The 102,694-nt window shown below is 35.0% G+C and overlaps 9 protein-coding genes across 10 annotated transcripts; 7 read left to right on the top strand and 2 right to left on the bottom strand.

The window, feature by feature from the left end:
* Positions 1-1,967: 1,967 nt before the first annotated feature.
* On the top strand, positions 1,968-6,430 carry LOC145582427 (glycosyltransferase-like At2g41451). The gene is made up of 11 exons (XM_081639424.1): positions 1,968-2,169; positions 3,368-3,517; positions 3,625-3,677; positions 4,084-4,192; positions 4,290-4,424; positions 4,529-4,573; positions 4,786-4,973; positions 5,098-5,239; positions 5,323-5,369; positions 5,471-5,558; positions 5,651-6,430. The coding sequence occupies exons 1-11, from the start codon at positions 2,020-2,022 to the stop codon at positions 6,026-6,028; spliced, it is 1,485 nt and encodes a 494-aa protein (XP_081495550.1). The 5' UTR covers positions 1,968-2,019; the 3' UTR covers positions 6,029-6,430.
* A 220-nt stretch (positions 6,431-6,650) lies between these two features.
* LOC145582426 (protein JINGUBANG-like) lies at positions 6,651-8,085 on the bottom strand. The gene has a single exon (XM_081639423.1). The coding sequence runs from the start codon at positions 8,076-8,078 to the stop codon at positions 6,663-6,665; it is 1,416 nt and encodes a 471-aa protein (XP_081495549.1). The 5' UTR covers positions 8,079-8,085; the 3' UTR covers positions 6,651-6,662.
* Positions 8,086-12,176: 4,091 nt separating this feature from the next.
* Positions 12,177-18,428, top strand: LOC145581346 (glycosyltransferase-like At3g57200). The gene is made up of 11 exons (XM_081638366.1): positions 12,177-12,506; positions 14,021-14,170; positions 14,282-14,334; positions 16,074-16,182; positions 16,303-16,437; positions 16,719-16,763; positions 16,900-17,087; positions 17,435-17,576; positions 17,680-17,726; positions 18,150-18,237; positions 18,354-18,428. The coding sequence occupies exons 1-11, from the start codon at positions 12,177-12,179 to the stop codon at positions 18,426-18,428; spliced, it is 1,362 nt and encodes a 453-aa protein (XP_081494492.1).
* A 2,821-nt stretch (positions 18,429-21,249) lies between these two features.
* On the top strand, positions 21,250-30,147 carry LOC145581345 (glycosyltransferase-like KOBITO 1). The gene is made up of 11 exons (XM_081638363.1): positions 21,250-21,531; positions 21,857-22,006; positions 22,147-22,199; positions 22,515-22,623; positions 22,785-22,919; positions 23,651-23,695; positions 23,833-24,020; positions 24,684-24,825; positions 24,918-24,964; positions 29,865-29,952; positions 30,073-30,147. The coding sequence occupies exons 1-11, from the start codon at positions 21,250-21,252 to the stop codon at positions 30,145-30,147; spliced, it is 1,314 nt and encodes a 437-aa protein (XP_081494489.1).
* Positions 30,148-34,024: 3,877 nt separating this feature from the next.
* LOC145582425 (DNA-(apurinic or apyrimidinic site) endonuclease, chloroplastic-like) lies at positions 34,025-42,898 on the top strand. Of its 2 annotated transcripts, none has more exons than XM_081639421.1 (13): positions 34,025-34,159; positions 34,265-34,406; positions 34,529-34,632; positions 34,865-34,944; positions 35,089-35,174; positions 35,218-35,314; positions 35,544-35,866; positions 37,683-37,790; positions 38,329-38,466; positions 38,579-38,626; positions 41,282-41,362; positions 41,869-42,028; positions 42,373-42,897. In XM_081639421.1, exons 1-13 carry the CDS (start codon positions 34,125-34,127, stop codon positions 42,492-42,494), a joined length of 1,524 nt encoding a protein of 507 aa, XP_081495547.1. In that variant the 5' UTR covers positions 34,025-34,124; the 3' UTR covers positions 42,495-42,897. The 2 variants fall into 2 exon arrangements, with proteins under 2 accessions (XP_081495547.1, XP_081495548.1); XM_081639422.1 differs by having other exon boundaries at positions 34,041-34,071; positions 42,373-42,898.
* A 2,660-nt stretch (positions 42,899-45,558) lies between these two features.
* LOC145582424 (uncharacterized) lies at positions 45,559-57,683 on the top strand. The gene is made up of 11 exons (XM_081639420.1): positions 45,559-46,015; positions 46,586-46,673; positions 54,561-54,652; positions 54,733-54,851; positions 55,432-55,547; positions 55,622-55,752; positions 55,835-55,921; positions 56,746-56,806; positions 56,880-56,920; positions 56,995-57,115; positions 57,297-57,683. The coding sequence occupies exons 1-11, from the start codon at positions 45,636-45,638 to the stop codon at positions 57,354-57,356; spliced, it is 1,296 nt and encodes a 431-aa protein (XP_081495546.1). The 5' UTR covers positions 45,559-45,635; the 3' UTR covers positions 57,357-57,683.
* Positions 57,684-60,590: 2,907 nt separating this feature from the next.
* Positions 60,591-65,247, bottom strand: LOC145582423 (U4/U6 small nuclear ribonucleoprotein PRP4-like protein). The gene is made up of 6 exons (XM_081639419.1): positions 65,091-65,247; positions 63,694-64,636; positions 62,029-62,482; positions 61,748-61,945; positions 61,565-61,646; positions 60,591-60,886 (listed from the first exon to the last, which is right to left on the bottom strand). Exons 2-6 carry the CDS (start codon positions 64,629-64,631, stop codon positions 60,792-60,794), a joined length of 1,767 nt encoding a protein of 588 aa, XP_081495545.1. The 5' UTR covers positions 64,632-64,636; positions 65,091-65,247; the 3' UTR covers positions 60,591-60,791.
* Positions 65,248-90,182: 24,935 nt separating this feature from the next.
* LOC145582422 (uncharacterized) lies at positions 90,183-93,090 on the top strand. The gene is made up of 2 exons (XM_081639418.1): positions 90,183-90,558; positions 91,762-93,090. Exons 1-2 carry the CDS (start codon positions 90,426-90,428, stop codon positions 92,850-92,852), a joined length of 1,224 nt encoding a protein of 407 aa, XP_081495544.1. The 5' UTR covers positions 90,183-90,425; the 3' UTR covers positions 92,853-93,090.
* A 1,128-nt stretch (positions 93,091-94,218) lies between these two features.
* LOC145582421 (putative inactive purple acid phosphatase 16) lies at positions 94,219-97,807 on the top strand. Its single transcript, XM_081639416.1, has 6 exons — positions 94,219-94,497; positions 95,730-95,954; positions 96,246-96,522; positions 96,605-96,773; positions 96,942-97,241; positions 97,653-97,807. Exons 1-5 carry the CDS (start codon positions 94,467-94,469, stop codon positions 97,152-97,154), a joined length of 915 nt encoding a protein of 304 aa, XP_081495542.1. The 5' UTR covers positions 94,219-94,466; the 3' UTR covers positions 97,155-97,241; positions 97,653-97,807.
* The last annotated feature ends 4,887 nt before the right edge of the window (positions 97,808-102,694 follow it).

The following is a 102,694-nucleotide window of genomic DNA, read 5'->3' as shown; positions in this document are numbered from 1 at the left end:
AATTAGGTTTTTAATAAAGGGACGGAGGGAGTATCATTTTAACTTTTAAGACCATTTTCAATGGTGAAACTTGATGGACTTTTTTTTTTTTTTCCGAAGAGAGAGTATTACTAAAATTAGCAACTCCAAAAGAAAGTTGCTAAGTTTAGATACTCAACTTTGAGTCTCATTTGACAAAAAGTGTGGGCCATTATTAATATTATAATATATTTTGTAATTTATTTTTTTTTTTAAAAAAAAATACTTACAGTATGGATTTGGTGGACCATAAATTGAAAATGATATTAGTATACTTTAGAGAGTTTCATCATTGGAAAATTAAGCTTCACATGAGTTGTTAAATTGAGAAGTGGGTTAAATATCACCATTGAAGGTAAAAAACAACTCATGTGAAGCTTAATTTTTGCCCCTAACTAAAAGTGCTATAATAAGATGTGCAACAATGAGTCAATGAGGGCAACTTTTAACATGCTCTTTTATCTCACAAAATAGAAGGTACTCCTATATTGTGGTAAGCTATAGTTCCTCCACAAAACACTTCCTTCACCCCCAACCCCAAAAGGCCTAAAGGAATGTAAAAGAAAGGAAAAAAAAAAGGAAAAAGACTGAATCATTTTGTTATCAAATCAAAGAAGTTTAGGAAAAATAGGAAAACAAAGAAAAGGACAAGAAAAAAAATGTTACTTGGCACATGTACAAATGAAAGCTAAGTACGCTAAAACATTTATTGACCACTTTTATTATTATTTTTTTATTTTAATTTCAAAAATTATTGCTACGTGTAAGACTTTAATTAAAGAAAATAGTAATTAGTAATTAAAAAATCTGCCACATGATTATTATACAGTAAATTATTAATCATAAAAGGACATGAAAAGCATAGAACATATTGTCACAATCGAAGCCGATGAATATGCATTCACATTCCTAAATTGACACTTGGAAAAATTATTTAGTTGCTTACTTCTTACTTTTATTCAAGTTCACATTAGTTTATGCTAGTTTAGTGTTATGTACTTAATTGCTTTACCTTATATTAAGGACAGGTTAACATTAATTTTAGTGTATCAAGCTTGTTTAACATTTTTCATTGTTTGACCAAATTTGAATTATTTAGTCATTATCATGTGTAGTAATTAATGATTGGATTTATTTGGTAAAATTTATATTATTGAAAATAATTTATGGAATATTACTCACAATATCATTACTAATAAGGGAAAAATCAATTTGCATTCAAACTTAAGATATTAAAATATTCTTTCTATGATCTATGAATGACATAAATTGTTAAATACAATCAGTATGATCTATGAATGACATAAATTGTTAAATACAATCAGTACTCCGTAGCATTTAAAATGATGCTTTTGTTGATATAGACTCATAAAAGTCACGATCTTTTACATATACAGACATACTATTGAATCATATATGCATATACCGATACAAGTATGATGTTGTAAATACCAATACAACAATTAATTTTACCAAACACTTATATTTTTTGTCGTCCTGCTATGGTCCTTCACCATTAAGCTTACTAGAGAAACATTTGATTTAGGTGTTAGTCATTTTCCATGTCAAAGATAATGCTTTTATCCTTTTTCATAGTCAGATAATATAAACTATATATTATATAAATATAAATCCCAACGACAAAACGGCTCTACTATTCAATTATATATACGTTTCCCTCCTTTAAATACCAAATTTATATTCTCTCATAATTTCTTTTGATTTCTTCTACTCTAATGGCGTAACACCTTGTTCTTGATCTTCAAAAACCCTCCAAAAATGGCGGGTTTTTACAATTCTTTAAGAAGAAATTCATCATTTTCTTCAACAATGCTTTCTTCTAGTTATTCATCTCAACAACACTTTCTTTATAAACTCATCTTCTTCCTTACTTTCCTTCCTCTGTTTCTTGCTCTGTTTGCCTTCTTCCTTCAATGGCGAGGCGGCGGTATCGACCCGATTACTCGCTGGTCCTTTGATTATGCCAAAGAGTTCCCTGGAATGCTTGATTCCCCTTTTATCAAATCATCTTTTGATGATAATAATAAAAATAATTTCCCCAATAATGCATTGGGTCAAACCAATTCCCCTGTTTTTCCTTATTTCAGAGGCTGGAATTTTAATTATAATGATTCTACTATTAGTCCCAAGGTTAGTAATTTATATTTAATTATTGAATTCATGTCTTTTTGTATGATTTTGATTTATCTTCCCTTTTTTGGGTTTTTTAATTTTTTTTTCTTCTAAATTTTTACCTTTGGTTATTTAATTTTTAATTCTTAAACCCAGAGTTTTAATCGTTTTGGTTGATGGGGTTTTGTTGATTTTGTGTGTTTTCATTTTTGGGTTTATTGATCTTGGCTTTTTTTTCATCTGGGTTTATTGATTCTTGCTGAATTATTGGCCAATTTCTTTGTTTTTTGGATCAAATTTTTTATTTTTACAAGTTTTTAATTATTTTTCTTTAATAAATTGGTTAATAATTGTTAATTAAAATCTTGTTCATTTGTAGATCGATTAAACATGCGTGAAATCATAGTAATCTGCATGCTTGTTCTTCTTTTAGTACTTAATTATCGAAATGAGATTGTCTATTGTCAGAAATGAGTTGTTAATTGTTGACTTTTAATCTAGAAAATACATATATTATATATTAATAGGCTAGTGTAATTTGTATAATTATTGGAGATTTAGGGTTTATTCTTCATCACATGAATGGCCTTAACTATTGTTATTTTAGGATTTCTTCCTTGTCTATTAACTCGGATTTATACGTCGATTAAGATTAGTTGTTAATTGTAGAATAAATAATTTAGAAAGTCGGTTGATTGAGAGAGAAAATGTTAGTGATTTTATAATCCATATTTAAACATATATTTATTTGGTTCTGTACTTTCTGCTTATTTCTGTAATATGATTGTGAATGATTCTAAATTTGAATACAAGGATGAACAAATAAATAATGCAGCAACTCAATCACTTTTTAAAGTTGGCTGCTAGTCACCCTCAAAAAGATTAATTAATGAGTTACAAATCACATCTCTTGTAAAAATATTTGTTATTCTGGTAAAAGTATTGAATTATGTTTTTTTTTTTTCTAAGTGTGCTCTCACCTTGATGTGTTTGTGTACTTGCTTCTTAACCTGATAAAGGAGTGTCACGTGTCACGTGTCACGTGTCACATATGTGCGATAGCCAATAGCACATGTGAAGCCTAGTTGAAGCTCTACTATAGCTTCTACTGAGTGTTGGTTGTTTTAATTCTTCTATATGATGTTGATTTGATCATATTATGACAATTAATACATCATCCATTCAACTACTAAGTGGTTTCTCTGTATTACATTAGGCATGTATTACGTCAACTACTTCAGCTGGCCTAGAACAATTGCTACCTTGGATCTTTTATCATAAGGTTGTCGGCATCACAAACTTTATCCTCTTTGTGGAAGGGAAGGCTGCAAGCACCAACGTATCTAGAGTCCTTGAGTTTATTCCTGTATGTTTACTTATCTTACATGGGGCCAAAACTAGCTTCTTAACCTGTAACTTAATTGATTTCTGTTGCTGGATTATATTCTGACGATATCTCTGATGTTTTCACAGGGGGTACAGGTGATCTACAGAACAAAAGAACTAGAAGAACAACAAGCTAAGAGGTTAGTTTTTGTTTGAAATCTGTTTTGTAAATTTTGCTGCTTGATCCTTGTATGTTACGACTTTTTAATTTTGGAAGTCTGGTTGGTTTTGGTTTGGAAAACCTAAGTGTTTTTTGCTCTTTATGTTTCCTTCTTTCTCCTCATGTTTAGTGGTTCAATACTATGTTACTCAGACTTCTGTATTCATGAAAGACACGAGTATGTGCCCAATGATTTAGGTCTGATACATGAGGTGTCAAGTGTCCATAGTGATGCTGGAGTGTCATGTCATGGTACTTAAACTGAAATGAAGAGTCCTTATAACAGTCATTATAAACCAAATGTGAAATTATCAATGCTTATACTTTCGGTTTTGTACTGAGTACAAAAAATGTACACTTACAGTGCTTCAAAATTTTATTGTCAGTCGAATATGGAGTGAGTCGTGGCTTTCAAACTTTTTCTACAAACCATGCAACAACGAGCTTTTTGTGAAGCAAACCCTCAACATGGAAATGGCTATTGGCTTAGCACGAGTATGATTCATCAACTTATCAACCATTGAATTATTTAACTCACTCTTCCAGTGTGCAGTCATGTGATGTTCTAAGTCTATTATCTTATCCTATTTAGGATGCTAGCATGGATTGGATTTTCCATCTTGACACTGATGAGCTCCTGCACCCTGCTGGAACACGAGGTTACTCTGTGAGAGAGTTACTGACTGATGTTCCAGCAGATGTTGACATGGTTATCTTTCCGAATTATGTGAGTGATTTGTTAATCCTTAATTTCATAGACTTGTTGTAAAGACAATTTCTGCTTGTTTATTTAGCTTGATCAGTCATTGCCCCATTGCTTTTGAATTTCAGGAAAGCTCTGTTGAACGAGGTGACATCAAAGAACCTTTCAGTGAGGTAAAATTTCTGGATGAAGATGTGCATATTTATTTTAGTACCGATTATAAATAACAGAGTTTTTAGCAGCCATTGTGTTGTATTCTCACTTCATAATATTAAAAAGTGGATGTTTATTTATGTTTAACCTTCAGCTGCTAAGTTTAATTATATTTTCTTTTCTTTAGAATTCATTCTTTCTGCCAATCACATTTCTCTGACATTTGATTCAGGTTTCATTGTTCAAAAAGAACTTTGATCATCTTCCAAAGGAAACCTACTTTCAATTCTACAGGGATGCAACTCGGACCAACCCAAACTATTTTCTGACTTACGGAAATGGAAAAGCAGCAGCAAGAATTCAAGATCACCTTCGGCCTAATGGAGCCCATCGATGGCATAACTACGAAAAAACACCAAAGTATGCTTTGTTATACTGTTTTTTCCTTTAAAACTGATGTATTTTTGTTCTGTTTAATGGATACTTGATCTAAGCATATTGTTGAATAATCAATATATGATTAAGCTTCTGACAAATGTTGCAGTGAGATGAAAATGGAGGAGGCTGCAGTTTTGCATTACACATACTCAAAATTCTCTGACTTGACCTCAAGGCGTGATAGGTGTGGATGCAAGCCTACAAGGGATGATGTGAAGAGATGCTTCATGTTGGAATTTGATAGATCAGTAAGCTAATTCCTCTAATCTTGCTCTTGTCATATGAACCTATAATTTGATGATGTCTGACAAATGTAATTCCCAAATTGTAGGCATTTATTATTGCCTCTACTGCCAGTGAAGAAGAAATGCTCCAATGGTGAGAATTCAAACTGCAATATATTAATAGGTTGCATAACATTTTTTTTTTTAATAAAAAATCTAACTACTAAACTTGTAAATTATTTATTTCTGATGTAGGTACCAGGAACATGTAGTGTGGAATGATGTAACAGCGAAACTCAAACTTCTGAAGTATGGCATTTTTGTTCGCATTTATGCTCCTATGGTGAGTCCAATATCCTTAAAGAAATTTCTCCGTAGCATATTGTACTGATCTTTAGGTCATTGTTAACTTAAGAAAGAAAATGGTTTTGGCAGGACATAATTCAGGGATTAAGAGAATCCGGGGTCTTTGCTTCTGTTATCAAATCAGCACTGACCACTCCATCCAAGAGAAGCAATGATTCTGCAGACAATGTTGATGTAGGAAAAATAAATTCAAGGGAGCTTGGTATCGATATCCCAGAAACCACACGAAGACTCCTGGAAGAAACTGGTGGACATGATAGCTTTCAAGCAATCCCACCTTTGTCTCCACCAGGCTTCAACGATGTAGATGTGATCGTATCAGCACAGGATGCTCTTAACAGAAGCAATGGCTGTACAGACAATGCTGATGTAGGAAAAACGTTTTTGAAACAGATTGACTTCAAATTTCCAAAGAACACACAGAGGATCCTGGAGGAAACTGGATGAAGAACTTTCAAGCAACCCCACCTTTCTCTGCCCCAGGCTTTGACGATGTTACAGAAGAAAAATAGGCGTGAATCATAGTACAAAATTTTGACAGGTTCTCATTCTTTACCTCATTGATTGGTTGGCGGGTAAACAGATATGTACAATGTTGTACATTGTAGGTTAGATAATACAATACTGTGCAGTACTAGTATTTTAGAGAGATTAATTGGAATTGAACAATACACATTTACATACCAATATAATAGAATTAGTTCATAACATTGATCAAAGAAAGATTTTAACCATGTACAACTAACACAATTTTCAGACCAGAAAAGATTATGATGGAGTATTCTGACTACTTTATGATATAATATGTTGATTTTAGTTGCCATGGAAATCGAACAAGCCAGGCTTTGGGTGGTTCAACCACTTAGCCAAGCTTGTTCGAGTCTGGCCTTCAAGAGGACTCTTTGGTCTGGTCCATGCCATGGGACTGGACAAGCTTGTTTGTTGTATGTAATTATGCATCATATACCTTGAAGCTTGATGATGAATGAAAGAATGATACAATTACCTTTATAATATGTAACAATCGTAACATACAATATACTTCTAAATTATATAACATCGCCTCAAACTTAGCTTGTGATTAAACTGAGTTAACACTGCGCGATTGAAGCTTCCTCTTCACCCATGAAGGAGACAGCACAGGGCCATTTTCAATCTCCACAGACTTTTTTCTTTCCTTATCATCTTCTCCCTCACCCGAAGAACTCTTCATTTCTTGCAAAAGCTTAACTCTCCACACCTTAAAAGTCTGATCCAAACTAGCACTAAACACCAAAAAGCTCACCACAAACTTGTCCTTCTGTGAAAAAGCAGACAAGCATCTCACCGGCCCTCTATGACCTTCTAGTACGGTGAGACACTCATGAGCACACCCTGCTTTTCTGTCTTCCAACGACCTCCTCCAAATCCTAATTGTCGCGTCCTCAGATCCACTAATCACAAAATTCTCAATGGCTACAAGGCAAAGAACCGCAAACTGATGCCCTTGTAAGAACCTGTTGCCTTGATTATACTGACAAGAAACCTCTTGCTCCCAAAAATTAATACACCCATCAAAAGATCCTGAATACAAGAAGCTACTACTTCGATTTTGATTACTCAAAGCCAAGGCATAAATTGGGTATGCATGAAAACTAAGAACCTTAATAAGAGCATGAGAGTTCTCCCCATAAATCCTTAACCACATTTTTACTGTTCCATCTGAAGAACAAGTAAAAAGATAGCCATTTTGTTGATTAATTACCATATCATTTATATTATCTGAATGAGCTATAAAGGAGTCAATACATTTTCTCTCATTTAATTTCCAAGCTTTAACAGTTTTATCAAATGACCCTGTATATAAAATCCCTTCAATATGGTAATAAGCCATGCAAGAAATAATGTCCTTATGTTGTGATGTAATTGGCTTACAAGTGAACCTATTTTGTGGGACACTTGGCCTTAAGACAAAATTTTTGAAATGGTTGGTATTTGGTAAAGTGGTAACTTTTCTAGGCTTAAAGTTATTATTCGTAGAATTGTTACAAGTGTGTGATCTCATGGACCATACCCTAATTTTGTGATCCTTATGAGATGTGAAGAGCATGTTACCTTGAGCCACCATGGCTCGGACTTCACCCGAGCTAGCTTGTAAGTAGCCTATTGCATGGCAGTCACCTGACTGCCATGCATGAACTCGACGACTAGTTGAGCCAGTCATGACTATGTCCCCTGATACCGCGATGGAGTACAGATCTCCATCGTGGCGAAGAGAGGAGATGCAACAATAGAGAAGAGAAGGGTGAGAAGAACTTGAAATAGACGTACGAGTCCATAATGATTCGTCGAGGCTTAGAGGTTGCAAAGGTGAGGCATCTAAGGGGAAGTGAGTATAACAAGAAAGCCTTCGATTTTGTTGTTGAGAAAGGTGATGAAAACTTGGTGATTGATCTTCTATATTATCATCATCTAACAAACATGAAAGTGATTTTCTACCACTGAATTGGCGGTCCATTATTTATTTGAAGAAATAGATTATTTGGGGTTTAAGAAGAGGATTCAAGCATGCAGTATATATACATATATATATAATCATGCATTTAATATCGTCAAAAAGGTAGGTAATCGTTATATATATAATGATCAATTTTGAATCGCTCACCTTACTTTTATGTATAATCCTAGGGTGATGTATATTATATGGTCCTAGAAGGACCATTGAAATACCGCTCCACTTGTTAAATTATATCAAATGACTATAATGATGCATTGATAAGGGTTGACAATTGTGATTAGCCATTATTATTCCATGAAATAACTGCGTCATAACTCATAATTAAGCTGGAGGATTTAAGCATGCAACAATTTGGTAGCAATCTGATGTAATCCCAATTTTTTTTTTTTTTTTTTTTTTTAGTAGTACACTTTTTCAATACATAGTACTCCATAGAAAAGTAGTGAATTCTAGTTCTAACATTTTTGGTAGAGTTAGTGGGGTATATATCTTGTGACTTTGAGGTTATAAGTAAGGTCTACCAATCACATTTGTTTGAGAATAGAGAATTTCTTTATCCCTCTCTACTTTCAAGCGTTAACCTGCAAAAGTATAAAGCTGATTTAGGGTCTGTTCTCTTTAGTTCAAATCATTAAATCAGAATAGGCCCTTAATAGGATATTTCATCTATTACCTTTAATAAAAAAAAATAATACTGAAACGGTGTACATGTTTTAATCTAGCAACCATCATCTATATTGCCCGATGATTTATAACACGTGGTTCATTTGCATTCATGACATTGGCAAAAATGTCTTTGGTGTGGGCAAGTTACTCCATTTTAATTAAGTGTGCATATCTCTTTCAATTTGACCTTCCTCTGATGATAGATACTTAATGAATTTAAAGACCAGCCATGTACGAACACGTCTGACCTTATGCAAATTCAACAATATATTCCTACTTATAAATATAATGTGCAGATATTTTTACCTTTAAAATGTTTATGTATCATAAGGTCAAGTCGAAAGAGCTTCCTGGACATGACAACCATGTTAGCTCCCCTATTTATATCAAAATTATAAAAATTAGTAGTAATAATTAGGATTTTATTTTTTTATTTTTTAAATAAGATACATGGAGTAGATTAGGACATCTTCTCGCAAGACCGTGCCCTAATTTGTCTAAAGTAAAAAATTAGAAAATTTGATGTCTATAAAAGGGTCCATTATGCTGGGACTTAAAAGCCAAGAAAGAATCCAAAATGTGCTTGACATCATCCATCAACAAGTGGAGCTTCCACGGGTAGTTATAATGACCCTGCAAGATATTAATAATTGTTAGATTATCGCCTTCAATATAAATATGGGAGATATCATGCTCTCTAGCTAGGAGGAGGCCATTTTGAAGAGCAATGACTTTAGCAAGAAAAGTTGTGTCAGAGCCCAGGTTATAAGTACGACTAGCAATATGATTCCCTAAATGGTCTCTAATAACAACACCAGCGGAAGCTGAAGTGTGAAGGGCGAAACCATCAAAATTGAGCTTATAATAGCCCATCGGGGAAGGGGACCAAGATATAATAGCAAGGGAGAGTTATATGCAGATGTATTATCACTTTAATTAGAAAAAAAAAAAAAAAAGGGCAAATAAATCCAATACTGTATTTGAAATGGATGGAGTAATTTGTAAATTAAATTTGAAATGTTTATTATTACAATGGACTGATGAAGTAATCAATTCAATTGGGTAAAATAAGATTAAAATGACAGTATGACTGGCTAAGCTCTAGCTAGTTGTCAGTCAGTCCAAAAACTAATTTAATACGGACTATAAACGTTTATTTAACGAATAACAACCAAGTTCTTATAGTTCATCGATTTGTTCGTACACATTTATATAGTAATTAAGATCTAAAGTGGGCAAAGTTATATCGTGGTGACGTGGTTTTAGGAAGACCATTGTCACACATAAATGAATCTCCTACTATATATGTTTATGTGCTAAATTTGCCTCCACAATTGTGTGCATTAATTAATCTAAATCAGAGTTGATGACAATTTATAATACTCCGTATTATTTTGCTTAAATGAGCTACAACAAAGGGCAATACAAATTATAAATACGAGCGGTGAAATTTGAACATATAATTTATCGTACACAAGTCCTTAATTTTAACCACTAAATTAATTAAGATCTCATTGATCTCAAATTTGTGTTTACATGAATCACTCTACTTGCTACTCAAATGGATAATGACCCATAAATTGATTCTTAAGGTTGCCTAGATTTAAGGTCATTATTATGGAGTTACTAGGTAGCATATCAACAAGAATAATTATGAATGTTTAATAAAAAAAAAAATATCTTTTCTCTTACTCTGTATAAGGGATGATCACCAAAATTTCAAAAAATTTCCCTTTCATTGACAATAATATTCATTATAATTAACATTAAGTGGTTGAGTATTAAACTAAATCTAAGTTTATATTTATTCTAATTGACATTAAATTTGAGTTCCTTCTTTCACATAACACGACTTTGAGCTTTCAACCTTTGAGTTGGCAACAATTGATTGTCTGATTAAAAGTTCAATCCTAATTACACTCTTAGAAAGTAATTGATGAATGGATTGATTATTGCTCAGCTCAACTAATCTTTTATTTTACATTGTAAATTAAAGGAGAAATTAACTTAAATATATATTTTTTTTATTTATTTATTTTTTTGATGCAAAGAAATTAACTTACATACGAGCATATACCAAAGTAATTGTCTTTGTAGTATAAAAAGAAAAAAAAAATTAACTTTCAAACTACGTGTAAGACTTATGAGACAAAATGACCATGTAGAAATGATAAAATCATAGAATAAATATAAACAAAATTAAGAATAAAATGTAGAACATGGAAAGCATGACATACAGTGCCAAAATTATACAAAAGATACCACTATAAATCATGGCATCATTTACCAATATATCATATATAATGTATTATGAAGGGCATAGAATGCGGAACCAATCAACAATGCGTCAATTTCATGAACACGTCAAAATTCTTGAAACATGACCTAGAGAAGATACGAAGTACATAATCAAATTAATGAAATTCTGAATTCGTACCACATGGCAAATGTACCAAGTGCCATCGATTATTTGAATCCCATTTTTTAATGTCTATGTTGAAACAATTGAACGATACAAATATTTTTTTTAGTCAAAATTTTTATATAGTTTATTTTGATGCTTAACCTACTAATAAATTGAAAAGAAGTTTGATGGTAAAAGGCGTAAGGCTCCGTGACTAGGTCTATCATTAATGTCTTTATAGTCCACCCATTAATGTCTTTATAGTCCACTCATATAAATTTGTTTAGAATGGGCGGGCATGTTATCATGTTAAAGGACCAATTGAACCAAAAGTTTAAACTTATGATTGAGACTCAGGATTATGTTTTATAATTTATCACGTCCCCTTACACGAAACCTCATTAGGCTAGAAGTGTGGATGATACAGCATGGGTCCACCTCATACCCTGCGCTTAATATTCCACTTTGAAAGGAGGGGTGGATGAGATTCGAACCCGTGACCTTTATGTCACGTTGGCTCCGATATATACCATGTTAGAGAGGATCATCTCAACCAAAAGCTTAACCTTATGGTTAAGGCTCAAGATTATGTTTTATACTCTATCAGGTTGATTTTGGTTCAAGTCCATTGAGTCCTATTTGGTTCTATTGCCAAGCATATGAACAATCACATTGATCAATATAGGATTATATCATCCCCATTTATGCATATTTCGAGTCAAGTGATTCCAAAAAGTGATTAAAGCTTTGAGTCAATAATCGAGTGCGAGTCAGTTTTACCGGGTCTACTATAAAATACAACGTATTTTACTAATTCAAAATCAAGCAATAAAAAAAAACTCGATCAACGAACGGCAGCTCTTCTATTTTCTACATGATTACGTACCCATTATTATAAATACATATTTCCCTCCTATCTCTTGAATGGTCAATGCATGGCTTATAACAACCCTCACTTCTTCATCATCATCTTACACCAAATTCAAACACCAATTCCTTTGATTATTACATTTTCTTTCATTTCATCAATGGCGGGTCTCATTCATCCTCCAAAACTTCGTTCATCGTCATCATCTTGTTCATTATTGCCTTCGTACAAGACCAAAAACTCCGCCTTTTATAAACCCTCTTGGCTTCTCATCCTCCTCATCTTCTCGCTTTCTTTGCTCACATTCTTCTGGCAATGGCAAAACAACCACGTCGACAACGTGACATACTTGTTCCGTCAGCAACCCCCTGCTTCTTCTCTTTCGGCAAGTGAGTGCACCACTAGAGGAATGGGTCAGAGCTCTTCCCCTGATTTTAAAGGTTGGAAGTTTTTTGATGATGACTCTAATCTTACACGAGTTACACCTAAGGTTAGTTCATTTTTTCGATTATGATCATCATACAAGTCCTCAAACATATACCAAATTTCTATTGTAGGACGTCCCAAAGTTTTATTTTAACTATAAATCACTTTTTAAAATTTAGTAAATAAAGCAAACTTTTAACGCGTTTATATATGTATATTTTCTATTGTCCTCAAGTCATGTTACAATGTCATTATTAGCTACGAAAAAATGTGTAGCAATTTGTACACCCATAACCTTTGAGGAATCCTTAGCCTATTATGACCTACGTGCAAAATTGACAAGCACCTAGCTGGCCTGGCTTGGGTACTAATAGAGCCATAGGTCAGTGCATGCACGCGTTTATTTTGGACTAGAACCATTATGGTTTGACATTAAATGACTCGTGTCACATACTATTTGAAATCTTTCTCACTTGATTGTTTTTTTTTTTTTTTTTTTTTTAATAATATATAATAAAGACTAGCTATCTCAAATAGAAAGTTAAGCTAATTTAATATGAAATGACAGTCAAAATTGAAATCAAGTTTAACCATTGTCTTTGAAAATATTATAAACTACTTTCTTAAATAATTATTAATTTCATTTTATATTCTTACTTTGAAAATTCAATATGACAAGGATGATTATGATATGATGATTATATGATTATTATGAACCATAATTTCTTTTGAAACTTCTAATCTTCATGATAGTCTTAACTCTTACTCCGTAAAACACAAATAATTCTCCAAATTCAGTTTCTTAATAATTAAAATTCTTATTTAGTCAATTCGAAAAATTAATTAACCCAAATTTGGATTATGTTTTACCAAAAATTATCCTATTTTTCCAATAAATCATTGACACGTAACATATACATTTGCATGAAAATCAATTATTATAATTTATAAGTGGTCGCCCATGACAGAGGCATTATTTAATTAGTCAATAGATCGAAGGCAATCACACGTTAATACCAAATAAGATTCCAAATACCTTCGCACATTCTTTAACGATATGATCCCTCCTCTTCTTGCGATATTAGACGGCTAGACGTGCATTATTCGATCTTACTAGAGATCTATTACATATACATTATACATACCAAAATTTGTTTCTCTATCATGCATATGTGCTTATGTTCCTAAAACAATGATGAGTCCACTTATACAATTTGCTCGACTTTTGGTTACCCTTCTGGTTGTGGTGAAGTGGCGTTGTACGTATTTGTAATAAAAACACATCAAATCTTTATTTTGAGAGATTGACAATTTGATGATTACATTTTTATATAAAGACGAAACATCATTTTTCTCTCACTTGGCACACCCCAACTTATCCATTTACAAAATTTTAATATATGACTTTACTACCTCTTGCATTGTTTAAGAATTAATAGTTAAATAGATCACACATATACATTTCCCAACAATTTTACATATTGTCCGTCTTTACACAGTCTCTCTTTTTGCTTTAATTCTTACGAAAGTAATAATGAGCACGAATCTAACCATGCATGAACTCATGTATTGTGCTAGATATGTATTACTTCAACTACATCTGCTGGCCTAGAAGAAGTTCTTCCGTGGATTTACTACCATAAGGTTGTTGGAATTTCACATTTCTTCCTCTTTGTTGAAGGAAAGGCAGCTAGCCCTAATGTATCTAAAGTCCTTGAAACTATTCCTGTGAGTAATTCATTTGTATATATAATAGCTATATTTTGCCTTTGATTTGCAAATTATTACACTTACCTTTAATTGGTTTTATTTGTCTTCTCTTTAATTTCTTACATGTAGGGAGTTAAAGTTATTTCTAGAACAAGAGAACTAGAAGTCCAGCAAGCTCAGAGGTTCGTTTTCAGTTATTGTTTAGGATTCGATAAAAAATGAACTAAAAGTGATATAGGGTACAATAAATTAGTTTAGGAATTAATCATGATCGACAAAATTACATGTCGATATATAATTTTTAAAACTAAAATTTGGAGTAATAATATTCAATTTTTGCACTTCAATTTCATTTTTTTGACAAGTAATTAATTTCATCTTAATATATATGCATTGTTACAGACTACACAACATTTAATTAATATAAACTTGCTTATTAGCCGTATCTAAATTAGTCTTAAAATAAATTGTAATGTTAGTTGTGCATGTTAGTTACTATACAATAGACAAATAAAAGAGGATATAATAAAAACTGATATATTCAAATAAGTATGTCAAATTGTAAGAGTTGTAGAATGGACTTATCTCAGCTTATTATAACCTTTTTTTTAAAGGCTAAAAGAACAAAGTATATTTGTCCTACTTATTATCTTCGACTTGTTGCATGTTATATACGGAGCACATAGTACTAGAGGTGTCAATTCGGATAACCGGATGGAGTTTGGGTCGGGTCTATTCGGGTCGGGTCTGTTCGGATCGGATATGTTCGGGTCAAAATTATTCTTATAATTCGGGTCGGGTCAAATTCGGGTCGGGTCAAATTTGGGTCATAGTCTATCGAGTACGGGTCGGATATGGGCCAGATCAACTCCAGATCGGTTCATCTTCGGTTCGGATAAATTCGGATCGGGTTCAAAACGAGTTTAACCGGGTTAATTTCGGGTCGGATGAATTTGGGTCGGGTTGAATTCGGTTCGGTCAAATTATGTTTGATTAAGATAAGGTTGATCCGTTGATTCATTAAATTGGTCAATTTCAATTCAATTCCTTTTGTGTTTGGCTGGATTTTAATCGAGCTGACCCAATTCATATTTAAATAAGGTTATTTTTAAACTAGAGTTATTATTAAGTTTTTACCTTATTATTGGGTCAATATCAAGTCATTCATGTATCATACGGACTATATTTTATCGAGTTAAAAGAAGAGGTTTTAATGTTCAAGTATTACAAACTATTTGTAGCAAATTTTAGATGAGATGAATATAAAGCTTAGAAAATAATTTTATATAATTGGTATATACATGAAGTAAACTTGTTACTCCGGATTATTTCTTTGTAGTAAAAAACGTAAACTTATTAATAATAACGGAGCAGTATAAGAACTTGAATAAAAAGGTCAAAAATTAATTATGGCCTGGTTAAATTCGGATCGGGTAAAAATCAAATCAAGTTAAAATCGGGTCGGGTTAATATCAGTTCGGGTCAAAACAGATCGGATTAGATCGGTTATTTGCCGGGTCAATTTCGGATCGGGTTGAGCTCGGGTCGGATCAAATCGGTTCGGTTAGAGTTCAGGTCGGGTCAAATCGGATTCGGGTTGAGTCCAGGTCGGATCAAATCGGTGTCGGGTTATGTTCAGATTGGGTCGAATTCGGATTCGGGTTGAGTTCAGTTCGGTTACAGATCGGGTTTGGGTCTTGAATTTCTCGAATCAAATCGGATCGGTTACAGTTCGAAACGGATAGTTTTTTACGAGTCGGTTCGGTTTTGACACCTCTACATAGTACTACGTATAATAATTGTAATACTTTTCTGATCCCTATGTTCTATTTATTTATTTATTTTTTTTAATGCTTGTGTAAAATCCTACAAAAATCTCTACAAAATTGCTCCTAATTAATAATTTTGGACTATTCATTAGTCGAATTTGGAATGATACATGGCTTTCAGCTGCCTTCAACAAGCCATGTAATAGTGCCTTATTTGTGAAGCAAACCCTCAACATGGAAACGGCTATAGTCATGGCAAGGGTATGTATAATATGTACTATGTGTACTGTAGTATGATTTCAATCCAATCATACTATAGTTCTTATAACTTCTATCTTTGAATTTCTTTGTCATTTTGAATCTATCTATATATATGTGTAGGGTTCTGGCATGGAGTGGATTCTCCATGTTGATACCGACGAGCTTCTACATCCTGAAGGCACTCGAAACTACTCAGTGAGAGAGTTATTAGCAAATGTACCTAGTGATGTTGACGCGGTTGTATTTTCAAATTATGTGAGTAAAACAAAGGATTTTATTCAATTTTAAGGTAGCTATAGTCTCTTTATCTCGAATTTTATTGTTGTGTGTGTATGTGGTTCTTTTGGCACGACTATCAAGTTAGGAGGCTTAAGAAATACTTACTTGTACATAGTATGAACACGTGATAACGTTAAATTTAGGTTAGGTTGAAATTAAATAAATATGTAATATGCGTGATTATGTATTTGTGTGATAGCTCGAATATGTTCATTTGGAATATTTTAGTTTAATGAATGGCATATTTTTCCCCTCAGGAAAGTGCGGTTGAGAGGGATGATATTCAAGATCCTTTCTATGAGGTAATTTTAAATAATATGGAGTAAGTTTAATCAGCACTAATATAGGAAAACAAAAATGAAGTTCATTTATTATAAGTCCGGGTACACATTTTTTTTACATGCACGATCCTCATTTTTAATGTATGTCATTGCATAGGTTTCATTATTCAAAAAAAATTTCGAGCATCTTCCAAATGATTCAAATTTCGAACTTTACAAGATGGCTACCCGAGGGAACCCAAATTATTTCCTAACTTATGCAAATGGAAAATCAGCCGCAAGGATCCAAGATCACCTTCGCCCCAATGGTGCTCATCAATGGTATAACTATTTCAAAGAACCCAAGTATGCTTCATTCTCCTTTTTCATAAAATATTTTTGTATTAATTAGCTTCTTCTTTTTAAGATATATAAAAGATTTCTTAGTAAGTATAGAATATAGATTATGTAAGTCATGTACTCATGTTACACATCAAATTACAATAATTGCACTAAATCTTTTGGGTCATCAATATAACTAATTAAATGCAATATTTTAATTACAGCCCATCATTATTACGGATTAATAGATAACTTTGATACACTCTTCTACCTCTTTATCATGAAGATGTGACAATTTTACTTTAACATGCATGTGTACGTCCATATACCATATTTAGTAACCAATGTAGTTTCTTAATAACCATTGATAGAGAGATCATATTGGATGAAGCTGCAATTTTGCACTACACATATGCAAGATTCTCCGACTTAACTTCAAGGCGCGATAGATGCAATTGCCAACCTACAGAAGAGGATGTGAAACGATGCTTCTGGTTAGAATTCGATAGATCTGTATGTTACAACTTATACATCATCATCATCATCTCCTTCTAAAAATTCTTGGATTTCCTTGTTTATTATTGCTTCTAATGAAAATTGACTTGCTGAATTTCAGGCATTTATTATTGCTTCTACTGAAACACATGAAAGAATGCTTCAATGGTAAGAGAACACGCCCAATTTATATTCACGTACAAATGTATAATCTTGATATTGTATCGTAGTCCAACCATTCCATCTAAATAGAGTTGGTTTTTCTGTTTCAAGTTCTAGCTTAGTAAGCAAACTTTGACCACTAATATCTTTAAAAATTGATAGAGTATAAAGTATTTTCCTGGGCCTCAACCATCAACTTAAACTTTTGGTTGAGATGGCCCGTTAACATGGCATCAGAGTCATGTTAAAAAACCATTTTAACCAAAAGTTTAAGCTGATGGTTGAGGTTCAAGAATATGTTTTATACTCTATCAAAAATAAATGAATTAAATCATAGAATTAGTAGTTAAATATTGATCAAACTACACCTATAAGTAGATCTATTGTTTTGGTCTAATTCGATCTTACACTTCATTCTTATGTATGTAGGTATCGTGACCATGTGGTGTGGGATAATGATAAAATGAACCGTAAATTATTGAAATATGGTATTTTTACTCGCATTTATACTCCCATGGTAAGTCTCGCTCCATACCAACAAAAATTACTTTGTGATCTCTCTCTACACACTTAAATTATATTTTGCTACAATAGATCTCGATGTCTCATTCATAAAAAAAAATGCTTTCACAGGTAATTATTCAGAAGTTAAAGGAATCCGGGATTTTTGCTTCTATAATCTCATCGGCACAAAACACTTCACCTTGAATTTTAAATCATCCACCGCGAATGAAAATATTTTCTTCATCAAAAATATTAATAGTCACGTTGAATCTATCGTTGATATGTATAAAGCATACAACTGTACAAATATTAGAGAATGTAGTTATAGTAATAAAACTTTAGAGAATTTTATTCTTTGGAGAAACTTAAGGAGGTAACCATGTACTTAATTGCCCCTTTGTTTCTTTTTATTATTGAAATAAACTTCTTACATTTTTCCGTTTTAATTTACAATTATACAGTGATTTTTGACACTATTTACACATTTCACTTTTACTATTAGGCCCTGTTCACTTCACATTTAAAAAAATAATATTAAGTAAAAATAATTTCAATTCAGTAAAAATAAGTTAAGTAAAATTAATTTCAGTTCAGTAAAAATAATTTCAGTTCAGTAAAGTTCAGTTATCTTAAAGAAGAATTATAATAGAAAATCAGTAAAAATAATTTCAGTTTAGTAAAAATAATTTCAGTTCAGTAAAATTAATTTAAGTTCAGTAAAAATAATTTAAGTTCAGCAAATATAATTTTGTTTCAGTAAAAATAATTTCAGTTCAGCAAAAATAAGGTGAAGTGAACGGGGTCTTAGTTTATCACCGATTGAAAATTATTATATACATGTACCAGGGTACAAGGTGCACTATCAAAAGTTTTTTTTTTTTTTTTTTCATTTGATGATTAAATGAGCAATCATGTGTATATAACAATCTTTCTCAATTATTTGAAAATTACTACATAAAAAAGTATACTCATGTTGTATTTTGTTATATTCATCTCACTATACAGTTTCAAACTATTAACTTTTCATAATTTTGTAATTCATTAAAAATATTAAGATTAAAGTGCACACATTGGCAAACATGTACAATGAAAATGGATTTACTAAAATAGAAATAAATAAGATGAAGTATTATTAAAGGAGTTAATCATTATTATGTTAACTTCAGTCCAAGTAAACCCACATTTTTGGGCGCAGATCCTCTAGCTCCTGTAATATTTGGAACTGGAATTTACTCAATGTTTCCACTTTCTCTAAAAATTGGTGATTAAATCATTAAGTACATTCAAAGTGCTTAGGCGTAGTAGTGTGGTACATTAGTTCTCAATTATGCCTAAAAATATGTTGTCATCCTTTCTTGGTTTCTTTTATCTCGATGTGGTATAATTAGTCACAACTCACATGTAAGATGGATTGTTTAATTTAACAAAATTAGCTTACAGTAGACTAAATAATTGAACTCAACTAGAATGAAAATGGGTCTCTGTTAATAGTCCCTACCATTGGACACATGGCCACCAATATTGGTTGAATAAGATCCATATTATTTTGTTATTTTTGGTATAATTGGAGATATTGTGTTATGTAAATATCTTTGATATTACATTATGTAATCATTAATTTATTTGATTCTTTTATATTGTTTAGTAAATCATAGAGATTGTATTAGGTTTATACTCTTGTAACAATACTATATGATCAATTCATGAATATATTCAAACTATTCAAAAAAAGTTTCCAAAAAAAAATATTAAAAAAAAAATATTCAAACTTTTCAACAATTCAAATCTTTACTATATCGATAGATTATCTCGAGAAAGATATTGTATTAAATAATAATAACTCAATATGAAACAATGACTTGATAAATTATCATACCATATACACTAGTAATAAAAAAATTAGTCACAATCACTAAGCATCATTTAGTCCAATGAAATTGAGGTGATGAGACTAATGCATGATTTGTGCACCAGGGTGCGCCATGCACATGGTGTACCCGATTAAATTAAAAAAAAGGCGGAAAGAACATTCAATTGTTTGAAAAAGAACATTAAGGTTTTTGAAAAAGAACATGTTTATGTTTGACAAAGAACATGCATTACAAAATACAAAGGAAGACATTACAAAAAGAACATGATAAAAACTTTATTAAAATTTCATGAAAAATTACACATTAACGGAAAAATCTTTATAAAAGATAATATTTCCCCAAAAATAGTTTTCTTTTCTCCAAAAATTCAACTTTCCATAATAATTTTAGTTTTCTCTCTCTAAAATTATTTTCAACTAAAAATAATTCAAGATTCATAATAACATATGTTAAAAGAACATAAGTTATAATGTAAAGAACATATCAAACATATATATATATATATATATATATATAGGTGTGTTCTTTGTCAAACATAAGTATGCGCTTTATCAAACAACAATATGTTCTTTCTGCCTTTTGGGTGCACCATGCGCATGATGCACCTTGGTGTACTATCCTATTTTCACTCATTATATAGCATTCATTGTATAATTAATAGACAAAAAACTAAAAATCATCAGTGATACCGAACCAACCTTCACCTTATATATGTTGAAATTTGAAAATAAGTTGTTTTTTTTTTTTTTTTTTTTTTTTTTGGTTTTTTTGGAGGTAAAATGAAAAAAGGCAACTAGCTAATAATAAAACAGATTACAAGCTTAAATGGTGAAGAAAAAAAAAAAGAATATTGAATAAATCAACAGCTAATAATCTTAATTCTTTAGTCATACACTAACATGGCCTTACATAATAATTACACATTAAAAAATACAACTTCACATTACCTTGCCTCCCTCCACCTTCACATTCTCTAGTCAATGGTTTACCACTTCTTTAATTTTAGTTTATATTCATCTTAATAAATAAAATTAAACTATTAAAACTATATAAATCAACTTGTAACAATTTAATACATGTTCTTTCATATATAAATAAATATTCTTTCTCTCATTATTTTGTTTATTTGTTCTAAAATTTGAATATTACATACAATGGTGGATCTTATTAGCCAAGCTCCTATTTCTTCATATCATACCATAAAAAAATTCATCAATAAACACCTTTTACTTCTCATTCTCCTCCCTTCATTTGTGTTACTATTAACCTTCTTTCTCCAATGGCGAGGCGGTGGCATCGATCCGTTGACACGGTTGTCGTTAGACCGTCCGATCACTTGCACTTCTCCTCCGGCGAAGTTGAATTCTTCATCAACTGTTTCCTCTGGTTTAAGTAGTTTCAAGTTTATGAACAATGAGTCTGTTCTTACACCAAAGGTTAGCTTCTTTGAGCCTTTTTCTTTGAATTTTATGTGATTTTGGCTCTTAAATTGTATAAGGTGACATTTGACTTTTTACACGATAAAAAGATGTTTAATTTTAAGTTTTTAACCAATGTCTTGGATGAGTGTTTTGCGGTAAAATTTACAAATCACTCCTCTCTCATTTACATTTCACAAGTTGACTTTTTGTGCCCGACTTTATGATTTTGACTTTTTTTTTTTTTTTTTTTTTTGTCTTAAATTACATACTCTCTATTTATGAATAAATATATTTCTCATTTACATATAATAATTAATTAAGGTATTTAAAATTGTGTTAGATATGTATAACTTCAACAACATCAGCTAGGCTAGAGGATATAGTGTCATGGATCTTGTTTCATAAGGTTGTTGGCATTTCCGACTTTTTCCTCTTTGTTGAAGGGAAGGCTGCAACCCCTAATGCAACCAAAGTACTTGAGTCTATTCCGGTAAGTTAATTTCTTTTTTTTTTACATTTTTCTGATGTTAAGAATTATTTTGCCTTTGATTTGCAAGATTATTGTCGATAATGTATATTATGGTCTTATTATGTTTAATACGAAGTATACATGTCATCAATTTGTCACAGGGTGTAAAAGTTGTACCAAGAACAATTGAATTAGAAAAACAACAAGCTAAAAGGTTTGTGCCTAGACCTATGTTGACAATGTTCTCCTCTTATGTTTATAAATTGTGTAGTTGATTGAAATAATGCTATTGAATTTTCCAATAATTTGTTTCTTGTGAATTCCATTAATGTATCTAAAAACACATATATATTCATAATTGATGGTTGTATGAATTGGTCTCAAAAATTTTATCCTTATTTTAGTTGCATGTTAAAATAAAAAAAAATAAAAAATAAAATAAAATAAAACTCCGTATAACAACCTATGAGTGCATAGAAAATCCTAGAAAAAATCTTCACATGCTTTCCTCCTAATTTTGGTTTGCCAGTCGAATTTGGAATGAGAGTTGGCTTTCAAATGCCTTTCACAAGCCATGCAATGGCGAATTGTTTGTGAAGCAAACCCTAAACATGGAAATGGCTATAGTCATGGCGAGGGTATGTACTATAAAACTTGACTCTTACTACATTGTAATTTTTATATATGTATGACAATGTATGACCTAACAAAATCAATCCAAATTATGCAACACATTTCCTTGAGCTGATAAATTGATGCCTTTAATGTTTTGCAATGTTGATCGTTCCTGTTTATGCAGGATTCTGGGATGGAGTGGATATTCCATATTGACACTGATGAGCTCGTGCATCCTGCAGGGACTCAAAACTACTCAGTAGCAGAGTTATTAGCTAAGGTTCCAAGTGATGTTGATGCAATCGTACTTTCTAATTATGTAAGTAACCTTCAAAATAAGATCATTGTGAATATCTTGATTATATACGTTGTCCTTCTTTTTATATATATATAGATATATATATTTTTATTTATTTTTGTCTTATTAGTTTGATTGGGGCTACTAGCTACCAATGGATGGTGAGCATAATGTAAGGACATCATATTATTCGACCAAAAAAAGTAAAATTGCATGAAACTACTTGAATTGGAATATGTAAATTGTCCTATAATATATACTCTCTTCCTCCCAAATTACTCGTAACGTTTTGACTTTTTGCACTATTTACACATTTCACTTTGATCATCTTTTTTAGCTATTATATGAAAGACAATGTAATCATATAATATGTTGTTGGGTCTATTTTAATGTATAGTTTCTTAATATAAACTTTTTAATAGCTTACACAAGTATATAATAAAAGATATTAACGGTCAAACATGTGCATCGACAAGTATGTCCAATTAAAATGTTGCAAGTAAAATGGGACAAAGAGAGTAATAGTTTGTCTACATGCATATTGCTATACTATATATTATGCAAGTAATTATATTTGACATAAGGGAATACATAAGCCATGCCCTATAATGCTCGCTTTCATGGTATCAGAGCCCTGGATTAGGAAATCATCTAAAAGTGAATTTTAGAAAATGAAAAATGAACACAGGCTAAAATGCTTTCTAAATGCTTTAAACCCATTTTACAACTGACTTATTTTATTTTGATTTCAGGAAAGTGCGGTTGAGAGGGATGACATTAAAGAGCCTTTCATTGAGGTAAGTTCAAATAATGTGCCGCTATTTTCAATTGGAAAAAAAAAAAAAAAAAATTTGTCCACGTTTCACTTCAACTTATCTATATACTATAGCTTGATTCCTACATCTAAATTCTAAAGTCATCCCAAATATTTTAGGTTTCATTGTTCAAAAAAAATTTCGCTCATCTTCCAAATGATACAAATTTCAAATTGTACAAGTTGGCAGCTCGAGGAAACCCAAACTATTTTCTTACTTATGGAAATGGAAAATCAGCAGCAAGAATACAAGATCACCTTCGACCCAACGGTGCCCATCGATGGTATAACTATGTCAAACAGCCAAAGTATGCTTCATCCTCCTATTCATATACGAAGTATAAGCAATCTATGTCATCTTGCATGTTTATGCTAAATAATACCTCACTAATTAAATATTGCACTAGAATTATAAAACGACTTATATTTTGGATAAAAAACCAACATAAGTTGATATTTTAGATCATCCTACCTACCTGGTGTTGGGGTTGTTCATCTCAACTCTCAAGTCCTTCATGGAAAGTAATAAGTAAGTAGATAGCTAGTACCGATCTTATAAGTGAGTACACACTTCATTAGTATGAGGCTGTTTGGAAAAGTGTGTCCAAAAATAAATTCGTACGGATTAGACCCAAAGCGGACAACATCATAGTAATGTGGAGTGTGTGTGCAGCTATACAAGGTGGGTGATCACCAAGGCCCAAGACCTGGAAAGTATATATGTATACTGGGTAGGGTTCGGTAAGGTCTAGTCAAGTCTATTTCACATCTAAGTCATGCTAAATTATTTTGTCCATACATGTATACAAGTCAAAATCGATCTGAATCAAGTTTTGTTCGAATTGGTTTCAGATTGGGCCAGTTGAGCTAGTTTTAACACCTCACTTACACACTTTGTTTAGTTTATATGGCACCTCACTTACACACCTTGTTTATGAGGAGTGATAGAGTTTCTTGATGATCATTGACAGAGAGATAGACTTAAAGGAAGCTGCAATTTTGCACTATACATACGCAAGATTTTCCGACTTAACTTCAAGGCGTGATAGATGTAAATGCCAGCCTACAAAAGACGATGTCAAAAGATGTTTTTGGTTGGATTTTGATAGAAATGTATGTATTTTGTTCTTTTTTTTTTTGCTTCTCATTGTCCTCTCTTCTTTATTTTGGCCTCTAATTGTGAAGAAATTTTTATAAAACTACAGGCATTTATTGTTGCTTCTACGGAAACACAAGAAGGAATGCTTCAATGGTGAGAAAATACGTACACACAACATTTTCTTTTCCTAATTATTATTATTATTTTTACATATATATATCAATATATGCTCGCTAACTAAAATTTAAGTATTACAAACTAAGTAAAAAAAATTTTAAATTAAAGTACTCAAAAGAGTTTTATTAAGGGTCTGTTCTGATTGACTTTACTGAACTTATTGGAGCTGAATTGAACTGAATATTTTATGAGAGAAGGAAATTAAGAACTGAACTGAACTGAATTTATTGGAACTGAACTGAACTAAAAATAATCTGAAAAGAACAGACCCTAACTCCTTTGTCACGTACCAAGAGAACAAATTAAACAAAAATACAAATACCTCACATTTTCATACATGCAGGGCCGGCTAAGGACCTGTGCTAACAGACCCTTAGCACAGGGACCCAATATTTTGAGGGCCCAATTTAATTGGGAGCCAATTGGTATTCTATGCACCATGGTGCACCTAGAAATAGGTGCACCAGGCCCAATATGCGCCCAGCCCAGAAGAATCCGCCCAACATAAAGAAGCCCACCCCCAATAGTAAGAAGCCCAGTCAGTTTTTTTTGTTTTTACCATTGAATTTGATATTATCTTTTTTCATTGAAAATCTAAATTTTCATCTTTCCTCTTTTTTTTTCTCTTTTTTTTTTCTTATTTTATTTTATATTTGGAAATTTGTTTCCCTCATTGACAATTTTGATTCTCCCTTTTTTTTACCTCTAAATGACTAGAAGCTCAAAAATTTTCAACAATTGAACTCTACTTTCTCTATACACTTTAATATAAAGTTTCTTGTATTTTGTAAAATAAAAAATGGATATTTGCTTCTTTTTTTTTTGAGCTTTTTGACCAATTTTGGTGGATTGTGTAATAAAATTAGCAAATCTGATGTTAATCGTTCCATATCCATTACCTTCATATTTTTGTTAACATAACTCATTTTTTATGTTCATATACGTTGTCTTTATGTATATATATATATATGAAGTAATAATTTCTGAATAAATTTTATCAAGTTTTTTGGTGTGAAATAATAATTATTTTTGGATGTTGTGTATTTCCTTCTTTTGTTGTTTAACATTTAATTATAGACAAACTAATGAACACCTTTAAGAAACTTCTGAACATCCCTTAGAAACTTCTGATAAGACACCAGAAGCAATACAAAAGCCCCCATAAACTTCTGATAAGCCCCTAGAATTTCATGATAAGCCACCAGAAAACACTGAACCAACCTTACAAAACTCTGAACCCCAATTACAAACCACTGAACACCCTTTAAAAACATTTTAACCACATTCAAAAGCCTCAAAACGCCAACCACAAACCACTACACACCCTACCAAAATCTTTGAACCCTCTACCAAAAAATTCTGAACCCCAACCATAAACCACTGAACACCCTACAAAAAATTCTGAACCCCAACCACGAACCACTAAACACCCTACAAATACCTCTAAGCCCCTTACAAAAACTTCTGAACCCCATTTACAAACCACTCAACACCCTTTAAAAATATTTTAAACACCTTCAAAAACCTTTGAACGCCAACCACAAACCACTGAACACCCTACCAAAATCTTTGAACCCTCTTATAAAACTTCTGAACCCCAACCATAAACCACTGAACAATCTACAAAAAATTCTGAACCCTAACCACGAACCATTAAAACACCCTACAAAAACCACTAAACCCCCTACAAAAACTTTTGAACCTCATTTACAAACCACTGAACACTCTACAAAAAATTCTGAACCCCAACCACGAACCATTAAACACCCTACAAAAACCACTAACCCCCCTACAAAAACTTTTGAACACCATTTACAAACCACTGAACACCCTTTAAAAACATTTTAACCACCTTCATAAACCTTTGAACGCCAACCACAAAGCATTGAACACCCTACCAAAATCTTTGAACCCTCTTAAAAAATTTCTGAACCCCAACCACAAACCACTGAACGCCCTATAAAAAATTTTAAACCCTAACCACGAACTACTAAACACCCTACAAAAACCTCTAAACCCCCTACAAAAACTTCTGAACCCCAACCACATACCACTGAACACCCCACAAAAACCTCTGAACCCCTTACAAAAACTTTTGAACCTCAATCATAAACCACTGAACACCCTACAAAAACTTTTGAACCCCAACCACAAATCACTAAACACACTTCAAAAACTTCTACACCTGATGACACTGTCAAAATGTTGTTCAGCCTTCAAACTTTCCTTATAAACAACTCCATGCGTTTTAACTGCAATAAACAAACACAATTCATAATAACCATTACTGGTGTTCAAAAATCAAACAGCAAAGTTCAAATACAGGAAAAAAATGTTCATAATTAATTACGTTTACAATTATAATCTAAAAAGCATATATACAAACTCAAAGAATTATGTAAAACGAAAAGGCTCATTAAAGTATCCTAAATGTTCATAAAATAGAAACATTGTTCATAAAATGATTCTGCTAATAACAATTTTGATAATAAATACAATGGAAAGTCCGTTACTCGAATTATATGAACAAAATGTTCAAATACATGATATAAACAAATTATATTCATAAATTCATAATTAAAGGATCGATTTAACAATTAAATTATAAATGAAACTTGAAATCATAAAAAAAAAAAAAAAGCAATTAAAATCAAAAATCAAGTTCAACACACTTTCAACAACTTAATTAACATCAAATCTCAAATTAATCAATAATTAACAAATAACAACTAAAATATATGAATATCTTCCAAATTGATAACATAAATTCTGTAGTAAGTAATCATATGAACTGAATGTTCAGAATCATATTAAACGAATTCTAACAAAGTGTTCAATAGTTTAATCAACAATTGATCAAATTCATCACAATTAATAAAAAAATAAAAAAAAATAAACAATGAGAAATTAAAATCTAATTGCAAATTTCAGCAACCGCTTCATTAAAATTTAATCAATCGTTTGATCAATTAATCAATTGAATTACATGAAATTAAAACTAATTAAACCTAAAAATTATCCGCTCAGAATAGTATTAGAATCAATAGCAAAATGAAAAATCAATAACTAGAATCAACAACAAAAAAAACCTAATCAGCAATAATTATCAAATAAATAACGAAATCAACCTGCAGTGTCGAGAACCAAATGTACATAAATTAAATCCATCGCGATGATACCAATGATGAACAAATTAAATAAAAAAAATAGAGGAATCAATAATATAATGGAGATAAGTGCACGCATTCAATGAAAAAGAAGAGAGAAAAATGGAGGAGAGAGAAATGGAGGAGAGAGAAAAGTGGAGGAGAGAGAAAATAGAGGAGAGAGAAATTAGAACACGTGAAATAGGAGAAAAGGGAAGAACATTGAGAATTTGAAAGAAGAAACCTACAGCTGGTAACTACTAACTACGTGGCATCAATTCATTGGTGGTGCACGTAGTTCTGTGTGCACAAGGGTGCATATTATAATTTGCGATTGGGAGCCCATACATGTATTAAAAAAAAAAAAATCAATTCAGCCGTCTTCTACGTCCCGAACATTTAATTTCAACTTCCTCCAAATTCATCTACTCCGTAATTGCTGTAATTAATTTGCAATTCCTATGGAAAACTTTCCATCTTCCTATGTCAATTTAAAGCTTGTCATTAATTTTCATGTTTTTTTTTTTTTTTTTGAGAAAAAGCTTGTCATTAATTTTCATGTTTTTACCAAAGTTTTTATTTTTTTATTTTAGTTTTCCGAAAAACTAATTTTACACTTCAACTGCACCTTCTTCTCTTGATTTTAATGGTGATGAGTGGTATTTTCATCACGAATTTCTTCTAATAGAAAAATTAGTTTCATCTTGAATTTGGGTTTACCTGGTTAAAATGAGAATCTGTCCAATAAGGACAATCGGTTATAAGGTAATTTTTATTTATTTATTATTATTATTTTTTGATATGAAAGAATTTCTGATATTTGAGATTTGTTAAGTGCTTATTGTAGTTGCGTTTTTTTTTTTAAGATTGAAACTGGAAGTAAGAAAATTTGGTACTTCATATTTTCAATTTGCAACAATAATGGGCCTTTAGTATTAGGAATTTAAACCATTCCTACTCGAATTGTTAAGTTGTTTATACTATTTTCATTATAAATCATTAGCTTAATTGCATTTTTTTTTTTTTTTTTTTTTTTTTTGGAAAATAGCGTAATTACGTATGTTTGTTTATTTTTGTGTTTGTATGCTGTATGGCCTGTATCATCTATCTAAATAAAGTGCTTTTTTTTTTTTTTTTTTTTTTTTTTTTTTTTTTTTTTGTCAAAGCAAGTGCTTTGAGTTTTTTGGTGTATATATTGTGCTCGAATAAGATAATGCAGATTACTTTGAAAATAATTTCTCATAATTAAAATTGCATTTTTTTTAAAAAAAAAACAGGACCCAACTTTTAGAGTTATAACAGGGCCCCCAATATGTTTAAGACGGACCTGCACACATGCATATTGATATTGTTAATCACGCATGCATATTGATATCGCTAAAGAATTCGGGCCTGTTCATATTTACTGAATTGAGCTGAACTGAACTGAACTGAACTGATTGGAACTGAACTGAACTGATTGGAACTAAACTGAACTGAATTGAACTGAATTGAGCGGAAATGAATATTTTATGTGAGAGAGAAATTAAGAGCTGAACTGAACTGAACTGAACTGAACTGATTGGAACTGAACTGAACTGATTGGAGCTGAACTGAACTGAACTGAACTGAAATTAAGTAAATGTGAACAGGCCCTTCCTTAGTGTTATGTATTAGTACTTTGATTGGCAAATAATTATAAGTATGCATAAGTGATTATTTTTTTAGGTCTAATTTTATTTCTTATGTAGGTACCAAGACCATGTCGTGTGGAATAATGAAAATGTGAACCTAAAATTTTTGAAATATGGTATTTTTACTCGTATTTATACTCCCAAGGTAACTTCATATACCATAAACATTACTTTATGAAATATATGACCCTTCCAATATTTAGATTTTGTGCCAACAAAATCCATATTAATGCTTATTTCTTACGGAGTACCATAATTCTCACAGGTGATTATGCAGAAGTTAAAGGAATCCGGAATATTTGCGTCATTAATGTCTTCAACAAGCACTACTTCACCTTAATCTCGAATCATCATCAAATATAGAACATTGATTATAAGGAAGTTATACAAAGTATATACGGAGTATATATTATTCTTGGAATAATAAGATAGATCACGAAGATCAATCTACTACAGATATAACGATACACATACATATGATACACAGTCTAACCTTCTCTCATTTTAGGCACCGGTGTAAAATAACATTATTAGAGATTTGAGTTCTAGAATTGCAAATTAGATAGATATAATAATTCATTTCAGGATAGAGTTAAGTGATGACTTGATGTTGTAAACAATATTTGATTCCAAGTTTTGATCACTTACATACTCCTTTATTTAATTTATTATTACCAAGCTAAGGTAGATTATTAGAATACCTAAAATGTTCTTATTTATTTATTACTCTTTTGATTTGAGTATTTTAGTGTAAATATTAATGTTAACATACAGAGTATTACTGTATTAATTCGAAATGGGTAATAAAGTTATCAATTTTAATTATTTGCATTAATGCATAAATTATTATAACACCTTGAATAATATATTTTGAGAAGGGATCATGCTAACAAACGCCCCCGAACGTTAGATAAACATTTAAAATATTTCTTAAATTAGAATTAATTTGGAAAATGCATGCCGAAATTACACGTTAAATGGTGTAATTAATGTAAATTTTAATTTAATATTTCTACTTTTAGTTAGCTTATTCAACACCCCCAGCGTTCGTTAGCTTTTGTCTTTGAGAAATGCTTTATGCAACTTTTTTTTTTCTTTTTTTTTCAATAAAATAAACCAAATCCATCATCACATCACCATCACAAGCACCACCATCTCTCCGTCGTCCCGACGATCAACTACAAAAGCCTTCCTCTTCCCCTCTTCCTCCTTTTCCCGTCATCTTCTTTTTGTTCCATCCTTTCTCGACAACAATGGTCCCAACACTGCTTCGTTGTGGAACAAAAAGATACCCTAGTAGCAAAGAGTTTAAAGTATGACCACATATATATTAACCCCGACCTTGAGGAAAACATCTCCTTTGTAGCAGCATCTCCAACAATGGTGGCACATGTGGAGGAAGAAGGTGAAATTTTAAGTTGTCTTGATCGTGATGTGAGAACGGGAATCGAAGGAAAAAACTGTTGTGATTACAAATTAACCCCTTGCCTTGATTTCATTGATGAAATGACCAATGTATCCCTTGATAGATGTACCAACTTTGTATATCACCTTGGACCTCAACCCCCACATTTTTTTCTTAGTCTAGTATTTGCGTGTTAGCGTGTTAGACAATTTAAAAGTGAAAGAGGAGTATAAGGGATCCCCACCCAAAGTGTTCCTAGTGAAACCCCACCTTTAAAGTTCGAAGGTACAAACTTCCCACTAACTAACGGTATTTCAACAGCAGTATAGCAACTAAAGAGTTACATTGTTAAAAGCTAAAAAAAAGTCCCAATCGCTTTCTCTCTCCTAGGTTCACCGCTTCCCACCGCTCAAGTCTCTGCTCGCTGGCAAACTGGGTTAGCTAGGCCTCGCCGCTTCCCGTTCGCCGGTGAGCCTTAACCCTCCTTTGTTTGGTTGCTGGGGTGTTCCTTCCGCCGGTAACCCCGATCTCTTCTAGGTGTTTCTTCTCCTTTTCTTTGTTTACTACTCCTTTAGTTTTACTTTCAGTTCTTGGTTTTTCTCCTTTTGTTGGGTTGTGTTGTTTATATGTTTTTGTTTAGTTTTTTGTTCTTGTTTTTTTTATTCCCTTGTTATATGTTCTTACTTTTCTTTTCTATTCATGGGTTAGTTTTTCTCCTTTTCTCTTTTAATGTCTTTGTTAGATTTTGTCTCTTTTTGTGATTTCTTTTCCTTGGGCTAGTTTGCCGTTTTTTAAGAGTTGCTGAAGTTCTTCTTTTGGTCTGTTTGGCAGGTTCTTGTTTCTTTTGACTTGCCGTAGTAGTCATTGAGGGTTTGTACTAGGTGAAGTTTCCTCCTCTTTACGTTGCTTGTTGTTTTTTTTGTCCTTTTTGGCTCTTAGTTTTTAGGAGGCTTAATATGGAGTTATTTCGAGCCTTTATTTCTTTTCATCTTCCAGATGATTTTAATGACGAAAGTATTTTCCAACTTCTTTCCTCTATGGATAATTCGGGTAATATTGTTGTTTGTTCATTGGAGTACAAGGAGCAAGAAAACTCCTTGTTTAAGGTTGGCAAGTTTAAACTTGCTTTTTCTAAGTATGAGTTGGCTAGTAAATTGTTGTGTTCTGTGGAAGCTTTTTCTTCGTTTCGATCTTTGGCATTTGCTTTGCATCTCAATCTTGCAGCTTATGCTTTGAAGCTTCTTGATTATTCTGCTGTTGTTAAGCTTTGTTCTTTCATGTTACAGTTTGATTCTTGTCATATTAAGGCTCTTTATAGGAGAGCCTCTGCGTTTCAAGAATTGGGCAAGCTTCATTCCGCTAAAAAGGATTTGGTTAAGGCCTTTAAAGGTGATCCTAAGAATGTAGAGGTGATAACAAATTAAAGTTACACTGTGTAGAGGGTTTGTTACAAGATGTGTCTTTGGTCGATCAGACACATAAAGGTAAGATGGTCCAGTCTGTTACCTAGGCTGAGTTGACTTCTCAAGATCTTGATGATGGTCAGGTCAAAATGGATTGTTGTATTGCGGATGTGGCTGCTCTGACTGTTGAGTTTCAATGTAATGGGTTAAACTCAGCTGTTGTTTTGGAGCCGGTATTATTGCCTAGTTTGTCTGGTGGTGATAAGGAATGTGATCTCCCACCACCAACTTCAGAGAGTGTTGATATTGAATGTGATTTCCAATCAGATTCAGTTAGTAATGACAAGAGTTGTACGTCTGTACCACCTTTTCGTCAGGAAGGAAGTCCCTTGTATGCATAAGTTTGTTTCTCGAAATGGTTCGAGTTCATCCCTTCGGCTTTCTTCCTCAAATTTGCAGCAGATTAAGCAAGGCAACGTCATTCATTTCTACCATTCTAAGTCCATGTCGTTGATGTCTATTCGGGTTCGTCCGAGTAAAACTTCTATCCAGACAGAGGTCCCCCAAGATGTAACTTCTAGGAAAGCAGAGACCTCTATTTCTACTTCAGTTAAGTTTCCAGATGGATTGGAGCAATAGGCGGTGTCCACTTCAGAGTTCCTGCCTGCTTCCATTTGGCAATCCATGCATGATCCAGGTTTGCAATCGTATCCGAAGAAGGTTATCCCCTCTATTACGAAAGAGGTCTCCCACTATGTGAAGTCCAGTGTAGCGATATCCTCTACCTTTACTTCACTATAGGTATCCTGTGATGATGAGGAGCGGCAGACGGTGCCCATAATAGAGTCTCAGCCAGTTTCCATTTTGCAGCAATCCTTAGGTGCTCCTGTGGCGCACAAAAGTTCGGAGTGCATAACTACCCTTTGTGATGTTGATAGTCACATGGGAGGGATTATTTCACAGGAGTGTGTGGGACAAGTTTGTGATTCTGGTTTTCAGTTCACCATTTTGCGTTCCGGTGTTAAGTCTTCGACTCAACCTTTTCGCTGTCACAAGTCTATGTTTCATCCTCGGTTTAGGAAATTGTGTTCTTTGGTGGCTCGACCTAATTCAACACCAGGTTGCAAGGAGGTTTGTGTGGGTGCAAAGTGTGATCGTGGGCCTAGTGTGGACTTCAAGTACTCCAACTTGGCTCGAATAAAGTTTGCTCGCAAGTGTCTCTTTGGTGTTGGTGCGTAGTGTAGTTTGTTGGTAGTCTTTGTTTTATATTTTTCTTTATTAGTACTCTTTGCCAAAAAAAAAAAAAAAAAAAAGAAACTGTATTTCCTTAATGTGGCGGTAAAGAAAAGCCTTCTAGTTTCAAGTTTGTAAGCTATTTTAAACAAAAAAAAAAAAAAAAAAAAATTGTAATTCCGTCTCTCCACACAGTCCACAGTCACACTGACGAATAACGGCAGTTAAGTGTTAATTGCGCGCCATTCTCATTTTCTCTTCAATGTGTCCAGCATTATGCTACTAGGGTTTCGAAATTTCATCAATTTTAGGTCACCCCCTTTTCTAATTTCACCGTTTATTTATCAATTAATGTATCAAATTGAAACCTCAGCAATAAATTCTATTCCCAATTTCTAAAAATTCAACACTTGCAGTTGTGTAGGGTTCCAGAAGAATCTCAAAATTCGTCAAGGGTTGTTTGCTATTCAAGTACGAGCAATGGGTTCTGGTAAAAACGAGAAATCGGCAAAATTATCAGTTGATGCTAGTCCAAATTCTCAGAAAAATGTCTCAAATGTTGGTTTTTTCTATAATTTAAAAGTTGGGGTTTTTCTTTTTTTTTTTTTTTTTTTTTTTTTTTTTGGGATTTTAATTATTGGTTGATGGGTTGATTAATGTTTTGTTGTGCACTTGTGCAGGAAAATGTTGTTGTTGGAAGCAAATTAGCTGAAATTTTGAGCTTAAAAAATGACCCAGGAAAGCTGGAGAATATGACAGTTCAAGAACTTAGAACTGCATTAAGGTGATTTCTTGTTGAATACAATATGTTTTTGTGAACCCTTAAACAAAAATGTGGTAACTTTATGTTTTAGGTTGGTTGTACTTTTTCTCGCATTAATAGTTGTGTTGATAGTGTTATTTGAACTAGTTATGTGACAACTAAATCTAGACGGAGAAAGTATTATTTAGGCGCTTTGTTGAATTTGTATTGTATGTTAATGGGTGGTTTACTGGTGTGTTGTGTGTCCGGCTAGAAATGTTGGAGCATCCAGCAAAGGTCGCAAACAAGAGCTCATTTCGGCTTTGAAAACTATTTTGGAAGAAGGCATTGATGGTATGAACTTTAAGCTGTTTGGTTTTTATTCCCTTGTTATATTAATTAGTGCATTGTGATTGATGATGAATTTGGTTCATTTTGTTGCTTTAGTATGGCATCTCTATGTGATTTTAAGATCATAAATGTAATACTTGGACACAGGTAAAAATTCTTTGCTAAGTGAGGATCAGTCTTTAGAGGAGAATGCATCATATCAAATTAGCTCACCAAAACATAAACAGAGTAATCAATCAATCAATCAATCAATCAAAGCCTTAATCCCAGAGTAATACAAATGAAAAAAATGTTGTTGATGAGACTTTGGAGGTTGATATCGCCATCAAGACTGTAAAGCAAATTACATCAGTAGAGACTAGTGATGTCTCTGGTATGTCATCCTATTTATTATTGCGTCTGTCAGATGTATTGTTTCCCTTTAAATTGATATTGTTTCTGCTTTTACCCACCCTTGTCCCTTAGAATATGCACACTTGCACCTGTACACTCGTGAGAACCAGCATTTAGCCACTTGAAAGTTGTATGGTTGCATGACGCCTTGAGTGCAGTTAGGCTACATAGTTATAATTTGGAATTTCAAAAGGGCTTAATTACTGCAGGAAAAAAGCGTACTACAAAAAGAAAAGTGGCTGCAGGTTCTGCTAGTGTTCATGTGGAAGTTTCTCAAGAGGTTAATGAATCTTCTTATGAGAAGGAACCATGGACAAGGTTTTCCCACAAAAAGCCTCAGAAAGGTTGGGTTGCTTATAATCCAAAGACCATGAGGCCACCTCCTCTTACACGTGATACTAATGTTGTTAAGCTGTTGTCTTGGAATGTAAATGGTTTGAGGGCATTACTCAAGTTGGAGGGATTCTCTGCACTTGAGCTTGCACATAGAGAAGATTTTGATGTTTTATGCTTGCAGGAGACCAAATTACAGGCAAGTTTTATTCTTTTAATTCTTGTCATGCTCTTTGTAATTCTAATTTCACTAAGACAAATTAGCGCGAAGGCAAGTCTCTAAATTACCAGTTCCTGTTGAAGTTCGACTTTTGGTTAGCTACGGATATCCTATAGTCGTTATTGGGAAGCTTAATTGACTTTTAGAGTTACAATTTAATCATTGAAGAAGGCATAAGCTGTGGTTTTTATTAGTTTTCGATCTATTTGCAGTGATTTTCCTATTGATTGGCCTCCACTATCTCTCCCCTTTCCCATTATTATCACTGCTAGGCCTCCAATGAGGCGTATGACCACCCTAGGCTGGTAAAAGAGTTGGGACTGGAGGTTCCAGATGTACATAATCACAGTTAGGGAGTGATTTTCTTTCTTTCAGTACCTTGATTATTGGCTATAAGGGTGTAAATTAGGATAGTGAGACGTTTGAATTTGCTTACTATAATGCAGAGATGTGCTGTGCATCTGTATTGATGTTACTGGCTCAAATTCGTCCATGGCTTAATATTTATTTTTATGTCCAGTGTAACTCAAACATTTCATTTCACCTGCATAAATGTTTTCAGTAGGGATACCTTGATTGTGGGCATGATACTTGGTCTTTTGGAATTTGGAATCCCACCTCATTCCACCTGCATATATGTTTCCAATAGGGATACTTTGATCGTGGGTATGATACTTGGTCCTTTGGAATTTGGTACTATCTAATTTAGGCAATAAAATTTGGACATATATTAGCACTTGATTTTGTCAAGTGTTAACCATGTCCAAGTAACACAATACGTTTTAATGGTTGAATTTAATTCAATGGCAATTAATATAATGTCATTGATTTGTGTATATTAGTAATAAAACATGGTAAAAAAAAAAAAAAAAAAATAGTGTATGAATAGTGCATAAAGTCAAAATTGTGCATGCATTGTGAACGGTGTATGAAAAAGTGTGCCTAGGCGCTGAGGCACAAGGCGTTAGGGGTCATGTGCCTTTTGTGGTCTAGGCGAAGCACCCCCTGTGGCGCACAACTGTGTTTTTTCAGAAATTTTTTGTTTATCATGTGCGCCGCGCACCTTAGGCGCAGGGAACTCTGAAACACCTTGTTGTGCCTTGAGCTTTTTTATACATTGATTAACAAGGGAAGTACCCACTCATACTATCGTCACACCACACCACACCACCCCCCTCCCCTGGTCCCAAAAGTTCAATTAGTATGGACTTTTTTTTTTCCTGGATATATAGGAAACTGTGAGTGGGCATAAGAAAAGAGTGTACTTTGTTTAAAGTAAGAAAGATGGAGTAAAAGATGGGTGTGCATAAGTAAAAGGTAATTTATATAGGAGTAAGAAGGTAATTTAAATAAAGAAAGACCAAACGCTAGTCCAGCTAATTTTTCATTTTTGTTAGAAAAGCTAGTTTTTTGGCCATTCAAAATCCTTTTTTTTTTTTTTTTTTTTTTTTTTTTTTTGCCACTTTATGTAGCCATCCAGTAAAAAAAGCCACCTAACAGCCAATTACCTAAAACCTCCAAAGTATCCATGTTATTTGCATATGATTGGTAAACCTTGTAAGATCATTAGGGAAAATTCTTTCATGGAAACCTTCACGAGTTTACTGTAGAGTATTCTTTCTGAAACTTGAAATTTTTTATTTGGTATGCTGTGTCCATCACTGTGATAGACAATCTGAGCCATTTCATAATGTTGTGGCTTCTGTGACATACTTTGAAGAGCTATTAGCTATTTAGCTTTGACATGTTTTGATTTCGATGTATAAATATCTGAATTATCTAACATCTTGACCAGGAGAAAGATGTTGAAACAGTCAGAGATCTTTTGGAAGGCTATGAAAACAGTTTTTGGACGTGCAGTATTGCTAAAGCTGGATACTCTGGTACAGCAATTGTTTCACGGGTATGGCCCTAGTTAAAGTGATATATAATACGTGTCCTAATTAGAGATAATTTTTTTGCGGCTTCTGTTGTAAATGATCTATACCAAACTTGTGCAAAAGCGTATATATCATAAATCTCTTTCATAATCTAGTATTCACAATCCCAATTGCTTTTGAGGTTTTGAACATAATTCTCATTTTGCCTGTTGATTTCTATGTCATCTCTCTGAAGAATTAGTTGAAGGTAAATTTCAGGTGCTAATGTTAAATTTGGAACATCAAGTAATAGCTAATTTAGTTATTTTTTCTATTTTATTTTATCTATTTTTAAAAATTTATTTCATTTATTTTTTTCTTTTTCTTTTTCTTTTTGTGTGTCATATGTGAGACCCCCTTTCACACTTCATACTCTTATACATTAAAGAAGGTTTAGACATCAAACGTTTGATGTTTCTTCATAATAATGAATGTGTAAAGACAAAGAAGGAAGAATGTGGCTGTGATTAACCTGTTTTTAACAAGTTATTGTTCTTCATGTTTTTAATATTTGTTTTCCAGGTTAAACCTTTGTCAGTCAAATATGGCCTTGGAATAGCAGACCATGATACTGAGGGGCGTGTGGTAACAGCAGAGTTTGACTCATATTATCTATTGTGTGTATATGTTCCCAATTCTGGTGATGGTCTCAAGAGATTGGTAATTGATTTCATCTCATATCTTTGTACCATAACCTTTGTTTTGTACTTAGTTGTTTGTATAATTCTAAGAAATTCCAATTCTCGCTGTTGACGAATGCTTTTGATATTAGTCGTACAGGATTACAGAATGGGACCTGTCGCTCAGCCAGTATGTGAAAGTAAGGATGATTTTTGTAGCATTTTGAATAACGTTGTGCCTATTTCATATTTTTTTTTCCCACCATCTATTGGCTGCAAATCTGCATCATTGTTTATGTGCTTTAGCTGCAACTATTTTGCACTTCTGGTTTTGCCTCCCCAAAACTATACAGTTTTTTTTTTTGGGTGCTGACTTGCTGTTTTTTTGGTGGTGATCTTTGTATTACTGCTATCAGTTTGGTCACAACATTAAAGCCATATAATAATAATCTTAATTGTTTACTGTTTTCTGGTTGTATTCCCTGAAATTTCCCTTACTGTTTTCTGATTGTATTCAGTGGCGGATCTAGCCTTGGTCCTGCTAGGTCACGTGACCTAGCAGGAAAAAAAAAAAATTTTTTTTTTTTTTTTTAAAAAAAATGGCACCTATTGGAAAATAAGATATAAGCATTATTTTTGGTTATAAGTTAGCAACACAATCTTGTAGCTTAGTGGTTGGAGGGATTGGGACAAAGCCCAATTAGCAAGGCCCTAGCCACACAAGTCTTGAGTTCGAGCCCTATTACTTGTAATTTTTGTATTCCTTTTATCTTTTTGTTTTTTTGTTTTTTTTTTTTTTTTTTTTTTTTTTTGGAATTCCTTTTATCTTTTTGTGAGCCCTATTACTTGTAATTTTTGTATTCCTTTTATCTTTTTGTTTTTTTGTTTTTGTTTTTTTTTTTTTTTTTTTTGGAATTCCTTTTATCTTTTTGTTTTTTTGTTTTTTTTTTTCCTTCCTATGTTATGGTTATGTGATTTATTGATTTTCATGTGATTATTTCAATTTTTTCCTTCTTTTTTCATTTAATTCATTGTAGTAGCATTAGCTAGAAATAGAATATTTTTTTTTTTGGTTTTCCTTTTGAAATGATAATGAACTTATGATATTTGATTATCATGTGATTAATTTGATTATCCTTCAATGTTGTTATGTTTTGTGTTGTTGAGACATTACATTAAGTGGTTTTTCTAATTTGTGTTGTATATATTATGTTTGTATAATTAAATTGGGTATTGTGACTTAATTAATTGGCTATAATATTCTAAAACCACTTGGGTAGAATAGATAAGTTGCAAAAAGATTGAATTAATCTATTTTTGACAATATTGGATTTTGTAATTAAATTGAAATTGTGACTTAATTTTCATAAAAACATATGATATAACAAGTTTCTTTAGTCCCAAGCATCCTCCTCCACAAACTCATCGTCTATCACAAAATTCATCCACCTCCGATATGCGGTCGATGAGTGATGATCGATATAGGTGACAGTGACCCAGCACCTTAAAAATCCTGGATCCGCCACTGATTGTATTCCCTGAGTTTTTGCGTACTGTTTTCTGATTGCATTCCCTGATTTCTTGTACTCCTTTCTAATTTTATTTCTTGAATTCTATCTTAGTATTTTCAAATTATATTCCCACTTTGTATTAAACAAATAATGTTATTTCCTGTTTGCTTGTTTGGAAACAATCTCTCTTATAGTCTTATAAAGTTAGATACATAGACTTACACAAACTCTACTTCAAAAGGATTCTTACCTTTTTTTTTTTTGTTTGTTTTTTCCGGTTGTTGTTGCCCCTTGTTGGGTTTGGGTTTTGTGTTAACCTCTTTATCCAATATCTAGTGCATTTAACATTCTCATTGTTTTATGTCTCACTATGAGACAAACTGTGCAAATTAAATTAATGGTCAATAGGATTAATGTTTCTTCCTGGGATATGTTGTGTTGTTGATCCTTGAATCTTTGGTCTTGCATTAACTTTTTGACCAATACATGAAACATTCTTAATTTTTATCATGTTAGGAGGACAAGCTTTAGTAGATTAATTAAATAAATTCCTTGTTTTTAATACCACCCACTGATACTAAATTGATTACTATGTTGTGTAGCAGTGATTCATCACATAATCTGACCTGTGAGTTTTCTTTGTGACAGTAATGTTTGTATAAACTTGATGGTTCAAGTACATAAGAATGCTTGTTCTTGTTATCTTATGTTACATGCACTGTGTTTATAGTTTAGTATTGCCATCGTTTAGCTTTTATTCTACTCCGTATATTAATCTAATATTTTTTTGAATTTGATGAAATTTCAATGACTGACAAACGTGCATATTGCTGCTTTTAAGATTTAATATGCTTGCTTGTAACTTGTAAGTTTACAAAGCTGTTATGTTGCACTATGTCTGATTGAAATAGAATGTGGGTGGTTCATGGTGTTTCAGTCTTGCTATTATACTCAATAACTGTGAATGCTCTGACACTGCTTCTGTCTATTTGTTCAAATTATCTTATTGTTGATTGATTACACGTCTAATATCATCATTTACCTTACGGGAGTTTCTAAGGGTATTTCATAAAGCAAAGCAGATAATGTAGGGTGTAGAACCCAACAGAGGAAAAATTATTTACTTGAGTATATCAATTGGTTGGTAATTGTTTTTGGTGTGGTTAAGATGTACTTGCTAGTAAGTGGCACTTGTTCTGCTTTTTTTCCACTCCATAGTAATTGTTGTCAGTGCTTACCTTTTGGTTCTGCGTTGTTATATGGTAAAAGTAACTCTAAGTAGTGTATACATAATTATCAAATAGATCCTTCACAGTGCTCTATCTTTGTAACATTATGATGCAGGAACTAGAAAAGTCGAAGCCTGTAATTTTGACTGGTGATCTGAACTGTGCACATCAAGAGATTGACATTTATAACCCTGCTGTAAGTTGTGGCAATCTTGATGACCTTTATCTCTGTATGAAATTACTTACAAATTTTTGTGATATTTGCCTCCCTTGATTTGGCAAATTATTGTAAATGGATTCAGAATTCTTTAATTTTTCATACAACCTGGAGTGGCTGCTGGTTTTTGGAAACATTTTACTTGACCACTCACAATATGATAGATTTCTAAGCAACACTTTTATAAAGTTATGGCCTTATGTGAATTTTAATTTAACTTCTCAGTTCTAATGAGAATTTAAGGAATATGCAAAAGATATACGCTCAAGTATTTCTTCAGCTTACATGCTTCCTCATTGTGTGATGTTCCTGATTTCACCTATGCTGAGTTTCTAAAGGAACTTTTTTGCGAAGCTGTGTCTGATAGAAATTAGGTGGATTCCTGTCCATTTATGTGGTAATGATGATAGTCTACGCTTAAACACCATTGTTTGAAAGGTATATTGCTGTGTATTGACTCACTTAATTGGTACCCAAATCCTCAGGGAAACAAGAGGAGTGCTGGATTTACAATTGAAGAAAGGGAATCATTTGAGAAGAACTTCCTGTCCCAGGGATTTGTGGATACTTTCAGAAACCAGCATCCCAATGTTGTGGGATATACTTATTGGGGCTACAGGCATGGTGGACGTAAAACTAACAGAGGTATTATTCTGTTGACTCATGCATTTTGCAAATTAGATTAAAGATGGTCTTCACATAGCCGATTGGCTTGAATGACGTAGACTCACTGCTTTTATATGATTATATCTGCATTATATTCCCTTACCCCATGGTTATTGAGCCTTCTGCCCTTCTGTGCAAAGCATCTCCTTCAGTCGGATCTGGATGGTGTTCCCTCTTGCCTATATTCAGCTTCCTTGAATAATGCTGTAGACAATCACTCTCTCTTAAGCAGGACTTCTTATTTGTTTTCTTCTGCTGCTAACTGGCTTTGATGTGGAGAGACATTCAGATTCCTTAATTCAAAATTTTCTTGCACTATGCAGGATGGCGGCTTGACTACTTTCTAGTCTCAGGATCAATAGCTGACAGGGTTCATGACTCCTATATTCTCCCAGATGTCAATGGTAGTGACCACTGTCCCATTGGCCTCGTAATCAAGTTCTAGCCTACACCCATATGGCCATATATAACTCATCAACTGGGATCCATGTTGAGGCTCATGAAGCAATACACTTCTTGATGGTGCAATTTTGACGTCAGTGCTGCAATTCTTGCCTGCTCCTGTTCAAACATTATGAACCAGAGGACCAATCAATTGTTCTTCAGCTTTGACGAACTGCATTGAGCATTCACTATTATTGGTACGTGAGGAAGTCGGCTGTATTCTGGAAAAGGGTCATCACAAAGTTTACACGGGGTTGGTTCAATTTTGCAATCAGAGCCTTTTTCATCCTTGTAAGCTTGTCCTTGCAGTGTGCCCTAGTTGACTCTTGTTCACTTGTGACGTTATAACGTAAATGTAAATAAAGTATTTACACATGTTTATTACCTTCTTTTTATTGTTTATTATGCATAGCTAGCTGATGTTCTTGGTCAAATACTCAAATGCTCGCATAAAAGTTGATAGATAAAGATTAACCATGGTAGTTCCATAGTGATCCCTCAGTGGCTTTAATGATTGCGTATTAAAAAGAAACCCTTTTGACTGTTGAAGAAAGGAGAGGGCTTAGCTCCTTAGCATCCTTTTGATTGAACTTCTTTGCCCAATAGTTAGTTTGTGGACTAGAAATATAATTCCTTTGATGGTGCATTGATAAGTCGTGCAACTCGTGCCTGAGTACCTATAGTTGACAAAATTTCCAGTCAATCAAGCATTTAAGTGTTTTCACATGAGCCTTTTACTCTTTTAATGCGAATTATATAAAGTATATTTGTATTTAGTCCTAACATTTTTCGCACTTATCAATTTCTCCCCAACCAAAAACTAAAAAAGTGACTTTACCCAAAGAGGCAGACAAACTAAAGAAGACGTAGAGAGTATACTTTTGTATCTCTATAGATTTTCTTCCAAATTAAGTCCACAAGTCAACCAAGTACGGAGAAGCATATTTGACCGCATACATCCCTAAACCCGTACTTGAAATACTTTTCCACCGTATTATACCAAACTAAGTTTGGTCTAATGGAAAAGATCATACCTTCCAACTTTGAGGTCGGGGATTCAATCCCACTAAAGACACTTCAGGGTGAGGATCCCATATCCTTTCCCCTTACTATATTAAAGTGACTAACTTGCAAATACTTGGAAAAAAAACCGTAAAGGTTGAGGTCAATTCAAGCCTTTCAAAGTTCGTCTCCTTACCTTTTAAAAATATACGTAATATTGATAGCATGCTATTTTGTATGATTATAGAGTGGTTTTTAACAATGAATGTGTGAGGAATCGATGCCTCATTTCGTCATTCACTCTATTTTTATGCATTTTTGTGTATTATGTGCTTCACGGGGTTGTTATTGTTTTTGATGACATTTTAGGTCCAATGAATGCACTACGAAGCATCCCGGGAAGTATGCAAGGAATTTTGAACAATGAGGAAATGGAGTGAAGCAACTTCGAAGAAGAAAGCAAGATCGAAGAAAGGAAGACAAATCAAGGCCAAGAAGACCCTGCACGGCCGTGCTAACTCCTGCACGTCCGTGCAGGGGTGTCCCAGACTTAGGGGCGCCACTGTCCAGGTCTGCACGGCCGTGCAACTCCCTGCACGCCCTTGCAGGGTGCCCTAATCCAAAACAGTAGGGTCTGTTTCAGCATTTGAAGACATGCACGACCGTGCAGAATATGGCACGCCCGTGCCAAAGAGGCTGCACGCCCGTGTCACTATTGGCACGCCCGTGCAGGATGCAGGGCACCAAAACAGTAGCTACTGCTTCTACTGTCTGACTGTGCACGACCGTGCACAAGTGTTGCACGCCCGTGCTGCCTATGGTGCACAGCAGTGCTCATCCTTGCATGCCCGTGCCAAGCTGCAGTCGAACCCGATTCTTGTTTTCTCCGTCTTTTTTATTTGGGGGTCTTATAAATACCTCCCTTGAACTCATTTGTACAGACTTTTCTTCCCTCTTAACTCCCTTAGGCTTATTCTCTTAATTAGTTCATAGTTTTCCTCTCCCTTAGTTTAGTTTCTCAAAACTCAATCATTTGTAAGAATTATTGGAGGTTTGTTTCATCAATTTCAACAATTTCTCAACTTTGAAGCTTATTAAGTAATCTCTCTCCTCTATCTCTTGCTCTCGATTTTCAGTTTTTAAATTGCTTTGAGTTGATAGTTTCTCCCTTAATCTTGTTTATTTGCTCTTGCATGTTTAATCCATTCTTATTCTATCTCTCTCCTAACTTATTTGAATTCATGGAAACCCTAGATTTAATTGTTAGAGTAAATTCCACCATTTTTAGTGAGTAGTCTCTTAGTTAGGGGTTGGGTGAAAACCCAACCAAGCTATGGTTGATTGACTTTGATTTATTCATGCTCTACCTTGGATTGATAGTTGTTTGTGCTTGAATTGATTATTGCATGTGTATTTTGATGGCCACTTTATGCTCATGTGTTCATCCCTCTTCTCATATCGAAAGATGGGGTTTTGGAGTGAGTCCTCTCTTGTGCAATTAGATTATGCTACCTTCATGACTATGGATGTTTGGTTTCATTGTGTAGGATGCTTTAGTGTGGTAATTAGGTGAGAAATCCCAATTATTTAGACAAACTCGAGTTAGAAACCCACTTCCTATCCTTGATGCTTAACCCTTGTTATTTTGGTGCTTAATGTAGGAAATACTTATGTTGTAACTTTGAAAGAAGACAATGTTAAGTTCCTATTCTATCTTCCATGTGTGCTCATGATTTATCCTTGTTATTGATTCTTTGGTTTGGTTGGTGTTGAATCCCGTCTCCCCTAACGTTCCTTTTTATAGTAGTTAACTAATCAAAACCCAATTTGTGACCGAATTAGCTTACAACCGTTTCATATTCTTAGTGTTCTTGACCCATTCCCCGTGGATACGATCCTTTATTTACCCTAAACTTGTCTTAGGTTGGTTTAGGTAGAAATATTGCTTGGTTTTAGAAGTGATTGTCCAACGACCGATTATTCCCCTACCAAATATATATATACACACCGTATTATACTCGTATTTAAATTTTATAGAAAATTGACCAACTGTGATGCGTGAAATAGAGAAAGGAGGCAAACAAAGAAAGAGTAGTGTAAACGTTAAGTTAGTCAGAGTCATAGTCTGTGAGAGAAAATCATGACTTCCCGGCGACGAGCTCCGTCGGCGAATGGCCCTAAAACTCCGGCGAGACAAACCCTACCTGATTCTCCGCCGCCGCAACAACAACCACCGTCAACTTCGCCGGAAGAACTCAAAATCACAGTTTCATATTCAAAATGGCTTAAAGTTCTTTCTCTCTCCTCCCTGTTGTTGCTCCCTTACGCTTATCTTCTCTTGATTCACTTCAAAATTGATGCCCAAATCAAGCGATCCATTCTCATCAATGCCGCCCTCAGTTTCGCCGGATTTCTCTTCACTCTCAGATTGATTCCTGTTGCGTCTCGTTATGTGATTCGTCGTAATTTGTTTGGGTTTGATATTAACAAGAAGGGAACTCCTCAAGGGAAAATTAAAGTGTTAGTATTTTTTTTTTCTCTTGAATTATGTTAAATTTGTTGGAATTTTGATGGGTTTTTTGTGAATTGAAATTGTTTGATTGCTTGATTTTATTGTTGGGTTTAGATTGTTTAGTGTTTCGATGCTGGTGGGTTGCTTGAATTTTTAGTGCTAGTGTTGGAAATTTGATGAATTTTTTGTGAATTTTCTCTTTTTTTTGTTTCTTAATTTTTGTGGTTTGTGAGATTGTTGCTATGTAAGCTGTGATGTTAAACTTTGATGGAATTTAGGGTTATTGTGAATTGTGGAATAGATCACTTTTGTTAATTTGCCTTTTACGAGTTTGCGGTTCGTTGGAGGATTACCGAACTAAGTATCACTGATAAGGAGTGTAAATGTTGATGTTGGTTGAACTGGTGCAAATTGGATTTGAAAAGTGATGAAGAAATTCAGTTGTTATGACGAGTTGATGACTTAATGGCTAAATATGAGGAGCTAATTTACACCCATTATGAATTACTTCTGAATAATGTATGCTTATTCTTCTCTTCCTTTACCCTATGTAATCATGTGGGCATGCTAATTTGCAGACCTGAGTCATTGGGTATAGTTGTCGGGATTGTCTTTTTGGTCGTGGCGATATTGTTTCAACATTTCAACTTCACTTCCGACTCCGTTGTAAGTCCACGAATTGTTTTCTGTTTCATCTGTTCCGTGACTGCATTTTTTAAGTGTTATTTTTAGTCTTTCTAATCAATATTTTCTCTGTTGTATCTTTCTTATTCAGTCAATTTGCTCTCAGATAATATGGATGGTTTAAAAAGCAAAATTCCTTGGTACTAGATGTCTTATAATTTATAACTTATTGTAGCTTTGGTGGTTTGAAATTGTAGAGGGTGAGGAAGGTCAAGAATAGGTTATTAGATTTAGAAGTCTTGCAGAGTGTGAAATAGCAGTACAGATTAATAGGTACTACCGTATTAGGGATAAGGAAGTTAGTTTATCTGCTGAAGAACCCTATGTGATTACAAAGTACTCCCTCCGTCCTTTTATTACATGCCTGTATTTCTTTTTGGGTGACCAAAATTAAGTGCCTGTTTCTATTTATAGGTTGTACTTTTTTACAATATTATTCTCTTTTTGATGATTTGTCACCCTTTTTCTTTTTCTTTTTTGTACTTTAACAACAATTCCCAATATTTTTTCTTTCCTAATTCCCAAACACTTTTTCTTTCTCTCTATCTCTCTCTAACCCCACATGCATATTTATACTCCCAATTATTAGTTTTAAGGAATCTTTAACTTTCTTAATTCCCGTACAAAATGAGAAATAGGCATGTAATAAAGAGACGGAGGGAGTAATAGTTTTGTGGAAATGATTCCGTAAATTTTGTTGATGTTGATGGAAAACATTAGTGGTTATTGGCTACAGTGACATGTTGGTGAGTCTTATGAGAGTAATATTTTTGTTAAGCATTAAACACCTCTTTTCATGTTGAAATGCTTTCATGGACTTCCATCCTGAACTGAGATAAGCAAATAATGACTGCCATTTTTTATGACTGATTCTGGAGATGAAGTATTTTCTTGAAATTATTTTGCAAACTTCCCCTTATGTAAATCCGTTTCCTTCTTCAACCTTTTTGTAGTGAAAAAAATCCCACAGTGTGTAATGGCTTGAAGAACAATTTTTGATGTACTTAACAATACTGATGATAAGTTGCTTTTATGAATCCAAATAACTGTCTTTTTCCCAATGTGTGTGTTATGCTTTGTGATTTGTGAGTGTTACTGGAAGTCAACTTTTTGTAGAATCTTGCATCCTTGTACTTTTTTTCAAATCAAAAAAATGGATATTAGTGGTGCTATCTGAAGAATTTTTGAGCTGTTGGTAACACAACTTCTTTGAAAGAACTTGGAATTTTTCTCTTTCTGAATCTTTGCTTATGTGGTGCAAAGAAACTCAAGGCTAGATCTTGAAAACTGTTTTCATTGTTATAGACTAGCTAATTTGGTTGTAATAAAAGCACAAATTAACACTCTCGAGAATAGAGAAGGACTGCTTCTTCATTAACAGGGCAATTGAAGGATACAAGAAGCAACTTTAGGCTGCCAATCTCCAAGCAACTTTAGGTTGCTACTCTCCGAGTGTTTCCTCACAAATTTCTGAATACCTTACCTTCATGCCAATCATACTACTTATACTAGGATGGTCAAGGTGACCTTAAGGTTTAACATGTGATATTTAACTAATTTGGAAAAACATAAATAAGACACAAAGAAACTAGCTTACTTGCTTTCCTTCCCTCAATCTTAATTAATTTTGTCTCCATCTCCATTAGAATTATCTTGAGGTCGTGGATTGTTCTCTGCTGCTACCCTTCCTTGCCCACGTTGACCCTTCCTTCTTCGTGTATAGACTTTCATAGGCTATTCCATCACATTACCCGCCGGCTCGAGATTCACCTTGTCCTCAAGGTGGAAAGCTGGAAACCTCTTAGCAATGGCTGCCCCAAGTTGCTTCAAATGGTGGCAGTCCTCTCTACTTGATTAGCACTTCAACATTTGACTTACCCCCAATTGACTAGTCATGGACCTCCAATAACTCTTCCGGCTCCGCCTCTAACTCCATCTCTGCTGATAATTGTTCTGGAATCGAAGGGTTGATCCAGGCTTCCCCCACGGCTTTCTTCAATTGGGAAACATGAAACACGGGATGAATTTTACTTGTTGGAGGTAACTCCAACTTGTATGCGACCTTCCCAACTCTCTCAAGCACCATAAAAGGACCGTAATAGCGGGCTGCCAACTTCTCAAAGAGCCTTTTTGCTAGGGAACGCTGTCGATACGGTTGCAATTTCAAATAGACCGCCTCCTCGATTTCAAAATGCTCATCCCTTCGCTTACGATTTGCATTCTTTTTCATAATCTGTTGAGCCTTGCTGATGTTGGCCTTCAATTCATTTAGGACCCAATCCCTCTCTTGCAGCCACCCCTCCAAACTGTCCAGACCGTTCCCCAACCTCCATAGTTTCGGTGGTTCTCGACCATACACCACCTTAAATGGTGACATCTTGGTGGTGGTGTGGGGAGAGGTGTTGTACGAGTACTCAGCCCACGATAACCACTTGGCCCATTGTTTTGGCTGAGGCGAAACACCGTAAGTACACTTCGAGGCTTTTGTTCACTACCTCTGGCCGTCGGTTTGAGGATCATAGGAGGTACTCCACCGCAAGTGAGTTCCTTGAAGACGGAACATCTCCTTCCAAAATAGGCTCATGAAGACCCGATCTCTGTCTGTCACAATGCTAGCTTGGAACCCGTGATGCTTCACCCCCTCACGCACAAAGCAATCAGCAACCTTGAGTGCGTTGTAAGGGTGTTTCAGCCTAACGAAGTGGGCATGCTTAGACAACCTATCCACCACCACGAGGACGGAATCGACCCCTTTGGATAATGGTAATCCTTCGACGTAATCCATTGAAATGTCCTCCCAAATCGCCTCCGAAACCGGCAAGGGTTGTAGCAGCCCCGTCGGGCTTTGCTGCGACTCCTTACTCTGTTGACATATCGTACACTTACGAACATAATCACCAACCTGCTTTCGCATTCCCGGCTAGAACTAGTCGGTCGCTAGCCGGAGGTACGTTTTGACCTCGCCGTCATGTCCTCCGGTTGGAGAATCATGATGTTCGAGAAAAAGGGTGAGAATGATGGTGGAGTTACTGGGTATTGCGTTTCGTCCCTTGCACAGAACCATTTCCCCCTCCAGGGTGAAACCCAAGCTGTTCATCTCCCTTCTTAAGGCTCGCTTTGATTTGGCCAACCAAGGATCCCTTTGGATCTCTTGCTCCAATTTTTGCCAATTGATCTGGTAGCAAATTAGAGCCTTCCACTGGGCTGTGGGCTGCCCTTTGCGAGACAAAGCATCCGCCACTTTGTTGGACGGCCCAGGTTTATATTAGACTTCGAAATTGAACCCAATAAGCTTCCTAACCCATTTTTGGTAATCCCCTCCCACCTCAGTTCGCTGCGTAATGTACGATAGGCTCTGCTGGTTCGTACGAATCACGAAACGCCTTCCAAGCAAATAATGTTTTCATGGAACCACGGCTAGACACATAGCCATCAACTCTTTCTCGTAGGTGGATTTATCTCGAGCCCTAACACCTAAGAGCTTGCTATAGAAGGCAATGGGTCTATTCTCTTGCATTAACACGACCCTCAAACCAAAACCCGAAGCATCAGTCTCCACAATGAACTCTTTTTGAAAGTCCGGCATGGCCAAAATTCGCTAGCGGTGGTCATAGCCGTTTTTTGCTTTTGGAAAGCCATTATTGCTTCGTCGGTCCAAGCAAAACAATCCTTCTTGAGTTAGGTCGTTAGTGGGCCTGCAATGTGGGCATACTTGGACACGAACTTGTGATAGTAGCTCGTGAGTCCGAGGAATCCTCTCAATTCCCTCAAATTTTGTGGAATGGCCCACTCTAAAATGGCACGAACTTTCTCTTGATCCATGGCAACTCCATGTTGTGATATGACATGGCCCAAATAAGCAATTTTGGGCCTGCCAAACTCACATTTCTTCATGTTGGCATATAGTTGATTTTCCAGTTATACTCCAATACTTGTTGCAAGTGAATCAAGTGTTCTTGCTCATCCTTAATATAAATAAGGATATCATCGAAAAAGACTAAGACAAATCGCCTCAAGAAAGGCCGAAAAATGTCATTCATCAACGATTGGAATGTCGCCGACACGTTGGTTAACCCGAAAGGCATAACCAAGAACTCGTAATGACCTTCATGCGTCCTAAACGCGGTCTTGTGAGTATCTCCTTTCTTGACTCGGATTTGATGGTACCCGGATTTAAGGTCGAGTTTAGAAAAAACCCGAGCTCCATGCAACTCATCCAATAACTCATCGATAACCGGTATTGGATATTTATCTGGTACGGTTTCCTTGTTCAAAGCCAGGTAGTCTACACAAAAACGCCATGATCCGTCCTTTTTCTTCACTAAAAGAACCGGGCTCGAGAATGGACTCGTTGAAGGTTGGATGATGTCGACTTCTAACATTTCTCCAATCAACCTCTCGATCTCATTTTTTATGAATTTGAGGATACCGGTATGGTCAGACGCTAACCGGGTTGCTGCCATCCCAAAGTGTTATGGCGTGCTCACGACCCCGACTTGGTGGTAGCCCAGTGGGCATCTCAAACACCTTGTGATATTGTTCCATCAGCTCACTTAGAAATGGCGGAACTTGGGCCTCTTCTTCTGGCCCAATTCTTCCTGATGTAACCTATTAATCTCAACCCAAACCCCATTTCTCTCCTTACACAAACATGGCCTTTAATGAAATCTGTGTCTTCTCTAAGGTTGGGTCGCCGATCAACGTCACCGGAGCTCCGGCGAGGGAAAATTTCATGACATGAGTGCGCCAATTTGTGGCTACGGTGCCCAGCTTTTCGAGCCACTGTACCCCCAAAATCAGATTGGCTCCCCCTAGGCTCAGCGGTAAGAAGCTTTCCACCACCGTCAAGCCTCCATCGAGCTCCACCTTTACCCCTTCGCACTCCCCTTTTCCTCTAACCGTGTCGCCATTCCCCAGTGCTACTTCGAACTCGCCGTCTCCCTTCATCGTAAGCCCGAGCTCATCCACTAGTGAGGTGGAGATAAAGTTGTGGGTCGCACCAGGGTCGACCATCACCACCACCTTCCTTCCCCTCTTAATTTCATGGTCTTAGGGTTAGAGAGCCTGACCACGGAACATAAAGAAACTTCAATGGCGGCTCCGTCGGGGTCGGTTTTGTCGCCTCCGTGTTCTCCGGAATCGTGAACTTCGTCACTCCCTCCGTCGTCGACTACCACCAGTACGTTGAGTTCCTTGCGTTTACACCGGTGACCGACGCTCCACCTTTCGTCGCAACGAAAGCACAACCCTTTCGCTCACCGGTCTTGGTACTCCGATTCAGTTAGCCGCCGTGTTCCTCCCGTATTCTCACTGGTGGAATAGTTGTTAAATCGGCCCAAATTGACGGACCCTTGTGATTCCGGGGCCTTGGGCCAAGCCTTACTTGGGCCCGACACACTTGGGACTCCAAAGGTCTGGACCAGACTACCCTTGTTCACGAGCTGACTAATTTGGGCGGGGCTCGTGCTTGAAGCTCCAATACTAAGCCCTCCCTTCCATCCTCCAGTGGCCTTCTGCTCCCTTATTGCACTCTGTTCTTCTCCTCTATACGCCCTGCCATCTCCATGGCTTTCTCCAAATTCGAAGGATTAAGCAACCTTAATTCCGTTTTAACAGCCCCCTTCAAGTCGTTTATGAATTGGCCGAGCATGAGGCTCTCCAGCACATCTTCCAGCGGGCTACCATCTCAATGAACCGCCGGCGATACTCCGCCACCATACCCTCGTAACTCACGGCGAGCCCCTGTTCATGTAGTGTCCCTCAATGTGAGGGACGGAACTCATTCAGAGCGCGTTGTTTGAGGTCCGGCCACCCATAAAATGGCCGGCGTTTTTGTTCCCATTGGAACCACTTCAAGGCGGCGCCATCCATCGCGACCACCGACGCCTCCATCTTCTCTCTCCTGGTCAGGTGGTAGAATTCGAAAAACATTTCAGCACTTGCGGTCCAATTATCGGGATCGGTCCCTTCAAAAATTGGCATTTCCAATTTTCGATGTTTCCAGTGACTATCGCCTCCTCCGCCGCCGCCGTCGCCTCTCCAGCTACCTCCGCGCCACCCACCTTGGTCATGTGGATGCCACTCTTGTTCTTCGAACGGTCTATCTCCGGTTGGTGAACGAATTGGCTCCATCTCCTGCCGCGGGCTGTTTTCTCCCACCAACGGAATGGGCTGTGGGATAGGTTGAGGTTGAGCTTGCTTCGCCTTCTCCAATTCTTCTTGCAATTTGGTGATTTTTCCACGGTCAATTGCGGCTTGGGTATCTACGGTGACTCGGAAACGATCGATGGCGGTCCTTTAGCTTGTTAACAGTGGCTGCGACAGCCTCCTCTGTTTTCTTCCGCTCTTCCTCGATTTTCTTTCGCTCCTCTTCCATGGCTGCCCTCACAGCTGCCATTACCACCCGGGTGAGATTGTCGTCTGGTGACTACAGCTTCTCTTCGATAGCCGACATCTGAGTTTTCAGGCCAGTGAGTGTCTCTTCCATGGTGTTCAGTCTCTGCAGAGTATTCACCTCCATTTTTTTTTTTTTTTAATAAATTCAGGGTGGTGGTTTCCGGCGCCGGCAGTCACAGGACCACCGCTCCGATACCAAGTTTGTTATAGACTAGCTAATTTATTTGTAATAAAAGCACAAATTAACACTCTCAAGAATAGAGAAGGACTGCTTCTTCATTAACAGGGCAATTGAAGGATACAAGAAGCAACTTTAGGCTGCCAATCTCCAAGCAACTTTAGGTTGCTACTCTCCGAGTGTTTCCTCACAAATTTCTGAATACCTTACCTTCATGCCAATCATACTACTTATACTAGGATGGTCAAGGTGACCTTAAGGTTTAACATGTGATATTTAAGTAATTTGGAAAAACATAAATAAGACACAAAGAAACTAGCTTGCTTTCTTTCCTTCCCTCAATCTTAATTAATTTTGTCTCCATCTCCATTAGAATTATCCCGAGGTCGTGGATTGTTCTCTGCTGCTGCCCTTCCTTGCCCACGTTGACCCTTCCTTCTTCGTGTATAGACTTTCATAGGCGATTCTATCACATTCACCAAGGCCATGCAGTCGATGCAGATAACTTAAAATACCTATACACCCATAGGGCATATAGTTCAACCACAAAAGACTGAAATCTATGGACAACATAGACCTATGATCACATTGGTAGGTAAGGGTTTCAAGTGGACATGAAGTTGTAGAATAATTTTGCAACTTCTGCTTGCTTCCCTTTTTAACACCATTCTTCTTTCATGACTGGCATCTTGAAAGATTTCATCAACCTGTATCTGTTTGGCTGACTCATGAAGTAGAACTTTCTTGAAAGTTGCTTTTTACAGGAATTATGCACTTTTATTAAATTCATGTGAAGTTCCTTGATTTGTTTGGTTATCGATTGCCAACATTGGAGTAACTATATATGAGAATCTCTACTTACCTAGAGTGTATGTAAGTAACCAACATATGAATTATGCAGTTTCACTTTTTTCATGCCAAAAGGATTATTATTAAAATGCTTGGGTATTGATCTTGAGAGAAAGCAATTTTGTAAACTGATATTGGTGTTAGGGAAAGAATATTGGCTTAGAATAGACATTAAGGCATTTAGAGTGGGAAGGAAGAGGGACTAATATCTATATGGAAAAGACTTAAAAACTGTTTGCCAGCTTCCTTCTCTCTCTTAGTTGTATGTTTGGTGCTGTGATGCTCCAGATTGAGATTTGAGAACAAGAATATATCTTTTATTAAAAGTGGATCTTTCATATATTTAGGCAGTTTAAATTAGTCAGTACTTGCTGATTCCTTACTTCTCCTGAGTTATTTTTTTGGAGGCAGATTATCATAGTTCTCATAAATTATTATTTTTGTAGTGGCTAGTTGAGTATAACGCAGCTTTGGCATCCATTTGTTTCATGATTTTGCTTGGATTTGTTGATGATGTTCTTGACGTTCCATGGAGAGTGTAAGTATCATATTTCTAAAAGCCCCTTCAACTATTTTGTTTTGGGAGAAAATTCTGATTGAATTATTTTTCATGTGCAGGAAACTGGTCTTGCCTTTTATTGCTGCTCTTCCTCTACTAATGGCTTATGCTGGCCATACCACCGTTGTAATCCCAAAGCCTCTCATTCCATATGTTGGGCTGGAGGTGTTGGATCTAGGTAAAATGCTTGGATGAATCCTTTCTGTCATGTATATTGTTTCATTGATCACATCAATGCTGCTGTGTGACGGTGTAGGATTTTTGACAAATCTTTGGTGTGTAACCCAAGGGATAGCATGAAATATGTTTCATATTGACTGCATGGAATATTGCTCATCATATGGTTGATTATGGATTGCTACTTCAAACGTTTCTTATTGTTTAATAACTTTATAGTGAGGGATTGTTTTGCCTGTTAATGCTCAGAGTCTGCAGCATGCGTAGATTTTACTTGAGGTGGCCCGTGGCCGTCTCTTTTTAGGATATGATTTTCTGTATGATTTTACGTATAACATTGTGTTCCTCAATTTATAAGTTTCATTTGTGCAAAGAGTGGTTTCATCACTTTCCCTTGTTCAGTATACTACAGCTGATCATATTTCTGCAGAATAACTTTAGCATGTTTTTTAAAAGTAAATGGAAGGAAAGTGCTCTTGGCAACAGATGAATCATTTGATGTTGAGCATATCTTGCTTTGTCATTGTGGGGGATTGTGACATCCTTCTCTTATTTACATTGTGGCCTTCCTATATGTGCAGGATGGATATATAAGCTATACATGGTCCTTCTTACAGTGTTTTGCACTAATTCTATCAATATTCATGCTGGTATAAACGGTCTTGAAGTTGGCCAGACTGTTGTCATTGCTTCTGCTGTAAGCCTATGCACTTTTGAATTCGCTGCATCCAAAGATTTTATACAGTCTGATCATTTGAGTTTTTGTTACAGATTCTGATCCATAATGTTATGCAAATTGGGGCAGCCACGGACAATTCCGAGAATCAGCAGGCTCATGCATTCTCTATATATCTTGTTCAGCCTTTGCTCGCTACTTCTTTGGCCTTACTTTCTTACAATTGGTAAATTTTTTGTTGACTGAATGACTGATGCTATGTTTCAGTTGTACTCCTTGAATATCTTTTTAAGAATTACATCTTCTAGGTATCCATCTTCAGTGTTTGTCGGGGATACATATACATACTTTGCAGGAATGACAATGGCCGTTGTTGGCATTCTGGGTCACTACAGGTATTTCTTGCTTTTTTTTTTTTTTTTTTTAGAGAAACTACAGGTATTTCTTGCTTTTGTTAAAATGTGGCGTCCTCTCATTTGTTTCCTTTTTTTTTTTAACGCTGTTGCCTGTTGGTACTTTTAGATTCATAGTCTAAACAGTACCTACACATCTTAGAAGTTGCTTTCAAGTTTGGTCATGCATGTATCCATGCCGTAGTTCACACTTTTAGGTAGTACAAAAGGCAGTGTCCAGTGTGTCTTGATTTGCTTGCATTAAGATTTTGTGTAATATTGACTGGCGTAACACGTATTTCATACTTCCTCCGTTCCAGATTAGTTGCCACGTTTCTTTTGTCTTTTGTCATGTTTGTCAATGCATAGATTTAACCGTAAATATTTTCAACAAGTAATAATTATAAGAAATTGATATTTTGAATATACACATGGAGAGGGGTCTAACAGGATTCCACGTGACTATGTCTTTTCATATCTAAAAATCATAAAAGCTAGTCAAAGTAGAGTTTGTGAATACTGTCAAAAATCAAAACGTGTCAACTAAGGCTCAGCATTTCATAGCTTCCAGCAAGCCTCTTATGTTTGCTTTATCTATTATATCAAAACAATCTATTAATTCATGAAAAGTTATATATGTATGCATATTAAATTCCTTTTGCAACTTTGCATATGCAGATGTGTTACCACCATCTATCATCATACATCTTCAAAATAAATGTCATATCATCTTTAGAAAAGAGTCGTATTATGATAGTTTGAAAAGAAAAAAAATAATAATAATATTTCCTGTATGCTGACCGTTTCTGATTTCCTCTATTTTACAGTGAAACACTAATTATTTTCTTTATTCCTCAAGTTGTGAATTTCATCTTGTCACTTCCCCAGGTTAGATTTTCCTTTCTTCTCTTCCACTCATCTACTCTAGAGCATTTCTAATGTGTGCTGTGACTTCTTCCAGCTTGCGAAAATTATTCCTTGTCCCCGGCATCGTCTCCCAAGGTAATTTTATTCTATTTTCTTGACCATCGGTTCTCAGTCCTCCAACCTCACCTGACAATATTTTTGGATGGCAGTTTTGACCCTCAAACAGGACTGTTAACGGGGACATGGGATGGTACTTTAGTGAACTTTTCATTGAAATTTTGTGGAAGCATGTCTGAACAATCGCTCTGCATTTTTCTCCTTATTCTCCAGGTGAGCCTCCTAGCTTCTCTGCAACCTCACCCCCCACTCCCTCTCCCCAGCATACACACATAATTGAAAAGCTTAGCAATGCATCTGGATGTTGTCCGGAAATTCATACTATAAAGATATTCCAAGTAAAATGTGCATTTTTGTCCACCAATGCCAGAGTATGATCTGTTCTTTTCTACAGGCAATTGCTTGTGGTTTTTGTTTCTTGCTGCGGTGGCTGCTTGCTGGCTGGTACAAATAAGATCTCAACTAGAAAAAGAAAATCGATATGAGATCATTATCAGCAGGTTTTATTACACAAATAGGTGGTTCACTTGTGTAACTCACACTTGGAGAAACCTGACGGGAGAATTTTGGTAAAAACAGTAGAGTGAAGGCCGACAGCTGATAGTCATAGAAATTCATGCAGCATTCACACTGCATTGCTACAAAACTACATTAAGTTCAAATTCTATATATTTCATTATCTCAAGTAGAGATCTTGCGAAGCGTATATTTCCATTTTTTACCCAGGGAAAACTGTTTAAAATGACATGTTGAGAATCTCAATTATATTTACTTAAATCAATAGTTTTGCAGCAGCAGTTGGATTCTTTTCTTTTACCATTTTCGGTTTTGATATGTTAAAACAATACATTGCTAGTAGTAGTCCAGATTAAGTACTCCTATTATTAACAATTTAAAATGTCACAACTATTTTTCATATACTCCGTATCTGATTCAAAACTGAAGTTGTGTAACTAAATGAAGCTAAAGTTTGGCCACAGACAAACAGGTCAAAATTGCTGTTATAGGTTCGTAGGAAATTGGGGAAACCCTTTTTTTTTCTTTGGAAAGAAGGGGAAACCCTCTAAATTAGATAACACTAGCTTAGATCATGTGCCATGCACGGTACCAACAACCCTATCCTGGATTCCTGGCCATCCACCACTTCATCATCACCCCACCTCTTCTCCCTCCCTCCACCTGCTGCAACTCCGGCGCCCATCACTTCCTTAATGGTTTACTTTTTTTAAAAAAGCCTACTAATTATAATTAAAATTAAAATCAAAATTAACCAAAAAAATCCCCCTTTTACTTTCTTCTTCCTCTGCTTCTTTCTCCTAACCTCTTAACACCAACTACCCATGCCACACCGCCTTGTTATTACCATCGCCGCCCACACCACCCCGTCATCACTCACCAGTCCCACCACGAATCACAAACCGCCTCCGTCCTCTCTCCTCTCCATACTGCGGTCGGCCCGGTTGTTGGTGTGGTTGATTGCAGGAGAAATCGTGGTTGTTGGTGGCAGGTGGTGGTTAATCGCGAATTACGATTAAAGTGGCAGAAAGGGCAGTTTTCGGTGGATGGACTTTGTTGGGTAGGCTGTGATAGGATGGTGCCGTGGTGGTGTGAGTTTGGGTTTAAGAATAGGTTGTGTTTTTCTTTTGTAAAAATGTTAACTAATCAAACCAATAATATATTGACACCTTGCTTATTTACCTGATTAATAGGTTAACAAAAGTCAAAAACTAATTTGAGAAGGATTCCTAATAGTTGGAATTATTCTAATTTAAACCATAGTTGGGATTAAAATAAGAAAGTAGTCAATAGTTTGGATTATTTTTATTAATTTTTCCAAAAAATAAAATAAATAAAACTAATCGTACAACAATTTGGACTTCATTAGAACATCCACCTTATTAAGGCAAATAAAAAGTTTAATGCATCATCTATGTCGTTATTATTATTTATTTATTTTATTTTTTTTATTTTTTTGAATTTTTTTTTAAAAGAAAACCTTCAAAAAAAATTAGAAATTGTAAAACTACAGGAATCAATTAACCTATACTAAAAGCGAATCTAAAGTGACACTTGTCACGATGTCATTAAAAATTTTCCCGCCTTTTTTTTTTTGCCAAATTTGAATGACTTCCATTTTGTAATCTACTCCTAATACTTATTTCCATTTTGGCAACACATTAATCCAATCATGCCCAATTAATTTTTTATTATTATATTTTAACATATATTTTATATAATAAATCTTTTAGTTACAAATATACTAACATAAATTAAAATTAAGTATTGAAATATATCAATATCCAAGATTATTATAATACTATCATTTTTTTTTTCCTCCAACTTAAAATTTATTTTAGTTAAAAGTAGAAAAAATTGTTTTGATAGCCTACTTTGAAAATTATACATAACGTTTGTATGAACAACTGAACAAAATCATTTTAGTACATTATACTCCTCCGTTTTTTTATAAGTTATAGTTGGATTTGTACAGTTGTCGAGACACAACTTTGATCATCAATATCTTTAATTAGAGACTATTATTTTGTTGCAAATATTGTTTTTGGTTAAATTATTATTGAATTAACACTATTCTTTACAATTTTTGTTTAAAGTTTAATTATTACCGTGCATGGCACGGGACTTAACCTAGTATTTTACATAAAATTAAATCAATTTTTATAGTTTTGTAAAATTTCAAATCAATACTATGAATAGAAATGTTTCTTTCCCAACGACCCCCACTGTACAATTGCAATGGTAATTCTGATGTTAATTTTTGTATGCATGTCCCGTTATTTTATAATTCCTCCGTTTTTATTTAGTTCAACACACTCATTCGATACGCATTTTAAGAAAGATATTAGACTAGGTAAACGAATAAATTAATTTACAAAATTTTACCACCTATAAAAAAAAAAGGGATAAGTTGCTACGGTTTAAATTTCATAGCTTAATTCATTCGTTTACCTAGTTTAGTCACCTCCTCGAAAAGCGTGATAAAAGGTGTGTTGTAAATATAAAAAAATAGAGGAAGTACTTGTAATAAATTCGTATTTTATACGTTACTAAAAAATGACGATAAAAGTTAGTAAGTGAATATTGAGTGATAGAGTATAAAATATATTCCTGGATTTCAACCATCAGCTTAAGTTTTAAGTTTAGATGGTCCACTAACATTGAGAAAAAGGTCAAATGTGTCATTTATTTAGGAACAAAGGGGTTTTGGCAAAATCTAATACTCCGTATAAAAGATGATTATAAAAGAGTTGAATCTGTTAAAAAAAAGATATGGAATAATATTTTAGTTAAATGCGAGTGTATGAAATAATTAAGAATACCAAATAAAAAGGAATATTTACGTAGTTTTAAAAATTTGGAATAAAATTATCATAGTTAAATAGTACAAATATCTCTCTCGGTGTCTATTTTAATATTGTATTAAGTTATTGACTGCTATACTTAGTGAAGTACTCCGTATTATTTGCAATTTTGAGTATGGAAAATGAAATTTTGTGGTTGAATTTTTTTTTTTTTTCCCTAATTTAACATGCAAAGGATGAAATACATTACTTTTTGTATAATCACAAAAGTTTCCTAGTTTCTCTCCTGTTGCCCTAAATAATGTCATTCGCAAGTGCTGCAATTTTAGTAAAATGGAGAAGTATATGGCTTTCAATTCATGTTGATGTAACTAAGTGAATATCACTATTTTTGTATAGATTAGTAATGTAGGATACAAAAATAAAATTCCTTTCATGTAACTCTGCACCTATCATGAACTTGCCCGCTAATAGCTAACAACTGTTTTAATATGTTTCATACAAGCAGATTTTGCAATCTACAAAAACCTATCGTCAGATCAGCTTATACAAAATTGCTAAACTGACCCTTAGCCTAGGTCCATTGACTTTTCTTCAGAGGGGACACTGCTTGACCAGAGCTTGATTGTTCGATCATGTCCAACTGTAGCAATGCATTGTCCATCTGTATCACCACAAATAGAAGACGATATAAGGAGCCTGAAAAGATTTATCCTTTGAGTGGGATGGGGGTGGGGGAGAATATGAACACGAACTTAAATAATAAGTTACTTTTAAATTATACTTTGTACATATATAAGCAAGATTAAATGCGGTATATATTTCACTTCTTAATTAGTTCAATGCGATACAGCCCGTGTACTTTGTACAATTCAGTTGGTTTTATGAAATTGATGCAAAGCAAAGACAACATTCATGTAAAACTGACCAACATAGCATAGCTTTACATATACTAATTTTTTAGCAATATTAGGAGAGCAACTGAATATATGAATATCCTAAAGAAAGTGTTCCATTTTGCTCAGAATTCAGCTGATCATCCTTAAACATTCAACTTACCACTCCTAATTTTGAGGCCTAAAGATCTCTACTAGTATAACCACACTCAGACCCCTGTATAAATTAGCTATGATTTAGTTGACAGGCATACACGAAAAACTGCTAATTAATCCTATTATCATCCCATCATAAGTTCATGACCTAGTAGGATTTCTAGGGACAAATGAATTTAGATTTTGAATGGTAACTACCAAAGATAATTCCACATAGAACAGAGTGATATCAACTTCCCAAATTTCATGCACCACTTTTACTAATAGTTTGTCAACAGAAAAGATCTTACCTCCTGTAATATCTAAGGATGTGACTCTTGATTCACATCCGGATAAAGTCTTGATAAGCTTGAAGTCTCGAGATGACCATACCTGATGAAATAGAACCAAATGAGAAAATATTACTAACAACTGGAACAAAACACACTAATTGTCTTAATCAGTTAAAAGTAATTTAGTGCCAAGACTCCTACCTTAACAGTTGTATCGTATGAAGAAGTGACCAAGTAATATCCCTCTTGGGGCTCAAATTTGACCTCTGAAATAAGCTTAGAATGGGCAGGGATTATGTACAAGGACTTTTTCTTTCTCAAATCCCAGATTCGGCAGGTATTATCTTCGGAGCCGGTGGCCAAATGATAGCCATTAGGAGAAAAATCAGCCCCATAGACCTGAGAGAAGAGATACCAAGTGAGTAAACTATCAGTGTGTATAGCATAAATTGTACATGAGCATAACAAGAGAAGAAATTTACAGGTTTGATGTGGCCTTCCAAAGCGAGAACACTTCTTCCTGTTCGAAGATCCCAGACACGTGTGAGAGAATCCAGTCCACAGGATGCTACCAAGGATCCATCTAGATGAAAAGCTATGCCATAAACACTCCTGCTATGGCCTTCTTGAAGAAGCAACTCTGCACCACTTTCAATATCCCATAGACGCCAAGTTTTGTCAAAACTTGTGGTGCCCAAGTACTTGCCGGATGGATGGAAGGCAATACGAGCTAAGCGATCTAAATGACCTTCAAATGTTCTCACTAACGTACCATCTGTATTCCACAACTTTGCAGTACGATCAGCAGAGGCAGTTGCTACAATGTCACTTACAGGAGAAAATGCAACATCAGTAGCATGCACAGTGTGTCCCTTCAAGGCAGAGACCCTCTTCACTTCAGGCATACTCCATATCTTAGCAACTCCACTAGAAGAACTGAAGGAACAAAACAAGCAATAAAATGACAATCAGTATCCTCCTTCATCATGCGGCTCATTACTCTCATAATTTAGAGAAATGATTATAGGCTATTTAAATGCAAATCTAAGCATCATGTTCTTCAAATCTTGAGAAATAATAGATTAGCCAGCTCATATCCATCAATCTACAAAGCCAACTGTCTTCATAAATTATATATGAAGTTGGACAAAGTGACTCGTCTAATTTTACATGATTTCCGTACCATCAACAGTCACAGCATTAGAAAAAAATTAAAAAAATAAAAAAAAAAAATTCCTCACACTAGTTAAAAACAGGAAACTCTCCTTTTCTGTTACTTCCTCCAAAAGTCTATTACACAACTCATATCGCAGTACATCATCTAGGGAGCACATGGATAGCAGTCAGTTATCTGGCATTCTATAATTTTAATTCTTACACTGGTTAATTCATTGATGACAAGAAGATACACTGGTTAATTATTAGAATACTTCTCTTCAAAAAGATGTTGAAATTCCAGTTCACAAAAATTCAGTTTCCCCATGGATTTTCTTTCACCAGCTTTTGGATATTCAAACATAACACATCCCAATTCTTTGTATACAAAAGTCAATTTTTCAGTATCTTTCCTTTCTAGAACATAACAGCAAATTAAGAAGTTATTTTAAAGCATACAGATCAAAATTTGACCATACTGTCCTGAATTTAATTCTAAAAGAGGACGAAGGAACGAATACATCATAGAGCTTGTTATAGTTCATAACTACTTCTTTCATCATTTCAGCAAATGGAAAGAATAGCCTCCTACTCCCAAAACATATTGAAAATTAAAAGCAAATACAAAGAAAGAATCATAGTGAAGGTTTAGACTTCTGAATGACATAAGAATAAAAAAAAATCAATACAAAAGGGCAAGAGGAAGAATTTTAAAAATAAATTTTCCTGGATAGATGTAAAATTTCAACATCTTGATTTCATGGGTAAATTATCTTAATCACATATCTTACAACAGAACCACAAATATTGATATATATCACGTATCAAGCCACAAATCACACCCTTTATATGAAGTCCAATTTGCTAGTTTTGACAAACAAAATAGGATGATAATCAACCACCACATCTCCAAGTATCAATCACTTTTATTATGATAAAGGAAAAACAACCTCCAACCAGGCAAAGATAGATTACAGAACTAGAGAACATACCAGGTAGCAAGAAAATTCCCATCTTTTGAAAACGAACAACCCCCAAGTGGGCGGTCATCACCAATCTCACTAGAATCAAGAACAAAAGTCTCAGCCTGTCTAAGAGCCCAATCAACTTCAGCATCTTCATCTTCATCTGGATCCTCTCTTTTCCTTCTTGCACGCTGCAGACGCTGAGATGCTCGGACAATAGAGAACTTCGCTATAAACTTCCGAGCCTCCAACAATTCTTGGGTCCCCTCTGTATAAAATGGATACTGAAACATTTCTTCATCGACCTCATCCTTAGCTGAAGCTGCTTCTTCCTCTTCTTCATGGGCTTTCATAAGCTTTTCCAATTGCCCCTCAGCATCAAGCTTAGCCATAAGCATCCGGAGCCGGTCCCTTCTTTCCATCTCTCTCTCCCCAAAGAGAGTAATAGGTTCACCAAGCCGCCGAAGCCTAGTCCGCACAGCTACGTCATTTGTGGGGACAGCTAAAGCAGCAGCGCGTCTTTTCATCATGAATTCCTTCATCGCTTTCTCCTGACGTTCCCTAACAACCCGACTCTCCTCTGTAATTTCATACCCAACAGAGGAATCTTGCGCATCCATTTCCGAACCCTGGTCATCATCCTCATAATCCGATTCCTTTGCCTCACCATTTTGAGTAAGGGTAGGGCGGGCAGGGAGAGGGGCTAATGGTCTAGATGTCGCTGGAGGAACAATAGGAAGAGGCGCGATTGATGGGACCAGCACCGGAGGTGGAGCTGACAAAGGGGCGACTGCAGAAGGAGCTGATGGCGGGACAGCAGCCGGTGTAATCATAGGGGATGTAAGAGTAGCAAGACCCATGATATCAGTAGCTGTTTCAGAAGTAGCCAGCATCTCAGTATCAGTCCCTGGAGGAGTTGGTTCAGCAACTGAAGCAGAAGAAGGATTCTCTTCATCTACCTCCATTATGCCTATATAAGTAACAAAATAACCATTTAGCCCATCAATGAAATTCACAGCTAATTAATAACATTATGATTAATATTACATCGACTCTTCCTTTCTCCTCAATTACCCATGTCGGACCCTCGACACTCGGACATGGGTATGACACTTGGACACTTCATTTTTGGGTTCAAAACCATGGATTTCATGCCGGGGAAATGGTGGAATTTGCCAGCGCCATTCTATCAATCATTTTTTTACATGGTATCTCGAAAAATACATGATTTTAGGGATATTTGATTGAATAATCAAATTAGGCTCATAATTTTGGTTATGATGTTTCATAAGCTAAGAATTTAGAAGCAACAGTTGAGATTTACGAACCCTAAACTTAAAGCAGTGATAATTAAATTAGATTAGATGAAAAATTAACCCTAGATTGTGAAATTGATATGATGATAACAACAAGAAACAACTTACCTTAGAAGCTGCTTCAATGGGGATACAAGAATTAGATTCAGCGAACTGCGCTTCAAGCCTTCATCGGAGAACGTGAACTGACTGCAATGGAGAACGTTGAGTGCGCTTCAATGAAATAACTAAGAGGAGAGAGGTATGAAACGGAGCCCTCTTAAAACTTAGGAGGGGTGTTTGGTTCACGTAAAGCTACAAGATATGGGTTTAGAATGGTTTAAATTCATACTTTGGGGTGTTTGGCAATTGGTTTTTAACCTATCTTTTGGCTTTTGGCTTTTTAGTTTGGTCAAACAGTCAAAGAATATGTTTGGTAATTGGCTTTTTTGTTGGCTTTTAAGCTAGCTTTTCCGCCAAAAGCCAAAAGCTAATAAGAGTAGCTTTTTCTATTGGCTTTTAGTTTGTTAGCCCACTTTATTACTAATAAACAGCTAACAACCATTAATAATTTTACCAAACACTTTTGTAAACAGTCGGCTTAAACAATAACTTAAAAAGCCAATCCATACAGCTAATACTTCCAGCTAGTCAAACAAGCCAAGAAAACAAGCCAACAGCCAACCGCCGATTGACAAACAACCCGTTTATGTTTGTTTTATGATTTTAAGAGTTTTAAACCCATACCTTAGGGGGGTGGGTTTGGCTCATTTCCATACTTTTACGTATCAAATAAAAGAAAAAAATTGCATTCCAAAATCATACCAAACATATGGTATTAAGAATCAAGTTCCAAACCCATATCAGTATGGTTTCATTCATGATTCCAACCCCATACCAGTTTGCGAACCAAACGCCCCCTAAAAGTCATGACCCGCCACAGTTATAAAACACAAGAGAGTGAGGGAGTGAGGGATAGTTTAAGTGGTTAGAGCTCCCCTCCGATTCCAGGTGATCATAAGATCGATTCTCATCATCATAAGGGAGTGTTTGGTTCGCGGATTATAGGTATGAGGTATGGGTTTAGAATGACCAAATTCATATCATATATTTGGTTGTCAAAATTATGATTTTTAAACCCATACCTCAAACCATGAGATATGATTTTTAAACTCATACCTTAAACCCATGAGGTATGGGGTTTAGAAACCTTGGGAGAGGTGCGATGTTATCACATGGTATTAAGTATCAAGTTCCAACCCGATACCACCTTAACCCTATTCCCGATTCCAAACCTATACCACTTTGCGAACCAAACGCCCCCAAATAAGTTCATATATAAATCAAGGCTACTCACGTTCAATTTATAACTAAAATAAGTTCTAATAAGAGCTAATAAAGTAAGATAAGTTCAAATAAGTAAAAATCAGGTAAATAGAACGCACCCTAAATATACAATAATAAAAATATTAAAAACAATAACCAATGATTTACTCTAGTCTTTTATATAAGAAAAAATTGATTCTAATAATCCCACCTTTGGCCGATTCGCTATAATAATCCCACCTATTGATTATTATTTAATAATCCCACCTTTGGGGGTCATATTCTTCTATTGGTCCCTAACATGTTGGTAACCGGTTAGATAGGTTAACATGACACATGTCCTTTTGTGATTCGTCCAAATATATAATTTTTATTTATAAAAAAAATTAAAATTTTAAAACTTTATTCCCCTTTCCTCTTTCCTTTCTTTCCCATTATCCTCCATTAATGCCAGTGAAACCTTCATAAAAAAATAAAAAAATAAAACCCAAACTCAGCCACCTCCTCCACTGAAATCGGGCACCCACACGTAATACCCGACCCACGAAACCCCCCCTCACTGACCCACCCACAAAAGCCCCACCCACGTTAACGGCCGACCACCCCTACCCACGTAAACGGCCGGCCACCTCCACCCACAAACCAACCTCCCCTACCTACGAAAAACCTTACCCAAGATCCACCAGCCACCCACAAAACTCCTACCCAAGATCGACTAGCCACCCAACCCACGAAACCCTCACCCCCCGAAATCCCTTCCCCCCACAAAATTGACTTTACTGCTTGACATCCGACCACCGACGCCTACAAGTAATGAGTTTCCTTGAGATATAAGTACACCGCTACCATTGTTGTAGGAAGAGAGAGAAATTAAGGTGGGATGGGAAGGGGAGGAGATGAGAGAGAATTGGGGCTAATTGACTATGGAGATGAGGGAGAATAGAGGGAAAAAAATTACCTATTCTTCAGGTTAATGGTCACTAAGGACCATTAGAAGAAGATAACCCCTAAAAATGGGATTATTAGATAATAATTAATAGGTGGGATTATTATTTGCCAACCGGTTAAAGGTGGGATTATTAGAATCAATTTTTCCTTTATATAATTTAAGAGTCAGTTTAATGAGGTTTCTCCAAAACCTCAATCCTAATTCTCATACTTTTCGAGATTGAGATATCAAAAAATATATGTGTTATATATTTTCCGTAGATATCATTAAGAGAATATAGTACATTTAGGTTTATTTTATGTTAAGATATTAGTTAGAGAATATATCTTTAGGATTTATAATTATCCTAATATATCTTTTAGGAAAAAAAAATTCCTATCTTATGAGATTAGGTTTTGTATAAATACTTTACCTATTGATCAATAATATACAAGTCATTCAATTATCTCTTCACCCTAATTTGTCATGGTATCAAGAGCAGGTTAAATCTTGGAACCGTTCACAAAAATTTCCCCCCTGCCGGTGGGTTAGAAAATTGAACTTATCGGCGGGATTCATAAATTTTACCCAAATCCGCTATGCTTTTTTTTTTTTTTTTGTGAGTTGAATCAAGCATGATTTTGCTCCTTTGGATATGAGTTTGGTTTTGCTCTAAAATAAAACCAATAAGAGATTTGAGTATGGTTTACTCTGAAAGACCAATAAGAGATTTGAGTGTGGTTTACTCTGAAAGACCAATAAGATATTTGAGTGTGGTTTACTCTAAAAGACCAATAAGATATTTGAGTGTGGTTTAATCTGAAAAACCAATATTTGATTGGAGCTAGGTTTTGCTCTACAAAAACCAAAATTGTTATATTTGCAGGTTCAAAAAGAATGATGTTCCTGATTGTTTGATAATTGATGGGTTTGAAAAGAAAAACGATCTCATCATTCAACAAGTGAAAAAAAAATTGAAGGCGACATCAACAGAGTAGTACATCTCGATCGACTTCAACAAAGTGAAAAAAATGAAGGCGACATCAACAGAGTAGCGCAACTCGATCGACTTCAACAAAGTGATGAATTTCCAATCGCAACGTTCGTGTTACTGCCGTTATGATTGCGGGAGGGTGTTAGAGATTAAAATATCGAAAAATAAATGTGGGATATATTTTTCGTAGATATCATTAAGAGAATATAATATATTTAGGTTTATTTTATGTTAAGATATTAGTTAGAGAATATATCTTTAGGATTTATAATTATCCTAGTTTATCTTTTAGGAAGATTGTTTCCTATCTTATGAGATTAAGTTTTGTATAAATACTTTACCTATTGATCAATAATATACAAGTCATTCATTTATCTCTTCACCCTAATTTGTCACATACACTCCCTTTTTTTTGGTTGCACTATCCTTTAATAACTTCCAGCTCTTTTTTTAGAAAAAAAAAACTTTTTAAAAAACTTTTTTTTTTTGGTTGCAGTATCCTCCAGTAATTCCACTTCTTTTAAAAAACAAAAAATAAATAAATAGACCTTCAAATAACTTCCACTTCTATTATTTGTCTATCTATGAATAAACTAAAACAACAACCGCTGACATCATCACTTTTTCAAATTGTACACATGTCAAATTGTGGTTAAAATTTTTCCCGCCTAAATTAATTGCTGACATCATATTTTAGTTTTTATTTTTTATTTTTTATTTTTTTTACCTTAAATTATTACAATAGTTTTTTTGTAAAAACAATTATTATATTATATTATATTCCATATATTATATTATGATGAATTTATGAGTTACTATTTGGCTTCAAAATATAATTACTCCCGGTTAAAGAGTACTTCGTATTGCATAATTTACTTAAATTTATACTTTTCTTCAAAATTAGTTAGATCTAAATAGCATTGCAATTAATGGTAATGTTTTTATAATTTATCTCATACGAGAGGCATATGTAAAATAAATATTTATTTCAAAGAAATTTTTTATGTCGTGCATCGCACGAGGCTTATCTAGTTTTTAATATTTTTCCTAACAACACACATACCAAAGTTACCTATTTTATTATATCTTCTAATAAATTTCTTTTTAGAAACCCCAAAATTACGAGGAATCTATGTTATTATTGCACATTTTTTTCCCAATCATTTCTGCACACCACTTGAAAATCAATAATTAAGGGCTTGTTTGGCATCGTTTTTTGTTTTCAGTTTTCTGTAACCAAAAACAAGAAACAAGAAAAAGGTGTTTTCACTTTTCTGTTGTCAGTTTTCAAAATTATCATGATTTGAATAACTTCGACTAATTTTTGATTTATTATATGACATATATCATATGATTTTGAAAAACAAAAAACCAAAAAACAGAAAACCAAAACGGTGCCAAACGAACCCTAAATTATATTTTTTTCAATTAAAAAATTCAAAATTATTTTTTTTATATATTTTTAAATATCAATCAATAACCACCTTTTTATTAATTCAAAAATTATCAAAACAAAAATAGCACGTTTTCTGTTTGGTTGGCCACATCGTGTGGCCAACTGACACACATAACACTAACCAGGTAACCCTTATCGGTGTAACACTTCTGACTGAGTAACCCCTACCCGACTGAAGAACCATTGGCTGAATAACTCTTGATTAAGTAACCCATGACTAACTGAGTAGCTCCTAATTGACCGAATAATCCTTTATTGAGTAAATCCTGGCCTACTCGAGTAACCTCTGACTGATCGAGTAACCCCCAATCGAGTAACCCTTGAATGATCAAGTAACCCCTAAACAAATAACCCGGTCACACAGTTACAACATTGACTAATATTTCAAAAAATCGTTCAATAACTACCTTATTATTAATTCATAATCATCAACACAAATATATATATATGTATATATATATATATATATATATATATATATATATATATATATATATATATATATATATATATATATATATATATATATTGAGATAAGTTACCAGTGTAGTTGCTTACAAAAGAACAAAGTAACTCCTATAACACTGCGGAGTAACCCTTATAATACTAACGGGGTTACCTCTATTACACTAAATGGATAATCCTTATAAAAATGATTAAGTAACTCATAAACGCACTATCAATTTGATCGTCGAGATCAATTATAATTTAGTAATTACAGTATAATATAGCAAGCCTACCATCCTACTATCACTTAATACAAGTTCACGAGAAAAAGAGATTTAAGATGAGTGAAGTGCTATACTCTAGCGACCCTACTCGTATAATGTCAATACCCACTTCTTACGATTATCAAGCATATTCACAACATGCTTAACTAGGCGCATTACGATTGATGCCTACAGTGGATTACGAGTTAAAACAGTTTGAGTTTGTGCAAATAGTGACTATAAAGAGATTTTAAAAACGGAGGTAGAATAATTCTTTCAAAATATTGATTCTTTCTATATTGAGAAAAAGAACTCTAGCTACCCTACAAGTTCATGAGAAAAAGAATTCCCTAATACAAGTTCCTTAAAAACTTGTTGGTGGATTCTTACTTTTCTTGTGCCTAATGTCAATTCCCACTTCTTATAATTGTCAAGCATATTCACAACATGCTTAAGTAGGCACACTTTGATCGACTAATTACGGGTTGAAATAATTCAAGTTTATCAAATTTTTGCCAGGTTTAAACGGTTTTGGTTTTAAATGGGTCTAGTAACTAACTATCGGGCTCGGACGTAATCGATTCGGGTTGGTTTCAGTTTCGGGTTGTAACGATTTGGCTTAATAACGGGTCAAGTCATTGAAGCGGTTTGCACAAATTCGGTTTGGTTGAGTTCGGATTGGAAAAAATTGGGTCATAATCAATTTGGGTTGATATCGCGTTCGAACTTAATCAGTTCGAGTTGTTTTCAGTTTTGAGCTGTAATGATATGGCTTGATAACGGGTCGGGTCATAACGGTTTGCACAAATTCTGTTCGGTTCAATTTCGGATTGGACAAAATAGGGGCAGGTCGTTTTCGGTTTAAAAAAAACGGATTTTTAACGATTCGATTCCTTTTTCAGATGAGTTTTAAAATAATTGATTTTAACGGTTTGGATTACAAACTAACAACTCTACCGTAGATACTCAGCGTGACCAAACATCTTTTGACTTTTTCTAAAGAACTACCCCATATTTCTATCTTTTGGTATTCCAATAACCCACCATTGAATTGCCAATTTGCCAAATATGATTAAGGCCAATAGCTATATAGGGCTACTTGCTCTTTTCTTTCTTTCCAAATATTAGTAAACACGTAACGCTAAATGGACCTTACTTTTGTAATACTAAACACATGGAAAATCTCAATAAGCTACAACAGCTAATAAGCACGCCTTTCTTTCTCCTCTTTGGATTTAGTAGCCCTATAAACACATCACTGTAGCTTTCAACTTTTTCCTTATTCCTCGTTTCCTAAAGTTCTAAAGACTCTTCATCATCAAATCAATTAACAGCTTATTTTGTTTTTTTTTTCTTTTTTCAAAAAGTTGGCACTAGTGTGTGCCCGAAGCGATGTTCCGGATTACTAGTTTATATAGTGCTTTAATTATATGCATAATTGTTATACTAATTCCCCACAATCCGTCCACAAAAATTCAGTTGGGAAGAGATTTTTTTTTTTGAAGCTTAAAACTGCTAATGACGTTAGCGGTTTAATATAATGAATTGCTATTATTGTTACCGTAGCAGTATTAGTGGTTTTACTAATATTATTCCCTCCGTGTTTTAATAAGTGTTACACTTTGACCGCCATATAATTTTAGATAATTTAAGTGACTTAAATAAAATACTCGTAAGAGGTAAGTGGGGTAGTTGAATTATTAAAAATTGTACTAAAAGAAATATACTGGGGTTAATAATTTGTTGAAAAGTAATGAATGTGAGAAGAAAGAAATAGTAATACTCCCTCAGTTTTTAAATACTTGCTCCATTTCTCCATGCGCGGAGTTTTAGGAGAAATTGGAGAAAGTAATAAAATATAGAGATAGTGAGGTTAGTGAAAGGTAAGTTGGAGAAGAGAAAATCTAAAAGTAATAAAATTGGGTCCACTAGTTGAGAGAAATGAATTAAATATTATAAAAGCTTTCCAAATATGGAAATGGAGCAAGCATTTAAAAACGACCGTAAAAGAAAAGTGGAGCAAGTATTTAAAAACGGAAGGAGTAATAAAAATAAAAAGTAATGGATTTGGGTGGGGACCATGAAAGAAGAAAAGTAAAAATATTAAAATGTTGTTTTTTGCCAGCCAAAAAAAAGAAGATGTGTAACACTTATTAAAATACGGTCACATTTGATAAGGTGTAACGCTTAGAGGTCGTTTGGTTGACATGGGAAATAAATTCCCACAAGAAGTTGTATTTCATAGAAAATTACTCCCCTAATGAAATTCCCATAATTTGTTTGGTTGGCAATGTGGGAACTATAAATTCTCATGAATTTCAATTAACTAGGAGGGTTATAGAATTTACTTTCCATGTTTTGAGGGAAGTTGATATTTCCATGAATTTCTATTTCATCCATTTTTACTTTTATGTATCAACCAAACAACGACTCAACACTCAATTCCCATAAATTTTCATTCCCTATTATATACTGTCAACCAAACAAGGCCTTATGTAGCGTCGTTTGAAGTGCACCTACGTTAAGCATGTGGTGAATATGTTTGGCACTCATAGAAAGTGGGAATTAACATATATGATTAGGAACAAGGAAAGTAGGAAGCCGCCAACAAGTTTTTAAGGAACTTGTAAACCGTTCACGGATCACAAAAGGCAACCACGATAAGGGACAACGAAAGGCAACAATGATTGACCCGTGAAGGTTACACCCCATTCATAATCCATGAGATTACTAACTCCATATGGTTCAGAACCACGAAAAGAGGATCGGGGATAATGGTACGAAGTGAGTCATGGAGTCACATTCGCCCCGTATTGGCCTCTACTCGATTCTTATAGTGAAAAGTGATTCCTGCGATCTCAAAGGCATGCAAACAAAATATTCAATTCGCTCCAAACTATAATATGCTAAATTGGTTTAATATTAATGAAACACATAATTCTAAATATTAGTGATCACTTTAATTAATAACAAGATTAAAAAGGAACCAAAACCGATCGTCTAAATTATCTTATTAGGCGTGATTTTCAATTACATATTCCCTTTAAAAATGCAATATAGTGATCAACAAATATAATAAAATCAACATTAATATTGGAAGCAATTTAACAATAATCCAACAATTAATATATGACAAACATAATAAAAATCATTAGAAAAGTAATAGAAATAAAAGGAACATGATTCCTTACTTTGATTTTTGTTTGCTTGCAACTATAAAATAACTTCAAGGAAATCAATAAAACGATAATTAAAATTAAGCTAAATAGAGTTGATTTGGGGCCAAACCCTCAAACAGTTCTACCTTTCACGCCTTGGTTTAAGGATGGAACCTCGAGTAAAGTACGGACTCCTTGGAGTGCTTAGGAGAAGTATTGTGGAAGAATAAGGTAGGCTAGTGTTTAGGCTAGAGCATAGAAGAGAGAATAGAGATTCTTTGATTCCCCGAACTATAGAAATGAGGGTCGTACTTATAGAGAAAATGAGTAGAGGGAACACACGGAACCCTAAAAAGATAAAACCCTACTTTTTGGGCACCGTGATACGACAGTGGTTGTCGCGACACGGTATATATTACCGTGACGCGGGACACTTTTTGCCCTAAAACATGTTCAGATGGATAAAGCGCGCGCAGGTACACGCGGAGAAAACACGAAAAACTCCCGTGACACGGCACATGTACCGTGACATGGCAGAAAATGCCGCGACGCGGCAATTTCCACCGTGGCGCGGCACGTGGCCCTGTGATATGGTGTACATTTTTTCAATATTTGCATCCAAATTCATTTTTAACCTAATTACGCTCAGCATTTTCAAGTGTCGTTTCACAATTTCGGGCTATTTAGGTTTATTATTCATTAATTGAGCTAAATTAATAAATCATATGAAATGAATTAAAAAAAGGTTCGGGCCAAAATACAAATTGAACTATGCTTTGACTAAACATTAGGACTGATCCGTTGACTATTTTGTGAACTGAGTTTGATTGAACATGGACTTTAAGCATTCCCGGGATTAAATACTTAACCCGACCAATAATGGTGGTGAAAAGTTGTTCATCATCGGGTTTGTTTCGGGGGAGACATTTTTAGGTGTCTACAGAAGCCCCCACTTTGACTGAGTTTGTAGAAACGTCAGTTTCGAAGATGATAGTCAAAGTAGTCGATTGGGGCGGAGAATGATTTAAGACATTCTGCGATCCTAAATCACTCTGTATATGCCGATACCTGCAGAAAAGCGTTAGTTCCACAGATAAAAGAGTAAAGGGATAGAATGCGTATCTGACACTAGTGTATCGGTGGCAAATACGTTCGATAGTATCTGACACCAGTGTATCAGTGGCAAATGAGTTTAGTAGCTTTCTACGCTTGAAGAAATCCACCGCATGATGTTTGTTGTGATACTTTCCATGCTTGAGGAAAGTCGTCAGATGATATAATCGCTGACTTCTTCACCTTGAGAGGTGGCCACGACCGACAATTTTCCATGCTCGAGGAAAAACTTGTCTGATGATGAGATTGTAAGTCTCTGTGTATCGAGAACCTTGCGCCGTGAATCGTCTTCGCTCGGGAGATGATCACTAAAAAAATGATGATGGTTCGATTGTCCCCGAATATGGGCCGTATATGGTTCGCTTGTCCCCGAACGTGGGCTGTAGATGGTTCGCTTGTCCCCGAACATGGGCCGTAAATGGTTCGCTTGTCCCCAAATGTGGGTCGTAAATGGTTAGACCTTCAAGTCGACTATCCGACCGTATTAGGTGCTTGAAATATGACTTTGATGCTTGGTAGGGGTAAAATGGTAATTTTGGTACCATTTAAATATCAGTTAGGATTTCCCACGAGTTTTTCGGTGGAAAAATAACTGTCACGAAGTTGCGGAAATAATTCAAACTGGTGAAATGTGCCTGGAATATTCCAGGAATAAAAAATTCTTGCGGTGTGCAGGTCACATGCATGCACCGTGCCACGTGTGCAGTTGCCGTGACACGGCGTGTTTTGCCGTCACGCGGCAAACTATTTCGTGAAACGTGCTTGTTCTCTGCTACTGAATTGGTCAAAAGCTGCCAAGAATTATTCGCTGGCAGATTCCTGGAATTGCAGACCACGCGTCAGCACCATGTCATGTGGCTGGGCGCTGTGACACAGTAATACTTGCCGTCACGCGGTATGTTTTTTTCGTGACACGGAGCTCTTTTTTTGCTGCAACAATCACGTATGCTCGAATTTCGCGCCGTTGACAAACTATTTTGCCGCGTCACGAAGATTAACATCGTTAATCGGCAACGAATACCGTGACATGGGACATTACGCCGTGTCACGGCGTTTTGTTTTGCCTTTAAATTCGAAATTTCATATGCTTTCTTCCTTATTTCATTTTGGTGCTGCTGCTCGTGTTCTCTGCCACTACCACCAGCATTTTCGAGCCTTGACACTCAATTCTCCATCAAATTCACTCAAATTTCTTGTTAGCTTCCTCATTTTTGAATCTCTACAAGGATCTATGTAAGTTTCCTTGCCTTTTGTCTCAAATTTTGCTGTAAATGAGCCATTCTTGCATGAAACCCTTAAAAAATCAAATTGGGGGTTTTTGATTTTGAGCTTCTATGTCGAAATTCTTGCCATGAATTAGCTTGTATATGAATGTACGTTGGTTTGTGAGCAATTTAAGACCAAGTTTGCATGATTTGGTGAAGAAATGAGCAAATCACCATTTTTGGTACTACTTTGTGTGTGAAATGGTGTTCTTGTTGTTCTTTGTTGTTTCTTGCACTTGAAATGATGATAGAATTGTTGTAGATCTTGTAAAACATGCTATGATGTGCTGATCTATTGTTTTTGTGCAATTTCGAACATGCTCTGTTTTTTTGTGCATGTACTACATTGTCAGGAAGAACATAGTATCATGCGATTAGGAGAACTGTAGTATTAGTTTGTCATGGAGAAACTAAATACTAGAAATGATTTTATTATTTTGCTAATTTTAAGCCTTGAGGTAAAAAATTAGCGCATAATGGGAAATGCAACTTGAGGTGAATGTTAATGCTGTTTTGAATAAATAACTAAATAACAAGGGTTCGTTTGGCATCGCTGTGGTTTTCTGTTTTTTGGTTTTTTGTTTTTTAAAATAATATAATATATGCCATATAATGAATCAAAAATTAGTTAAATTTGTTAAAGTCATGATAATTTTGAAAACTGACAACAAAAAAGTGGAAACTCCTTTTTCTTGTTTCCTGTTTTTGGTTTTTTGTTTTAAAAAAACAGAAAACTAAAAACAAAAAATAATGCCAAACAAGATCTTAGTAAATGATGCTAAGTATTTAGATTTTTATCTTTTTGTTTGAACATAATAGCATGCCCAAACAACGAGATCGAGATATTTCTACTCGTGGCCGGCGTCAGACTTTCAGAGAGGACACTCCCTCAGTTCCTGAGGAAATAGATGATGCCTTGGAGACCGAGCCTCGCCCCTCTACGAACAAGGGTAGATGGAATCCACCCTCGTGGACACCAGACGAGTTAGTTTTCTATCGTGAGAACCATATTTCTCACCGTCTGCTTACCGGATTAGTCGATGGTGTACTTTGCCATCATAGTTCAGGAGCTGGAGACTTGATTCCCCGGCTATAAGGGGTCATCATAGGGGATCCCATCACCAACGCATTATGGGAGTCTGCTGGTTTAGGAGATTTTTATTCAGTAGTTGTGGGATTTAGCAGGCCCCAAGGCCGTGGTTCGATAGTTGTCCGAGCATTGTTGGAGTATTTTTGGGATACTCTCAACACTTTCCACTTCGCTTGGGGGGAGATGACGGTAACTCCTCTTGATTTCAGCATGATCAGCGGCTTGTGTTTCACCGACCGGCCCGTTCAGTAGATTCCTGACCTCACTTGGGGGGCGAATGAGGCAGTGGACTTGTTAGGTCCTGTCATTCACCATATTAGGACTCGACCAGTGCCTCGGGGTGGTCCTCGGAGTGGGCGATCAGAGTCGCCTTCTGTTCTCGCTCATGGTTTTTATATTGCTGAGACGACGCCTGAGCAACGAGTACGGATCTTTATCTTGATCCTTATTTCCGGGACTCTTTCTCATGAAAGGAGTTCTTGCGCGCTCGTTTGTTACCTGCCGTCTCTGACCAAGATCGCTGAGATAGGATCCTTTAGTTGGGCTAGTGTACGGTATGCTGATCTGCTCTCGTCGCTGCGTCATGGCTGCAGGCAGCTGAACGATCAGTCCCCTATCGCTGTCTATGGTCTTTGGAGAGTCGTAGAGGTGACGATCCTTTTTCTTCGTGTTTTGTTTTTACTGGTTTGGCTCATGTACTTAAAAATTATTCTTGTTGCAGCTGTGGTTCTATGAGTACTTTCCAGGATTAGCCCCTCGACGGCATCGTGGAGCAGTCCGGGACTTTTCTATTCGTGCTAGCTGGCGTGAGCGGGGCAAGTCACGAGTGGAGTCAGTACCGAGTCCGCGAGGGCTACTGCGTCGGGGTACCTCTACTGTTGGCGTAAGGATCGACTTCACAGTGTATTTCTTTCACTTTGATGTTATTTTTCGAAATTCATTGCATTCTTTTATGGTTTTTAGGTCCCGATCGAGATCTAGTATCGGCCTTAGGCTGGCTTGACTGAACTTCCCAAGGCTTTAGAGCGCTCGGCGTGTCGTACCGTCTTCTTTGGTACATCGCGTCTTGTTTGGTACCTCGGAGAGCGTGTAGTCTGTCAGCACAGCGTTGATCGTTTTACGGTGCCATTGCCTCCGCCAGAGTCGATGTTGCACTCACGCTTGTTGGATGAGCTACTGAACAGAGGAGAGCGCTATCAGTTTTCTTGGAAGGAGCTTGTGCGCATGGACGGCGATTATTCTCGGGACTTGCTTCCTTACTTGGCTCCTCCACCCCGTCTTCCCGAGGTTTTGATTTTTTGAGAATTTTTTATGGTAATGCCTGCTTAAATCGTCGAATAACCTGATTATTTGATCATGTTTTAGGCGACTGCTCGTCGTAGGGGGAAGGTCGAGATCCCACCTCAGTCCGTCCGTTACCCGGGGCCGATTGGTATAGTCAAGGAGCATATTGCTGATGTACCAGAGGGTTTTAGACAAGGGTAGGAGTCCCTGCCTGATGAGTTCGAGCCGGTAAGCTTTCTAACACAACTTTCATTCTTCTTAATATTGCTTGTTATTGATTTTTTTTGCTTTCAGGTCACGCACTCGGATATGATGGGCATAATGAAGCTGGTTGATGCTCTAAAACATTGTGTCATCAAGCTACGACGCGGTGCGAGTTGTCAGAGTGGTTCAGACGATGTTCATGAGGTATATTCACCTATTTTCCCATGTTTACCTTTTGTTATATCTTACACCACTGATATTTTTTTTCATTTTGTGTCTTTCAGGAGCGATGGAGGCGACGGAGGTCTCGCTCGCGCTCGAGGCATAGAGGCTCGTACGAGGGGGAGCCTAGTCGTTGCAGACGATCCCCTGAGGTTCGTCGGCATTCTCAGACCCAGTGGCAGCAACCTCAATCTTCTCAACCATTTTAGGAGTTTCAGACTAAGTGGCAGCGTCCTCCATCTTCCCAGCCATTCCAACACTCTCAGACCCAGCAACCTTAGTCTTCTCAGCCATTCCAGCACTTTCAGGCCCAGTGGCAGCGTCCTCCATCTTCCCAGCCATTCCAGCCTTCACAGTCTGAGTTTAGTCCGATCATTACTCCTGTGGATCAGGGCTTATTTTCAGTTCCATTGTCTGGGACGATGCCTCCGCCGACGATGCCTACATCTTGGAGTCAGCCTACGCAGTTTACCAGTTGGATAGGACCTTCCTTGAATATGTCTTCTGCTGGAGTTGTGGGGACTAGTAGGGACACTACTCCTTGTACTCAGATGATGGAGGGTCTTTTTGGTCCGCCATTCCCTTACTCATAGTCTCGTGATGACACTGATCCTAATTCTTCTGGATCTGGAGATTTTTTACCGAGGGTTTTATTATGTACATTGACACTACTTTTGTACCATGACTCACTCTTGTACATGTTATTCACACTCTCTGTATTTGACACTTTATTTATTCATTTAGTGTGTATGTTAGTGTGTGCTATTTGTGTGTGATTGTGTATTTATTAATGACACGACAAAAAAAAGGCTAGCTTTTGTAAGTGGAGGGTACCGACTTTCTCCCAAAAGAAAAAAATACGAAAAAAGGAATGGAAAAATTATAAAAAGAAATAAGAAAAAATGGGACAAGTTTTACAACTTCCCCAAAAATAAAAAGAAAATAAAAATAAAAATAAAAAAAGGGACAAGTTTTACAACTTCCAAAAATAAAAAGAAAATAAAAACATGGGACAACTTTTACAACTTCCCCGAAAATAAAAATAAAAGTAAAAACAAAATAAAGGGAGGATTTTATAAAACACTCGGAAAAAAGAGCTTGAAGGATAAACGGTTAAGGAAAAATAAAAGAAAAATCCGGCGGATAAAAAATTGATGACGCGTAACCACCGTGACACGTGGCGAGTGCCGTGTCACGTTAGATGTTGCCGCGTCACGGCAATTTGTCTCATGACACAGTATACTTTACCGTGTCACGACGCGTAAATAGTGCAGCGGTGTGTTTGCGCGTGGGACAGGATAAATTTTTTGCGTTTCTGGACTATTTTGGCTATAAATTACGACCAGTTAATTCGTGATATTCATAATTACGAAACATAAAATAACTAAAATTTCATATTTTAATAATAATGTCTCAGAATTTTGATAATACATTGCGTGACTGGTCATATTCTTTGACCAATGCAGAGAAAAGAGAGCTAGAATTGTTCCATGTCAGAGGTTTATTGGCGTTAAGGCATGTAGCAATTGAACATGAGTTTTTGAGAGCGGCCTTAGACTATTGGAGTCCGGAAACCCATTGTTTCAAGTTCGATTATGATGAAATATGTCCTCTGCCGGAGGAATTTGGTGCTATCTTTGGCTTCCTTGCTAGAGTTCTCGTTGCAATGCCTACTTTGCGTGAATATTATTATCAGGATTTTGAGCGTCATCTAAATCTGACAGATCCAGATTTAAATAAAATTGTGTGTGGTAAAGAGGTAGATCTAGAAAAGCTTGCAAATTTATATTTCAATCGTCCTGTCTCTGAGTCATACCATGTATACCGTAGGAGAGCTTATATTTTTTGCATGTTTAGCAAGCTTTTATTTGCAAACGGTAGAGTAGGACATGCTAGCTTAGCATCTGTGCTTGAACATGTTGAATTTGGAAGATCCATTATGCCTACATGCCTTGGAGAAACTCTGCGTGGTCTCGACGAAGCAAAATCTGGCAGGAATGCCGTCAGGAAAGGCTCTTTAGTACTATTGCAGGTAAAAACAGCTTCTGTTTGATAACCGTGACACGTGGCTGGCACCGTACCACGGTACTGTTTGCCGCGACACGGTACTGTGTACCGTGTCACGGCACCCTCTGACCGTGTCACAGTACCCCAAATTAGGGTTTTTATCTTTTCTAGGGTTCTGTGTGATTGCCTACTCATTTACTCTATAAATACCCCCCTCCTTTTGCAGTTCGGGGCACCAAATCATTCTCTCTTCCCCTCTTCTACACCAAAAATCATTTTTTTCTCTCTTTCATACTCCAAGCCTTAAACCTATATTCCTAATTACATCATTCTTTCATTAAGCACTCCAAGGAGTCCATATATACAACACCTGAGGTTCCGTTTTTAAACCAAGGCGTGAAAGGTAGAATTAACCGAGGGTTTGATCCAAATCAACTCTACTTTTTATTTAATTTAATTTCCATTTGATTTATATTTTTATTGAAGTTACTAACCGTAATACCCCCCATGATTGCTTTAAAAGGATTTGATATACTACTTATATCAACAAGATGCATCTTCCTTTTAGGGAGCCCATATGCTAAAATACTCCATAGTTAAGCGTGCTTGGTTGGGAGGTCACCCATTGTTAAGCCTATTGTCACGAAATGCGCATCGAGGGCCAACAACTGTCCTCACAAACCAACACAAGTCCTTCCGACGCATTTTGTCCTCACTCATGCGCACCCCGAGAAAACTTCCCAGGAGGTCACCCATCCCAAGACTACTCCCAACTAAGCACGCTTAACTATGGAGTATCTTTGCATATGGGCTCCCTAAAAGGAAGATGCATCTTGTTGATATGAGTAGTATATAAAATCCTTTTAAAGCAATCATGAGGGGTATTACACTAACAGTTTATTCATGATGTAACAATTTAAAGGAGCGCACGAAATGTGAGTAATTAATTATTTTAATTACTTATTTTATTTTTATATTGCTAGGATCATGATTAGGTTAATTTATATTTGATTTGACTAACAATTTATTGTTAAATTGCTTCCAATATTAATGTTTATTCTATTATATTTGTTGATCACCATATTGTATGTTTAAAGGGAATATGTAATTAAAAATCACGCCTAATAAGATAATTTAGACGACCGGCTTAGGTTCCTTTATAATCTTGTTGTTTAATTACGTGATCACAATTATTTTAGAATTATATGTTGCGTTAATATTCAACCAATTTAGCATAATTATAGTTTGGAGCGAATTGAATCTTTGTTTGCATGCCTTTGAGATAGCAGGAATCACTTTTCACTATAAGAATCGAGTAGAGGTCAATACGGGCGAATGTGACTCCATGACTCACTTCGCACCATTATCCCCGATCCTCCTTTGTGGTTCCGAAGCATATGGAGTTAGTAATCTCATGGATTATGAATGGGGTGTAACCTTCACGGGTCAATCGTTGTTACCTTTCGTTGTCCCTTATCGTGGTTGCCTTTTATGATCCGTGAATGGTTTACAAGTTCCTTAAAAACTTATTGGCAACTCCCTACTTTATTTGTCCCTAATCGTATATGTCAATTCCCACTTCCTATGAGTGCCAAGCATATTCACAACATGCTTAATTACGTGGGCGCACTTCAAACGATGCCTACAATAATGGCGGTGAAAGGTTGTTCATCATCGGGTTTGGTTTCGGGGAGACATTTTTAGGTGTCTACACCTTATTAAAACACGGAGGAAGTACTAATGTTATTAACAGTTTTCAATTAATTAACTTATGAAATCAAATGCTCCATTACTAAATTGCTACAAGTGTGAGATGTTTTAATTAAAATAAACCCGCTAATACCAGTAATGGTTTAGAGGTTTTATTAATTAAACCAACATCAAAAGAGGTACTATAACTAAAACCTCTGTTGGTGTTGTGTTTAGAGGTGAAACTAATATAATTTAAAATTGAACCGAACTGCAAACCAAACCGAATTAGTAATGTAGTTCGACTTTTTTTTTAAAAAAAAAATATGTTTCGGTTCGATTTTTTAAAATATGGTTCAGTTCGATTTTGAAAATAATAAATTAAAAACGGTTTGCGGTTTGGTTTCAATTTTGGGATTTTGAAAAATCAAAAATCAAACTGAAATTTAGGCCCACCTAACTTATAGCCCAATTCTAATTTTCTACCCTACATATATAACGCCTAAAAAAACTCTTATTCTATTCTTCTATAATCTCCAGTCACTCCACTCACTACTTGTGCCTCTCTCATTCTCATTGCCTCCCCCTTGCGAGAGTCGCCACCGACCAGGCAATCACCCTCACAGTGCTACGATCTATTCTCTCAACTCACGATCTACTCCGATCCTCTCTCAAATCTCAAGGACTCAAGGTATGCAATCTTCAGTCTTAATATCTTAGATCTTAATCATTTTGGTAATAAACTAATTAAAACTCACATTTTAATTTGTTGTAAATTTTGTTAATTGACCGACAATGAACCAAATCAGGCCCAAAAAAAAGTTACAAATCAAATTTACAAATTGCAGCTTGGTTTGGTAAAATCAAATTAAAAATGATGTGATTTGGTTTGAGCCGAATAGTAACATGGTATGGTTTGAAAAATCCCAAATCGAATTAATATAGTTTGGTTTCGGTTTGGGATACAAACCACATCATAAACCAAACTTTTACCCCTAGTTGTGTTAATGGTTTTATTTTAACTAAAAGGAAAATTTGATAATTAACACCTAGTATTAATTGTTGTCGTTTTATATATAACCTTACCAACAAATTTATTTATTACCACAAATTTTCAAATTATCAATACCACCTCTTTGCTCATCCCCTCTATTGTAACGTCATAGTGGGCTCACTAACAATTCTCATTCCTTTATTCTTCTCTCTTCTTTAATATCTATCTAATTTTGGGGAATTTTCAGTTAGTTTGATAGGCGTTAGTCAAATTAGGGTTTTCATCCGTCATTATTCTTCCATCCAAACAACAATAATGTAACCAAGGAGAGGTATGTGTAAATAGGGTTATAAAATCAATTTGGGGGTTATTGTATTTAAATTAGGGTTTATGAAATCAATTTGTGGATTTGATTGTGCTAACAGTTTCTTGCAAAATTGATTCTTATTTTGTGAATTACTGCTAATTGGGAACAAAATTAAGGTTACAATTTGGTCAGACAACATTGATGAGGACTCAAATTTGAGAAGGAAAAAGGAGAGTAAGAGAGAGCAATGAAGAATCTATCAGTTTGGGAAGTAAATTTGATGGTTACACTTAGTAATGAGGGTAATATAAGAGAGATAGCTGAACAAAAGAGTAAGAATCGATAGAAGAGAGGTTAAATAAGGAAATTTGAAGAGGGTGACATCATAATTGAGGGGTTGAGCAAAGAGGTGGTAACATTTGATGTTTTGAAGAATTGTTGGTGGTAAAATAACATAAAAAAATAATAATAATAATTGTTGATGGTTATTACTAAAACAACAACTATAGTAGGTGGTAATTATTAAATTTTCCTTACTAAAACCTCTATCACTAGTAGGCATAGCAATTTAGATCAAAAAAATATATATTAATTATGTTTTTAATTAATCATACCTATAATATTATTAAAATTCATAGGGACAACATGCTAACGCATGTGTCACCATCCTTCAATATGATTTGGTGTCACATGTGCACCATATGTCATCCTATGTGTTATATTTTTCTCTCATCAAATTGAATTATAGTAAAGTTTAGTCTATTTGAAAAACTCTTTAATGACGTAACTTTAGTTCTCTATGATAATGTTTTAATTTACTTGAAAAACTCTTCAAATGTATAATCTCCCTACTTAAATTTGATAATATCTTATATATATATATATATATATATATATGGAAAAAGTTTTAATAAACCTTTTAAATGCTCCATTTTGCGAATAAAAAAACGTTAAAATCTTTTTGGTAAAAGAAAACCCGATTTTTCACATTCTGGCAAAAAAAGATCCAATTGTAAAAAAAAATTTGTTAAAGACAACCTATTGCCTCTAATCCACTTAATTAAGTTCAAATTTCTTCTAGTTATCCTCTAATTCTCACTTAACCATTTAATATTAACTTAATTTATATATAGAAAAACAAATACCACCATCCCCCCTACCAGCCAGCCAGTCCCTCCCTTTTCCCCCTCTCATGGAAGCAGCCCCCATCCCCAACCGAGCTGCCGCCTTGAACCCCCCACCCCTGACGACCCGCCTCCATCGCCAGCCAACCCTCCTCCCTTTCCCCCTTACCCCTACTGTAACCTACCCCCCTCCCTAAACCTTAACACTGAGCATCTAATAGGTCTTTTCGGTCAGGTGCCTCACTTTTCTTCTCGCTCTTCTTTATCTCTCCTTGACTCACTTTCTCTCCCTCTTTCTTTCTCACCGTCATCGCCCATCGCCGACCACTCTAAGGATCATCTGCCACTCGATGTTGATGCTCTCTTCGTTGTCTTAGTTAAGTTTTCGGCTGATTCTCTAACTGAAGAAGAAATCGTCGGTGTTAGGTGAATGGTCGGGGGGAAAGGAGGGAGGTTGGCCAGAGGTAGAGGTGGATCGCCGATGATGGAGGGTTCAAAGCGGCGACTCGGTTAGGGGGAGAGGGGCTACTGCTAAGGGAGAGGGAAAGGGAGAGGATGGTTGGTTGGTGATGGGGGTGGTGGTCTTTGTTTCTATTTTGTTTATAAATTAATTTAATTATTAAATGGCTAAGGGAGAGTGAGAGGGTAACTAGAAGAAATTAGAGCTTAATCGATTGAATTAGAGGCACTAGGTTGTATTAAACAAAAATTTAACTTTGAGTTTTCTTTTACAATGAAGCTTTTAAAGTGTTTTTTTTTTTCGCAAAATGATGAACTTAAAAGTTTTTTGTGACAAATTTTCCTATACATTAATGAAAGATGATTCTCCCTTCGTCTCCAAATGTTCTTCCCATTTGGACTATGCACGTTTGCCAATTTAATAATCTATTCATGGAGGCGAATTAAATAAGCTAGATGACCTAATATGACTATGTTATGCATGCCTAATATATTAAGAGTAACTAGTCTTAAACTCATGCGATGCACGGCTGTTTATTGTATTATAATTTTTTTTAAAAAACAATAAACATTAACAAAATAAAATGGGATTTCAATGTACGAACATTATACATAATAGGTATATATATATGTGTATATATATATATATATATACATATATATATATATATATATATATATATGTATATATATATATATATATATATATATATATATATATATGTATGTATATACATATATATATATATACATATATATGTATATACATATATATGTATATATATATATATATATATATACATATATATATATATATATATATATATATATATATATATATATATATATATATATATATATATATATATATGTATGTATATATATATATATATATATATATATGTATGTATATATATATATATATATATATATATGTATGTATATATATATATATATATATATATATATATATGTATGTATATATATATATATATATATATATATATATATATATATATATATATATATATATATGTATGTATATTGTCTGATATTGTTAACCGAGATATTATTTCAACATTATGGATCAGATATTTTTTCATAACCGAGAATAGTACTCTTGATATTGTCTTCCATTAATCTCTCACAGCTTAATTTTCGGCTAAAAAGAGTTATATAAAAAAAATACAACAAATCTTAATGAAAATTAACACCGAATATCTCATCAATTTTTAGGAGTAGAGGAATAAACGATCAATAATCATTCAGATCCAAAACTAAAACATTGTCAACAAACTTTAAGCATATACAACCTTTAAGAAGAAATTTGAAAAGAAGGAAACTTGAAAAGTAGTTCGAATGGCAAATACTAAGCGGTCGTAAGTCTGTTTCAAAAAAAAAAAAAGCGGTCGTAAGTCCATCACAACCAACTTGCAACTATTGAAATTCCCTAGAATCAAATGAACTAACCATTAGGATTTGAATACAACACTGAAAGAGAAACATAATGAACTTACTTAAAACTGATAGGAAGAAACTTAATTGAAGACAAATTTGACTAAATTTCAACTTTAATTTTCATTAGTAAAAAATATAATTTAAATTTAAATTGGGGAAAAAAAATCACTGATTGTAAAGAAGGGGATTTGAGGAAGAAGACTAAAAGAAGATAGGGGAAATTGCCCTCATGCAACAACATGATACTATGATAGAGAGAACTATAATGTTTAAAGGAAAAAAAAAGTAAAAAATGAATTAAAAGGAATGTAAATGTACCCACATGGCACTCTAATTTGTTTGCAAAAGTTCATGTTATTAAATTGAAAGTATTGAAGTATTGATATTGATATTGATTAAAATCTAATAATAATCCTATACATGTATTTCGAAAAGACATGATTAATCAATTTGAAAATTCGGATGTAAGAGATGTTTTTGTTGAATTTCTGTTTTAATAATTTTATTTATTTATTTTATGAAAAAAATTATTTTCTTGAATAGGCATGATTAGGGGATTAGGGTACAAGAGATGTTTGATTGATTGAATTTCTATTGTAATTTTTTTTGATGAAAAAATTATTTTGATGAATAGGCATGATTAGGTCAGGTGATTTGGATTGAAAAGATGTATCATTTTTTTTTTGTAATTAAAGAAAAAATTATTTTAAAACAGAAAAAACAGGAAGAGGACAAGTATCCTTCCAACTTCCTGTTTTAAAATAATAGTATTGATTTAAAAGATTATCTCACCTTACGAATAATGTCAAAATTACAAAATGGGAAGAACAACAAGGGGATGGGGGACGAGGGAGTATCTTTTATTTAATTCATTTACTTAATAATATTGGTCAATATTAACCCTTCTTAATCAATTTTGCTCAAATTTATAAATTTATGATGAGACGGTGCATCGTCCGGACCAATAAATAGTATATAATTATTACACCATACTTTGGATTTGAATTAGAAATATTAATTTAATTTTTTGATGATTTATTATTCATTTAAGGAAATTTTGTAATTTACCCCCCAAAAGGCATACCTGTTTTGAAATTACCACCCGTTTTGTAAATTACCACCCCTTAAATTAAAAACGCATTTATTTTTGGAAATTTTAGATTTTAACACCTCACAAAAACCCGAAAATGGTTTTTAACACCCCCATAAAAAAAATTTATTTTAACACCAGACAAACTTAGAAAAAATTGGTATTACCACCACTTAACGGATTCCGTTTAGGAATTCTGTTAAGTGTGGTCCACGGTGACATGTGTCACCATTTTATTTGTTAAAAAAAAATTAAAAAAAATAGAAAACCTAAAACGAACCATCCCAGCCACCACCACAGCGCCACCATCGCTCCACCACCGCCCTCCCCCCAACCCACCACTGCCCTCCCCGAACCCACCACCGGCAGCGCACCAGCACTCCCAACACACCTGAACCCTCCCCCTCCCTTTCCCGCAACCGTGTCGCCCCCAAAAACCACTAAACTCAAAACCCTCCTTCCCCAAAACGACCACGAATCCTGCCACAAATGGCCCAAATCGGCCGATTTTGGGGCTGAGTGGCCTTAATCGAACGATTTCGGCCATTTGTGGCCGGAATTATGGCTGTTTTGAGGGATTCGTGGCTGTTGAGGGTTGTGGGTTTGGTTGTTTTTGGGGCCGATTACGGTTGCGGGAAAGGGAAGGGGGGTTCAAGTGGGTTGGGGGAGGGAGGGGGAGGAGACGCGCCGCCGGTGGTGGCTTCGGGGAGGGCAGTGGTGGGTTGGGCGGAGGGCGGTGGTGGGGCGGTGGTGGAGCTGGGGTGGCTGGGGTAGTTTTAGGTTTTTTATTTTTTATTTTTCTTTTTTTTTATTTTTTTTTCTGTTTTTGGCCAATAATAAAGCGACACCTGGCTTTATGGGCCCACTTAACGGATTCCTAAACGGAATCAGTTAAGTGGTGGTAATACCCATTTTTTGGAAATTTGTATGGTGTTAAAATAATTTTTTTTATGGGGGTGTTAAAAACCATTTTCGGGTTTTTATGAGGTGTTAAAATCTAAAATTTCCTTTATTTTTCCATCTCTTTAAAAAAATTCGGTAGCTTTTCCGTCAGTGGGCCCACCTAACTTATTTCCATCCTTTTTTTTTCTTCTTTTCTCTCGATTTCACCCTCTCACTGTTCTATTACACTCAACTAAACCCTTCCCTCATTCAATTTATTCAATAAATTTATGAAAAATCATCAATCTTCTCCCTCTTTCTTCATAAATTCACTGTTAAGTGTTCAACCACCCTTAAAATTATTAAAGTAAAACCCTAATTTCATAGCAAAAACTCAAATGAACTCAAATTTCATAGGAAGCCCAATTTATTAGCAATAGAAACCCTAATTGTGGAAAACCCTCAATTTATTTGTCCCAAGAACCCTAATTTTCATATCCAGCAATTTACCGCAATTATAGTGGGCGAAGAACCCTAATTTAAGAACAAATGGATCATACCTTACTGCAAATTGAGCGTCTTCGATTGTTAGGGATTTGTCTTCAAATACTAAGTAGCACGATCTGTGAGAATTTGGTGGTTGGTAATTAAATGGCAAATTGAATTTGAAGCTGTTTTAAAGAAAAAAAAAAATCGGGGGGAAAAACAATAAAAAAGGTTCAATATAGCCGTTAGGTGGGGCCCAATGACGGAAAAGCCCCTGAATTTTTGAAAAAGGTGGGAAATAAATGCGTTTTTAATTTAAGGGGTGGTAAAATAAAAAAAATAAAAAAAATATTAAACAGGTGGTAATTTCAAAACAGGTATGTTTTTTAGGTGATAATTTACAAATTTTCCTTCATTTAATCACTAAATAAAAAAAAAAAAACCTTAATGGGCAATGTCTTACCATTTGGTGTTTTTTTTTTTTTTTTTTTTTTTTTTTGAGGAACCGTTTGGTGTATGTAAGAACCTTCAAATTGTAACAATTACAATTCCTAGTCCTATTCAAATAAATCATAATTTTATAGAGCTATCAAGTCAGATGTTCGGATTGAGTTTGGATTACTCTTTCCTTAACCCCACTATATATAAATAATTAAATATAACCCTCCCTTGTCCTATTCAAATAAATCATAATTTTATAGAGCTATCAAATTAGATGTTTGGATCGAGTTTGGATTACTCTTTCCTTAACTCCACTATATATATATATATATATATATATATATATATATATATATATATATATATATATATATATATATATATATATATATATATATATATATATCCCTAGTCCTATTCAAATAAATTATAATTTTATAGAGCTATCAAATCAGATATTCGGATCGAGTTTAGATTACCCTTTCCTTAACCCCACTATATATAACCCTCTCCCTCTTCATAAATAATCTTTCACCTTATATTCCCCGAAACCTTTGGGCTTGAATTTATTTTCTCTCACCTCCCAAAAATTATAAAATCAACCCTTGGGCTAATACTGTGGCTGATCACTGTCTCGCCTTCAAACCCTTTTTTCTTGCAATAATTCTATTAAGTCGGTGCAATTTTTGCTGAATTTTTCTGGGTCGGTCTGATTCCTGCATAATTTTTCTGGGTTTTTGATTTTCAGAAGAATTATTTTGGTTGGTTTATGGTGGGATGATGGAAAATAATAATTATAATTATAATAATAATCGTACTTACTGGAAGAAGAAACCAAAGGCAGAGAATTTCAATGGCGGTTCAAGGTCGAGATCACAGAACAACAACAGGAAGCCTTCTTCTGGCAACGGTAATTTGTCAGACTTTCTATTTTTGATATTTTCTGTTTTTATTGTCAGATAATTTGAAGTTTCTTATAATTAAATTACAATTATTTGGGTGTTTGTTATTTGATTTTGAACTTTGCTCAATTAAATTGAATGTGGGTTTCCTGATTTTCCATTTTTTTTTAAAATTGAGATTATCAATTAAGGTTTAGCTCATTTCGTAATTATCGTGATCAAATCCTGTCTACATTATTGCCCTAGCGACTCTATATAGTTAATAGACCAAAACAATCAATTCAAATAAATATCTACTGAATTTAGGAACCTTATAATTAGAGTAACATACTAACATCAAATTAATTGACTTACTTTTATCTGAATTTTGTCTATCTTCTTAATATTTTGTGTTAAATTAGGAAATGTTGTGTTGAGTGTCTGACATTGATATATAAGGAAGATTTTACCTGATTTATGTTCTACTTGTTTTTTATTTATTTATATGAAAAAGCAAGGAATAAAGTCTTGGGAATCTTTTTGTACACTATTTTTGGTGTATATGTTGTATATTTCCTTACACACAACCTTTGTATGTTCTATAAAGGGGTGAAAGACTAAAAATACCTATGAAACCAATAAACTTTTGTGTTTGATGGAGAGAGCAACTTATGATATGGAATAAATGGCTTTGTAATCATATATCATCATTTTGGAAACCCTAGCCTAGTTGAGCAATGCTACATGAGAATGCTATGAAATTCGGCACATTGTAGGGCGATTACGACTATTATCATTAAGGTAGCTTTAGGAGGATGACCTTAACCAGCAATAGAAACGCGCTGGTCCATTCCCTTTGAGTGATGATCATTATCATGGACCGTGTTTTACATAACTTGCTCAATGAGGTCCTAAATTTTAAGTCTTTGACGTTAAGCAAGTTATATAGATTAGATTGCAGTATGCTAACAAAGAGGGTAGTTAAAGCATGTTCTGTGCATTATAGATGGTCCAAATGAATTCACATTATAGATTATTGGTGTCCTATTTTAGATGTGTGATGGGGCAGGACTTTCTCGTCTTGAGCTGCTTCTATTAATATTTATATGTTTCATTAGTTGAAAATTTTGAACTAGTTGATAAAATGTATTGGATTACTCCATGGTTTCTTTTTTCTATATACTACGTATCTACTCCATAGAATAGTGCTCAACCTCGACTTTATTCTGTAGGTGGGCGGCAGCAGTCTACGCTTTCACTGGAGAAGAAATTCTGTGCAGTGGTAGGAAGAGTATCATGGAAAAAGATATTGCATACACAAAAATACATGTTCCAAGATGAAAAGATAATAAATTGGAAGGATTCTGCTGTAGAGGAGGCTTTTTGGAATGCTAAGAAGCGGTTTTGGGCAGATGCACATGGCCATCCTTGTGACATAGAACTACCTGATCCTGACATCTTTATCGACAACATTGACTGGGATTCCAATGTCGATCCCAGTCTCTTAATAGACTTGGAGAAGAGAGATTCAGTCATCTCTTGTGAGGCAGATCAAAAGAACAGTGGTGTAGTTGTGGGGATTCCTGTGGTGCCGGAGCAATATGTTTTAAGCCCCATGGGATGGGGAGATGCTGAAGAGGAGAATCCACAATTAAATAATCCTGAAAAGCATGACAGTGTGAATAACGCAGAGAAAGGTTGCTCAAATAAAGGTTGGGAAGATGATAATTATGGCCATTGGGGTGACAACATTGCGAACAACGCAGAGAAAGGTTGCTCAAATAATGGCTGGGAGGCTGATTTTGATAATTGGGGTGACAGAAATATGACTAATGCAGAGAAAGGTTGCACAAATAATGGTTGGGAAGATAATTACTATGACCATTGGGGTAACAAGATTGTGAATAACGCAGAGAAAGGTTGCTCGAATAATGGTTGGGAGGCTGATTATGATCGTTGGGGTGACAGCAATGTGAACAATGCAGAGAAAGGTTGCTCGAATAATGGCTGGGATAATAGTTTTGTTTACGTCGCTAATGATATGGTTCACTACAAAGAATATCATTGGGATGGCCACGGGACCGATAATTGGGATGGCTACGGGACCGATAATTGGGATGGCTACGGAGCCAATAAATGGTGGGATCATCGTAGCTACAAGAAGTCAGATTATGGGGGTCAGCATGGGTTCAACATCTCCCAGTATCAACATAATGGTAATGACCAGTCATTCTTCGGTGATTTCGGAAGCAACAGAAGAGGCAATTTTTCTAATATTGAACGCCCTCTGATAAAGTGGAAACCTGTTTCAAGGCAATGGTAGATTAATAGTATGATTGTGAGCAAATTTTGCAGGAGTTTAAAGCATATTAGCAGTGGTATTTTGTTGATACATAATCAAAATTCTTTTGTTAATCTAGTATCATAAATTCGTAATGCCGTAGATTGATATGGTAATACTAAGATTAGTATATACTAGTGCTATTTTGTACTGTAGGAGGTTATTTTGTAGCTGGATGGCATGTTTATGTGTATAACATGGGGGATATATGGAAGAGTTATTGAATGAGTCAATGAGCTTGTTGTGTTAAGCGTTCTCGATCTTAATAATAATCTCTTGTTCTCGAAGATTGATCGCGATTATGTTTTTCTTTTTGTAATGAACCGTTTGCTTAAGGTATGTAGATCAACATTTGTTCTTGAAATTTCACCTTCTGAAAATCACAAGTTTTATGTTGGTTCATGTTGCCTTTTATCAATGCAAATCAAATAGTTGTATTATAAGCAACCAAGCACCAGCTTTATTTGTTAGGCTCTCTTTGTCAATCAAACTTCACAAAACATATGCTAAAGAATATCCAAATGCCCCCCTCCCATACTCTAATGCTTTTACTTATTTACCCTTCTTGAACATGTATAAGTGAATGAGTGCAAGTCCTAGTTTATCACCTTGATAAATAAAAATTGCAAATGCCAATCGGAATGACATTTTTGTAATAAAATCAACAAATATGAGTCCCACACTTTAAAACTTGTTCATCCATTTACAAGATTGTTAATTGATTTTAATTCCAAGTTTATCAAGGTGATAACTTGGATTTTCTCCATAAATGATGGATCATGCATACAAGCTCATGTGCACGGGTATTGTTTATGGTTTTGGGCTTTTGGCATAGATATGGAAAACTTAGTTATTTTCCTACCAAATTAGAGATTTTTTTAAGATAAAATAATCCACAGAGTAAAATTGGATTTCAAAGGTCATGCAATGTGTTGGACTAAATCTTCTACCATGAGCCAAATCCACAATTTTCGCAAGGGCGTTATGGCCAATTGTGTTGGGTTCATCCTAAGTTCCACATGGAAGAATGAAGGAAGAAAGGACTTCCTTATAAGTGAGTGACACTCCAAGTAGTATAAGACTTTTTAAAAAGGTGCCAAAAACAGATCCGTGCAGATTAAGTTTAAAGCAAACAATATCATATTATTGTGAAATGGAGTGTACATGTGGCTTGACAAGGTGGTAGATGACCCGGGCCCAACAAATTGGGTAAGATACATTTGTCTTATAAACACTTGGAAGCAAAAATAGCAAACTTCCAAACTTAACCAACAACCAAGCTACCCATTCACAAGTCATAACATAACAAGTTAACAACCATGAGTTGTTATGGGAAACATAAGATAACTTCACAAGGGCCTAAGAATGGAGGGGCAAAATGGGAAACAATGAAAAAAATTCTCTCTCCTCAAAATCGTCCTCCTTTTGCCATTAATTAGATTTGGTTCAGTGGTAGTGGCTAAGCCAAGGACAGCTAAAAATCTTCAGGTGCAGAAAGGCCTACCCTTCAAGATTGCACTCTTTGCTGACTTGCATTTTGGTGAAGACGCGTGGACTAAGTGGGGCCCTCTTCAAGATGTTCACTCTACCAATGTTATGTCTTCTATCCTAGATCAAGAGAAACCAGGTGATGTTTCATGAATTGATGATCCTTAAAACTTTGTGTTATATTTAGCTTCAATAATCTTTCTATCTTCGTCGTATATTCTAGTGTAATTTTACATCGTCTCACATTTTCCTTCCTTGTTAAACCGTGGTGTACATGTTACACATACATGACAATACTAAGATGGACACCCTAGTCGTATACAATGTTGTCCCATGTAACCCGATCACTTTGTCTAGAGAATAACTGGCATTACCCATATGTGTTTATTAACGTAAATATAATTTGATTTGATCTTGTAATAAGAACCTTTGATACAGAATTGTACTCATTTTAGGAATAAATGTTAGAAGTAGGAATGTAATTTAGAGATGGAGGGAGAACATAAATTAATGATGACCTTTTCTAAATCTATGTGATTGTAATTTTCAAGCAAAGGCAATTGTTCAATACTTTTCTCTGTTACTCTATCAGTGATTCGTTGCCCTTTCATGTGGCCTGGTATAGCAATAGAGGCTATAGAGTTGGTGATTTCGTACAGCTCTTTAGAGTCTAGTTTGTACTATGGAGTATTAATGTCCAAATTAAATTATTACGAAGTACAATATTAGTTCAAATTACACTATCATGTACGCGTGAACTCATAGGCACTAGGCAGTAAAGGGGGACAATTTGTTGGCGGGCTTGTACGGCTTGCTATAGGCGCCTAGTGAAGGCCCGATAGTTTGATAAAAAAAAAAAAAAAATGGGGCGGTCGGGTACACTTGCTACACTAGGAATTTGCTGCAAATGGTTCATTTGGCCCAACTTTGGTCGAGTTTTTTTTTACTGGGGTAGTAGACTAGTGAGTCATTTAGTTCGGTTTCAGTTCAAGTCGAGTTGTAGTGATGTGGATCACACCTTCAAAGGATGAGTTGGAGACAATCCAGTTGAATTCAGGGTAAAAGTAAACTTTCTTTAGGTCCTTTTTATTTCACCAAAAACAAGCAAAACTTTATTCAATTTCAAAATTGAAAAATTGACTAAGTTATGCTATTTTGCTCTTCAATCAGTTAGCCTCAGGAATCTAGCACCTTTTGTGTCTTGTGTCCTTTCTGCTATTCTCAATCAATACCATATAACTGTGTTAGTATAAGCATGATTCAAGATCCTGAACTCATCATGAACCAGTGCATATATATGTTACTCGAACTTCAGGACTTGTCGCAATCTTTTTATGGACTTACATTAATAATCTACAACTGTGCGTGCAGACTTTGTAATATATCTAGGAGATGTTATAACAGCTAATAACATTCCAATAGCAAATGCAAGTCTATATTGGGATTTAGCGCTCTCACCAGCTAAAAATAGGTGCATTCCTTGGGCTATTGTCTTCGGTAACCATGATGATGCTCAATTTACATGGCCAACGGAATGGTTTTCAGATAGCGGAATTCCCCCTCTGAAGTGCTCATCAGATACTTCATTATCTTCAGGTGACCGAAATTCCTAGAAAAAATATTACCTTCTTGAATTTCTAATTAAATGGCTTCATTCTTTCACACAAGAAACCTACCTACTTATTTTTGTTACACCTTATCTTAATATGTTTAAGTTGTAAATTGAACTTGAACTTGGTTAGCCCTGATCAGCTGAATGTTTTTTCAGAAACTTATTTTTTGTAAGGCTAAGAGCACAAAGCCTTAATCCAGCCTTTCAATCTTTTTTCCTTTTAAGTATGTATGCCTTATGCAAGAAGCATTGATTATGGTTAGTTCATCCTGCAGGGGAGGATAATTGCGGCTTCATAGGCACAACTCGTCTGCAATTGATAAATCATGACATTGGAAGCAAGACACTATCGTTCTCTCAAAAGGGTCCCAAAAATCTATGGCCTAGTGTATCCAACTACGTCCTCAGAATTTCATCGTCAGATGATTCAGAATCACCGGTAGCCTACCTGTACTTTCTAGACTCTGGAGGGGGGTCATATCCGGAAGTCATATCATCTGCACAAGCAAAATGGTTTAACAGCACATCTCAGGAAATCAACCCTGACTCAAGGTACATAAAATTATGCATGATATTGACTCGTTTCTTCAAGTTATCCCGGACAGTAACTAAGATGACATGTTAACACTTTCAGGGTGCCTGAGATAATCTTTTGGCACATTCCTAGTAGAGCTTACAAAACTGTGGCACCTTCTGGTAAAATAGATAAACCTTGTGTAGGATCGATAAACAAAGAGACTGTTGCTCCTCAAGAAGCTGAATTCGGGATCATGAATGCCTTAGAAGTTCGGTCTTCAGTTCAGGTATGCACATTCACAACTACAACGTTATTCAAATTATAGGCGTTCTTTAACTTGGTGCAATTATTCTAGTTGATTATAAAAAAAGTTCGATGTTTAAATCTTACGTTCTTTCATGATCATTTTAGGATTTTTACACTAATTACATAGTCTGCTTCATGTTTATGGTAGGCTGTGTTTGTGGGGCACAATCATGGACTAGACTGGTGCTGTCCTTACAAAAAAATCTGGCTTTGCTTTGCGCACCACACTGGCTATGGTGGTTATGGAAATTGGGCTAAAGGAGCTAGAATACTCGAGGTCACTGAGCAGCCATTCTCTCTCAAGTCATGGATTACAATGGAGGACGGTTCTGTACATAGTCATGTTTCGCTGAAGTTTTGATGTCATCTACTTCCTCTGCTTCTTTACACTACAAAGTACTTCGAATAAGGCATTGGCAGCTTTTTCTGTACATAAGACATCATAAAGGTATAATCATCCATGTAAATTTACACTAAACTTCATTATTATTCGCGTAATTTATAATCACCTATCAAACAAGTCGTATTACCTTAATACAATACACAGGATAAACGACCTTGGAGAAGTATATTAGATGATTGAGAAGGGATAATTATACTTTAGATTCCACTAGATGAATGTGTCTATTTAATAACAAGATTTACTACAAATCAAAAAATCATTGTTTTGATTCACTTGTTTTAATGTTCCAAGTAAAGTAGTCCACTTTCCTTTTATGAAAAACATTCTTCTCTTCATCCATATGCTATTTGGATCTTAGATTATACTTCGTATTACTATTTCTTGACACGACACAAAAGCACCTTGTAAGGATATTGTTGATCAATACATAATAAACATTCAACTTATGATTTGCAGGGATGATAACTAGGATGGTAAAATATATACCCCAAATTTCATGGCCTTCGTCTAATTTCAAATCCTCATAACAACAAGCGAAGGGCCGAGGTGAGGAATCAAGAAAGGGAAACTAACGATAGAGTTGGGCCTATAGGTTGGGCTGATTCCCAAGAGAGAACAATATAAAAGTCAAAATGATACATCTATTGAGAAATAGAGGCTTACTTTTTAAGAAATGCTAATGGTATATACTTGTAAGTTTAACATGTCATGTTGATTGAACATTATTGTTAATTTATTTACAATTTTGTCACTTGATAAACAAAGAGATAAACTGGAATTTCCTCAACAAAAAGCAGGGAAAAAGTAAATTAGTTTCAACTATTGTAACATATAAAATATCTTAATAATGGTAAGATGCATCATTGGATTAACTTATACGCTTTTAAAATCACAAAATTATCAACTTTATACAGATAGTGCAATATGGTTTCTCTCCTTGCTCAAGATAATTCAGTAGATATTTCTTGCTTGTGGTTGGTGCGTGATATTCATCGTCTTCTTAAGGGTCTCTTTGTTTGTAGGATATCTAAGATTCCTCGAGCCTGGATTGGGCCAGCTCATTGGCTTGCCAAACGGGCTAGCGAGTGTAGGATTTTGTTTTGGTCCTTTTGATCTTTTTTTTGGTGTGTTTGTTGTTACTATTGTCAAAAAAAAAAAATAATGTTGTCTTTCTACCACAAGATTATACTTACATATATATAGTACATGAAGAAAATGTCTATAATCAGGGTGAATTAAAAAGAGAAACCATTTTTTAAAAGTTAATTAAAAAGTAATTAACTAGAAAAACATGAATATAATCTAGTTTAGAGGTGTGGAAATCTTCTTTCGGCTCTAAGACATTAGATCCACCCTGGCCCTGTAAGAAGTTGAACAGAAAATCCAATTATTTTTTTAGGGTGTATATTCTTCCACATATATACTTTCATATGGGACCAAGATTTTATGCAATAACTATATCATATGTTTAGGATATATTATATAATTACTACAAACTAAAGAGTTACTTTTTATACTTTGATTTATTTTTTGCATGAATAACAAACATTGCTTAATGATGAGGAGATGTGTGTGTAATTATGAAGATTAATGAGTTTAAATGTTTAATTAATTTTTGATTGCATGCATCTCTTGATTTTTCTTTTTGCTTTAGATGATGAGCTCCAAATGATGACATTGGTATTCATCTAGCTATGCTATAGCTACTTCATTTCTTGAAACTAAAGGTACCTACCTGACCTTTATGTGAACTGTTTATTTGATTCAATTTGGAATGATTATATCCTTCTTTCAATAATAATAATAAAAAATTATATACTCGATCGGTTCTTATTTCTTTTTATGTTGCAGTTTTAATTGTGCTTGTTTGTCAATTCCAACTTAAACTTGAAAATCATGAACGACTAAATATTGACACGCCAAGATAACTTGTGAGTAACCTAGTCAATTTGGATCAACGGGTCTGGTTCAGGTTAAATTTTGGGTCGTTTTGGTTGTTTGGTTCGAGTGATTTGGATCGTTTGGTTTAATACAAAATATGATAAGTTGATCAAATTGGGTTGATTTTGGGTCGTTTGGGTCGGATCGGCTTCAGATTTTCTCTCAGTAACTCGGGTTTGGAATTAGGATGGGTTGGGTTGGGCCAAGAATTGAGAGCTCTACCTGTGACGAACCCTACTTAGTTGGTATTCATTAAAATCGAAATTCAATATGACTGAAGTAAAAATTCCTTAGATTGGTATTAAACTCAAATTCAACTAGTTTACATGATCCAATAAAACTAGATATGATTTCAAAACAAACTTAAGTTTTTCGTGTTTTTCGACCCGATTTGATTCAAATTTAATCAAAACGATCCATTTTGATTTCTACCTTTACCGTACCTAGGATAGACAAAATACTTTCCAATACTAAGAACCTTCAATTCATAACCAAAAAATTAATTTACTTATTCATCAATCAACTAGAGTAACTTTTTATGGAAAGAAAACCGATTGGGACTTCCTATATATAGTAACTCCAACCCAACCCATAACCATCCTTTCAAATGAATTCAATAATGTTCCTAAAAAATTTGTTTTGTCATTATACTTTTATAAGTTTGATCCATTTACATCAACTTGTACCACATGATAGAAACTAAGGAGTAAAGGACTAGTCATACTTTGAAGAAGATAAATAAATAAATCATTATTAGTTATTACTTTATTGCAAAGGACTTTTGGGGATAAGAAAAATTGGTACAGCTCAAAAGACATCCATGGACCATAATCTATAGATAGATATCACATCATTTGAGCAAATATTTAATTGACTTTAATTAATTAAATTAATTGATATGAATTATATCAATTAAGACTATATTATTAATTCACCTACAAAATTCAAAATATTCTGACTTTTAAATTAAATTATAGCAACAATTTATGATGTTACAACTCAAGTAGTCAAGTGCCAATTTTATAATTGTCATAATCACTAATTTTAAATTACGATGTGTAAGATTAGAGCATGTTATTGCAATAACAAGATGTGGGACTAATATAGGGAAGGATAGTCTTTCACGTGTCTTGATTTTTCTTAAAACAGTAATTATAAGTCTTTTTCTAGTACTATACCCCACTTTTTTGGAAGCCCTCAGCTTGATCATTATTGGACGTTATTAAGCTACTTAATTAGTTCTCATAATTAACTTTCAAAGTTCATAATGATATCATCAAATTTCTATTCAGTTGGAAGCTTGAAGTTGGCCATGAATTTTATGTAACTAAAGATACAATAAAGTGATATTTTCGCTTTTAAAAGTATGTAACAATTATGTGTATATAGGTTCAAAGGTCACACCCTCTCATACAAGACTCTGTTGGGCTTAAAGTTTAGGTACAAGTGTACAACATAGGCCCTCCGCATACCTTGTACGAAATGTTCCACTTGAAAGTGGGGGTAGATTAGATTTAAAAGGTCACATTATATTAGCTCTGAATACCATGTTAATGGATCAACTCAACCAAAAGGTTATGCTAATGGTTAAAGTTCGAGAAATTCTAGGACTCTAGTTGTTAGAGTCATGTATGACTCTAACAGGGGTAATCTCGTAATTTTACCGTGTACCCTTGCAAAAAATTTTTAAAAAAAATATGAAAAGGCTGAGAAAAGGATAGCTCATGGCATTAAAGAATTCAAAAGAGGGATAATGACATCTTTTCCTCAAAAAATTTCATTTTCACTTCCTCTCTCTAACATTTTCAGTTTCTCTCTAAAATTGGGGAAATATCTCCGGTGACTTTTGATCGTTTTCCGGTCAACATTAAAGAGAAAGTCTATACTATTACGGCCTACAGGTAACAATTCCTCAAGCTTTGGTTTCAAGATCCAATTTTATTTCGAAATATGGCAAAAACTATATTGGGCGTCGATTTAGGGTTCTTTGCTCTTTTTTTTTTTTTTTTTTTTTTTTTTTGTATAAGAAAGATGTACTGATATTATACCATCAACGACAAATAGAAAAAAGCAATACCATCAAGGATTGTTGGAGAATACCATCAAAGACTATTGGTATCTAAAACAATACCATCAAGAATTGTTGGAGAATACCATCAACTCATCAAGGGTTGTTGGTATCTAAAAGAATACCATCAAGAAGTTCGTTGTTCCTTGATTTATATTGTCCAACAAATCGAAATCAAAGTTTATTGTACTTGGTATCTAAAAGAATGCCATCAACGACAAATAGAGAAAGGAATACCATCAAGGATTGTTGGATAATACCATTAAGGGCTATTGGTATCTAAAACAATACCATCAAGAATTGTTGGAGAATACCATCAACTCACCAAGGGCTGTTGGTATTTAAACGAATACCATCAAGAAGTTCGTTGGTATTATAAAACATACCTTCAATGACAAAAACATCATCAACGTTTTGTTCCCGCCATGTTTTGGTGCCAAAATTTGTCACATGTTGAGAACTTCATCTGAGGAAATAGCAGAATAAAGAACTCAATTTATTTTGATTATACCCTTTCAAATAAGATCTAATTTATTGACATTTTCAGTTTATTTTGATTATATTGGACTATCATTAGCACTTGATTTCGGTAGTATTTGCTTGAAATGATGAAGTTGGTATTTTGTTGTACTTTTGAATTTTGAGTCCATTTCGCCATTTTCTTATATGGCCGTTTAGAATTTGGTCCGAATTTGCAAAGATATGCAACTAGGGTTCCGGTGAGAAAATGTAGGAGGGAAAAGAAGGAAAAATATAGATAACACGCATGTTGTTTTAGCGCCAATTTTTGGCGTCAATTTCCCACGCAGCTTTGGACTCCATTTGAGGAAATGGAGGACAATGAACAACACTACCCTGAAAGATTTTCTTATTTGAGAGTCATTTTCTCCCTTTTGCGTTGTCATAATGTCATGAGCTGTCCTTTTCTCGGCCTTTTCATTTTTTTTTTTTGCAACGGTGCACAATAAAGTTACGAGAATACCCCTGTTAGAGTCATACATGACTCTAACAGTCAGAGTCCTAGAATTCCTCGTGAAGTTCAGGAATATGTTTTATAATCTATCACTTTCCTTCTTTGATCCATCCCGACTCTCAACCGATAACATGTAATGTGTAGCTACTTCTTCGGAGGAGTACTACGCAACGGATGCCATACTCATAAGAGATGGGAGGACATGGTGTTACGCCATATATTTTGGATGTACAAAGAATAAATCTGTAATTAGCACTCATCCTGCAAATGGATTTTGGCAGCAATCAAATTCTTCACTGAATCAAATGTTAGTCAAATTAAGGTAGGAAGTTACATCATTATAATAATGAGTTTTTGGTTGAATGTTTGTTTTTCAGGCTTAAAGACATTACATCACTTTGCCCTAAGCTTCCCTACACCCACATGCATTTTTTTTAGCTTCATCTTTACATCTGACACCACTACTTTCTAAATTATTGGAAAATAAAAATAAAGGTTTTTTTTTTTATTTTTTTA

Source organism: Chenopodium album, chromosome 15, assembly GCF_948465745.1.
Source record: "Chenopodium album chromosome 15, dcCheAlbu1.1, whole genome shotgun sequence".
Lineage (NCBI taxonomy): Eukaryota > Viridiplantae > Streptophyta > Magnoliopsida > Caryophyllales > Amaranthaceae > Chenopodium > Chenopodium album.
This window is presented reverse-complemented; position numbering and strand designations above follow the sequence as displayed.

Excerpts from the sequence above, each read along its gene's own strand:
- LOC145582426 (XM_081639423.1), bottom strand. The coding sequence starts at position 8,078 with ATGGACCGCCAATTCAGTGGTAGAAAATCACTTTCATGTTTGTTAGAT.
- LOC145582424 (XM_081639420.1), top strand. The coding sequence starts at position 45,636 with ATGACTTCCCGGCGACGAGCTCCGTCGGCGAATGGCCCTAAAACTCCG. Across the intron at positions 54,852-55,431 it reads GCTGGAGGTGTTGGATCTAG|GATGGATATATAAGCTATAC; the intron begins GTAAAATGCTTG and ends CTATATGTGCAG. Across the intron at positions 56,807-56,879 it reads TCATCTTGTCACTTCCCCAG|CTTGCGAAAATTATTCCTTG; the intron begins GTTAGATTTTCC and ends GACTTCTTCCAG.
- LOC145582423 (XM_081639419.1), bottom strand. The coding sequence starts at position 64,631 with ATGGAGGTAGATGAAGAGAATCCTTCTTCTGCTTCAGTTGCTGAACCA. Across the intron at positions 61,647-61,747 it reads CATACGATACAACTGTTAAG|GTATGGTCATCTCGAGACTT; the intron begins GTAGGAGTCTTG and ends CTATTTCATCAG. Across the intron at positions 60,887-61,564 it reads ATCCTTAGATATTACAGGAG|ATGGACAATGCATTGCTACA; the intron begins GTAAGATCTTTT and ends GTGGTGATACAG.
- LOC145582421 (XM_081639416.1), top strand. The coding sequence starts at position 94,467 with ATGTCTTCTATCCTAGATCAAGAGAAACCAG. Across the intron at positions 96,523-96,604 it reads GAAATCAACCCTGACTCAAG|GGTGCCTGAGATAATCTTTT; the intron begins GTACATAAAATT and ends TAACACTTTCAG. Across the intron at positions 96,774-96,941 it reads AAGTTCGGTCTTCAGTTCAG|GCTGTGTTTGTGGGGCACAA; the intron begins GTATGCACATTC and ends TGTTTATGGTAG.
- LOC145582427 (XM_081639424.1), top strand. The coding sequence starts at position 2,020 with ATGCTTGATTCCCCTTTTATCAAATCATCTTTTGATGATAATAATAAA. Across the intron at positions 4,193-4,289 it reads TGGCTATTGGCTTAGCACGA|GATGCTAGCATGGATTGGAT; the intron begins GTATGATTCATC and ends TATCCTATTTAG. Across the intron at positions 5,370-5,470 it reads GAAGAAGAAATGCTCCAATG|GTACCAGGAACATGTAGTGT; the intron begins GTGAGAATTCAA and ends TTTCTGATGTAG.
- LOC145581345 (XM_081638363.1), top strand. The coding sequence starts at position 21,250 with ATGGTGGATCTTATTAGCCAAGCTCCTATTTCTTCATATCATACCATA. Across the intron at positions 24,826-24,917 it reads GGTTGGATTTTGATAGAAAT|GCATTTATTGTTGCTTCTAC; the intron begins GTATGTATTTTG and ends ATAAAACTACAG. Across the intron at positions 24,965-29,864 it reads CAAGAAGGAATGCTTCAATG|GTACCAAGACCATGTCGTGT; the intron begins GTGAGAAAATAC and ends TTTCTTATGTAG.
- LOC145581346 (XM_081638366.1), top strand. The coding sequence starts at position 12,177 with ATGGCGGGTCTCATTCATCCTCCAAAACTTCGTTCATCGTCATCATCT. Across the intron at positions 17,727-18,149 it reads CATGAAAGAATGCTTCAATG|GTATCGTGACCATGTGGTGT; the intron begins GTAAGAGAACAC and ends TTATGTATGTAG. Across the intron at positions 18,238-18,353 it reads CTCGCATTTATACTCCCATG|GTAATTATTCAGAAGTTAAA; the intron begins GTAAGTCTCGCT and ends ATGCTTTCACAG.
- LOC145582422 (XM_081639418.1), top strand. The coding sequence starts at position 90,426 with ATGATGGAAAATAATAATTATAATTATAATAATAATCGTACTTACTGG. Across the intron at positions 90,559-91,761 it reads GAAGCCTTCTTCTGGCAACG|GTGGGCGGCAGCAGTCTACG; the intron begins GTAATTTGTCAG and ends TTTATTCTGTAG.
- LOC145582425 (XM_081639421.1), top strand. The coding sequence starts at position 34,125 with ATGCTACTAGGGTTTCGAAATTTCATCAATTTTAG. Across the intron at positions 35,175-35,217 it reads CAAAACATAAACAGAGTAAT|ACAAATGAAAAAAATGTTGT; the intron begins CAATCAATCAAT and ends TCCCAGAGTAAT. Across the intron at positions 38,627-41,281 it reads CGCTCAGCCAGTATGTGAAA|GAACTAGAAAAGTCGAAGCC; the intron begins GTAAGGATGATT and ends ATTATGATGCAG.